The sequence below is a fragment of the Hippichthys cyanospilos genome, chromosome 10 (assembly GCF_059441005.1).
Source record: "Hippichthys cyanospilos isolate Australia breed blue-spotted pipefish chromosome 10, RoL_Hcya_1.0, whole genome shotgun sequence".
Taxonomy (NCBI): domain Eukaryota; kingdom Metazoa; phylum Chordata; class Actinopteri; order Syngnathiformes; family Syngnathidae; genus Hippichthys; species Hippichthys cyanospilos.
In genome coordinates this window covers 20,955,001-21,074,266 of record NC_142378.1, presented here as the reverse complement: position 1 = coordinate 21,074,266, position 119,266 = coordinate 20,955,001, and the positions used below count along the sequence as shown (strand labels likewise).

The 119,266-nt window shown below is 39.6% G+C and overlaps 3 protein-coding genes across 4 annotated transcripts in view; all 3 read right to left on the bottom strand.

Annotated features, from left to right (window-relative positions):
* Positions 1 to 268: 268 nt before the first annotated feature.
* Positions 269 to 68,809, bottom strand: yjefn3 (YjeF N-terminal domain containing 3). Its single transcript, XM_088426682.1, has 6 exons — positions 68,553 to 68,809; positions 21,347 to 21,455; positions 11,192 to 11,302; positions 5,162 to 5,275; positions 2,291 to 2,441; positions 269 to 2,111 (listed from the first exon to the last, which is right to left on the bottom strand). The coding sequence occupies exons 1-6, from the start codon at positions 68,609 to 68,611 to the stop codon at positions 1,915 to 1,917; spliced, it is 741 nt and encodes a 246-aa protein (XP_088282808.1). The 5' UTR covers positions 68,612 to 68,809; the 3' UTR covers positions 269 to 1,914.
* Positions 68,810 to 77,973: 9,164 nt separating this feature from the next.
* On the bottom strand, positions 77,974 to 116,019 carry gatad2ab (GATA zinc finger domain containing 2Ab). Of its 2 annotated transcripts, none has more exons than XM_088425133.1 (11): positions 115,811 to 116,019; positions 92,485 to 92,769; positions 87,430 to 87,553; positions 87,197 to 87,328; positions 86,800 to 86,871; positions 85,479 to 85,595; positions 85,170 to 85,364; positions 82,289 to 82,538; positions 81,813 to 82,210; positions 81,579 to 81,732; positions 77,974 to 78,909 (listed from the first exon to the last, which is right to left on the bottom strand). In XM_088425133.1, exons 2-11 carry the CDS (start codon positions 92,760 to 92,762, stop codon positions 78,776 to 78,778), a joined length of 1,854 nt encoding a protein of 617 aa, XP_088281259.1. In that variant the 5' UTR covers positions 92,763 to 92,769; positions 115,811 to 116,019; the 3' UTR covers positions 77,974 to 78,775. The 2 variants fall into 2 exon arrangements, with proteins under 2 accessions (XP_088281259.1, XP_088281260.1); XM_088425134.1 differs by having other exon boundaries at positions 85,170 to 85,340.
* Positions 116,020 to 117,721: 1,702 nt separating this feature from the next.
* mau2 (MAU2 sister chromatid cohesion factor) overlaps positions 117,722 to 119,266 on the bottom strand; it is a 26,291-nt gene continuing 24,746 nt past the window's right edge. The window contains exon 18 of the mRNA XM_088425135.1: positions 117,722 to 119,159. Coding sequence (XP_088281261.1) covers positions 119,085 to 119,159 — 75 coding nt within the window. The 3' untranslated portion in view covers positions 117,722 to 119,084. The remainder of the gene's footprint in view (positions 119,160 to 119,266) is intronic.

Below are 119,266 nucleotides of genomic sequence, written 5' to 3'. Positions count from 1 at the left end.
TGGCCTTTAAGCATAGCCCAGGCCTCATTGGGAGTTTGACAGCTTGATATCAGGTGTAGCTGGGGTGTCCTTACATTGTTACCCAGTTCTCCAGTTTGCTTAGCCAGTCAATAAACAGCATATCCTCCATTGTGAAATCCCACAATAATGTTTATCTTCACACAAAATGCGTGCACAACAGTCTTTTTAGCAACAATCTGGGTCCATAACCTTTTATTTGCGAGATTTTAACTAAGCAACGAGCACATACACAGCCATCAAAGATAACACGATAAGAACAGGAAGTTATTCATCTCTTCTTTATTTGCAGACCACAGATGTAGAACGAAACTGTAATGAAACAGTACCATCTATCGGACCACTTATTGAAAACTACTCCATTACAACACTGCTAAACAGTCTGCCACCGTGCCGCTTTTTAAAATCATCCACCTTCTTTATCTCTCTTCCTGTATCATCACTCTTTAGTTTACTTTTTTAGTTTGTGTTGTTAAAAAAACTTAAATGTCAAGGTGATCAGAGGCCCTTGTTTTCATGGCCATGAAAGGCATCAGTTAACTGGCAATGAGAGGGTAGAAAAGGGAAACTGACATTTCATTATAGTGACTAACATTCAAATTAGGCGCCTGTGTGTACAATTTACACTAATGACCTAATTCATTATGGGAATATCTCTGGTCATTATTATTGAAACCAGAAGCTCCATCATGACAGACCTTTCTCTGTCGATGGCTGGTTATCAGCGGATCGCAACTGTTTATTACCACATCAAGCCAAGTTATGGATGAATGAACCCAAACAAGTAGCATGGTAGCAACAGAATTAAAACAGCATCATCATCATTCATTTGATTTGATATGATTTGATAATTAGGAAAGGACTATCCAAATTATTTTATATAAATGACAAAAATATTTTTATTGATCAAATAAAAGTGATAACAAATTAAGTTAGTGAATTTTTAATTCATGTAGGTAATACATGTGCAAAAAATTCTAGAGCATGAAATATATTAATACTTTGAGAATAACCCATCAATTATGTTCCTTAGTCCTGTAAACCACATAGAAATATTGAATGTTGTTAAAACTTTAAAGAATAGAATAATATTGTGATAATATTGATATGGCATTAATAAAAACAATTATTGATGTCAATTTATGCAATACTTATTGAATAGATCTGAAAAATGTGAATTTATACTATTTTCAAAGAAAGGTTTTATATAAACTGTGTTGTGTATATATATGAATCACATATAAAACTTGATACTCTGAAAAAAATGGTGAATTAAAATTTTCTCCTTTTAGTTGTTTTTTCAGTCTCTTTGTATTGCTCCTGTTATATGTTCAATTAATCAAATCAAGTAAAAAGATAGAAGATTTGTGAAGTGTTGGTTTTACCACCCTAAAAAATTCAACCACATGGGCCAAATGGAACCATGTAGGCATGTAAAATAAAGCCAGCAGTATCGACAAACAATTATTGATCATAAAAAAAGTCAATGATAAGAACAAGTTTTACATTACTATTTTTATTGTTTAGAGAACAAGAACTGTTTTTTGAGATGTAAAAGAAGTAAAGCAAAAACTGTTTTGTATTGAATTGTATTGCTTGAATGCAGACAAAAATAAAAGAGTTGCACGCTTCTGTAACAAGCAAGAGAAGTGCTGTGAATTACATCTCTTTAGTTAAATAAATCCAACATGTATAATGCTTCAGTTCTTATGAGGGGACTGACACAGAATTACCTCAAGCTTCTCCTTAAAAAGACACAAAGTCACAAGTTCTAAATCCTCCTACTGCCACTGAACAGCAAATGCGGCTAAGACCCAAAAGACATGACTGACATATTATTGTTTTTCATCTCTAAGATGCAAAACAAGAGGCGTTGTCAAAATGTTTCCCATTGCATTACAATTCGATTAGAGAGTCTGTGCCCGGGTAATCCGGGAGGTTGAGATTGTATTTTTTCTGGATATCGTAAGGCAGGAAGCGTCCGGCCAAGAAATGCTTTCCCGAAAAACTCATGGCGCACTTCTTTGGTGCCGTCAGGGATATGAGCACTTCTGGGCTTATCCCGTCTTCAACTGCTTCCTCGACATCCCAACCTGAGAAACGAGATGATAAGCAGATAAGGACTAAATGTGGAGTAGAGTTTACCCACTTTTTCCCACAAAAGCACCAAGTGATTCCCAATGTATATCCACCACATGGTGCTCAATATTAAAAAAAAAAAAAAAAAAAAAAAAAACGAACCTGAAGCACGGGCCGGGACTTTGAATCTCACCTGAGGGCACGTCTACACTGGCAATGGGAATCTTGACCTGCTTGAGGGTGACCAGAATACCAGCGTAGGGCTCCTTAATGTCAGCAGTGAAATCCTCAGGCCCCAGCATTGCATCAATCACCAGGTTGTAAGCATCGTTTATGAGCTGGACCTGTGAAAAGCACGCCTAAGGATGAATTAATTCATTCTTTTCATGAATCAGTTTTAGCAGAAGTCTAAATGGAAAAAGGTTCACTTAAGTGTTTTACTTAAAAAGGTACCATCATTAAGCATATTTTTTTTTAACCTTTTCATATCCAGGTCGGGCAATTGCTTAAATGAAGCACGCACAATATCTCGACTTTTCAAAAGATTGCGCCAAATACATTTTCATGACCTGACAGCACCCCTCAGCTCAACATACCGTAGTCCTCCATGTAAAGTTTTTTTTTTTCCCTCATTTTCAAATCCTATATTGGGGGGTCAATTTATACTCGCATAGCTCAAAAACAGACCAATTTTCTCCACATTTGTGTTTGGATAACATTAATTCAAAAGCAAAAAATAAGTAATATCATGTTATTTACAAGGCTCTAATTCCATATAGTATCTATGGAAACCCATTCCCACCAGTGAAAAAAAAAAAAATCCGCCAGAAAAAAGTCAAAAGAATGAGATTAAAAAGTCGAAATAATGAGATAAAAAGTCGAAATGAGATAAAAAAAAAGTCAAAAGAACGAGATAAAAAGTCAAAAGAACGAGATAAAAAGTCAAAATAATGAGATAAAAAGTCAAAATAATGAGATAAGAAGTTCAACCCAATAGGCGGGTGTCGCTGCAACAGTATCAGTAACAGATGTTTCCAGGTGCTGTTTCATGAATGTTGCTACCTGAGCCACATCAGTTTTATTCTTTCGACGCCAGAGCTTCTTCTTGCGTAAAATCCTTTCAAGAATACGTTTGCTTAGTACAATTCCATGTGAATCAGCAAGCAAATGATGTATTTCATCTGTTGTAAAGCCACGTTTAAAGTAGTCCTCAATGTACTCACAATCCATTTCTGTGTCAAACTGAGAAGGATAACTCACAGCAAAGAGCTGCTACTTTGACTGTTGTGTGGAAGTATCTCATAATTTTGACTTTTTATCTCATTGTTTTGACTTTTTATCTCATTATTTTGACTTTTTGTCTCATTACTTTGACTTTTTATCTCATTGTTTTGACTTTTTATCTCATTATTTCAACTTTTTAATCTCATTATTTTGACTTTTTTTTCTGTCTGGTATTTGTTTTTTGCTTTTATTCACTGGCGTGAATGGGCTTCCATAAGTATCCATCCCTTTTAGCGCGGTTGCACTTTTCAATGCACTTTCGTCAAGTGCTGCCTTATTGCTTCTTTGTTGTCAACAACGGGGCTGCATGGATCATTTTTCCAGCAGACTGTGACCCATTGTGAAAACTAAAAGATTGGCTTGTTGTGTTGTTCAAGTCAAGCATGCAAGAGCTGTGTTATGGCAAGCGTCGATGTCAGCAGGTGGTGGGAGAAACACAGCATAGAGCAACCGATCCTCCCTCTAATCTCGCCACAGTCGTCAAATGGGTAAAGACGGCTTCTGCAAAGCATTTTCGGAGATGTCCATTTCAAACAAATTGGACGGGTCTGAAGATGGCTACCCATGGAAGCGTAACGATTCGAGGATGTTTGCGCAAATGACTAGCGGGAAGGAGAGGACTTCTGGGATTTAAATGGGAGGAGCTATTTGGCATGTCAGATAGTGAAGATGGCTTTTAAGGCTTTTCGACAAATTCATATACAGCTGTGTCAAAAAAATAAAGCATTGAAACGTCAAATCATTTTATTGTCGCAACATTAGTTTCAGCATTTGCGTCTACGCATGCGCGTACGTTGTCTCACGCCCGTTTCCCCCCCATAAGCGCAACAGTTTGTTATTTCTTATGCAATGAAAAAATGCATTAAAAGTACGGTAATTTTGTCATTTTAATAGCACACCATGTGTTTTAATTGGACAGCCATGATCTAGGTAACAAATAAAGTCACGGGCAGACTTACCCTCGCAATTCTGTAAAACTAACCCAAATTGAAGTAAAAAGGGGGGGCAAGTTTTGCACAAGGGCGAGTAGTTAATAGCTTAGAGTATTAATTGCTTAGAACAAAGACGTCCCCAGAAGGCGGTTAAAGTAGTATTTTGGCGTCAGTGTGGGGGGCGAAACACTTTTTTTTTTTTTCAGGCAGGTTTTCATGGCAAATGGAATGTACAGTGTCCTTCCTGCCAGCAGTGTACCTCAACATTCAAAATCTGAATTTATAAGACATATCTTTTTTGTTAAAATTCTCCAGCAGTGTTAACATGTGTGCAGATTCCTTTTCCCTTTTAAACAGACTTTGAAAAGTAGTCCACCAGGTATAAGTTTCCCTTAAAGGTTTGGCTTTTATTTTATTTTTATTAATTTTTATTTTTATTTTTATTCATTTATTTTTTTTATTGGATTTTTTTTTTTCTAAAAAGGCATGTCTTCTTCAAGGAATATGAAAACAAACTTGCACAAGGAATTAGCAAGCAGTGCCTTGGAGTAAGACAAAACAACTTCGATGGTCATTTACTGCTCCTTTCAAAGTTTGCAAAAAAGTACTTTAAGGGATTGTTTTCACTTAACAGTGAAGTCCAAGCCTAAGCTATGTAATTAATAATACACTATGGAATTTTAGTTTTGTTCTGGCTGGTGTGGGGTTTGTTATATATTGTCAATGACAAACGATCAGTTTTGTGTGTGTTCTTTTCATCAAAAATTAGTCAACCCCAAATGGTATAAAGAGATTTATTATAATTTTTATAAAAGCAATCCAATTAATATGGTGAATAAGGTGCTGACCTCTGTGGGGAGGTAGGAAAGAAAAGGGATGTCCATCTTCTCACACTGAACCATAAAATCCTGATGCAGACTATGAGAGGATCGCTTTGGGTGGTAGATGGTGGGCTCATATTCCTGAAGATAAGAGGAAAAAAATATTAATATGGGGTGTTATGTAACCAAAATCTGGAATCATTATTCCTTTTTGACAAATGGCACACTGTACGTCAAGAGTTGCACGACACACGTACATTGACTAATGTTCGGCAGTTGCGGTTTTCTGCTGTCTGCTTCCTGAGTGAATGTCAGCTTTTATAAGCAGCAGAGTAAAAATCCAGCCGCCCGCAAAAGCAAAGGTCTGTAATGTTCTTCAGGAAGCACCTGTGATCTTTCACCTTTACACAAATATTGAAACATGCACATTTCCCGTCCCTAGAACAAGAGTGTTTGCGCTGCAAAAAAAAAAAAAAAAGTGGAACTGCTGGTGATAACAGATTATGGATGGAAATTTACTATATGTGAACAGACATCAATTTATATAGACTTAGACAGCTAGCGTGTGGCTCATTGCCCAAGGATGTTTTTGCACTTCATGTTACAAGTAACGAAACAATTGTCTGTTTTTATTTATGGGGCGGCTCAGGTTCAGTGTCATGTGTGACAGCAGCTGTTGCATTAGTCCAAAGACCATGAATACTGATTTCCACACGTTCTTATATGCAGTCTTTATTCTTTCTGCAATCAAACTACCAACAGGACAATACTTGCTGTTTGCCAATGTTCATTACCATAGTCAAGTCAAATTTATTTGTATAGCCCTGAATCACCCCAGTGTCAAAGGGCTTCACAGGTGAAAAAGAAGTCATACAGAACATCATAAATACAAAACGGCATCCCCTGAACAAAGCTCCAAGTAGGGGAAGGGAAAATGTCAAAAGCCTCATCTGGGGTTAGGGTTAGGGTCCCTTCAGAAGGGACCGCAGATGGGAGGAGCCCCCTCCAGGCTCAACAGGTTGCACTAGATGCCAAGTGCTAAAAATAACACGTTATGCCATATTAGTCAGTAAATGTGTAGTTTAAAAAAGACAATGTTGCTGTGTTGTAACAAATTCTTGCCACTATGCAAAATATGAATTGAATTCAAGGTTAAATACTTGGACACCTTTGGTTCAGTCTGGTATGTTACCTTTGGGTCAAGTATTTAAAAATGCCAAAGTGGGTTATCATGGGTATGTACGTAAATAAAGCGGCTTTGCATTGCCTCACGTTCTCATCAGCTTCATAACTCATCCGCCAAAAGGCAGTGTAAGTATAGAGGTGCTTTTTTTGTGCCGAGCTCACGTGTGTGCCTGTGTGTCTTCCATCTGAGACAGATCACAACACAACCATGAACAACACTCATTCTAGCACCGGGGGAGTGTTCGTAGGTCCAAAGTGATCGCGTTTCTTCACTCATAGAAAACTAAGACGGGTGTTGTCCCAAAGGGGCACAAATGCTAAAAACAGAAACATTGTTTTAAAGAAAAGACCAATAAATTATGGCTGTGAAACACACATGGAAAATAAAGCAAGACCTTTATCCGTTTCCCGTTTTGTCTTTGATGCCCTCCAAATGGCCTCCAAAAACAACAATTCGTCTTAAAATACGTATCACTGAGTGCAGACTCCAATGGGCAGACATGCTGCTCATGACATCATGTTTGCATGCAGACAGCATTAATGAGAGTAACAACGGTGTGATGTCATGACTGTCTGAGGACTCTTGCCGAGAGGGTAATGGGATAACTGCTCTGAGATGTTTACAGGAGCTCAAATTATATTCTGGGACAGCCTGTTGATCCTGATGCAAGTCAAACGTATTTTGTTATTTTTATTGTTGAGAACAGTTTGTTCTAGATTTTGCAGAGGTGAGTGATCGTGTGGTGTTTTCATATGACGAGCTAACTACTTGGGCAGGCAAGTTAGGCTACGTACCAGGAAAACTGCAGTAAGCGCTCCTGAGCATATGTTTACACGTTAATGATAAATGACCACAGAACATCTTAAGAGTTTTGAATAGTTTCAAAATTAGGGAAAAACTCTTAATGTGTATGCTTGGATAGTAGTTGGGATATGTATGCCATGTTGTCAGGCAATGTCACATTTGACTTAATTTTTTGAAAGCAAAAATTGAAAGTCATGTCAATGTTTATGTAATGACAAACGTTACAATAACAGATTTAAACCTGTTAAAACACAGTTAAAATGATGTACCATATTTTCCGCACTATAAGGCGCACCCTCAAATAATGACACATATTAAAACCTTTTCCATATATAAGGCGCACCGGATTATAAGGCGCACCCTCAATTAATGACATAATTGAAAACGTTTTCAATCACAATATAGTAATACACAAAGTAATAACAATAATAACTAAAATTATAACTCTAAACGCTCAATAGCATAATAACTCAATGTCAAATTGACCAACCTTGTTCAACTGTAAACACACAAAACAGATAAAGCTTACTTTATCAGTTCATTCCCCATCTACGAATCCATCCATCCATCTATCCATCCATCCATCCATCCATCCATCCATCTTCTATAGCCGCTTATCCCCACAGGGGTCGCAGGCTTGTTGGCGCCAATCTCAGCTGGCTTCGGGCAGTAGGCAGGGGACACCCTGAACTGGCTGCCAGCCAATCCCAATCTCAATATTGATCCATATATAAGGCGCACCATAAGGTTTTTAAAAAAAAATAAGGCTTTTAGGTGCGCCTTATAGTGCAGAAAACACAGTCATTATTTTTTGCGCACTTTGTGCAACACAATCTTGCACATTGGACAGTCTCCAATAAAAATGCAAATGAATTACATCATGTGCAGACTATTACCGGGAGGTAATCTGCTGGTACTCCAATGCGACAATTGACCAATGAGGGTAGGAGTTGTAACCCATTCCCGCTCAGAACTTAAAATCGACTCCTCATAGGGTTAGGTCTGCATCTTGTAGGTGTGCTCTTTGAGCTTAATGACGTGCTTTGAGCACACAGGCGGCTGAGAGATCCCTAAAGACTAAAGATAGCTTTGGAATCTTCTTGCTATTCGTAATAAATTGGAATTTAAAATATAAACTCTATTTTTTTAATCATGTTTCTTAAGCTACTTGTTATTTGCTCTTAGTTGGACATCCGACCAACTGTTGACCATGATCATACATACAGCCAAGAAACGGAAGACACGGAAAGCGAAGGCAATGCAGTATATTAAAGGTTTAGTAATTTAAGATTTAAGTATATATGCGTACTGCAGTAGTGTTTCAACCTCCGAGGCGTGCCAGTGGCAAGTGCATTTGTAGATAACTCGCATGGAGGAATGGCATGCAGGAAGCCATCACAATGCGTCTCTCTATTATACATACGTTTTTTTTTCCCTAAAAAAAGAATCTGCGATGCATCGAGGGCGCGATAAGCGAGGCGACTAGGCAATGGCGGCCCATGACTTTCACACGTACCCCTTCTATGATGTCACTCTCGAATAAATAGCCCTCATGAGCACATGCACGCATTACTGAGCTATACGCTTGTGTAAAAAAATTAAAATAAATATCCCCAAAATTTTATGGAGTCCAAATTACAAATCACAGTTTAATTTAAAACAAACATCATTTTATTTCTTTACGATTAATTGAATATGAACAAAGTAAAATAACACAAGCATATTAAAAATGATTTATCTTGACTTCATCATGCTCAATCTCTTGGCACTGAGATGTACAGTGTATCAACTTGGATGTTCCCAAAAGTTTTTGAAAAGCACCGTAGCGCATTGAAGAGCTCTCTCACCCTTCAAACTACGATGTACAATACTGTATATCCACTCAGGTGTCCCAAGAAGTTTTAAAAGCACCGTAGCGCATTGAGAAGCTCTCTTTACCTTCAAACTGAGATGTACAATACTGTATATCCACTCAGGTTTCCCAAGAAGTTTTTAAAAGCACCGTGGCACGTGTGCCCAGCCGTGCTTTGGTGTCTCGTGCCTTGGTTAAACAAGTTTGCAAATCCAGTGAAGCTCCAAACACCAAGTCGATCCCTTGCAAACAAAAGGCACTACCAGCAGAACTATTTGCCAGGGTTAGCTCCAACTTGAAACTCCAACTTAAAACTACAAGAAGAGAAGGAGCGTAACTGTTAGAATAGATGTAAATATAGTGATTATATATTTGCTACAAAATATAAATGCTTGCAATGAAGAAAAAGTCTGCTGTGAGAATGATTGTGAGAAAAACTGTCTTGGTATTGTTTTGTTTCAAGCAGAAGGAAGGCCGCTCAAGCCTGCCAGCTGGAGCGCTCCTGCAGCTGTGATTCTTATCGATGTCTCGCTATGCATAATATTTTATCAGAATGTCTTGCAACGCATAATGTTTTATCATACCTCCATTAGTTTCTCACCCACATGCTCACACATAGAAGGACAAGTACACAAGGTTTCGGCCATAGACTTGCATTTCTTTCTGCCCCTTGAGGGCCGGGACCTTCATGTAGTTAGGGATCTCTGTATCAAATGAAAGAGAGAGGGGTCAGAGAGGCTGGCAGAGCGCAATAGCATTGTCCTTGGCCAGTTCCTCTTCGCTCCCCTCATGCATGAGCTGAAGATTGCCTTGCCTCCTTTTTTGTGTACAGTTTCTTACAAATGTCTGACAAATGAACCTGACAGTAACCAATATGGAGAGCAATTTAAAAATATATATATATATATATATATATATATATATATATATATATATATATATATATATATATATATATATATATATATATATATATATATTATATATATATATACTGTGTATAGATAGATAGATAGATAATATATATATATATATATATATATATATATATATATATATATATATATATATATATATATATATATATATATATATATATATATATATATATATACTGTATATAGATAGATAGATAGATAATATATATATATATATATATATATATATATATATATATATATATATATATATATATATATATATATATATATATATATATATATATATACTGTATATAGATAGATAGATAGATAGATAGATAGATAGATAGATAGATAGATAGATAGATAGATAGATAGATAGTAAAAATGAATTTAAAATTATATTGACTTTCATTGTAGTTATTATAATTATTACAGTTTATTATAGTTATGATAATGATGTCAGGTTATGTTAGGCCAGCAGAGAAGGCCTTGTTGGCCCTGACGGCCCACAGAGGGGGTGCTGTCCCTTTGGGAACAGCGGTCACTGAAATCCCGTGAGAGCGAGTAGCGCACGTGAGACTCAGACCAGGAACTAGAGAGAGAAAAATACCCGCGAGGACTGACAGTCTTGAAGTCGTCCTGTAAAGTGGACGTTCAAATATTGTTGTAAATTCAATCATGTAGAGCTTAAGGTAACTAATACATTTGCTTACAATATGTTAAATAAGTGATAATAAGTGAATTCTCGCCAATGATGTGTAATGTAAATGACGTTTGTACAGTGGAAGCTGGTCTGGAGAGGTTGACGGTGATTTTGCAGCTAGCTGTGTGTGTATGCGGCGGCCCACCGTGAGTTATTTCGAACCGTTAAATGCGCTGTAGATTTGCAGTATATTTGAGTAAAATTAAGGTAATATAGATCATGCTGTTTAGAGGGGAGATTGTCTCTGTTGCTTTCTGCGTGCATCTGTGAACATTGGAGAGAAATATTGAGTAAGTGTATTGAACTGTTCAGTTTGTTTTCCATACATGTTACCAGTGAAGATGCATGGCTTGAAATGTGCTTTTCCTTTGCAAGCCACTACTGTTGTCTATTTTTGTAATATATCCAATCTCAATTCATATATATAAATATAATTTATATATATATATATATATATATATATATATATATATATATATATATATATATATATATATATATATATATATATATATATATATATATATATATGTATGCTTTTCGACAATAAACTTGACTTTGACTTTGGGGTGCTTTATTTTATACTTACAAACATGCGTAAGTGTCGTGCACACACCAAGCCAATGGAACCGTTCTGCCCAGGCCCACAGACCACCAGCACTGTTGGTTGCTTCCTTGCTAAAGAGTTGAGAGGGTAGGCCTGGAGAAAGAACACAAACAGAAAGTTGATGCTTAGAAACAAGAACAAAAGGCTTGCAGGAGAGAAAAATAGAAAGATGAATGCAGTTTGTAGCCATTGGGCTTAAAGGATTCTTGAGTACTTTGTTACGTGATCCCCGTTCATACCCTCCCATGGACATGCCAGGCTTGCCATCTTTAGGATAAAATATAGGTGCCCTCACAATGAGAGGCTGTGTAGCAACCATGGTAATAAAAAAATAACCAAAGTCCAAAATTAAATACAAGTTGTGGCAGGCGACAATGTTAACGCCCCAACTTTGACTGACATAAAGACAAAAGACCTGTGAGCTTTTTCATTCATTCAACAGTTTAAGTGATAACATCTAATTTCAATTGCATTTACATTGCAATGTCATGAATGATATTTGGTTCTTATTTGAGTGTATTACTTGCTGAATGTCTGCAAACGAGCCATAAAAAATTGCATTATCAGTCTATAGTTCAGTTGAGATAAAAACCTGTTAAGAAGGTGAATACACGCAAAAAAGAAGGCAGCCGCAATCAGAGGTCGCCAACCGCCGGTCCGCAGCCTGGCACCGGTCCGTGGATCAACTGGCACTGGGCAGCATGGGCTGCACCAGAAATAATGATGTATTGAAACTGATTTAGTTTATCCTTTAGCAGTTTATTCATTTGTACTTTGTTTGTCTTGATCTTTCTTTTTGGCAGCCCCTCTGCCCGCTGTTGATAGTACATTTTTAGTGAGGAAGAACGGTGTGGCTTAAGTTGAAAGCAGTCACTTGTTAGTTCTTATCTTCAGCATGTTATATAGTGCTGCCTTGCATGCAATGTTGTTGTTTCAAAGTTATATAAATTCATAAATACCATATTTTTCGGACTATAAGCCACAACTTTTTCCTCATGCTTTGAGCCCCGTGGCTTATAGTCCAGTGCAGCTTGTCTTGCCCCCCCATCCCCACCGGTCAAGTAAATGTGTGTATCTGTTCAAGGAGTCAGTTTATGGAACAACTATGAAATGGAGCTCAAAAGATGTGATTTAATGGCTGTGCTCAAAAAGAGTTTTAAAATCTATTATTAAAAATATTTAAAAAATATATCTAAATTGAATAAGCTCTTGTATAAAAGTTTGTGACGTGTAAATTTCATATACGGTATGCAGTATATATGATTGTATTTATAATATTATGATTGTATATATTATTTATGTGTAGTGTGTGCAATGTTCACTAAATTAATTAATCAATTAAACAATGGGAGACCGAATGCTATCAAAGTGTTGATTTCAAGTTTGAACTGTTATTTAAGTCTGCAGTATTCTGTTGGTGATTTGTCGGTATTATCAATCCACCCATTTTCTATAAATATAATGTTGGGACTAAACATATAACAGGTTCAGTCTGTTAAAGAGAGGATGTTGCAGTTGGTAGACAATTAAAATATATATATATATATATATATATATATATATATATATATATATATATATATATATATATATATACAGTATACGTATATATATATATATATATATACAGTATACGTATATATATATATATATTTTTTTTTTTTTTATTAAAACTTTGATATACAGTACCACCTTTTTGCATAAATATCTGATGTTACGACCTGCGGCTTAAAGTCCAGTGTGGCTCATCAGTGGCAAAAGATGTGTTTTTTGCTCAAAGTTTTGCTGCTGCGGCTTATACACCGGTGCGGATTATAGTCCGCAAAGTACAGGATATACTATGATTGATGATAGATTTTCCTCCATAAGGCCCGCAAGCTAAAGCAAGTTTGACACTCCTGGTCCAAGAAGAAAAAAACATGTGCAGCAAAGTGCAAAAAATGATAACAATCCTTATTTTATCACAATTAAATTCTCATGGTAAAAATAAATCCTTTTCCCTGGGATCATCCATGCATCCCCTGGCATCGCCTTGCGCCCCACTATTTCAGAAACAGTGCGCTACACTAACCTGCACTTTTTATACACATAATAAAAAGGATGACTGAAATGTTTCAACCCTTTATCAAATGCAACTGTTTTGTCGGCTACCTAGGATATGAGCGGTAAATCTCGCACCACATATACAGTAGGGGTGCTTCAAGCCACAGCACATCTTGGAGCCACTTTTCGGTAAATAACATTTTTTCAGCTCAGGCTCAGTTGATTGAACAATTTTGAGCTTAAATATACAATGTTAAATTTTGATTAGATTTTTGTGTCAGTTATTAAATAAACTACAACTGAGGGCGACAAATACATAGCTTGAAGCAAGCACACTTAACTTCTTTTATGGGCAAAGTCATTTTCCCCCCCTTTCTGCTATGTAATTTAGGGTTAGGGAAAAATGATTTCGATTTGGGAAACAAAGTTCAATCACACCCTAAATTGGACACTGACTGGTTGCCAGGGTTAGGGTTGAAATAACCTGATAACCTGGTTCAGGAGCTGAAGGAAGGGATGAAAATGGAAGTACATGTGAGCGTTGTGGGTCCAATGAAAGGTAAATTCCAACAGTTGTACAGGCCAGGGTTCAGAATACTTTTCCACCAGCTCACTCTTAGAGTTTGATCCATTCTCCCCACAGACTTTGGCCTCTTTGGTAGCCACCTCAAAGCCTAAAACATGTTCCATCAGACCTCTTCAAGAAAAAATTTTCCATCTTAAATGATTTTACATGAACCATCTGCAATACCTCTCCCGTCAAAGGATCTGTTCAGCTTGCAATCATTAAACCCCTCCTTGAAAAGAACAAATAGTGACCCATTGGTTCTTGCGGAATACGATCCCATTTCCACGCTTTCTTTTTTTATCCAAAATAATCGAGAGAATAGTAGCTGATTAATTACCTGCATGCCTAAATACTAAGAATCCTCTGGACATTTTTTAGTCCAGCTTCCACTCCTGCTACTCAACTGAAACTGCCCTGACCAGAATTGTCAATGACTTATTGATCAGTGCAGACTCTCGGACAGTGTCTCTGCTTGTACTGCCAGATCCTCATTCGGCATTTGAGACTGTCTACCACAGTATATTTTTAGATGTGTTAGAACACAGTGTTGAGGTTAACAGTTAGGCATTTTCCTGGTTCAAGTCTTTCTTATCTAATAGAACCCGACAACCCCGTGTCGGTTTTAGTAGCTGAATATTCTACGACATGGATGTGCCACACGGCCTTGGTCCCCTGTTATTTTGCATTAACAAGCTTCCCTTGGATACGCTTATATCGAAATATGGTTTTAATTATAAGTGTTATGCTGATGATATGCAGCGTTACTCGCCGCTAAAATTAAATGACTCCCAAATTCAAAGCTTAGAGGCATGTGTTTGCCATATAAATAGTTGGATGTGTCATAATTTTCTTACGTTAAATCCCTTATAAAACAGACTTGATAACACAGTGGACGCCCGCCATACAAAATTAATCCGTTCCGAAGTTGCGATCGAAAGGTAAAATCGTCATATGGCGGGCAATAGAAACCTTTGTTAATTTGCTAATGCGTATAAAATCCCACGTAAAAACTACAAAATGTTATATACATATTAACAACTTGGAAAAAAATGGTATAGTAAGTGCTACTTAGATATGATATACATGTATATGATTAAATAACATCATAACTACAAAATACATAAAGGAAAAAGGAATTTTTATTTACCTTTGGAGTGACAGTTACGCTCATCGCTAGTTACAGCCATATTTCCTAGCGAGGGTAGCCAAGCCTATCCTAGCCTTCTTCATATTTCTTGATTATTTCATGATTATCTCCAGCTTTGGTTCCATACTAATCATCTTCTTATGTCTCCCTTTAACATCACTAGCAATCTCGGGACCCAAGGCAAACTGTCATGTTCAGTTGAGATTTGCTGTTGTGGGTTTTTGGGGTTTTTGTTGTTGTGGAATTTGGTTTATGCTCCTGAGTTCATGTTTGTTTCCCTCGAGTGTGCCTTACCTATCCTCATTAGTAGATTTTGTCCACCTGTCTGTGTTTGCCTGCTCCTCATGCCACGTGTGCCAGTCAGGCTGTTTTGTGTTCTCCTAATTGTGTGCAGTCTATTTAAGCCCCAGTGTGTCTCCAGTGTGTGTTTGACTGCCCCTCCGTCCGAGTTCTTCAGCCTTCATTTCCGAGAATCTCCAACCTATCTGTCTTTGTGTCCGTGATGCCTTTCCTGAGTTGTTTCAGTTTCAAGTTTTCTGTTGTTACTTTGTATTATTTTGTTCCGTGGATCTAGTCTCAGTTTGATATTAAATATTTCATTTTGTGAAATTGTTTAACTAAGCTTCCCGCAGTTTTTAGGGGTCCCCTCCTTCCACACTTCTAATCACCATGGCACACCATGACTCTAACCATAACTCTAAAGTTTGCTTTAAATTAAGTTTAAATAAGCACTAACATGCACAATAAACACAATATTGTAAGCACTCATTCGAGATCAAGCCTTACGCATATCGGCATCTTCGTGACCCCGTGATACAGACCAATTGCAGACCAGCATTTTATTGATATATTCACTGATGCATGAAGTGAAGTATGAGCTCGGTGCCACTCGCAGTCATACACACGCACACTGACCGCCAAGTTTGAATTTTGTAATTGTTGTTGATGCCGTCAAGCATGAAAATGCCATAAAGAGGGGATGAAAAACTCTCTATTCCACTTTTAAGGCATTAAATGGTCGGGCACCAGCATATCTGCAATGGACAGGGTGGAAGATAACTGAAGGTTGCAGCCAGTTATTGGGACAGGAGAGAGTTAATGTACTGTATATACAATATCTGCGTATGTCAGAGAAAATAAATGACTGACTTTTATGTTGTACAACGATCAAAACACTAAAAAAAAAATCTGGTATTTTTTTTCTCAGACATCCATCCATACATTTTCTATAGCCACCTATCCCCACTGGGGTTGCAGGCTTGCTGGCGCCTATCTCAGCTGGCTTCGGGCAGTAGGCGGGGGACACCCTGAACTGGTTGCCAAGTAATCGCAGGGCACACAAGAGACAAACGACCAATCACGGGCCCAATCACACCTAAGGACAATTTAGTATGTCCAATTCACGTGCCATGCATGTTTTTGGGGAGTGGGAGGAAGCCGGAGTGCCCGGAGAGAACCCACGCGAGCTCGGAGAGAACATGCAAACTCCGCACAGGAAGGCCGGATCCAGGTGAATTTGAACCGGGACCTTTGAACTGTAAGGCGGACGTACTATTCACTGCGCCACTGAGCCGCCCTTTTCTCAGACATTTTGAGGTAATTTTAAAGTTAGATGAATTAATTACAAGCCATCTTGAAGAATCCAGCCTGTGTAAGTCAAAGCAGCTTCCAGGTAGAAGTGAGCATGGCTAGTTGCCAAACAAATGTGGTTAAAAATACTAAAAACAGAATCACATGTCCACAGTCAAATTTGAAAAAAGATTTATTGTCTCATCAATATAATTGGCTGACCACAAATTTCACGAGGCCTCAATGTGAAGATGCACATAGGGACGGAATGTAAGTTAAGTCTTACGACTATTATGGGGAAACCTTGCATACACTTTCACCTCCAATCAAGTCTGGAAAAAAAACCCGATCAGGCCCCTAAAATAACAAATATGTTCATCTCATCAGCTCAGCCCAGAGGTTTTTATATGAGAAAGTGGTAATGTCTGGGTTGATGTAAAGCGGAGATTTACTGCTGCGGAGCAACAAAACGTCTCCTGTCTCCCCTCAGGTGATGAACGGCCTCAGACTGATACAGAAGCCTGCAGTCTGGTTCTGCTGAGTGCGGGCTGCGGTGGAGGGATTGAATTACAGAGAACCTATAATCTGTCTGGCATGCTAAGGTGTATGTGCTCATGTTATTGCTGTGGTATTTCTCGACACAGTAACAGTGGTAGGTTGGCAGCGGAATAGGCCAAATCCGTCAGTCTAGCATCTTTGACTGCAATTGTCTTCAAATAGTGGTGATGTCACGCGAGCTGAGACGTGCCGCATGTGGCTGTGGCCAGGGCGATGTGTTTCTTCATTCAGGCTAGGATGGCGATCTTGGACCCTGGGCTCAGAAGAAGGGGGGAAGTGGATTCAATTGGTTTGACTCACACACTTCCTCTCTTGGGATGTATGTTCAGACTTTTGCTAGAGAAAAATCAATATAGACTGAGGTAGGCAACTTACATCATTTTGCTGGTGCGACAGTCATCAGTGCCCTGCCCCCCTTTGGTCATTGTCGGTCCACAATTTTTTTTATGCTGAAATTGTAATCGCTCCTTCAGTCAACAAGCCAGTCCATCACCAACTTCCATTGTAAGCCCAGTCTACCCACCCATACTCACTTCCTTTGTTAGCCCCAAAAAACCTTTGTAAGCACCCTCCCCAAAACAACCTTTTTCCTGTTTTTCTATTTAGACTCAAAATTAATTTAACGTCTGTAATTATACTGTTGCACTGCACTTAAAATGCGCAGCAGTTGCCAGTAGTAAAAGTGAAGTTACAAGACAGATTCAATGAAGGCCTTTGACCTTAAGCTCCAACAATTCATCATGTCAGCTAAATTGCTTTAAACTGTATACAGTCGGGACTAGACTGCAATTGGCATAAAGGTAAGATCGGGCCTAAAAAGTCCAGCCCCACCCGACCCAGGCCTGTGGTATTAAAGCCCCTTATTTACAGGCCCAAGCCCGAAGCAAACCCAAAATTTCATATTTTATTTGTGAGGACTCGGGAGGAGGAGGTGATCACTGATAACAAATTAAAGCCTTTTGTAACTAAATCTAAGTTTAACAGGACTGTATAAACATTTACAAGTTTTATATATGTGTCTGCAGAGGTTACATTAAGCGATAATTTTCCATCACTGATGGATTTTTTTAAGAGTTGACGGGGAAAAATTTAAGGCCGTTCGTCATTGGTGCGCACTTGCTTAATTACGTAGAGAAATACGGCAGCCCACTAGGCTTTCATTTTTTTTGCTCTCAAAAGAAAGGCAAAGCGCTACATTGACTACATTCAGCAAAGCCAATGCAAGTTTCTGTAGCATTTTCAACTATGAATTTGAAGCTTTTCCATACCTCACTCTTCCCGGTGTGTGTTTGCCTTTTAAGTTTCCCTGTCTTTAGTTTATTCTTGACTTCTTGCTGCTCTGTAATCAGGGATACCAGGTCAAAACAGATGCGGACTTGTGGAGGGGAAGATTATTAAGAGGGCGGCGTTCATGTGAGCAGAGCATGCTCTGGCTTTGTGGCTCGTATAGTAGTTAAATAGCAATTACCTTACAGCACCTTCTCTGACCATTATAAGTGACCGTTCCATTCAAATGTGTCACATTCATCTACAATCAGGAACAGATTTCATTAAGGTGGCCTAAGGACCGGACGTCCTATAGTGGGCCCTGTGCTCACTACCCAGCATCGTGGAGCTCGAGTGGCATTTGGTCAAGAACACCAGAATTGGCAAGTCCGCCACTGGCGCCTTGTACTTTTCACAGACAAGAGCAGGTTCACCCTGAGCACCTGTAATAGACATGAAAGAGTCTGGAGAAGACAAGGTGAACATTATGCAGCCTGCAACGTCGTCCAACATGACAGGTTTGGTGGTGGGTCAGTGATGATCTGGGGAGGCATATCCATGAATGGACGCACAGACCTCTACTGCCCTGGAAATGGTGCTCTGACTGCCATAAGGTATCGAGTTGAAATCCTTGAACCCATTGTCAGACCCTACGCTAATGCAGTAGGTCCTGGTTTCCTCCTAATGCACGACAATGCAAGAGTATGCAAGCAGAACCTGGAGGATGAAGGAACTGAAACAATTGAATGGCCTTCATGATCCCCTGACTTAAACCCAAAAGAACATCTCTGGGACATTATGTTTCCGTCCATTAGGCGCTGCCAGGTTGCTCCTCAGACTGTACAACAGCTAAGGGATGCCCTCACACAGATCTGTGAGGAAAGGCCACAAGACACCATCCGTCGTCTCAATAAGAGCATGTCGCGACATTGTCAAGCATGCATACAAGCTCATTGGGACCACACTAGAAACTGAAAAGCATTTTGAGTTGCAGAAATTACATTTTGGAAAAAATGCACGAGCCTGCCACACTTTCATTTCACTCTGATTTTATGGTGTCTACACAATTGAGCCCTCTGTAGGCTGAAAACTTTTATTTCCATTAAAAGATTTGGCATCCTTTTGTTCCTAAGACACTGCCCTGCCGTTATTTGTATAGATATTCAACTTCCTATTCTAATGTGTTTCTTTAAAGAGCTCCTTTTATTCTTGTGAGCAGTGTATTTAACATAGGTGTAACCAGGTGAACTTACGTTTTACCGTTGGCCAGCAAATCTGCCTAACAGAGGGTGTGCTGTCCCTTTGGGAACAGCGGTCACGGAAATGCCGCGAGAGCGAGTAGCGCGCATGAGACCCAGACCAGGAAATATAGTAAAATACCCGCGAAGACTGACGGTCTGCGAGGCATCCTGTTAAGTGGACGTTCCGCCTTGTAATTCCAATCGTGCCTCGATAGAGTTTAAGGTAACCAATACATTCAATTACAATATGTTCAATAAGACGACGAATCTTTGACGATAGCGTGTTATGGAAATGACGTTTTTACAGTGGAAGCTGGTCTGGAGAGGTTTACTGTTTTGCTGCGGAGCGTGGATGTATTCCGCGGCGCAGCGTGAGTAATTTCGGACCGTAAAATGGGGGTAGAGTTCTGCAAAAAATCTCGGCGTGATATTTGACTCAACTCTCTCCTTTCGAACACATATTCATGACATGACAAGAACGGCGTTAAAGTGGAAGTAAAATGGAAGTTCGCGCAGCCATCTCAGTAGAAATCTTCAAATCCCGACTAAAAACACATTTATATTCAAAAGCATTTAGTTAATTGAGCCTGTCTGCAGCTTCCCCCCGCCCCCCACTTCCGACTCGGAGAGGGGGCTAGGTTGATGGTGTGGGTTGGCTTGACCGCCTCCATTTGGTCCTGCGCTGATCGACCATCGTGGGTTAGGAGATCGTCCATCGGCGGTCCACTTGGTTGGAATGTGGGATGATTCCTGCCCAATGGCTTTGCCTGCTGTCAAGACATCACTGCACTATACAGCACAATATGTTTTCTGTGATCTATATTGTTTATGTTTATCTATTTGTCTGTATTTGGTACATGCAGCATCCACTTCAACCTGTGGGCCTGGAAGGGGGCTCCTCCCACTTGTGGTCCCTTCGGGAGGTTTCTGATTTTCCCCTAATTGGGGTTTTTGAGTTTTTCCTTCCCCTTCTGGGAGCTTTGACAGGGGATGCTGTTGCGTACCTTACACTGAAAAGATGTCTCTGTATGACTTCTTTTTTCGAAAGAAGTCTGCACATGACCTCTTTTCCTCTGTGAAGCCTTTTGAGACTTCGGTGATTTAGGGCTATACAAATAAAATTTGATTGATTGATATATATATATATATATATATATATATATATATATATATATATATATATATATATATATATATATATATATATATATATATATATATATATATCAATGTGTGTGTGTGTGTGTGTGTGTGTACATGTACATCCCTTAGGACCTAAGGCACCTAAGGATTCGGTGAACATTTCATTTAAACACTAACTGTTCACATCAACATAGTTTAAGGTGCCTCTAAACCACGGAGGAAATGGCAACCACCATAGCCTAATTGAATAAGGGCACACCTGTTCCCTGATTGCAGTCAGTAAGAACTCACTGGACTGTTAACAGCTATGACTGCTAATGCTTTCCAAATCTTTCACTTCAACGGTGTCATTGTGCCATTATTGGTACATCCGATTAGCAAGCTAACTTTGACCCTTGATTTTCAAAGCGACACAATATTATTATTATTATTACTTGCAATTTAAACTACGCCCTTATCATTTAGGAATGTGAATACTGTACAAGATATTCTGTTCATATTGTGGCACAAGGTCTGCTATCTCATAGTCTTAAATAAAGAGCTTGGAGTGAGTGGATGATGAATGAGATGTTTTGGTCATCTGTTGACACATGAGGTCACACCTTGGAGATTGCGAGCGCGCAGGCGTGTCCCCAGATCTCGTTGAGCTGCTGTTGTCCAAACTTGTAGTCCCGCACAAGTTCTGTCTCAATGGCGCTTGCCTCACCTTTACTAAAACACACATCACACAATTTGTGGTTACTTAAGAAGTCAGTTTAAGAGTAGTAATGAAAAAAAAACAAAAAACTTGTGGGACACCTTCCACATGTCTCATGCTTACACTATATAAGACTGAATAAACTGCATATGTTAAATAAGAGATTCTCAAACTGGGGTCTGAGTAACTCGGTATAAGTGAGATCTAAATAGGTTTTGGTGCGATCAGCAAATCTAATGGCACACAGGAACGGTGATTTCTTCATTTTAAAATTAAGAACAAATTAACTGGAACATGAAGCACCATATTTTTTAAATACTCTTTTGTGAAATGTGGTTTGCCTTTATTTTTTAAGTGACATGATTTTCTGGCTGACAATCCAGAAATAAAACATGTTTTATTTATTATTTGTCTTTTGGAGTTGGCCTACCACTAAAAATCTTCCAAAAATTCTTGACCCAGACATGGATCCACAGCACTCTGTTTGAAGACTTTTTTTTCACCTCAAAATGATTTGAGCTCGTTACCCAGATGGAAAATATACATCTTTTAAATGGGGTACATCACTGAAAAAAAACCCGTCTGTCTTTCTATCTTTCCACGGTACAATCCTTGGCATCAATCACGTTTTATTGTTGCTGACAGCATACCCGTCTTTCTACACCCATCTAGTGGTTGTAGTTAGCACTAAGCATTCTTGTTGACGTGTGGCTACAGCTGGGGCTTTCAAATGATACCCTCTGAGAATTGGAGGAAAACAGAAGGAATAACACTTACTGGACATTTCATTTAGAGTACGCAATTTATTATAAATATTATTAGAATTAGAAAACAATTTATTAGAAATATTCTTCTCGCCTTTACAGCAACAATAATGCTCAGTTTTGTCAACAAAATATTTTAAAAGAAATCATTTGTATCAAAATAGGATGAAAACGATGATATTATGCTATATCTGTCTTGTTGAAATCTGTCTTGTTGAAATCAGTCTTTTTGAAATCAATCTTTTTGAAAGGGCAGCCTGGGCGCATGCAAGAGAACCACTGAACAATCCCGCATAAACTGCTGGGCCTGCAGAGAATGAAAATTATGTTGCCATTTTTACTCCAGGAGGCAGTGTTGGGCAAGTTACTTCAAAACTGTAATGCATTATGTATTACTTATGACTGTCATTTCAAAGTAATTAGCTGCATTACAATATTAATGTATTTGAATAGTAATGCATCACACTACTATTGCGTTACGTTTATATTACCCTCATCACCATAACTGGAAATATGGATTTGCCCGTATAAATATAGCTCATTGCGCTCATTACACATCCAGTGAAAGGTTGGCTTAAGCCTAAAAACAGTAGAAATCATTACATCTGTATTGTATTGTAAACCTTTAAAGACATGATACTAAATCTTGTTTCTATTACTGTACTGAGCTTCACAGCATAGTCATGCATTGTTTATGCTGTTGGCAAAAACAGAAAAAAACTGTTAGGGCATTTCACAATGTCAATGTTAACATTCAAAATCAAGATCATTTGGCTGGGTTAGAGAAATATTTTTAAAAAATAGATGGTTTAGGTGGAGCTAACGTTAGCAGCTAACCTACACTATTGTTGAGGTGTTTAACGTACTGGCTAACATGAGTTGTGTATGCTTCATCTTTGTACACATTGACCAGAGCTATTTATAGACTATTATTAATAGCAACCATACAGTAAAAATTAGCTTTCGCTTACCTTGTCATTATTGCTAGTTGCGAGAGGTATCTTGCAGACAAGGTTTCCAAATGCTGGTGATCCACTGTGGAAAGCGACAGCAAATCTCCTAACGAATCTTCTAACCTCTTGATGTAAAATATTGCCTTACATTTCACATTCAGTGATATTGTAATGTAACAAATTACTTTGAAATGACAGTAATACGTCGTAAATGATGCATTACAGTTTTGAAGTAACCTCCCCAACACTGCTCACATGGTTGGGTCGATGACAAGTACTGTATGCGCAGCTAGTCAAGAGGCTAAGGCTGTTTGCTCACAGTGTCACTCAAAAAGCTGCATTATCCTTTCTGTAAGGGCAGAATTGTTTTTCATGCATCTAAATTTGATATCATTTGGCATACTTAATGATATCACACTCTTGCCTGGAGCAGTTGCTGAATATTTGATTCTTTGTTGAAATGTCATCACATAACACAACTCGCTGTTAATCTTGAAGATAGCCCATTATTGCATTAGGGTGAACTCTGGTTCATTTGATGTGTTTTACCATTTGACTCTCCGGTGACTTTGCTGCTGATGCTAATCTTATTTGTGTTGCTTTTAGTTTCCCTTAAGGCACAGCTGTGTCTCTGTGCATGTTTGTGTGCGAGTGTGTGAGCCAACGAGCTATTGTATCCAAGCGGGACTCATGGCATTTACCTGAGCCAGTGGAGCGACAGCAGCTGTTACCCACAGCTCACCTCAGGGATGTTTCCTGAGCGACTGAGACAAGTTGATCTTTGCAAAGATCATTTCAACCCACAGGCTCCGAAGGCACCAAAACCATACGGACTTCAAGACTACAGCACTTGTTGTCTTTGCCCTTGAGGGGTCATAAAGTTTGAGTACAAAATCAAAATTATAAAGGTCATTGGATGTTTGTGGTGCTTTTACTGTCAAAATAACCCAATGGGGGATAACCTATTGTTAATAACCTAATGTTGCAACAATAAAATGATTTCAAGTTTCAATGCTTTATCTTTTTTGACACAGCTGAATATTAATTTGTTGAAAAGCACTAAAAGTCATCACTATTTCAGACGCCAAATAGCTCCTCCTATTTTCAGACATTCTCTCCTTCTTGCTCGCCATTTGCGCAAACAACCATGTTACTCTTCCACGGGTAGACATCTTCGGACCCGTCCTATTTGTTGCAAATGGAGGTCTTTGGAGATGATTTGCTGATCATCTTACTTAGGACGTTTTTTTTACCCAAGTGACAACTGCATGGAAGGTTGCCCTTTGCTGTTTCTCACCCCACTTGCCAACATCCATGCTGACTTGTTCAAGCACACGTTCAAGGGCTGAAGAAAAAAGTTCAATCTATTTTTTTTTGTGACAATGTAAGATTTAGACCATTTATAATCAAGGAATAAATTAAATGATTATAAATTTTAAAAACTTGCAAATAAAGGAGTTCATAACGAGCAACAGTATATTTTGCATATAATTGTAGGTCTAGTTATTAAATATGTTTCATGGGAGGCAGCACTCTTCCAGAGGTCGCCATGTCTGTTATAGCTACGGATAGCGGGAGGAGGAGTGGGTATTGCTGCGTTTACCGTAATGCCCCGAAAGCTCCTACGGGCACATGAGAAAATTCACACGTACTCCGTTTCATAATTTTTTAAAGTCCACCGGAAAATGATCGACGCAGCCTCGTTGTTGACAACAAACAGGCAATAAGGCGGTGCTTGATGAAAGTGCATTTGAAAGTGTAAACACGCTAAAAGGGAAGCATACCATATTGAATTAGAGGTAGATAGAATCATGTTAAGCCTTGTAAGTGACATGATATTACTTATTTCGTAGTCTAATGTTACTGCAACACAGGTGTCTGGTTTTGAGTTATTTGGGTATAAGTCCACCTCCCCTGCTCAATTTGGGCGTTCAAAATGAGGGAAAAAAAATCTACGTGTACTCAGAGAAATATGGTAAGTGGTCATACCATGTTGAACTTTGACATAATATCGCCATCTGGGTGAAATTTCAGCTCCCTGGTGTCTTCTTCAAAAGCTTTCCCATTGAAGTGAAAGCCCTTTGTAAATATAACAAGGATTAAATACACTGTGCTTTAGTTGGGCTTGAAAGATTGGTCATGGCAGGTAAAAATTGGTATTGATGTGCATAAAAATAAAAAACAAGGATCCATTAAAAAAAACAAAAAACTCCAAAAGGCATCAAATTATAGATGAGATGAGACATCCTTACAGTATGTCCCAAAAAGTTTGATTTTAATCATTCAGCAGATTTAATACCTAGTACTGGTTCCTTAGACAAATATCATAGCTGGTAAAGATTATTTTTTGGCCAGCAAGGAGTCCACATCTCACTTGAGGTATCTTTGGCCATTCGTCCTTACAAACGTCTTGCAGTTCTTTGACATATCTGGACCCTCGGTTATGCACTGCGCTTTTTCTGTTTTAGACTAAGCTGTAACCCGTATAAACGTGATAAAAATAATTAACAGTTGTTGAAAGTTGCTTTATATTTTGTTTTTCTGTTGTTAATGTTAAAAAGCATTCATGTGTACAATGTGCATTCATTGTACTTAAACAATTTTCATCAATAATAATCTTATTTATAGTCAGTGCATCGACTGGGGAGGGGGGGGGCGCAAAAGGTTTTCTCTTTTCTAGGGGGGGCCTGGCAAAATATAGTTGAGAAACACTGATGTAATCTAATGTAGATTTCACTAAGATCATTGTTTTTTTTTTTAAACCCGTCCCCTCTTTAAAATCACCTTTTTCACAGATAACGTCAAGTTAACGACTGTAATTTGCAGAAGTTTTATTGAATCCATAGAGGTTTGATTTTAAACTCACTGGCCCACAGATTTTGTTTCCAAAATGCATTAAGACTGCCCATATGTTCTTCTGCGAACTTCAAATACGAATTTTTGTAGTGAGGACATACAGTAGAATAGGATTTCTTCAGATAACCCTTCCATTTTGACAATATTTGTACAGTTTTCATTTTAAAATAATTACAATGTTTGCCAGACCTTGCTGGAGGAATTATGCAGACAAACGAGAGGTTTGAGTTGCTTTGCTCACAATTCTACAAGCTGTTCTGACATTTTTTCTTGGTCTTCCGGTTCTCTTTTTAATTACCAATGTTCCTGGTGACTGCCTTTTTTAATTGCATTCGAAAGAGAGGATAGTAGTATCTGAAAATGCTTATCTTCTTATAGTACCTCTTATAGCTTTCTCCTGTTTTGTGAGCGTACTTATTTTAGTTTCTGTGTTCTACACCAGCGGTCCCCAACCACCGGTCGGTGGATCAACTGGTACCGGGCCGCCTGGACTGCACCCGAAATAATGTTTTGGAAATGATTTAGTTTAACAGATCATGTGTTTGTGCTTGATCTTTTTTCAAAAACATGTATGTTAGGTCTAAATTGTCCTTAGATGCGTTTGTGTCTGTGAATGGTTGTTTGTCTTTCTGTGTGCCTGGCTGGCAACCAGTCCCAGGTGTACCACCCGCGCAGCCCAAAGACAGTTGGGACAGGCTTTGTCACACCCGTGCCCCTTATGAGGATAAGCAGTCCGGAGTTTTTTTCAGGAACACCCAGTGCAACACCCTAGGTTTACGATGCAGTTTTTTTTTGGTTTGTTTTTTTTTAAATAAGGTATCCATCCTGAGTACTAGCTCTTGTTGCACCTCTCCCCAGGGGTAGAGTTGATTTCCTCATGGTGCAGTCAATGCACCCCTTCCTTGGGGACGCTCACCATCATAGTAAGCCTTGCTCAATTGTGATAATAGTAGCTTTTAATGAGCATGTTGGCCTTACTCTTGCATGAAACGTAAAATATAAAATGGTCCCTGTGGCAGGAAATTGCAGTGAAGTAGGATACAATAATAGCACCTGCTGAAAAGACTACAATCAAGGAATACAGTGAGACACATACATGCTTGGAGAAATTTAGAAAACCTTTGATTTTATTGTGTAATAAATCAGTATTTAATCAGATGTGCCAATCAAATATGACACTTTAATTGAAGTCGTTAATACAGCAATCAGTAGTACTCAGTTGAGTAAAGCATGTGTTAGCAATGATATTGATCAAATGTTCTTAATTGTTGAGATGATTTATTATTGTTGTTGATTCACATGATTCAATTCACACAGTGATTATACATTTGACACCTTTTTATTAGATATTAGGGTAGCAACATGTCCCACACATGTTAGGTGCGTTCCGGGTCATGTTAGTGACAACGGTTGTTGAAGTATTTTCAGGGCCCTGTCAAACAGCATCCAGGGCCCAGGGTCACCTGAAGGCTTCCCCGGAAAGAAGAAGTTGGTTGAGGAAGTGTTGTGGACCTGAGCGTTCGACTTACTGGAACATGTTGCTGCATACTGAATTGTGCCACTCACACACAGGCGCGCACTCAGCTTTCACAAATGTGTATTACAAGATTCTGGGTTCTCCCCCATGCATTTCTATCCTTTAGGGCCAGAACCTTCATGTAACCTAGGGATCTCTAAGATAATAAAACTAGGGGGAGCGAGGAAGTACCTCAGAGCGCCGCAGCACTGCAGCCTTTGTGGTCCTGTTTCGTTCTCCTCACGCATGAGCAAAAACGTTGCCTTCTCTCTCTTTCTTAGTCAAGCATTCGGATTGGCAGTAATTGGCTTGGTGAACCTGACAATGCTATAACACTATTATGTGCCAGTGGCAGACATGCTCATGTAGAGAGTCTGCAACATCCATCATTTTATGCATTACCCAAGCTGCTAGCCCTCACGATGGTCACGGGTGTGCCCAAGCTTATCCCAGCTTTCTTTGGGCATTAGGTAGGGTACATCCTGACCTGGTTGCCTGCAAATTGTAGGACAGAGATAGATGAACAATCACCGACGGGCATCAATACAGCTCAGGACAATTTACAGTGTTGCATGTTTTTGGAGAGAACATGCAAACTCCATACTGAGGGCCTGGAACCGGAAGCGAACCCACAGCTTCCACATGAGGGGGGGACAGGCCACCCAGTCTTCCTCCATGTTGCCTGATTCTGGAGCATATAAAAGGCAAATACTCACAAGGACAAAGCTGCCATTTTCACACACGTTACACGAGTGTAACATCTCCTCTCTTCCCATCAACCCCCATCTCGCTTCAATTCATTTCCGCCTTTCCAACAGGATTTGCTGCAGCAATAACAAGGTGGATTAAAATCACCCTTACAGACCATCCACCAGGTTGAATGTAAAAAAAAGACAAGGAATTCTGCACTTCATCATGAGCTACACTAATGTGTGCTTGAAACTCCTGAGAGGCAAAGAAGAAGAATCTTTTGCTGTCCCTGTGGAATGCAAACGCTGCACACAAAAGCACAATTACCTCTTGATCTTCTTTACCTCTGATCTTCTTCAGTTCTGCTCAATTCAACATTCACTTGTTCCTTGAGATTCAACTTCATTCTTTGGACAAACTCATCTCTCTCAAATCATTTTTCATTTAAATTTATGGAAATGCCACTAATTTATTCCAATTTATATCACAAAAAATGTGTGTAATGTGCTTTTAGAAAAAGAATAGCACTTTATATTAAACTTAATAGAAACACAGGTATCGTAATTGAAGAGAATTTTAAAAATTCATCAGTTTCTACTGCATTGCCAAGCTGGGCAGTCTGTTGTTAAGTTGACCAGTAGCTGACTGAACAATCATCTTTGACAAGCTCTTTCATCTTATGCTTAATGACGTGAAGTCTCGAGAAAAAAAAAAAATGGACTGAGCACCACTGTTGGGCAAGTTACTTCAAAACTGTAATGTGTTATTTATTATTTATTACTGTCACGTCAAAGTACAATAATTAGCTACATTTTAATATTACTGCATTTGAAATGCAATGCACTACACTGCTATTGCAATACTTTTGTATTACTGTACTCACCAACATAACTGGAAAAATGTATTTGCCATTCTAAATCGACCTCCTTACACTACACATCCAGTGGAAGGTTAGCTTATGCTTAAAAACAGTACAAATCATTTGATCTGTATTGCATTGTAAACCTTTAAAGATATGACAAGGCACAGAATTGTATGTATGTATGTATTTCAATCCCTTTATTACTTAGTTTCACAGCATATTTATGCATTGTTTATGCGTCAGAAAAAACTGTTAGTGTGTTCCACAATTTCAATGTAAATATTCAAATTCAAGTTCAGTCGGCTAGGTAGGGACAGATGTTTCAAAAATAGATGGTTAAGGCGGGGCTAATATTAGCAGCTAGCCAAAGTCATCGTTATATTGTTTAACATACTGTTTAACGTGAATTCTTGTATGCTTCATCTTGATACACAATGACCACAACTATTTATAGACTATTATGAATAGCAATTGTACAGTGAAAATCAGTGTTTGTTTACCTTGTCATTTGCAAGTTGCGACAGGGATCTTGCTGACAAGGTGGTGAATTAATCCACTGTGGAAAATGTCAGATACTCGTATCTTCCACGAATCTCCTAACCTCTGGTGGAAGTGGCATCCTGAGCTAGAGGACTTTGTTTTATCCCCACTCGCAATCCTCCTCGTGTTTTCCTTTGATTAATTTCACCTTCCTATGGCATAGCTCTAAATGTGTGAGCAACTCTTTAGGTGGCATGCACTAAATGCACCTAACTAATATATTCTCCGACAAACCTAAAGTAAAAGGCGTATGTCCATCTTGTGTACGTATTCAACATATTCAACCTGTTGTTTGTGGCCGCCGCATTAATCTCTGCTAGTAGATACTAACAACAGCAACTAAACATTTTGCCGCCACTTTTCTCCTCCAATCTGGCGGTGTTTTCGGAGAAGTTGGGGAAAAATGCAACACCGCCTTCAGGCTAAAAATGCATTGTAATGCATTGTGTAACTCTGATTTGTAAGAAGTACACTATCACTATTTTTGTGTGTAATATATAACACTACCGTGTTACAGCAATTACTTTTGTAATGCATTATTCCCAACACTGCTGAGCACCGACTGAAGCAGTCTTTTGAGCAGGAACAGTTGAGACGGTCCTTTTCTGCCCATGTATTTTTACGAGACTTCCCATTATAAAGCACTCGCCAAAAATGTGGAAGTGCTCGCCAAAACAGGGCCATCCATCAGTGACAGGTAGATATTCAGTAGCAACAGTGGTCCAGCTCTGCTAACATTGTTTGCTTTAATCCAAGAAATATTACACAGCTCCAGCTGTTGTGCGTTTTTACCACTAGAGAGTAGCATTGTATAAACAGACAGACGAAAACTGTTTTGCAACTGACCCCATAAACTTTGTTCTTTTTTGCCAAGGATAAAGACTGAGTAATCCGCCTTTTGCGTTCAAACATCCACCACTTAGAGTGTTTTAACACCGTGAAACCAATAAGATTTGACAGCCTGTTAAAGGACCTAGATTCTTGATATTCTTCCACTTTCCACAGTACATACGTTTAACTTAAGTCTCCAATGTGCCAAATGTAACTCAGTTACATGGCACATAGGAGACTTCATTTTTTATTAAATGATGATAGTGAAACGGTCCAGAGTTCAAATCCACCTTGCTCCGGCCTTCCTGTGCGGGATTTGCATGTTCTCCCCGAGCCCACGTGGGTTCTTTTCGGGCACTCCGTTTTCCTCCCACACTCCAAAAACATGCATGGCATGTGTATTGGACAAACTAAATTGTCCTAAGGTGTGATTTGGTGCGTGAATGTTTGTTCATTTCTGTTTGCCCTGCAATTGCCTGGCAACCAGTTGAGTGTGTCCTACTGCCCAAAGCCAGCTGGGATAGGCATTAGCAAGCCTGCGACCCTTGTGAGGATAAGCGGCTCTAGAAAATGGATGGATGATTAAAGTGACGATATTTCTAAAACGGGAAGTAAAACGTCTTGTTTGCAGAGGCTGCACCTTTTCCCGTGTGGCTGCCTTGCCCCCTCAATGATGTCGTTCAATGCCGGCAGGCCACAAAACATCGATCCATCCATCATCGGATCGGCTGATCCTAACAAGGGTTGCGGAGTGAAAAAAAGGTGTGAGTGAAAAAAAGCCCACAACTGAGCACTATGTTTGCTAGCATATCAGTGTTAATATCGTTGGAATAATGGCCTGTATCTCAAAACATTTGTCACTTGACTCATACAGCATTAACAAAAGTCACAATAAGCATGCAGCATACTTATAAATATAAAAGGATTACTGCAATGTATATACACTTTGCCATTCAGGAAAACCTTTTAATGTTTCCGCCGGTTCCTATGCTATATGTGGTTTGCAATGGTATAATGAGTTGACAAGTTATTTGTACAATATTAATATCATTTTCAGAGCACTTAAGTGAAATTGGATCATTTTCTGTGACATGCTTGACATCTCAACACATTGCTTCACAGTGGCTAGCAATCCCAGTCCATCCATCTTCTATTATGCTTGTGCTTGTTGGAGGGTGGGTGAGCTGGAGTCAATACAAGTTGACTTTCGAGAAGAGGCAGCCTACACCCTAGCCAATTGTAGGAAACACATATACAGTACAGTGGACCCCCGGGTTACAGCGTTCCTGGCTTACGTTTTCTTTCATGTTGCAAAGTGGAATATTGAGGGTTTTTTTTCATCCCCTCTTCAAGGCATTTTCCCTGCTTTGCAACAAAAACAACTGCCATGACGCTAGGGGGTTGGCTGTATTTGTGTTGTCTTGTCTCCATCTGCAGGCGTTTTTAGGTAATTGCACTTATTTTCTGTTGCCACCCCAGCAAGGCATCACTACAATGCTGGTCTGCTATTGGTCGGCGTCTCCTCACGGAGATGCTGGTCTGCTATTGGTCGGCCTCACTTGTTTCAAAATGGCTGAATGGTAAAGCTTAGTTCTATTGTGAGTGGTTACAAGACTATATTTATAATGCATTTTACTGCTTAATTCAAACGACAATGGGTTAGCCATGAGTCCCAAGATTGCTAATGATGTCAAGAGAGAAGTAAGAAGATGATTTATATGGAAACAAAGGTGGAGACAATCAAGTAATTTGAAGCTAGCCTAGCCTAGGCTACCCTTACTAGAGAATATGGGCATAACAAGCGCCACTCAAAGGTAAATAAATTCTTTCTAAATTTTTCATTTATGATGTTTTCTGATTGTATACATGTATATTACGTAGAACTTACTATACTAAATTGGTACCAATTTTTAATATGTATGTACAATTTCTATGTTTTTACCTGGGGTTCTAAATGCATTAGCTATTTAACATAGGTTTGGATTGCCCATCATTAGGCGAATTTGCCTTGTCCAACCACGTAACGGATTAATCTTGTAACCCAGGGGCCCACGGTAATTCAATTTTGATGATTTGCCACAGTACCAGTTCCAGAACAGGTTGTGTCTCAGGTTGATTTTTGCTCCCATTCTGCCAGAGTTCATGTGAGTGCAGCTTCCTGCTCCCCCAGGCCCAGAATTGTGTAACTTAGTGGATCTAGAGTACCTGTGAAGGCTCAGGGCTGTACTTTGATCAGGGAGTTTATACTTGGTCTTTTTCCCTTTGGGAGGACAGTGTGAATCAAAGCACACCACTCATTAGGTCAAACACTGTGCCCTTTTATGCAATTATTACTCACGTGCTTTGTACTCCACGCAGAAGTTGAACTCAAGTCAAAACACAGAGTCAATTGTCAAGGTAAATGTTCAATGAGCTGAGTTGTGGTGTTTTATGTACCATTTTCAGGTAAAAAAAAGTCTATTTAGGAGATGCAGCATTTAAGTTTCCACATCACATTAAATTGTATTCATTATATTGGGTTTTTGCCAAGTTAGCGTAACAGTCGTTGTTTTGTCTTTTTTTTTCAGAACATAAGTCTTCAGTTTTAATAATGTTGGGATGTTGCGATCACCTGTTATTGAATCTCTTTCAATTTGCATAATAAATTGTATAATTGGGGGGAGGGGGGGTGGCAGAGAGGTCATCTCCCAGCCAAAAGGCCGTGGGTTCGATCCCCCGACCATCAAGACCATGTCTAAGTGTCCTTGGGCAAGACACTGAACCCCCAGTTGCTAATGATGCTGCGTCATCAGTAGGTAAATGACTAGTTAGTGTAAAGTGCTTTAAGTACCTAAAGTAGAAAAGCCCTATATAAGTGAAAGTCCATTTACCATTTGAATATCATGGGGTTTTTTTTTGTTCTTCATTTATTTTATTTATTGATTTATTTTGCATTTCCCACTTTGCAAAGCATTTCCCAAAGCTAGCCCAGCTAACAAAATGCTATTTGTTCATTCTTGTCACTTGTTCAATCGTGTGTATGTCTTTGTTGCCTGTGAAAGTCAGTGGGTAAATGTCGGTTTATTGAGACTTCTGGAGTTTGAAGCCCACCCAGAAGAAATGCAAATGACCAAGATGGCTTTGGCCACCTTTCTACCCTTCCTTTTCGCTGGCAGTTGTTGCTATGGTTAGATAGCACAGAGTTAGAGTTGGAATGCAGGAGTTGTAATCCTCTCCTGCCCTCATTGATCGATGTTGCGCAAGGAGCTAATTATGTGTTTTGTAGGAGTGCATCTAAGCTCATTGACTTATTGCTTGGCCAGTCTAGTTCAAGCTGTTGACTGTGTGTCCAGCAAGCAGTCTCCACCTCACACATGAATGACAGTGTGCGGCTGGAACAATAGTGAGTTCGAAACAAAGGGCTTCTGTAATAAATTGGAATTTTGAGCGCAAAATCTGTTTCCCTGTTAACATGTTTGGTCAGCTACAGGCTCAACTCGAGGTCAACGTTGGAGGAGATTGGTCGTTGGTGTGATTATAGTCAACTCATCTGTTTGGAATGCAGGAAACCTTCACAGCATGTCTCACTGCAATATGACTTTTTTTCAATGAAAAAAAGAAAAAAAACACAAAGCACTCACGGTGCAAAGATGAAGCGCAAAGTAGCAAGGGAAAACTGTAAACCAAATCTACCAAGTTGTAATTGACAAGTACACTGTATTTGTCAGTCATTGAAAAAGCTAAGTAAGAAGTGAGAACCTAAGTTTTTTATGCCTCTCACGTTGCAACACGATAAAACTAACGTTGAAGGACTACTACAGTTTGACTATTGTGTACAGACTTGTATATAATTGACACAAGTAATATAAGTCATGTTGGGCAGCAGTGCTGGGTCAGGATCCAGTTTTCCTGTTAAAGTTCACAAGTAACCAAATCTCTAATCAAAAGCAATTTTTTTGTATACTTACTTGCTTCAAATTACTCATCAAAAAGTCCATATACTTTTTCACCACAGTTAGAAAAATATCTATTAAGATGAAGAAAATGTCCTAACATTTTAACTTTTTTTTACGATTTACGTAGCCTCATCCTCAACCTTCATTTACTATTTACGTCGCCTCATCAATGCATCCATTCAAAAATCATGAAATAATAATGAAGTTTTTAATATAATTCGATATCCACTTAGGATGCTTTGCTTTGATCAGACAAATGTAGACTTACCACTCTGCAAGTGAGTGCTTCCATTTCCTATTGTCCTTTGTATTCCTTCACTGCTGCTATGTGTAGTAACCTGTGTGACACTTTTTTTTTAAAATAAGGTAAGTAGCAAGATGAATCCTATTTTCCTCCCTGGGATATTTTTACCATGAGAATATCATATATATTTGTCAAATGATAAGAGCATGACCTCTTTGTTCTCATTCTAAGCACACATGTACGCATGAATGTTGAACGTGACCACTTTCGTCATGAGTCACCACCCCCTGGGTGTAAGTCTACATGTTTTGCAGCTGACAAATGAAGGGAAATATCAAGAGAAGAGCACAGCAATAATGAAAACTATTGTTCACAAATCCAGTCAATGGTTTTCACAGTGCATGTTACTTTCATTAATTTTTTTCCCATTGGTGTGAGTTTGTGTTTAGCGTTACACAAAGATATAACAGGTCAGGTCACAGCGGAAGTGAGGAGATGCCAATGTGGAGCCAATGTTCTTGGCTGGTAAAAACGTTTGAACATAAAGCAAGTATGTTCAAACGTTGTAATCCCGAATTCGTTCAAGCATACATACAATACATTTGGACAAACATGCAAATAGATTTGAACATACATTCGTTAACGTTTAACATACTTCTAAGCTAACTCTAAAAACACAGCTTTTTTTTTCCCCATAATGACACAAGTTATTGATTTACGCATGCACAAATCCAATGGCATTATGTGAAAAAATGCCAAACACACATTAATAAAACCATAAAAATCGCTACATAAAGAACATTTACCCATTTAGTTTTGGAGCATATTAGTTAAATGCAGGTTAAATACTAAAAAATAACATCCACATGCACGTCAATACCGTGTAGACTTATGGGAAAATGTGCTCCTAGAAGTTAGCCCTCAAGTAAGTATGACCATGCGTTTAAGCAAGTTTGTCAATCAAAGATTTTACTCCACATTCGAAGCTCCACGCTTCAACAAGTCTGCACTACAGGGCTTAATTTATTTGAAAGTTAGTATCAAGGACAATACAAGGAGTAACAGACAAATAGAAGTTCAAAACAACACTGTTCAATAGTTTAGTAATCAATTTGGGTCTGAACTAACTTCAAGTCAATGGTCTGAAGAAAAAATAGTGCAATGTGACAGCACAGTGCTGATAAAATAGAATGAGACACAAGGTTAATACATAGGGTACACGTAAGTTTATCAGGGATAATATGTAGGTGAGGAAGACACAAGAAGCAGTGAAATTTATAGTGGGGTTTTAAAATTAATAACTGTCTCAATATGACACATTGTCCCATTAAAGCCCAAGTATGTAATATATACAGTTATTCACTTAAAAAACCCTCTATAAATTTCAATAAGTTGTAGGTAAATATGTTCTATCAAAGAAACATATTTTTTATACATAATCATAGGTTTATTAATCGATATTTATATTACATAAACTTTCGCCAGCGTAATTCAAATGACGATTTGGATGTCAGATTGTGTCTTGTGTGAAGTTGAGCGAATTTCTGGTATGTATATCCTCGCAAATATGTATTGCAAACAAAAATGGGGAAAAAACAGAAACAGAAGATTTGTATGCTAATCGTAAATACAAGAAGAAGGAAGGGAAGGGCAAAGGGCATCATGAAACTTGTGCAATCGTGCAAACTTGCAGAGATTGGTTCAATCCATGCAGGCGTTTCACAAAGGTGCACACGGACCAATTTGGGAGTGTCATGTTCTGTTGGGTTTTGGTTATAGGTTTATTTTGGGGGATTCTGTTCCTTTCAGTTTGCATAGTTCCTGTTTCTGTTCTTTTAATGTCGTTCCACGTTAGTTTTGATTAGGTCCACTTGTCTGTGTCTACCTGCCCCTGTGTGTTCACCAATCTGCTTCCCCTGCTTATCTGTTGTGAGTCAGCCTAATTAGTGTGTGTTAGGGTGTGCGTGTGTGTGTGTGTGTGTGTGTCTAAGCCTATTTTTTGTTTCAGCCATTGTCGGATCATTGTCTTAAGTCACATATCGCCATTTGCATGTCACCAGTTGTAAGTCATCTGTCTAATGCCGTTAGTCTCTGTTCTCTAGTCTTGTCACTCGCCTCTTATCCATATATGCCTGTGCCAACCTGCCACTTAGTATTTTTCTGTTTGCCTGCCTGCCTGTGCCTTTTTGGAGTTTTTCCCATCCTGTTTTTCCGTCTCAGTCCTGCCTGCCTGCCTGTTGATCATTAAATATTGACTATTACATGCATTCCATGCCTTAGAGCCTCCCTAGATCTGGGTCCAGGATCCCCGCTATCACGCCGGCTATTCTCCCCGCCACGCCGCGTCAATGACCGTGAGTTAGGATTCTAGGCATGTGAAATAAAGAAAACACGTGGGTAATTGAGAGTGGGGATAAAACAAGGCAGGCAAAATGATCGTTCTTTCGCTCAGGGATGCAACTTCCACCTCAAGAGGTTAGGAGACCTGTGGTGTAGTATGTCATACGTAAAAGATACACTGCCGCTTTCCACAGTGGATTCACCAGCATTTCGAAACCTTGCCACTGGGATCCCTATCACAACTAGCAATAATGACAAGGTAAGCTTATGCTAGTTTGCATTGTACAATTGCGATTAATTATATTCTATAAGGACTAGAGAAAAGATGAAGCATACAAAAACTCATGTTAAACTGTACGTTACGTACAATAACGATGGTGTAGGCTAGCAAACACAAAAGAGATACAACAAGAATTAACCTTTGGAAGAATGACCAAATAGAATTGACTGGTACAAGTTGTTTGCGTTTAGAAAAGTGTGTGAAGTTTGGCCATGGAGTCCATACTCTTTAGTACCTGTGTCCGCCAGTAGCTAACTGGTGTTGACATATTAGCCCTAGTTTTTTAAATTCCTTGCTATTGTGCATTGAAACCAATGGCAAATTGCATTTGTATTTGTTCTCTCCCTCACTCGGCGTAGATTAATTCCTCTGTGTTATTCAATCCATTCCACATAGTTTGCTGCTATAAACTCCAGCGATTGTCATAGATACAGCTACACTGTCTCCTCTTCAGCAAAACATTGCTCATGTTCAACTTTACAAGTTCAACTTTTTCTGCTTGTTTGAAAAGCTGCCAAACGCACAAGTTCTCAGAATATGCCAGATATATTTTAATGCAAAATCCAACTTTTAAAAGGGTATTGACAACCGGAAGTTGAAAATTGTAAATCGTAATCTTTATTGTTATTCCAAATGAGAGCCCTCAGGAGTAAGGTGAATAGACAAAACATGAACATTTTACTGCCAAAAATGCTGAAATTAGTTGAGTATCTTTTTAATTACGCTTCTGACATGTTGTGACACAACAGGGAAGTGTCCCAACACCTGAAATGTTGCTAAGATGAATGTTCATAGGAAAGGGAGTGTCTGGAGAACTCATGAAAAAAAATCGCTTCATAGAAGAATATTGTGATGCACACTGATGGTGAATTTGTAAATCGTAGACTAATTTTCCCCAAACTACTGATAAATGCGTGACACGTTTGCAGTCCAAAATCAACATAAACTACCACCAAATCCCAGTATCTAATAAAGGCTCAGGTGGCACAGCTGTAGCCTCAGCTGGCCAAGAGGGTGGGGGATGATTCCTTGTGCCTCCATATGGTCGTGGTTGAGGTGTTCAGCGTGTGATCCTTCATGGTGCTTATCGAATCAGCAGCTTGTGATTCACTTTGACTGCTGCAATGGATTGATTGATTTGTAGGTGGCAAATGAAACCCGTAACTCTGGTCTAATACGATCATATAAGTCAGCCTTAAGCAGTTTAGTTCAGTTTGCATGTCACTCTTATTATTCATGTATGCTGTGATATCAGCTATTACACACAACATACACAAAATACAGAATAAAATGAAGAATAAAATTTTTGTTTGGCACTTTCTGGGGGGTTTTCATATAACAGTATGTGTATTATTGCAGTGGCGTGGAACTGTCTACCGACGTGTTTTTATTGTTGTTGGGTTGCTTAGCTCCATGAGACACATATTCAACTGGCTCAATTTTAAACAGAAACAATGACAGATGATGGTCTCAAAAAATAAACAAGTGCAATAAGGTGGTCTACTAAGTGAATTCAAAAGCAAGCAAAACCTTCACAGCTGACTAGTACATGGACTGAAGACAATCTGAGTCATAAAATGATTAGAATGCAGTGCCACACCAAAAATGAAGATGCCAATTGATCAGTAGCCGACTGAGATCAGCCTATTTTTGTGGAAAAGCACACGATTGCCATTTGTCGATCCAATTGAAATATGTGTCAATAACGAGTAGTACTGTATTTTCCGCACTATAATATATATTGGTACTTGCTATTTAACTACTAAACAGGAACCGCAGAGCGCAGAATAGATCCAGATCAAGACATGCATTTGTGAACGCGGCGCCACAATCTTTTTGATTTCCCCCTCGGCATGCATTATATATTTTTGACTAGCTATTTCGTTATGGAGCACAAAGAAGCTACGAATAAACAAAAGTCAGGGAAATTTAAGCGACAAAGATGCAACGGTATGAGTTTGGAGCCAAGTGCGGGTGAAGGCGTGGCGCAGCTGTCTGCTTTAAATGTTTTCAACCTGCTATTTCTACGAAACACAAAGAAGTTACGAATAAACAAAAGTCAGGGAAATTTAAACGGCAAACATGCAACGGTATGAGTTTAAAGCCAAGCGCGGGTGAAGGTGTGGCGCTTGCTGTTTTTTTATTTATTTTTTCCTCTGTACCAGGAAGCCGCTGGACCAACAGACATATACAGTGGCTTGCAAAACTATTTGGCCCCCTTGAACTGTGTGACCTTTTGCCACATTTTAGGCTTCAAACATAAAGATATAAAACTGTAATTTCTTGTGAAGAATCAACAAGTGGGACACAATCATGAAGTGGACCACTCTTTATTGGATATTTTATATCCAATTTTATATTTTGCAGCAAAAGGTGGCACTACAAAGCATTAACTCAATGGGGCTGAATGATTTTGCACGCCCGATTTTTCATTTTTTATTTGTTAAAAAAGTTAAAAATATCCAATAAAGTGTGTTCCGCTTCATGATTGTGTACCACTTGTTGTTGATTCTTCACAAGAAATTACAGTTTTATATATTTATGTTTGAAGCCTGAAATGTGGCAAAAGGTCACAAAGTTCAAGCGGGCCAAATAGTTTTGCAAGCCACTGTAGATATACAGTATATTCCTGTAAACAGGTTACAACTTTTAGATAGATGGAGACAGCGAAATATACATGACTGTTTTCGCCGAATCTCCGGCTATTAAAGGAGACCGGCTGCGCATGCGTATAGGGCCTCTCACACACCATCAGGATTAGAGACAGGTAAACAGAGTAACTGCCACCTGGTGCACAAAACATGTACTGCTCTTGGAGCGAACACGAAAGAAAATCACTGAGACTGGGTCTCAAAAGAAGAACAAATAAAATAGACACACTTTCAAATACTGAAACCAAATAAAACAATCACACTAATGCAGTGCTTCTTAACCTTGTTGGAGGCACCGAACCCCACCAGTTTCATATGCTCATTCACCGAACACTTCTTCAGTAAAAAAATAAAATATGATTTTTTTTAGACTGAGGGGTGGACCTATGCGGCGGAGGCTCCACCGAACCAGTGAGACCGACTCACCGAACCCCTCGGGTTCGATCGAACCCAGGTTAAGAACCACTGCACTAATGTGATGGCGCTTTAGTGGGCATCACACATGCATTAAATATTTTCAACCCGCTATTTCTATGGAGCACAAAGAAGTTACAAATAAAGGAAAGTCAGGGAAATTTAAACGACAAACATGATAAGGTATGAGTTTGGAGCCTAGCACGGGTGAAGGCGTGGCGCCGCTGTCTTTTTAATTTTTTTCCTCTGCTTGCATTATATGTTTTTGACCCGCTATACGATATGGAGCACAAAGAAGTTACAAATAAACGAAATTCAGGGCAATTGAAACGACAAACATAAGTGTGGGGCCACACACTCTTAAGTCCTAAAAAAAAAAAATGTCTTGGGACTGCAAATCAAGTTAATTAATCGCGCTGGGCCGTGTGGGCTTTAATACCCTCGGGCCAGGTTGGTTTGAACTGGATTTTTTAGGCACAAACTATAGTTTATGCAGTCAGCACATGATTTGATCCATATATAAAGCGCACTGGATTATAAGGCGCACCGTCAGCTTTTTAAAAAAAAAAAAAATCAGGCTTTTGGGTGCGCCTTACAGTGCGGAAAATACAGTCATTAAATAATATTAATACTGATTAATAATTATAATTAATGTATAAAACAATGAATATATATGTTTAACAATATATATATATATATATATATATATATATATATATATATATATATATATATATTTTATTTTTTTTTAAATTTTATGATAGTAATAGTTTTTATACCTTTGCATCACAAAGCAAAGAGAGTCGCATATTTGTTTAATATTCAAAACACAATGAATAAGAATAAATTGCCAATGTGAGTGTAAATGGTTATTTGTCAATGTGCCCTGCGGCTGGCGAGCAGTCCAGGTAGTACACTGCTTTGGCTCTAAACTGAGCTGGGATCAGCTCAGCTCACCAGTGATTTTCTGAGTATTAACCTCTCCGGATAGATTCCTAAAAGAATGAAATCATTCCAATTATTAAAAGCATGAGCATTTTAGAGCTGACAATGTAACAGCATAATGAAGCAAGCCAAGCTGAATACTGTCTCGTCACCACAAAATCTTATCATAGCTGCTCACACGTTAGATGGAAAAAGGCTCATAACAATCATGCAGTACAATTATTGCCACTGAAAAGCCATCAGTGACATTAACTACATCTTTTGCCAAATTAAATGCACGTGGGCTGCTGCAACATTTCCGTGTGGGTAATTGGAATCTCAAGCACAAGGAGTGTCCGACGTTTCACTTCCTTTCAGGTAAATGCCAATTGTAATAGCTGAAGCATTAGCAGTAATAACAGCAAAAAAAGTCAATGTAATGCAGATCATTAGGACAGCATAAGAATACAATGAACCCATACTATTTGGGGTAGGGGCCAAGGCTATATTATAGATAATAAAAAGGCAATCGTATTTTCCGCATTATAAGGCGCACCGGATTAAAGGCGCACCCTCAATTAATGACAAATTTTAAAACTTTTTCAACCACAATTTAGTAATACTCAAAGTAATAACTTTATCAGTTATAGTCATATATATATATATATATATATATATATATATATATATATATATATATATATATATATATATATATATATATATATGAATGAACGTACATTCTTAGCAGTGGTGGCGTCTGGCGACACCCTGGCGTCTGTCGTTAGTGTAATTTGTGTCACCTGTCATGAGCATGTTCCAGCGCTAGTGTAACTCTCGTTTTTTGTGTTTCGCCCAGCTTCTGCAAAGTAATAAATCATTTTATTGAGCCCATCTCATCCTGCCTCCCTGCATTTTGGATCCACCTTTCAACATCTGTCATCAACATGCCGTACCGATATGACACTTGGTGGACTTCATAAAACTTTGTGGACAGATAATTTGAAACTATTATTAATTAGTTTAAGTTCTGGCAGTATCACGAATAATGATAAATTTCAATTGCTGATGCGGGTTTATTGATGTTTAAAAACTCCGGAAAATAGCCTGTGTAGCCCAGTAATGCGTATGTGTGCTTCTGAGGGGACCGAATTACTGAAGGCCTAAGTGTGAAACACACGGACTGCCACTGATTTTTAGCCTAGACAACCATGATCATCAGATTGTTTCTCCTAGTTAGGTCACACATTAACTAATGTAGGGGTGTCAAACTTATTTTAGCTCGGGGACCACATGGAGGAAAAGCTATTCTCAAAAGAACTGAACTGGACTGGGATATACATGCCTGCTAAAATGCTTACAATGAAATGCAAATATCCAGTCGAAGGAAAATGCCCCATTCATATGTGGTTGTAAAACCACTTTTCAAGGTGAATAGTGAAGTGCAAAGAATACTGAACAGAATAAAATGGTACTGTAGTTTCTCGTTTTGGATGGCCCAGATGGTGATCCACACCCATTGTGAATCTCTTCAGGTCAATTAAAGGACTTTACCTGCACGGATCAATAGCATGATGAAGCACAATAATAATGCTAGAGTGAATGTTCGCGAAGTGTTCCACTCTCTGTCACTAAAGTGATCAGAACGCTATTTTGCACAAGTGTCAGTGGTCATCGAGACATAAAATTAAGATGTATTGTCGATTGATCATGGACAACAAACTCGGGGGTTTGGTCTTATTCTGCCCCAGGACCATACATTTGACGTCTCTGGTATAGTGCCTTTATTACCATGTGTCTTAATCCAGCTCAGACCCTTTAGTCAGTTTGTGTTGCATACTGGTGTTGAGATGAACACATACACACTAAGCGTAAACAGACACAAAATATACAGGTGGTCTATAATTAATGAGCACAGCAGTGGGTAGAAGCACAAGAGACCAGAGAGCCACTGCGTTGAAACTGGCTTGCGGCCGACCCTTCCTCTGTATATTTGCTTCACTGAGTGTGTTTGTATGTGAGCCTCTGTATTTATAGATCGTTTGTGCCGGGCAATGGCACATAAAGGGAAAAGAAAGAGATTTACACTTGCAATTTACACTGCTCACAACAATACAGAAAGCACAGTGCTATGGAACGAGGTGAAGTCAAACCTTGGAATTTGTTAGACTGTAACAACAAAAAAGGGTGCATGTCATATGAGGAGTGGGTGCTAGAAATGTGTACATTAACGTCTAATTGATGTAAATATTTACAGTAGTTTCCTGGTGGTATTGGCTATTGATTCTTACTCTACATGTTGAATAGAAAAACTGGCAGTACCTCCCTGTTAAGACATTGTATACTGCATCTTGTATACACCATATGTGTACCTATTTTTTTGGTTAAAGGTTTAAAATGGAATGGAATTTTGTATATTGGCTGATTTCTGTGGAAGGAGATGCAAGGAAAAAAAGTGTGAGGAATTAAAAAGAGGGATAACATGTGAAGGTTGAGCATTTGAGGATTCCGGTTTACATTATTTCAAGGTTTTCCGAATTGGATCAATCAAATGATCTTGAGCAGGGACGTCAAACTCATTTTTATCTTGGGCCACATTGGAGTTAAAGTTTCTGTCGGAGGGCTGCTATAACTGGGAAGTCAAATAAATTTTAAGTATAATCATCACACATTTGCACATTTTGAAATCAGGGACCACTAACAACTGCTCAATATTGCTTTGCTATACATACAATACTGTATACTGTATTTAATATCATTATTGATAACATAAAAAAAATAAATAAATAAATGGTAGAAGCTGAAGACAACTTGAAAATTTGGTGTTTCACCCGAAACTTGAAGTCATAATTAGCATTTCACGGGCCACATAAGATGATGCCACATAAGATGATGCGGTGGGCCGGATCTGATTTTGACACCTGTGATCTAAAGGGCTGTCTGTGCTGACTGTAGATGTTTCTCATCTCGGTTGGCGTAACTGTGTATGCGTGGATATGGTCAATGTATGGGTGGCAGATGGCACAGGCCTGTGGTGCTGCTGATGATGAGCAAGCTCTTTTTCACAGGTACTGAAGATGAGATTTCTGATGACAAAAGGCCAGACTGAAATATAACTCTGACATCTTTGAGATGAGGTTAGAGGAGAATCAAATGACGAGATGAGATATGATCTAATGAGAGGAGCAGTCATGCAGTAATAGTGGATGATTCATCTTATTGTATCATTTGCATCATACATCATTACGGGATGACGACATGCAAAGAACAGACATCAACGATCTATTTCTCATTTTGTAAACAATTTTCATCCCCTTTTAACTTATAAGAGCTCATCAAATAGAATATCATGCAGCGTATTAAAATGATTTGAGATGTAATAATACAAAATAGAACAAGAACATATTAGGAAAATTGAAATAAAATTTGAAAATGTAGCTGCAATATAATGAAAGTGAATGAAATACAATTTCATGACCATTTCATTTGACTACAGATGTAAAAAGTGTAACGTTACCAAAGTGCATTAACAACATTTTACGATATTAGAAAAATACAATATAATGAAAAAAACCTACGTTGTGAATGCAATAAAATGAGATGTGTGATTAGATATAATGTATGATGATTATAATTGTTACAATGAGATGAGCGCAACGTGTCCTGCAAATTAGTTCATTCCATAAAATGACGTATACACAGTGGCCGTGACTTTCACACATACGCATTCAGTGACGTCAGACTCTCAAATAAATAGCCCCCATGCGCATATGTACCGATTACTAGGCTACACAGGCTATTTTCCGGAGCTTTTAAACGTCAATAAACTCGCATCAGCCATTAGAACTTGTCATTCATTATATGTGATGTTGTCAAAACTTAAAAAAATTAATAATACTTTAAAATAAAGATCCATGAAATGTTATGAAGTCCCAATTACAAATCGCAGTTTAATATAAGAAGATCATCATTTTATTTCTTTTCCTATTACCAGTAATTGAATATGAACAAAATAAAATAACACAAAAATATTGAAAATGAAACAATAAATTAAGAAAAGGCCAAGACAAAACAAACCGCAATCACAATTGAGCAGTCTTTTCAATATCTCCCGATTTGTCTTCACCTTTTCATTATGGAGGCCGCTTTCTCTTGGCACTGAGATGTACAGTGTATCCACTCGGGTGTTCCTAAAGTTTTTTAAAAGCACCGTAGCGCGTGTGTCCAGCCGTGTTTTGGTGTCTCGTTGCTGCCTTGGTTAAACAATTGAAGTTTGCAAATCCAGCGTAGCTCCAAACACCAAATCGATCGATCCTTTGCAAACAAAAGGCATTCCCAATAGAACTATTTGCTAGGGTTAGCTCACATCCTTGGTAGCCCAGTCAGAAATCTGCCTAAGCCGGGACAGTTTAGCTAATAGCTACACTACGCCTCTAAAGCAATCAGGCAAAGCCAACACCGCGAAGCTATCTTGTTGAGCATTGCACCTCCTTCCTACACTGAGCATCCACTCATGTCACGTTCAACGTGAGGCCTCTTGATGGCGATCTTACGACTCGGTTGGCTATTACAGCTGTCTATTAAGCATTAGGGCCGCTCACATATCCATCTGCACTTGCCCAGAAGCCCGCGCCATGTTGATTCGAATGCCCTGGCTTCTGGCTAAGACTGATTACATACAGCCATACAGGTCAAACAAGTTAGCTGAATTCTAATTGGCTAAAAACCCCAACTTAAAACTTGCCACACTAAACCAAATGTAAAATGACCCAGGCTCAATAGACACATTTACCTGGCACTAACAAGTGATGGGTTGATGAGCCGTTATGGAGTGTGTCGACACACTGACACATTGTGTTGATACTGTGTCGATATTGTGTCATCAAATACTGAGACCTGCAGGAGGTTAAAAATCCCTGTAGGCAACCCACTTGGCAAACTGAACTGACCTAGTGTATACCTATAGCGTTATATTTGTGCCACAATTGCGAGCGCGCAAAAGAAAAAAAAATGAGCGGAGAAAATAAAACTGAGCGAGCGAAAACAGATTTTGAGCGCAGGAAAAAACGATTGAAAAGAAGTTGCTCGCTCAAAAATCCTTTTTGCTCACTTGCGATAGCCCTCTCTCGCTCAACATCTCGTTCTCGCTCGCGATACTCCTCCCTCTCTCACTCAACATCTCGCTCTCGCTCATGACACTCCTCCCTCCCTCGCTCTACATCGCGTTTGCTCAACATCGAGCTCTCGCTCGCTCAAGTCCTCTGCGTGCGCTCAGTTCTGCTCACACGTTACGTTTGTGTCAGCTCTGTTTGTGTCAATCAGAGCTTGTAAAAGCACATTGATTGACAAGCTTGGTATCCAATGAGATTGCTTGTTGTGTTCCGGTGTACTACCGATGTAAAAAACATGGTGGGATTTTTATTTTTTTCGGCTGATGCGATGTCAGGCGGTTGACCCACAACACTTTGTTCTACCGACTGACCTTGAGCCGTACATTGAGCACCTCTGTCTGACAGTATTTAAACTAGGTTCTCTGTGCCACATTGACAGAATGTCAAATGAAGCTCTCAGGCTCTCATGTCAAGCTGCCTTCCTGGATTCTTTTCAAATCAGTTTTCTGAGTCTAGTGTCCTGGTCTAGTCAAGTTATGCCCCAGAGGAACTGGATTAAGTGGCTTGGGAGAGGGAAGTCTGAGCTTCCCTTCTAAAGCTGCTGCACCTGCAATCCAACAGTGAATAAGCGGAAGATGGTATGAATGGATGGATGGTTGGATCCCACTTTTTTACAAACACACAATGATGTCAATTGCTGGAGAGCTCCTCCCTACAATTTACTTGAAAGCCATCCATCCATTTTCTATAACATGTGATCTTATTATCACCATAAGTGAGCTGGAGCCTTTCATAGCTTCTGGGGGACAGGTTACATTTTTAAATGGTCACCAATCAAATCCACATGAAAACATATACATTTGACAAACAATCATTTACTCTTACATTGACACATGTGGATATAGTCTTCTATTATGTTCTTAGGGCGCGGGGAAAAGCACGAGTACCCTCAAAATTGGAAAAAAAAAAAAGAAGTAAAACTTAATGACACAAGATGAGGTGTCTGGGGTTGCTATGGCAATGGCAGAAAAGGTATCCTCATCATAAAATGTGAGGCATCTTGCAACATTGAAGCTGCACTTTATGGGCAATAACAGTTGTTTGTGTCTAACCAGTGTGCGTGTGTGTGCGTGTGTGTCAAAGTTTCTATTCCTAGCTGAACTAAAATGTAACCATCATGGCAGCCTCTATGTTTATGGATCATTAGTGCCAAGCAGTTCCACATAAAGGCAAGAATGAAAGACATATATTTTTGCAATTTATGCATTTTGCAATTTATGCAACAATATAAAATAATACAATTCTTGCGATTAAAGTGCAAACAAATCTTGGTATTCATCATACTATAGTGATGAAAATGAGGCTGCTGACTGGAATATCAGACAGAGTGGGTGGTTGAAGGGATTGCATTAGCATAAAATGGATGTGGCTGCTTACTGTAGTAACTTGTTAGTACTGTTCTTACTGAAAGAGTGAACCCTTGCTACTTCACGGTTCCACTATCGCAGATTAGACACATTGCAGATTTTTTTTTCCATTCCATTTCCACAGATTCACGACTTTTCTTTAATTACATATTGAACTTTTGCAATAGCTCCAAAGTGTGCTGCTGCTCCCGCGAAGGCATGTACTAAGCCTAAAGCCATCAAAAAATGATGACAATTGCTGAGAAGGTGAAGTTAGGCGGCCGAGGCCTGTCATTTGGAAGTGAACAAATCCACCGTTCGTCTCTCTCTCTCTCTCTCTCTCTCTCTCTCTCTCTCTCTCTCTCTCTCTCTTTCCCCCCCCATCAAGTTCACTGCTTGTACAGTGTATAAGGTTTAATTTTTTTTTTTTAATGTGAAAAGTGAGGACACTACTTCGTAGATTTTCAGCTGTCACAGCCGATGCCAGAACATATTTCCCGCGATAAACGAGGGTTCACTGGATCCTGAAGTAAATACTCCTTATATTCAGTAGACGTGTGGACTCTTAAAAAAAATAAGGGTTCCAAATAGGTTCTTCTCAAAGAGCAATAAGTTCCACTCAAAATTATTTGTCTCTGAAAAACAGGATAGTTCCTCTGTTCTTTGGGGTTCCCATCATAACCATTTTTAGAGAACAGTTTTTGGAAGAAAGATTTCTTTGAGGGCTGTTGAAAAGATCTTCATCCACACATATTCAAATAATAAGGCATATTTCAGTATTTTTAATGCAGATTTATATAGAATCCTTATCATTTTTGTACTTAGTGTGCTACACAATAAATGTATGTTCCATCATATATTACCATTCAATACTTAAATGTGTTGGATAAATGTGTTGAGCAGTGAAGTGTATTGTCATATTGTCACAGCCTGCCTTTTCGGCCACCTCATGATGTAGCAACCCTGCTAGAGCGAGTGTAGAGCTAACCAGCACTAGGTTGGACTGTAACAATACACAATTTATTTTAGTTGAGGTCTTTGCAATCCATACATTGTGCCTTACTTAATGTTGAATCGCTCAGTGACAAGATTTTTGCTGAGATGACACTAATGAAGAATGTTATCATGCTTACTCAACCAGTCAAATTAGTACCCAGTCTTAATACTAGTATGTAACTGCTATAAATTAACAATAAATGTTTACATTAACCTCCCGCCGAGGCTTTACACACTCAAAATACAATTTGGGACCCAGGCAGTACTATCTTATTCATTTTAGGAATACAAATTCCGTGGCTGCTAATAGTTCAGATCGGCTTACTCACTTGAAACCCCGGTTTATGAATATTAGATCACTGTCTGCAAAAGCCCTTTCGGTGTGGCTAACATTAGCAGCTAGCCTACATCACTGTTAAGGTGTTAAATGTACTGGCTAACATGAGTTTTGTCTGCTTCATCTTGATAAACATTGACCAGAACTATTTATAGACTATTATTAATAGCAATTGTACAGTGAAAATTAGCGTTAGCTTATCTTGAAACCACTATGGGAAGCAGCAGCATGTCTCCTAACGAATATTCGAACCTGATGTCAAAGTGTCATCCCTCAACGAGAGAGCGCAATCCACCACATGTTTTCTTTTCACTAACTTCACTTTGGCCCCGCTTCAAATGGTTTGTCTTACTTTTCAGATTTCGCGAAGTGAACAGCTTTTTAGGTGTTGTGCACAAAGTGCACCTAACGATTGTGGTTTTCTTGTCTTTATCTCTGACGAACTGAAAGTAATGGTCGTATGTCCATCTTGTGTACATATTCTCCATATTCAACCTGCCGTTTCATCTCAGCTGTAGTAGATCAGCAAGTAAACTTATTGGCCCAGGCTTTTCTCCTCTGATCTTGTGGTGTTTTTGGCTAATTGGGGGGGGACACCAATTTCAGGCTAAAAATGCATTGTAATGCATTACTTTACTCTCATTCTTAACAAGTACAATATTACTATTTTGTGAGTGTAATACATTACATTATTGCGTTACAGTAAAAAGTCATGCATTACAGTAATAACATTACTTTTGTAACGCATTACTCAAAACACTGTTAAGGACAAGCTGAAAGACGTAGTGCTGAAAACTCATTCAGGTACTGTGATTGCGGACATTAGATGGGCCAGTCAGGCTCATAAAAATCTGATAACCCTGTCCCAGTTTCATTTAGTATCCCTGGAAAGTCTTACACATCTGGTTAATGCAGCAAAACCGACAATATGCATGCTCAACCCTTTTCCGAGCAAACTTGTTAATGATTTGTTTCTAGTTTTAGGCTCATTCCTCTTGAACATAATCAATCTGTCGCTCTCCTTTGGTGCAGTACCAGTGGCTTTTAAGACCGCTGTCATTCAACCACTACTTAAGCAACGTAACCTTGATCCTGAGAATCTCTCTCATTATAGGACAGTGTCACATCTTCCATTTATTGAAAAAGTTGTACCACAACAGCTAAGTGAATGTGTGGCTGATAAACAATAGATTTGAACTCCTTCAATCAGGATTTGGTACCGACTCAACTGAGATGGCCCTTGTAAAATTGACAAATTATCTTTTCTTAACCTTGGATTCAACCATCTTGTCAATATTATTATTTCTTGACCTTAGTGCTGCTTTTGACACTGTTGATCATCATATACTAGTTGAACATCTTGAATCATGTCTCGATATCTTGAGTTCAGAACTTTCTTGATTCATATTTTATATCTCAGAAAGGATGCGTCATTTCTCATGCCAATGCGACCTGTAAGTCTTAAATTGTTACGTGCAGTGTCTCGCAGGCTTGCAGTTCTTGGTTCTTTATTGTTTAGCATCTGCATGCTCCCTCTTGGTGATATTATATATTTATATAATATTAGTTTTCAGTGCTATGCTGATGATACTAAACTGTATATGCCTTTAGAACAAATCGGCATAATTGCTATAACCTGGAGGTCTGCCTTTCCAAGATTAAACAATAGATATCTTCTAATTTTCGCTTCTCAAACCCAGTAAAACAGAGATGTTGATTATTGGTCCTGCTCACCATCAGCATTTGCTTAAGGAAACCACTTTGAGTCTGTATAATTGTGCTATCGCCCAAAGTGGCTCAGCAAAAAAACTTTGGTGTGATATTTGACTCAACTCTCTCTTTTCAAATGCACGTTGAGTACACTACAAGATTTGTGTTCTTCCACCTTTGCAATAATGCCAAGATTCATCCTGTTCCGTCTCCTAGCAATGCTGAGATATTAATTCGTACATTTGTTACATCTCGAATTGACTACTGGGATGTATTGTTTTCTGGACTTCCTATGTCTGGCATCTAAAGCCCACATCAGGGCAACATGCAGCAGTGAGACTCTTGACAAGGACAAGAAAGTTTGATCGTATTACCACGATACTAGCCAGTCTGCATTGGCTTCCTGTACACCTGAGGTGTGATTTTAAGATCTGATTACTAATCAAATTTTAGACGGCTTAACTCCTTCTTGTATCGTTGACGTAGTATCACTGTGTGTTCCGTCCCGAACACTTCACTCACAAAACACCAGCTTGTTAATGACCCCGCAGGCTAAAACAAAGTCTACTAAATCCTGGGCTTTTTCGATTCACGCGCCAGTGCTATGGAATGCCCTGCACATGAAGGTTTGCAGCCACCGCATTAGAAATCATTGAATGGTATCTAAAAACACATTTTTACACTCAGGCATTTAGTTAAATGGTCTGTTTTGACTGCAGCATCCATCTTTTTCTTCTTTTTGACCTTTGAAGCCCTTTGAGACTGTGGTCATTCAGGGCTAAACACATAAATTTGAATTGAGTTTACAACATTGATGCTTCTATGTTAATGTTCCAGATCAATTTACATTTGTAACTATTTATTGCTTTTTTCTCCAGCATCAGACAGTCAGTTGGTCAAAAATGTTTCTAATTAAAACATTGCTGTCATTGCTGCGTACAAGTTCTGTACATGTCGTGAAAGTGCTGTACATGCGATGAAATTGGTCATGCAATGACATACACACTCAAAACAGTATGTTAACACAAACTAAATAAACAAAACAATAAACACAGATAATACGCAGTAAAATTTGAAAAATAAATAACAATGCTGAGTCTTACATTGACTCAAATGTGAAAGATTCTAAATGTGTCTTTAAAAGAGTTTTAAATTTGAAGGCTCAATCCCCTTGGAGGCTCTGCTCAGTCCTTGGCACCTCCAGTATCATCTTGTCTACAAAACTGATGCTGTGAGCAGGTGTGTCGAATTGGAGGAGTCCAGCGAGATAAGGAGGGCTGAGACTCTTGAATGATTTGTAAATGAAAAGAAGTATCTTGAAATTAACTCTTGAATGTACAGGGAGTTCAAATGGAGTTACCTGCTCCCTCTTACAAGCACCAGTTAAGAGGCGAGTCGCAGCATTTTGGACCAACAAAGTCCAGACAAAGATGTTATCTTCTCCTATGTTCTGGTACATTTCTGCAGCATTTGTATTTTTTCAATGAGTATGAATGGGTGAGCTGATTTGAGGCTTTTCCCGGCAGTTCAAGTGGAGTATTATTTATTTTAGCGTGAGATCCAATGCTCTGGTAAGATGTTTGCAGCTGACAGGCTTTTACTTACTGTGTTACTTAAGACCAGCCCCCTTCTGCTGCCATCTCAATTCCTCTGTGGGCCTCGTCAAACTGGCATCTTTGTCTGTCTATTCCTCGTCAGCGTCGCTATTAACCTGTCAGCTTTCAGGCTACAAGGGGGGTTGGCCTTAGCAACTGCCCATCAACACATCCAAAAAGCAAAAATATTCCACTGCACTCCCACCGACTGCCTCATTAAAAGTGCTTGGTTGTCTGAAAATAGAGCTCAGATGAGGCCGTCTGAGCTGTGAAGAAAATAGTTCAATTGAGAGGTGTTTAAAAAAGAAAAAGTCTAGAAACGCCATTTACAGCCACAATGGCATTGACTGTTATTGTGTGTTGTATAACCAACTTAGCTAACCCAATTAATTCGGATGTGTTTCTCTCAAAAACTAATTACTACATATATAAATATTAGCTGCTGTTCAGCTTGCTCAAATTTGGTGGGAAGTGAGGTATAAACAACAACAGACAAAAGCCATTTGTTCTACTGGCATGAAGCGGGAATCAAAAAACACAACCGCCTCCCCAAATTGGATTGTTGAAGCCAAGCCAATTACTGGGAATTGCAAAAACCTGCCCGGTGGCACTGACTCCCAGGAGCAAGGCAGTTGGACTTGCAATATCTGATGATATACACAAGCAAGCCTCTTGCACACAGAAATACACAAAAGTTACCAAATGTATCTGCCTTATTATTGCACATAGGGCACCAAATGAGAAATCTTTACACCACTGTCTTGGCATTGTGAACACATATTATAATGGATCTTTGCTCATCTGTAGCAAAAGGTAGAACATTTGTCATGCTGTTGATTTTTTTTCTAGGGGAGGGTCTAACATCTCAAACTGTCAAACTGTGCCTGTTTTCAGGTCATTACATCATTACATTTTCAAGTGTGTCTCATTGAGAATCAATTAGGAGGTTGTGATGCCTGCATGAGCAGTGGTCACGTCTTGTTACTGCCTGTCACTTTGACTAAGATGGCTACGGTTTCCTTGACAACCAGCAGAAAACTCCCTGTGAGGGACAATGACACATGTAAGCCAGGGTCTGGTAATGTATGGATACAAGCTGGTCAGTGTAATGGAATTTCACCACATCAGGAAATGATGCAGGATGCAGCTTGTTATCAGAAGCTGTTTTGCACAAATTAATGTTATGATCGAGCAGCAAGGTTTAGTTTAAGAGTGACAGCAGCTTCGGTGTTTGTCAAGAGACCTCGTTGCCAGCAGTCTGTGCAACCTTCTGTTCGGTCTCTCTTTGCTCCTGCTAGAAATAAGCTATTAAGACAACTCTTCGAGGGTCGCTGTGTTGATAGAGGTGAAAGAGTAGAGAAAATATTGTTTCAACAAATCATATTAGCGATATCCCGCGTAGTCTTAGTACAAATCTGTCAGCATAAAAAGCCACAAAGGGGAATGTGAATTGAAAAAAAAAAGTAGCATAATGGAGATAGCATTTACAGAGTAAATGACAAGCCACTGTGGTGATGAGCAGAGCCTGTAGGTTTTGGGTTCAAACCTGTGAGAAGTCAGAATGTTTGTGAATCCAAAATCATTGTAAAAACATAGTGTTGATTGATGGGCAATGGCGGTATGCCATCCCTGACAATTACTGTCAGCATTACTGCAAATGATATTCGTTACGGGGCTTTCTAGGTGAGCAAAAATGCAAATAAATTAAAATTAGAAAAAGCAGCAAAAACGTTCCTCTATAAATACGCCAGTAAATTCATCTGCAGAAGTATCCATCCATTTTCTAGAGCCACTTATCCTCACAAGGGTCACAGGCTGGTGCCTATCCCAGCTTACTTGTGGCAATAGACAGGGGACACCCCGAACCAGCCAATTTGCAGGGCACACAGAGACGAACAACCATTCACACACTGAATCGCACCCAAGGACAATTTAGGATGTCCAATAAACCTGCCATGCATGTTTTCGGAGTGTGGGAAGAAGTCGGAGTGCCCAGAGAGAACACACGTGGGATGGGAAAGAACATGCAAACTCCACACAAGAAGGCCAGAGCAAAGTGGACTTGAACTCAGGTCTCTGAACTGTGGGGCAGACGTGCTAACCACTGCTACATCGAGCCACCCTCTTCAGAGCAAAAAAAAAAAAAGTTGAATCCTCTTTTGGCTATGTGTCAAGTTCTGAATAGTGAATTTATCACATTATTAATTCCCAAGTAAATCTGGGACCTCTGAACTCAGGGTTTGTCATGTCGATAGAGATTCCTCTTGTTTTGCTTCTGAAGGTTGAGAAATTTGTGGCAAATATTGTCACGTCAGGAGGAAGAAAATTTGGACCAAAGAGCAGATAGGACACGGAAGTTTAATAATAGAAAGCCCTTATGCACAAAAATCTAACATAACCACCGCATTGAGAGCTAGAACTAGGCTTGGAACACTATAAACTGAACTTGGAAAATACAGACTTGAAAAGAAACTGGGAAGACAGCTTACCAATAGCTTGAAAGGTTGACTTGACTTATGTTCAGACAATGTGTCACTGAGAACTTAAGAGCTTAAATGTCAGACATGAATCCTACGACATTTAGCAAACTAAAAGACCATGGAAACCACATAGAAACAAACCAGACACACCAACAAATTTATTCCAGTGGGATATTGGGCCACGGGTCACTCAAAAATCCTTATAAACGCTGAAACATTTGCCTTATTATCTTTAACTCTTTCAGTGCCAAGCATTATTGAAAAAGCAACCCCTGTAGAGCATTTTCACTCATTTTTCAAGGCTGACATCAATATTGTGTGCTATGTCTAAACATAGGCGATAGCATATGAAAGATTGGCTTTAGTTCTTTAAGCAGACAAAGAAAGTATAATTCTACCTTGTTTGATTCTTTCATATTCTCTATTTGAAAACAGGTATTTTCAGTGACACCAAGCTGTTTTGGACAAAATAAGGGGGTTTCAAGTTGTCTGGGCTGCATGGTGGAAGAGTGACTCATAAGTCACTAATGGGATGTATAAGGGGAGACATAATCCTTCAAAATAAACTATAGTTACAGCACAAGTAACATGTGACACAAATGACCTTGGGATATTTTTATTTTGAAGAGCCTCCCAGAAGCATTGTCACGAAAACCAAACCAACTTGATCATCTTTGGTTCATAGGGTGAGCAGGCTTTGATGTGAAATGAAGTTCAAGCTGTCAATTCAGTGCGCTAAAAAACAACTAAATCAAGCTTCGGCTGACATTCTTTTATATTCAAATAACTTGTTTTTTTTTTTTTTTTTTTTGGTTTGTTTTTTTCGTGCGAAGCTGGCGACCAAAATAGCTAGGCGGTCAACCGGGGGCCCTGCATTGAGCACCCCTGGTCTAAAGATTTGAAATTTTCAGAAAGTACTTGCCAGAAACTTAACTGTAATAGCTAATAGATCTCACAAGGGTAAAAATAAATTGCACCTTTTATCTGCATTAGAAAGAAGAGTGGCCAAAAAAAGACCATTTTAGTTCAACAATGCTCTTTTTACTTTTTACGTAAATTGTCTAATTCCAGATCAGATCTTCCCCAACATTCTGTGGATAATATACAAGTTTACGGCATGTCACGTAAATCAAGTGTCCTATAAACTCAGCGCAAAATCACACTTATTAAATTTGTATAAGTACCAGTAAGTGGGGTCCATCTGTAGTATGTATTAGAAGAATCTAAGACTACATTATAGACACAAAAAAGACTACAAACGTTTGACGCTTGATTTTGGCCAACCTGCATTCTTTTGACATGCTCACTCAATCACAATGGCTTAGCTCAGATCAATTATATTCTGTCAGTGTGATTGATTTCTCCCACCCATACTAAAACATGAATACAAATATCTCATTAACAAAAGAAAATCCTGCCAACACATGTTGAAAGACTCAATATTCTTAGCATTTGTACGTAATTACTAGCAGGACCCTCTGAAGGGAATTAACATAATAAAATACTGTAGTAACAACACAATTCTTTCACTCTAAAAATCCATCCATTTAGCTATGCGATCTATCCGCGGAGGTCGCAGGAGAGGCAATTGTTAGGGTGCGCTTTGTAATGGTTGCCAGCCAATCGCTGCTCTTTGACTCTAAAATGAATAAATAAATATGTTCAAAATGTTTGGTCATCTAAACGGATGCCTCACATTTTGCTATGATTTTTTCATTTGTCCTAATCACTCACATGTAAAACACTGATTTAAAAAAGTGTGAAAAAATAAAGAAGGACAAACTAAACGGGTTACAGCCCAGAGAGGACCACAATGGCAACTCAATGCTAAAAAAGGTTTTTTCCCTACTGAACTAAAAAAAAACGAAAACAGGTCCTAATTGAAGATGACTTGCTGATTATTGAAAAGCCGCTCAGTCCTCCCAGATGCTAATCCAGCTACATGAACGTGCTCATGGCTCATTCAAAATAAGCAGTTATGATAATAATCCATCAAATCATGCTAAGGCGACAGATAGTACAGAAGAGGATTTGACAAAACGCCCGTCAATAAACTGACCCCTTGTACAAGATGTGTTTTCAGGCCAAGTGCGCGCTAAAGGCTTCAAGGACAACCCCTATGGAAAGAGAAGAACGACATGTCGTGGCAAAACAAGGCCACACTTGTGAGTAAAGCAGGACAGGGGAACGCTTTTAATACACAATGCTGCAAAAAAACATCTCATACGCCTAAGTATTTCATCTTTTGTGGCCTATTTATGTGGAAATGAGGGCTGCAAAGAGGGTGAAAAAATGTCGAGCTTCCACAATGAAACTCAAAGCATGCACAAGGTTGCGCACAGGCCAGTGGGAAGACCCTCCTTTTGCCTTGAGTGGGTGTTCTTTCAATTGAGATAAACAAACCGAAGGCTATGCGAGATTTCGGCAAGCAATCTTTTTGGTTTGCGCTTAAACTGTCTTGTGTTAAGAAAATGGAATTCTTGTATGCCTTTTTACAATGTGGCATTGTAAATCTTCGATTAGGCATGGGTGTTTATCGCCACTTCCCTTGAGCGAGATCATAACAATTAGGGGTGTCCCAAAAAAACGATTCACATAAGAATCGTGTTTCTCATTTACCACAATTTATTGATTTAAAAGGTCACAAAATCAATGTTAGAGATAAAAAGAAATCGATGTGCCTGTCGGCTTCCGGACAATGTCAAAGGCAAGTCATGATGTCACCATGCAGCCCATTCAGGAAAATTAAATTTGAGCAGAAGGACGCACAAAAACAAATAATGGAGGAAATTCATTAATAGGGTTCGGGTTTGAAAACTAACCCAGATGCAATCTATTTTCTTCAATATTGCATTTTCAGATACAACAAAGGTTCTCTTGCCATGTTTTTGTTTTATTTTTTTTTTAAGCAAGAAAACATTCAAAAAAATGTTATTCAGACTTTTCTGGACAAATGCTTTAGGTAAGGGTTAGGATTGGTTTATGCTTAAATAATGCATAAAGCATGAATTCAAATAATGTTAATCTACATCAATTGCAGTTGTTAGCATGCAAACACATCAGTAAATCAAAAATCAGACATGGGATTTGATCACTATACTTTCATGAAATAATGACATACATGCATGTGCACTGCATTTTCTAAGCAGTGAAGTTATCTTCTGGGCGGTGTATGTGACACCAGGGCCCCAGGTGCGACAGGAGTAATTTGAAAGCTTTCACTCTCTCCACCTTTGTCCCGATTGATGAATAGTGTTGGTTTGTGTGGCGCCATCTGCCGTCTTGGGTCTTGAGGGGGAAATTGTTGCTGCGACACCAGGCCGCAAGGCCTGCCACCTCGTTCCTGTATGCTGTCTTGACCCCACCAGCGATCAGCCCGATGACTGTACTGTAGTGTCATCTTAATTATGCTGGTGTTGTTCTGGGAGGCGACATAGTGAAGAGTGTGCAAAGCAAGGGGCTTAGCACACAGCTCTGGGGTGTCCCTGTGCTTACAGTTCTGATGCTGGATGTGCGGTTGTGGACTCTAACTTATTGGGGTCTGCCTGTGAGGATGTTCAGCACCCAGTTGCAGAGGAGTGGTGCCAGACCAAGTGTAATGAGTTTATCTGTCAGTTTGTGAGGGATGACCGTGTTGAATGCTGAGCTGTCATCGATGAAGAGCATTCTTACGTACGTGTCCTTGCCGTCGTAGTGCGTGAGGGCTGTGTGGATGGCTCTGTTGACTGCATCATCGTTGGACCGGTTCTGATGATATGCAAAGTGTCAAGCCTCCACGGTGTCCAGAATGGTCTTTTTGATGTGAGATGACAATCCTCTCAAAGCACTTCACTGTAATTGGAGTGAGCACTATGGAACAACAGTCATTTTAGGCAGATCACAGTGCTTTGCTTGGGGACAGTCACTATGGTGGTGGACTTGAAGCATGTGGGGACAAAGGCTTGTGAAAGGGGCAGGTTAAAGATATGTACAAGCACATCAGCTAGCTCTGACGAGCAAACGCTGAGTGCACGGCCGGGGATGTTATCTGGACCGCCTGCTTTCCGTGGGTTTCTTTTGTCCAGAACCTTGCGCACATCTGCTGGTGTCTTCATTAGAGGGGGGTCCTGTGCACACTCCGTGCCCAGGACATATAAATAAAAAATTCATTGTGCAAGAGCCTACCAATCAGTTTTTTCTTAATTTTTTTCATTCGAAATTGCATCCATTGCTATTTGAAAATAAATTCTATTACACTGTGATGCAGATTTTAATTGGATTAATTTCCAGCCCTACTTATCCATGATGCGGTTTTGTAATTTACTTGAAAAGTTGTTAAAGTTATCGTTTGAAAATACTGTCATGTTTCTGTTTTTTTTCTGGGGGTTCTCTGTATTGACTTGTGTTGTGCCTGGGCAGGGTTTCCCTTGTGCCACGAGGGGGCTGAGTCACCAGCCTAGTGCACCTGTTCCCCATCTTCATCGTGGGATTTTTAAGGCTGGCCGCTGCAGGAGAGCAACGCTGGGTTATTCCTTTGTCACACTCTCGTCACCTTGTGAACTCTCCTGCACTCCTGCCCTGTGTCCTTCCTCCTCATGATCTTTTGGTTGTTACTTTGATCCTTACTTGGTACTTTGTGAATTTTGTTTGTACTTTCCTGTTCCCTTTTGGACACTCTTGTTTTCCACACCTGACGTGCGCTTTCTGCTATAATAAACTCTTTGGACTTAACTCCTCGTGTGTCTGGTCAGGGTACTTATTCTCAAAGTCAAGTTTATTCTTTTCGGGCTCGTAGGTTACTTCATTTTATTCCAACTATCTAAAAATATACACCGCTCACTAATAAGTCAGCCATGACAGGCTCCATATCTCCATGAACCTAATGGCAAGCACAATGGAAAATGGAGTGTGTTTTTCCCACTCAAGAAAACGGAAGCATTTGTCACTAGGGATCATTAGCAACATGTAATACAGTGGACCCCAGGGTTACAGCGTCCCTGTCTTGTGTTTTTTTCATGTTGCGATGTGGAATACTGAGTTTTTTTTTCATCCCCTCTATGGTATTTTTCCCGCTTCGCAGCAAAAACAACTGTCATGGCCCTAGAGAGTTGGCTAAATTTGTTTTGTCTCCATCTGCAGGCATTTATAGGTAATTACACTTATTTTCTGTTGCCGTCAATGCCTCCATGCAACGTGTCACTACAATGCTGGTCTGCTATTGAAAATACGTAGCGCTTACCAGACTATTTTGGTACCGATTTGGAATATGTGGGTACAATTTTGATGTTTTTACTTGGGGTTCTAATCACATAAGCTATTTAACATAGGGTCGGATTGCCTGCCATACGGTGAATTCGCCTTAAGAGCCCAACCACGGAACAGATTAATCTCATAACACGGGGGCCCACTGTATGACCTTTATTTAAAAAGATAGGACATGGTATAATCCATTTTCTAGTCTGGCACGTGATGATGTACATTCTGCTCTGCTCCACATTGGCACGTGTGAGTCTCGGCAAGCCATCTCACCTGCTCCTGTGTCATTTTGTCAAGCTGTCTCAACTAGTGCCACTTGATGAGGCTAGGGCATCATGCAAGTTTGTTATTCCTCAGGCATTGCAACTGCCTCCATTCAGATGTTGACAGATGTATTTGGCTGTGTGACAGCCTGACTATTTTTATTTATAGGCACAGTCAGCTGATAGGGTCAGTCAGATTGAAGAGGCAGGATTTGTTTTACCATAATTTTCTCCTCCATTAATGTCAGATTAGATACGTGTATCAGTATTTGTCACGTTTGACTGAGGTGGACACGCAGTGGCGAGAAGTGGTAGGAACTAGCAAAACATGTCTTCATTTCCTCCGTGAAGAAAGGGACGCATTACAATCAATTACCTTATAATTGAGTTTGTCAAAGGAAAATAAAACATTATTTATAACAACCAGTGTTTGAGAGCATGGAGATGAACTTGGTTCAAAACTACTATGCGTGTAATTAAAAACAAAAATCAAAACAAACAAAAAAAACTATCACTAATTAACAATCTTCATTAATGCAAACAACAAGTATTTTGAACTACAGCTTCTAAAAAATTGTTCGGGTGAATCATCTCCAAGTGAGACCAGATACACCTATCATTTGTAAAGAGCAGAGGTGGGCAACTTACATGTTTTTGCTGGTCTAACATTTGTCAGAGTCCCGCCCCCTTTCCGTCATTGTCGGTCGGTCATTTTTTAAAGCCAGACAGAACAGTAACGTTGGTTCCTCAGTTCCGTCTGTGTATTTTTTCCCAACCTTCCGGGTTCACAGGTAATATCTGTGTTGTAAGTGTGTAAACACTGCCATCCAAGGGTCGCAGTTATCACTACCACGTATTTGATGAGAATTGTATTATTTATTATTGTTATTACTATTTTAAAAGATGAGAATTCTAGTCCATGGCACTGAAAGAGTTAATGTTAACACTGTGTCTGTGGTTCTACAGTTACACTGCAATTGAAACGTGACACAGTAATATAAGCATAACATGATAACAAAGCCAAAGCTAATGGGTTTAACCCGAGGCTATAATACACCATCATATGTAATACAGGGGACGAGAGTGCAATTTTGCAATCATGTCCACTGGATGGCATTATCATACTTTATCGATCCCTCCTCTACCGCTGTGTTCCGTCCGGGGTTGTGTCGTGTGGGCAGCAGCTTGAGCAAGGAAGCCCAGACTTCCCTCTCCCCCGCCATTTCGTCTTACTCCTCAAGAAGGATCCCCAGGTGCTCACAAGCCAACTGAGAGATAAAGTCCCTCCAGCGTGTCATGGGGCTTCCTCCCGGTGGGACATACCCGAAACACCTCGCCATGGTGTTGACGCTGAGCCCCTCCCGGATGGCCGAGCTTCTCACCCTATCTCTAAGGTAGAGCCCGAACACCCTGCGGAGGAAACTCATTTTGGCTGCTTGTATCCAGGAGTTTGTTCTTTCAGTTACAACCCACAACTCGTGACCATAGGTGAGGGCTAGAACGTAGATCAACAGATACATTTCTTCATCCACAACAGACCAGTGCAGAGTCCGCATTACCGCAGACGCCGCACCAATCTGTCTGTCGATCTCCCGTTCTATCCTACCCTCACTTGTGAACAAGACCCAGAGATACTTGAACTCCTCCACTTGGGGCAGCAAGACTCTGCTTCCTCAGAGGAAGACATGTTGGTGGAATTGAGGAGGTCTTTGAAGTATTCTGCCCACCTGGTCATAACGTCTCGAGTCCGTCCGTATGTCGTTTCCATGGTCTCACCGTTTTCCTCTCACACTCGAGTTTTTGCCTTGGTGACCACTGAAGCTGCACTCCGCTTGGCCAGCCTTGGTGACCATTGAAGCTGCACTCCACTTGGCCAGCCGGTACCTGTCAGCTGCCTCTGGAATACCACAGGCCAAAAAGGCCCGATAGAACTCCTTCTTCAGCGTGCTATGGCATCACTTACCGCTGGCATCCGCCACAACTCCAATCAGCCGCCTTGACAAAGGAGGCACGGAACATGGTCCACTTTGACTCAATGTCCCCCGCCTTGCCTGGGACATGGGAGAAATTCTGCCGGAGGTGGGAGTTGAATCTCCTTCTGACAGGGGACTCTGCCAGACGTTCCCAGCAGACCCTCACGATACGTTTGGGTCTGCCAGGTCTGGCCAGCATCCTCCCCTACCATCGGAGTCAACACACTACCAGGTGGTGATTAGTTCGACAACTCCACCCCTCTCTTCATCTGAGTGTCCAAAACATGCGGCCGCAAATTCGATTATAAAACCGCAAGGTCGATCATGGAATTGCAGCTGTTTGAACATGGTGTTTGTTATAGACAAAGTGGGGGGGATCCTCCCGATCACGCCCTTCCAGGTCTCACTGTCATTGCCCATGTGAGCACTGAAGTCCCTCAGCAGAATGAGGGAGTCCCCCCGAGGGAGCGCCCTCCAGCGCCCCGTCCAAGGACTCCAAAAAGGGTGCTGTTTGCTGCATAGGCACAAACACTAGTCAGGACCCATCCCCCCACCCGAAGGTGGAGGGAGGCTACCCTCTCGTCCACTGAGGTAAACCCCAATGTGCAGATGATGAGCTGATGGGGAAATAAGAATTCACACACCTGCTCAGCGCCTCTCACTGCGGGCAACTCCAGAGTGGAAGAGAGTCCATTCCTCATGGGAGGACTGGTACCATAGCCCAAGGTGTGTTTGGAGGCGAGTCCAACTATATCTAGTTGGAACTTCTCGGCCTCACACACCAGCTCAGGCTCCTTCCCTGCCAGAGAGGTGACATTCTGTAGCCCGGGATTGGTGTGCCTTTGGCCACTGCCCAGCTCACTTCGCATGCTTTAGATCAGCGGTCTGGCTGCTCTAAAAACCACATCGTCCTTGTCACTATGTACAGTATGTAATATCAACAGCAGCCAGAAGCGGTGCCAAAAAAGATCAACAAAGATCAAGCACAAACATATGAACTGTTAAACTAAATCATTTCCAAAACAGGATGCAGCCCACGTGGCCCGGTACCAGTTGATCTACAGACCGGACTGAACATATTTCTCCACAGCTTGGTGTTACTCTAAAGTGATTATTGGCACGTTGACTGCAGGTTGATTGCACTGAGTACTATAAAGATGCAGCAATATAGCAGATAAACATCCAAGTCACTGGAATTATATTTCAGTAAGCAAAAAAGGGGTGTGGCGGACTGATTAACATATAACGTAATGTCTATCCCGACGATTACAACGACGGATGAAAATTGCAAATTCAACATTTCTAAATCACAATTTTTTTAGCATTCCCGTCATTCGTTGGTCCGTCGGCAAAACTGCTGATGAAATGCCCATCTCTGGGAAAGAGGACAACTATGGATATTGGTGGATATTCCCCACCAATTATCTCAAGCAGCTTGGATTAGAAAACCTTAAAATCATCGACAATAACTAACATGGTTACATTAGAAAGCTCATATGTAAATTGGGACAACTGAATTTGAAGTATTTAACATCAACATTGGTCTACAGTACGCAGCATTGGTGTCAAACACATTTTTGAGATTATATATATATATATATATATATATATATATATATATATATATATATGACCAAATAATGCATTTCCATTGATTAACACAATTCCCAATTTTGTAAAAAAAAAAAAAAAAAATCAGCCTGGTATGTTCAATTGTGATGAGTAGCAACAGCAACTGTGTGAGTGTGTCAGTGTCAAAGTAGGCAGTTTTGATTTAAGTTTAAGTTTTATGTTTAAAGTAATTTGACTGCTCGTGGGGGCAATTTATGCTTGACGCTGTTCTAAAAGCTGGCAATGAGCAATAGTACTATAAAGTGTCAGCACAATTAAGTCGTAGTGCTGTGAATTGGCAAAATTTTGTGTTGTTTGTTTACAGTGCTGTGAGTAATGCATTAAAAAAGTAATTTAATTACTGTAATGCATACCTTTTGCTTTAACATGGTAGTGTAATGCATTACACCCCAAAAACAGTGTAGTGTACTTCGAGACGTGACCATTGAGCCATTATTTAACTTTTCCTCTATTTCTTTAGTATTATGATGAAGTCTCTCTGCGGTAGTATTGTCAACTTAAATCCTTAAGTCAAAATAAAAAGAAAACACAGACATTCCTCCAGGGAGCAGCCCTGGAGTGCTGGGGGTGCCTGGACCCCTGACCACCTGATCCCCACCTAACAGTCAAACAATTTGCCAGGCACCACATTGTCAGAGATGCACCATGACCTGTAATTTGAGTAAAATAGGAGCACTCAAAATCAGGGGACAATTTAACATTAAAACAAAGAGAACCATGCACGTGCCAGCTTGACCTCATGAGAGAGCCTGCTCTTAACATCAACAGTATGAAACTATAGAATGAAAATCGTTTTGCAACCTAGATACCTAAGTCCGAGAGGTCTTCATTTTCATCACCAACCAGCATTGCCCAGTGATGGATTCCCAAAATGCAGCCAGGCTAGAATCACTTCAAGCGTGTTAAAGAAATTCACCACAGGTGGTTTCATCTCCCGAGATCTTTTTACACAAGATTTCGTCCCAGCCCTAATAGTTATAAAATTAATAATAGACATATTTTACTACTCAAAATGGCTAAATAAATTTAGTTTCCTTCTAAACAAACTTGGATGTCAATTGAGATCAGTAAGAAACAGAAAGGGAATACAGTTCTATTCGTAAATTTACCTAATTTCCAATTTTGGGGAAAATAGGACTAAATGGTGGGACCAGCTCATTATTTTTTTGCCAAGTTGCGTTCAATGATTGTGCTATTCTGAAACGCTGTCTAATTTGAATGCTGTTAAAAATGAAAATCACATGTGTTTTGCCTAAACGCTTGTGTTTTCTATAAAAATAAAAAGACTGTGGCTATTGATCCGACTCGACCACATCAAATATCTTGAATGGATAATAACTCAAAATCAATACGGTTGATTCTCAGACAACAATCAATACCTTCTCGTACAGGTTTGAGTAAGCACAGGTGCAAATTGTAACCAGTAAGGAAGAGACAAGTCAGAAGCACTCTCTTTTATTATAGGCACTGCCTCCAGCATCTTGCTGGCTAGCTCGAGGTGCTCGTGTTATGCTAACTAACGCTGATTGATTGGTTGAAGTTGGGGGGGTGTTGTATTGCTATCGCGACTCGGCAGTTGTTTTCACTCTGGCCACCCATATGTCAATGTAAATATGGGTGGTATCATATGAAAGATTGATTTCCTTACTTTGAATTGCATGTAGGTAACATCTGTGTTGTAAGTGTGGAAACATTGCTATTCAATGGACACAGTTATCACTACAGTGCTCCCCTAAAAGCTCCACATCTCTTGGCACATGCCGGAGGACACGGAGGCGCTCTGCTTTGGCAAGCGCTTCCGTGGTAGCGCAACCGAGCAGAGCGGAGCGTGGCGTATGTGGTGGAATCGCCCTGTGTCTGCTTCTTCCCGATCACGTATAATAAACAATAATAATTATGCTAACAATAATAAGTCAGTTTCATTTTACATGTATTTTTTCTAAATATATATATATATATTTTTTATATATATAAAATTCTACTCCATATTCTGTTCTTTTTCATGTCATTCTATATCCATTCTTCATCAGTTCTATGTAGGAGTTTTTAGCCAATTAGAATTCAGCTCACTTGTGTCATGATGCTGTGTGAAATCTGCCTTTTCCAGAAGCCAGGCCATTCGCATCAACACGGCACGGGCTTCTGCACAAGCGCAGATGGTTATGTCAGTGGCCCTAATGCTTAAGAGACAGTGGTAATAGTCAATCGAGCCATAAGTTCGCCATCTAGAGGCCTCACGTTGAACGTGACGTGACTGGATGCTCACTGCACGAAGGCGGTGCTGATCCACCATGTTTAACGTTGGAAGTAGTTAAGTAAAGTTAATGATAGAAAATCTCCAAAAATTCTAATCTACTTGCTTTTTTTTTTTTTTGTTAACCCACAATGGCTGAAGAGGAACAAAACGGAAATTGGACCGACGCGACTTTCAGCACTGGCGTCCATGTCAATACAAAAGGATTATTATTGTAAATGAAATGCAGGAACTCTACAAGCAAGTCATTGAAGTCTTTCTGAGTAAAGAAAGAAGTATGGATTTTGTGTTGACAAGTGGGAGACGCGTTTTGGTGAGTCGAGCAGTTGATTTTTTTTTTTAATTTTTAATATGTTTTTGTAATTTTATTTTGTTCACATTCAGTGTTCAGTTCATTTAGTGGTAAAGAAATAAAATGATGTTCTTATATTAAAGTCTGATTTGTAATTTAGCATACAATCTTGTTAAAGCATGCCTGCTTTTGGTGTCACGTTCTGTCTGGGTTTTTTCTGTTGTGGCTTTATTTTGTGGAGTTTAACTCATTTTGCTTTTGGGTTCATGTTGTTTTTCCCTGGCGTCTGTTAGTGTAATTTGTGTGACTTGTAATTAGCGTGTTCCAGCTCTAGCGTAGCTCTAGTATTTCGCCCAGTTTCTGCGAGTGATAAATCGTTTTATTGAGCTCATCTCACCCTGCATTTTGGATCCACTTTCCCACATCCGTTGCCAACATGACACTTGGTGGACTTCATAAAACTTTGTGGACAAATAACTTAAAATTATTATTAATTATTTTAAGTTCTGGCAGTATCACATATGATACTTTCATATTGATACAGCTTCATTGCTAAGTTTCAATTACTGATGCAGGTTTATTGATGTTAAAATGCCCCGGAAAATAGCCTGTTTAGCCTAGTAATGCGTACGTTTGCTTCTGAGAGGGCAATCATTGAAGGCCTAAGTGTGAAACGCACGGACCGCCACTGGGTGCCGTAGGTAGGAACAAGGTTCCCACGAGGATCAAATGAGTAGCCCCTGGCCCTATTCCAAAATGTCTCCTCAGTGATGGCACATTGTCATTTCTTAGGTACGTAGGTTTTTTTTTTTTAAATGTGCACTGGCTGACATTTATATATCTTAAGTGATCTAGACTAAAACATCAGTCTTAAGTTTCAGCGAACAGACGTGAAATCCAATGTCGTCATGACAATGTGATTATGCCCGACATGATTGTTAATTTACTAGCAACCAAGCATAAGCTTCGGTATCGTGCACCGCCACAGCCAATGTTTGGCTTGTGTCCTACTTTCCCAATCACGCTTCATGAATATAAATGTTTCATTTGGAAATGATTTATGAGCCAGGTGCTAATGACATCAATATTTGAAATGTGAATTCATTACATGCATGAACGTCGAATAAGTTTATGTACGTACACAACCCCCACACCATGGGAAAAAATTGTTCTTGCTACCATTTCATTGCAATTACAGAAATGTGATATACATCAGATTGTTTTCAATATTAGTCAGTCGCATGAAAATGAAAACTAGGAATCTTAAAATGTCTCAAAAATGTTTTTTATTTAAATGTGACTTTCCCTGTTAAATCTGGGGTTCATTTAAGAAACATTTCATCCTTTTCATTTTTTTGTGACGGGGAAAAATTTTCTGTTGTTGCATGTTTTTTTTGTTTTTTTCCCTAAATGTTGAAGAATTTACTTTTAAAAAATTGTGATTTGGAGTTGTATTCTAAAAGGGTTACGTGAATTTTTAAAGTCTATATGTTTGTCTTTTAGTTTTTGTTTTTTGTATTTATTCTTGTGTAATTTCCAGTTAATGTAAATAAATTATTTTTAAGGGAAAGCATGAATGTATAGTTATGATTTTTCTTTTCAAGTGATTAGTCCAGAAAGATGTAATGTTATGAGAAAAACTCGTTTTCAAGCATTAGTAGTAATCCGATTCGCATCTGTTTTTTTTAGAAGACATGGAAAATGACGTTTGAACTTTATACATGTAATACTTGCATATTTAGGAGAATATTAGATACTTCTTTGTACATTTGCTTCTCACAGTTAATAACATTTTTCCGATCTAAACCAAAAAGTGCAGTGGACAAAATCAACACAAAATTAGAGGTTGGACTATGACCATCACCATAATCCACACTGAAGTGAAATGCAATTCCATTCTCATTTGCATCCTATGCAACCCAAATGATTGGCATGTCATTTTGCAAGCACTGTCACAGGAATGGCAAACGTTCCTGGAGATGTTCCTCACACAGAAAAGCGGTAGTGGAAGAAATGGTTGCGCCTACCTGAGGTAACGCAACGGTTCTATGGTTTCGGTCTCCGCTTCAGCTGAGCTATGGTTCATCTTGACTGTTTGTCCCCCTTCAGGGCTGATAAAAAGACAATAGATGAGGAGCCGTTCCTCTCCCAATGAATCCCAGGAGGCTCTACACACACTTAACAGTGGCTTTTATAATGGACGGCTGAGATGCAGATGGTCCTCGTCAATCTCTCGCTCCCACCGCGCAGTGCAAAAAGGCAACACGCTCGCTCGAAGAGTGCTGGCCAATTAAGAATCAGGAGAGGCAAGACTATCCGGCTGATTGGTTGAGGCAGCCACCGGCAGCTCTACACCCCACCTCCACCCTCCCCTTTACTCAAATTCACACACACACACGCACACGTTCGCTATACACACTCCTCGGTGGCCAAAGAAGCATCCCTTCATGTGGAATGTAGAGCAGCCGTCACAGCGAAGAGAATTGCTAACATTTCACGTAAGGCTGAGAAATTTCTTCTTGCACCAAAACAAAATGGGAGCATGCATACAGTACATTTGCCATCAGATTTTGCCTGAATCACAATCCAGCAAATCATAATTGCATCGTCGGTCGAGTCATTTCTAACTGGGTGTCAAATTGACAATGTACTTACTAAAACTTGCACTTTTTCTTTATGCGCTTTCAATCATGCGTTATCATTATAATCTTCTAATCAGGAACTGGAAACCGGATACTTCATGAATTGAAATGCTGTGTTTGTTTCTTGTTTTCCAAAAACGATCAAACTTGACTTGTGATTCTTAACGTGTGGTGCAAGCTCCCTTTTATTTAGGTCCACTTATATTTTGATTGAATTTAATCACTTAAAATGATCAAATCCCTTTAGATTTTGCATATAAGAAACTGAACAAGGAATGCTAAACCTTTTCAGATCTTTCTATTTAACGATTAACAGATGACTAGGGATTTTTTTAACCAACTTATTTTGTAACCCCAGTAAAATAGAAATAGAACTAAAAGGGAAAAGAAATAAAAACAAACTGACGTGAGTCTCAACAACTAACATTGTACACAACTAACATTGTACACAACTAACATTAAACATAAATATTTTTATAATTGGATATAAATGGTTGCATGTACATTGAATATACATTCTTTTAGGTGAACAGTTCATTCTGTTCATATCCACATAGTTTAAGGTGCCCCTTCCCCACGGAGGAAGTGGCAACAACCATAAGCTAATTGAATCAGGGCACACCTGTTCCCTGATTGCAGTCGGTAAGACCTCATCAGACCGCTAACAGCTCTGACTGCGAAAGCTCTCCAACCGCAGGAAGTTGAGACACGCCAAGGTTAAGAACATACATAGACATATTTTGGTAAGATTCATCTGTTGTTGATTTGGATGGTCTACTACAGTGTGTTTAGCCTGATCGCAGATGTTTTGTTTGATTGGAATTTTATGAAGGGACTAAATTTGATTTTCATCATGGCCTGACTTACAGGCCAGGTCCCCCCCTCAGAGTTACATGTTGTTTGGACTTACAATTCTCGGCACATCCGAGTTGCGACCTATCCTTGACCCTCGATCTCCGTAAGCATCTGCCTGGGAAGCAAGTGAATTCTCCTAATCCTTGCCAGCAACTTTCCGTCGTGCCTCAACCTCGGCTGCTGTAGGGACTGTTGCCTTGAATTTTCCTGGCACACATGAACTTGAAGAGTGTGTGCAATCCTCTGCATCTCATACATGAACTACGAGCAGAAGACTATTTTGTTTGTAACCGACGTTGTTTTGTTTGAATGTTGACCTAAATTGTTACTGAGTTTGGTGATCTGTTATCATTGTTATGTGAACCTTAAAGGGGCACTCTACTCACTTTCAAAATATAGTTTAATCTGATAGACTTTAGCATATTGCCCCAAAACACATGACTAATTAAAAGAGATGAAGTAGGACTAAAATAGGACTATTATCGATATATTGTTTGATCGCTGTGTACAGTGTCTTTTGGTTGTTTATTATTTGCTGATGATTTTGATTGTTTATTAAACTGTCTGCTTTTTGTTCTTAATTTTACTCCCTCTCTGGCGTCTCAAAGGCCACTCCGCCGAAACCTTGAAACTAGCTTACTTAGCCTGCAAGTAGCCTACAGGACATCATCCAATATTTTAACACTTTAAAATTTTAGAAAGTTTGATATTTCAACAAATGAAATTGGGCAAAAATGGTTCTTTGACCTCAACCCTAAGGCAACTTTTCCCTTTAAACTTACAATTCATTCTCTGAGGCATCATTTGCCAAGTTAACATTGCGACCAGTTTGTATGTTTTTCAATGCCAAGATATTGGAATGGGAAATTTGATTGATATTGTGTGTCAATTATGATCCAATTTGCCATTTAGTGTGGTCTGGCTGTGACCAGAAAATTTGTCATGGATATTATATTTCAAAAATTTGACCACATCAAGAAAATACAGTTCTGGCAAAATTTGGATCGTTCAACACTTTTGTTTTGATATTTTTTTTCTTTTCTCAACATTATGAATACATCAACACTTTTTAATAACTGAGTCCCTCCAAATATGCATCGCTTGCATTATAGGCTGGGAAACTGGCTTTGCCATGGCAAATGCAATTATCTTTTATATTCAGGTTTTGTATTTCATAGATAATATTTGATTTCTGTTTCACCCCATGTAAAAAAATAAAAAAAATCTATAATAGTGGAAATTTGGGTTTTGGTTCTACTATGGTGCAGACTGATTTGTCAATGACTTACGCGCATGGTGCATCATCGGCAACTAAACCTTGAGTGAATGACATTGGGGAGCAATCAAAATATCATTCACATTACATGATTAGAGTACATGATTACTCAAGAGTAAAGAAGTTTCAAAACTTTTATCTTTTTTTTTAGTTTAACACACTTATCTCTGTAGTTGGGAGGGGCATGCGCCACGTAAATAACGTAAAAAGCCCCAGTGACAAAACTTGTGCTCATGCATGAATGAAAGCATGAAATTAAAAGTAGAAATAAGCTCGTTAACGAAAGAGATACCAGAATTGACAATGAAATATTTTGGGATTTTTCAGCAATGTTCTGATGACATGGTGTTCTGCTATGAGGTAAAGAAGTATCTCGCAAAAATTTACAGCCGTGTTAATCTTCCACACAGCTGTACATGTGCCTGGCTTCTGTTTGACGTCATGCTGGAGGGTCATAAGATGTTTTTAACTTTTATTGGTCTCTCTGTCCATTCCTATAACTTATTTTTGAATGAGGTTAGAGGCAAAGCTCTCCAGCTTATTTGTTGACAAGCTTTACTGAAATGTGCTAGAGTGAGCTCGTCAGATAATAGCACTTTAAAAGCCCAAAGGCTTCGAGTGCATAGAGAGCTGGCGGCCAATGGCAGGGACCTTGGCGTGCCATCCCCAGCTACAGAAGCTAGCTCTTGGGACATGGACTGTTAGCAGTGAGCTGGTGTGGGAGGAGCCTGAGCTGATGGGTGAGTGTTGGAGAAATACATTAGCCACCTTTAATCAACTCTTGATCATTCCAATTAATCCATTGACATGTCAATCAATATGTTGATCGATGTTATGTTAATCAATGATAGTTAGAGATATCACATGCGTTAATCATGTTAGCCAATCGCACTTCACAATATGATTTGTTGAGATGATTTCTTATTTGTGTTAAATGATTAATAGCTGATTAATATGGTGATTATACATTTGGCCCCTTTTAGCTCATAGGACTTTGCTGCAGTTAAATGTTTCATATGTTTCGTATACGGTAGGGGTTGCGTTGGTTGTAATGGTTGTTGAGGTCTTTTCAGAGGGTAGTGATCATCATCGGCGCTGTTGGGAAACAGCCCCACGTCCGGTGCCCAGGGCCACCAGAAGTCTACTCTGAAAGGGGAAGCCGCCTGAGGAAGTGCTGGGGACCCGAGCGTACAATTTACTGAAACATGTTACTGCATATTCTGTTGTGCCATTTTACACAAAGCTTTGGGTTCCAGCGCACACATCGCTCCCCATTGCATTTTTACCTTTTAGGGCTGGAACCTTCATGTAACCTAGGGACCTCTAAAATAATAAAGTGGGGGACAGGGAAAGGCCTCAGAACGCGGCAGCACTGCAACTTCTGTGGTCCTGACTCCTCATGCATGAGCAAATACTTGCATTCTCTCTTTCTTTGTGAACAACTGATTTCAGTAAGTGTTTAACTTGATAAACCTAACAGTGAGGCTGAGAAGTTCCGACTAGATATATGGACTGGCCTACACACACAGCTTTGGCTCTGGTACCATTCCAATCGAGAGGGGTTGGCCTCTCTTCCACTCTGGTGTTGCCCGTGGCGAGAGGCGCAGATCAGGAGTGGGCATAGTTGGTGCCCCCCCGGCCTTGCGGCTGTACATTAGGGTTTACCATGGTGGACGAGAGGGTAGACTGGTCCTGACTGTTTGTGCCTATGCACCAAACGGCAGCTCAGAGTACCCACCCTTTTAAGAGTCCTTGAAGGGTGTACTGGAGAGCGCACCTGCTGGGGACATCGTCACTCTGCTGGGGAACTTTAATGCTCACGTGTGCAATGACAGTGAGACCTGGAGGGGCATGATTGGGAGGAACGCCCCCGATCTGAACCAGAGTGGTGCTTTGTTATTGGACATCTGGACGTCAGTTCCTGTCATGGCGACAATCCCTGAACCCGCTGGTGGACACCAGAGGTGAGGGATGCTGTCAAGCTGAAGGAGGAGTCCATTCGGGCCCTTTTGGCCTGCGAGACTCTGGGGGCCGCTGACAGGTATCAGTTGGAAATGCAGAGTGCGGCTTCAGCGGTCACCAAGGCAAAAACTTGGGTGCTAGAGCAATTTTGTGAGGCCATGTAAAACGACTTCTGGACGGTTTGGAGGAAATTCTGGTCCACCATCTGGCATCTCAGGAGGGGGAAGCAGTGCACCATTATCACTGTGTACAGTGGCGATGGGGCGCTGCTGACCTCAACTTGGGACGTTGTGAAACAGTTTGCAGAATACCTCCTCAATTCCACCAACATGTCTTCAGGCTCCAAAGTGGGCTCTCCCATCGCTGGGGCTTAAGTCACCTAAGTGCTCAAAAGACTCCTTGGTGGCAAGGCCCCAGGGGGTGGATAAGATCCGCCCAGCGTTCCTGAGGGCTCTGGATGGTGTAGGGCTGTCCTGGCTGACATTTTACTCTGGTGCTGATGGGAGGCTGTCAAAGATTGCCAGCATCACCTTAAGTGAAAATAGAGTAATGTCATTTGGTATGATTTCAAACTCAATTTATTTCAATTTTTGCCAATCAGATTTTTCAAAATGGGTCTCATTCGACAGCTAGCAAGATGTAGATTACGAATCTGATGAGAAACCTAATGCCATTTTACTCTGGTGCTGATGGGAGTCTGCCAAACATGGCAAGCATCAACCAAAGTAAGAATACACTAGAGTCATTTTGTGTGATTTCAAACTCAATTTATTTGAAATTTTGCAAATTGGATTTTCCAAAATGGGTCTTTCATTTGACAGCGAGCAAGGAGTAGATTAAGAATCAGATAATAAACTCAATGCCATTTTACCCTGATGCTGAGGGGAGACTGCCAAATATGGCCAGAATCACCGATAGTGAGAATGGACTAATGTAATTTTGTGTGATTTCAAACTCAATTTATTTCTATTTTTGCAAATCGGATTTTTCAAAATGGGTGGGTCTCATTTGACAGCTAGAAAGGTGTAGATTAAGAATCAGATGAGAAACTCAACCCAATTTACTCTGATGCTGATTGGAGGCCGTCAAAGATGGCCAGGCTCACCAAAGTGAGTATGGACTCAGGTCATTTTGGGTGATTCCAAACTCAATTTATTTCAATCTGATTTTCCAAAATGGGTCTCAATGGACAATTAGCAAGGTGTAGAATGTGAATCAGGTGAGAAACCCAATGTCATTTTACCCTGGTGCTGATGTCAAGCTGTCAAAGATGGCCAGCATCACCCTAAGTGAGAATGGACTCATGTCATTTTGGGTGATTCCAAACCCTATTTATTCCAAATCTTGCCAATCCGATCTTCCAGAAATTGGTCTCATTTGACAGGTAGCAATGTGTAGATTAAGAATCGGGTGAGAAATATAATGGCCTTTAACTAAGGTGCTGATGGGTGACTGTCAAATGGCCAGCATCACCTTAAATGAGAATGGACGAACGTGATCAAAATCACTTTGTTTGAATTGTTTCCTATTGGATTTTCTAAAACTGGTCTCTTTTGACATTTCCCAAGGTGTAGATAATGAAACAGGAGCGATACCTAATGTCATTGTGTTAATGTAGCTGCAGGAGAAGTTTAAATCTGTTTTGATAACGACAGGAGCGAGAAAAGCATATGATTCTGCCATTCAATCCTTTGAGAAACAATGAAATCTAAAGGCAAGACAACGCACTTGCGGGCTTTAAAGGTGAAGCTGGATTTTCGGGAGCGCGCCCGTGAAGCCAACTTCAGCGTCGTGGAGAGAGGGAAGTCTGGGCCTCCCTGCCCAAGCCTAATTGTCTCTGCCGTTGTCATCTGACCGCAAATAAATCGGTAACTATTGGATGGGTGCATGAATGGATGTCATTTCTTAAGGCATATATACAGGTAGTTGGGTCTCAATTCAGTGGTGTAGCGAAGGGTATACGGGAGGGAAATGGCGTATACCCACTTTATTCTGAATAAGCATTGCCTGTAACCTCTCCCGATGCGCACCCTTCAGGAATATCCAAATGCCTGAGAGCATCTTATCCCCCGGGAATAAGGGAGGAATGAGGAAGATTGACCTGTCAGCCACATACGACGAGTTTTGACGCATAGATGTGAATTTTTATATCCGCCGTATTCTTACAATAGTTACCGTAAAGCGTCGAGGACGTAAAAGTTATGTAGTCAGCTAGTTAAAACGAGTGCACGGGTGAGCGCACACGGAAAAGTATTCAATTTGACAGGTTTGGTAATTGTGGTCTTTTGACATATACCCACACTCATAACCTTGGTGAAACACGGATACTGCTCAACTACGGGTATTTATGATAAAATGAACTCTGACCGCGTCGCGAAGAAACGGAAAAGCAAGCGCTTCCAGAGTTCAACGACTGCGAGGCGTTCATCGACCGCTCACAATGTGGGAAATCTGAACTAAACGCTTAACCAAACGTGGAACATATGTATAATTTACAGATATGAACACATGAAAATATGGGTTTTATAAAAGATATTACTATTGTATTACTATAGTTTTTACATTGTTACCCATGATTTTGTGCATCTTATACACGGTAATATAGAAAATACCAGAATTTGACTGCAAAATTAAGTGTTTTATATACAGTTGCGTTTTATATTTGGGGATTATGGTATTTAATTCCCTAATCTCCTCTGTATGCTTCATTTTACTGAAAATATTGCCACTTGGTGAAGTGGGCGTGCCTGATGACTGATGTGATCACAGTCGTGTGTGTATCAGACAGGGAGATGGATCATTTTTGGTTTGTTTTATATAGACATCGATCAGATGGCCAGACCTGTAGAGAGCAAATACAATTTTTAGAAGAATTCCAAAAGATGTCTTAAAAAAATGGTTGCTTCATGATAAAGACATTTTACATTCATCCATTGTGCTTGTGTGAACAGTAATACTGTAAGTACAAACTGCAAAGTCAAACAAAGTCATGATCATTTTGTAATAGTAGAAATGTTGGAATTGTCTTATATGTCACTGGTTCCAAAACCATTTTTCCCCTTTACTACTTGAAATTTAGAGTATACACATTTCAAGGGACACTACTCCACTGGGTATCATAAGTAAAACTTTTTTAACGATGGCGTTAAAAACAAAAAGTGTTCAAATAAATTGTGATCTTATCAACTGAACCAATTAATGGTGACTGGGCTTTCACTTATATAGCGCTTTTCTATCTTACTCATCGTACTCAAAGCGCTTTACACTCGTTTTCGTTAGGCTTTATTAAGCTAACATTTCGTTTTTGTGATTGCTTGTTTTTATGTTTTGTGTGTTTTTCAATGTGTTTGCATTTTTTTGTTTTGTTTGTTTCTTTGCCTCATTGATGCTGCTGGTTACAACGCGTTTCTCAAGTCAACCACGATATCAGGGAGCTTTGGGGGGGCAAGGCGCAATATTTGGTATACTGTACTACTCTGCTATCTAGTGGAGACAAGGAAATTCTGCAACTAGGGAGGAAAAGCCATTGTGAACACTTAAAGAACGTATTGATGACAAAGCAGACAAAGGGGGATTAAAATTAGTTTTATTGTTTTTAATAGAGCAGGGCAAAATAATACTAAAAAAACCCGCTTATTTTTTCTTTTCACTGTAGATTTAACCCCCCCCCCCCCCTCCCACACACACACACACACACACCCCAATACAAACGGAATGGTGTTGATTTCAGAGTTGTAACACTACTTTTAGTGACGTTTGCAGCCAAGATATGAGCTTCTGCTGCTGCTGGGTTTTTTTGCTCTTCTCAAATGAAGACAACCAGGTATGTTCCCAAAGTGAAACCAAAAAGTGACGACAAAATTTCTTATCATTGGAAAGCTCCGTTTGACCAAGCCAAGGAATAAACCTCCTGGAAAATTGTATTTGTCAAGTTGCTGGACTACCATTTGTCATTTGGGTTGCAGGGGAGCTGGAAATTCAGCTCGTTGCACCTCAATCACAAGGCACATAGACAAACATTCATACTCGCATTCCCAAATAGGGAAAAATCAAGTCTCCAACAAGCCGTAATGTGCATGTATTTTTTTTTTTTAACATGTCCTTCGCACAGGAAGACCGGAGCACAGATTTGAACTGAGAATTATGAAGCAGACATGGTGTCTACTCAACTCCAAATGTGCCAAAATACCATGCAATAAATGTTGTTTATGAATATTTTGGGGGGTTTCTTGTTAGATCCTCAAAAGGTACATGTCCATTTCCCTTGCTCTGCACTCGTATCTGATTGTTAGTCTGGTCAGCTGGTCAAACTTTGAACTCACAATGAACTTGGTCACCGTTTCACCGGCTATTTATTTTGCTGTCATAGGGTGGGGTGCCAAAGATCCCTTCACGCTCATTTTTTTTTTTTTACCCTATAAATAAACCCAGAGATAGTTGTGTCTAGAAAAAAACAAAACAAAACAAAGCACAACAACCTAAAGTACTATAAGAAAAAAAACAAAACAAAAAAAAGTCATAAAATGACATTCCTGACGATCTACCTCCAGTTTTAGCATGACATCATGTGTTCACTCCAAAAAAGTTTCAAATAAATGCCAAACCTTCCAGCAGAAGGGACTTAATTTGGGCTCCACTATTTCTTTGGAGGTTTTTGTTGCCTCTGAACAGTAATCCTCAAAACATTACATCAGGCTCCGTAACTCTACATCATTGAGTGAACAGTTTTTAACTTTATTCTTTTTCTTCTAAGTACATATTTAAAAGTCAGCTACAATGTGGCAACCAGCAGATGTAAAACCACCTTCAATTGTAACATGAGCCTGCGTAATTCCAACCTCAGCGTGAGGCAACTTCCAAAGCATTGGAGGAGCACAATATAGGGAACAACAAAAATGAACACGGAAAAGAATCCTAACATTCAGCCATACAAAACAATCTGGGGCACATTGGCTTCTCGAGTATTCTCACTGGCGGTTGGAGAGAAGAAGCAGCCTGTGTGCACTTTTACAGTCTTGTTTTTCTTCTTATTTATTTTTGAAAAGCTGAAGTCATTTCTCCAATGATTCTCGAAGATCAAACAATCCCTGCGATGAGCTCTTCGGGTTCAACAACACACCGGACCTCCTGGAGAAGGGCTAAGGCGCATATTTTGTGGAGTCTAATAATAATCTAGTAATAATCTTAATATCTTTTTCCTGTCTAGTCCATAGACAGAAGTTTGGGAATCCAGTGGTGACTCCCGCTCAAAGATGGTCGACCAATGTTGAAATTTGAACCCAAACCACCTTTAAAGAAAACTGTAATGGACACAATCAATTGTATCTCGGACGTGGAAATGGGCTTTCATTGCAGAAATGGAAGAACATTTCTTGCTCGAGAAATGAAAAAAAACAAAACAAGTTTCATAGAAAGGATTAGAATGATAACGTTATAGATAGGTGGGTGCATATTAGCTATTATACATATTACGAACGGTGCGGGGGATGAAATTGGGAATGGAAAGGTGGTGGAATTATTTCCAGGTGTTGGCTGCCTGGGAGATGGAGCGGGAGGGGATCATGTCCAGCAGATACTCCCGCTGGCGCTCCACAGAAGAAGTGGTCTTGTGGGCAGACAAGCTGGGGTTCACATAGGCCATAGTTACACCTGCCACGACATAAAATCCTTCAAATAAATGCACCACAGTTGTTTGGACATGCAGCAGAATGATGCTAAAGGTGAAGGGGCTGAGTTAGAATGTCCATTGCAAGAAAAACAGCAACAGAGCGCATAGTAGCGGAAATATAAAATGGATAGCGGCGCCATCTAATGCATTCACTACAATCGAAAGCTATAGTAGATGTCAAAGATCCATTTTAACTGGGCTGGCAGCGAATGAGTTAAGAACAAATTCAAAGAAACGTAAAGAACAAATATGCGGCATAACTTCCTAGATCATCAAAGGCAGGTGAGGTGCATCTGAAATTGATCTTGAAAATTCACCTGAAAACTGAAAATGCCTAGGAGTGGTGAAAAAATGTTGCCTAAGTGTCAGTCTGAATAAACTTTTTTTTTTTTTTTTTTTAATTAAGGAAGTCAGGCAGAATAACAGTTTAAATTCTTCTTCTGGAATGAATACAGTGTTCTCTTGCTACTTCGCGCTTTGATTTTTGCACCCTCGGTCTTTCCAGCCATTCAGCTTTACGTAGGTCTCCCCGCATGCCAAATGGGGAACTGAGTTTATTGCAGAACTGCACTCATATACAACACGTGCCCTTAGTGGAGCAAAGCTGGCCAATGAAGGAACAAGAGGATGATGGTAAGTGAGCTGATTGACAAATTGTCCTGCTTGTTTCATTAGCGCTGTTAAGTTCCGCCTACTCTAGCATAGTGTTGTGTCGCACATAACATCTTTGTTTTTGAATAAGTGGTTAAGCCCTTACAAAGACCCCTAAGTGTGGTGCCCTTGTGAATGCTTCCTCTGAGGCGCACAAGAGAAAAAGTTAAAATTTTTTAATATGATCGCCGAGAGCAAAAGTTACGCGAATGTAGCACTTCATTATGGATTGAACGAATCTAAAACAAAGAAGCAAATATCCACAGAAATGCTTTATTAACACTAAAGGATGCAAAATGCGTTGTAACTCGTTGTAACAATAGCGGAATTGCAAAAATGGAAGCCGCATGTGGTTGTGGATTGCTGATTGCAGGGAAAATAAAATATGCTTGGGCACCAATATGATCAGTAATAAGGCCAAAGCTCTCTATGACCAAACTTTGCCCGATAAGGAAGGTAATGACGCACCTGACGAACCGCAACCCAGTACGGGAGCTGGCGGGGGTGATACACCTCCTCAAAGTCAAGGAATTTCAGCCACAAAAGGCTGGTTTGAAAATGTTTCAAAAAAAAAAAAAAAGGTATGGCCTCAGAAGTGTGCCTCTGTAATTTGCTGCGCGTGTGTCGTTATGTGGAGAAAGTGTAGCCTGAGCTCATCCGTGAGAGAGGCTACATCCCGGAGCAGGTGTTTAACATGGTTGAAACTGGCCTTTTTTGGAAGAGGATGCCTTTGTGAACATTCCTCTTCAAGCTCCACAAGGACCATGTGATGGTAATGGTGTGGGCAGCAGGTTTTTTGCATAAGCCAGGGTTTATTTACAAAGCCAAAAATCCACGGGCATTAAAAAACAAAAATAAGGCTTTGCCGCTCGTGTACTAGATGCATAAACCCAAAGCCTGGATAACAAAAGTTCGTCACAAAAATGACTCCATAACTTCAGGTGATGCTGTAACTTGCTGAAAACAGTCTCCCCTTTAATGTCCTTCTCTTGATGGACTGTGCAGGGGGCCATGCAACGCACCTTCTATATGATGAGGTGCAGATAGAATTTCTGCTACCGAACACTACATCTCTAATTCAGTCAATGGACTAAGGTGTCACTCATGCAGTTAAGGCACTTTACACTCGCTCTACAATGGAAAGCCTCATTTTGGCAGTTGACGACAACCAAGTATTCACATTAAGAACATGCTGGCGTAATTACAACCTTGCATCATGTTTGACTCATATTCAGCAAACATTAAATGACATGAAAATTACGACCATAAACTCTAGCTGGAAAAAATGATGGCTGAACGTGAGTTGTGCAGATGATGTTCACTACGCAGTGGTAGAGGAAGCGGTGAAGCTTGTGCACATTATAAGAGACAAAGGATTTGTCGTCATAACAGAAAAAGACGTCAGCGCTCTTGATTGCCAGTCGGCTTCTTCATTTTTTGCAGGAGTTTTACGTTCCCCATTAAACCGTGAAAAATGAGGGAAAACTATAAATTATTTCAATTGATTGTAATATTTCTTTCTCAATATCCATTTATTTAATGTAAAACATGTTGAGGACAAACAGAGTATTAAAGGAGAGGTCAGATTTTGTTACAACAGGGGGGCGGCCAATTTGCCGCATGCTGCCTCCCAAAAATGACATAACAGTTGCTCAGAGTTCATGTAACAACCAATCATGGCTCATCTTGCAAGCGTCTCATTACTTAACTCAGGAAAAGGGTAAGCCATGATTGGCTGTTACCTGAGCAACTGTGATGTAATTTTGACAACATGGCCGCCCCGAGATGGAAGAAAAACAGCTTGATTTTGCTGCTTAATTCACATTCCGCAATATTAATCAGAATGTCATGCTTAGTTAAGTAGTTTTATTTTTGGGACGCCTTCCTCTTTGAGGCTACGGTAGAAAATATGAGATGACTTATGGGATACAAAATAGTGCCAACAATGTTAGCGTACAAAAACACAGGAAGTAGTTCCTTTCTAAAGAGTGTCATGTACCTGCATTGCTGCTGCTCTTCCTCCAGGCAGTCACGTTGCCCTGGTTACTGTTGCTACCGCCAGCGCTGACCTTCACTCCCTGCTGGAGCGGGCGCACTGCCCCGTGCTTGCTCGGCCTGCTGCTCAACGCTGCCGCTGTCACTGCGCTCTGCAGCTGTGAGGAGGCAAAAGCAAGTGAGAGGCGGCAAAATGCAGTCATACGCCAAACATGTCAGTCTGCTAAGTGGCACTTACTTGCTTAATGGCAGAGTGATGGCCTGTTACGGATCTGTGTGGCATGGCAGCCCGGACTTGCTTGTACTGGTGAGACATCAGAACCTCACTTTTGGACAGCGAGGGAGAGGATGAGGAGGTTTTGGAGACAGGCGTGACAGAGGAGGTGGTGGCCTGCTGGAGGATGCGCTGTTCAATTTCCTGCTCCTGCTGCAGCGCCTTGACGAAGGCTGCCTTCAGCCGGCTGGTGTGCTCGGCCTTGAGGGCCTTCTTTTGATTGGACGACATGCACTGGTTACACAGGATGGTTCCGGCTTTCTCCTTCCTCCAGCGGGAAGTAAAATCAGTTTTACACTGGGTGCAGGTATATGGCTCTTTGGGAACGGAGCTGGAAATGCAAGCTGTTGGACCTAGATTGCCTGTGAGAGAGGAAAGGCTATCAATACAACACCTTGCAAGCACCTCAAACTCAACAACTGAATAAAAGTGTGACACACCTCTGCCGAGCATATCCAGGAGCTTTTGCACCACTTCCTCCAACCCCAACAAGTAGATAAACTCATTATTGGCAGCGGAAGGCATAAAGTTGAACTCCAGTGCAGGAGGCTTGGGAGGCGGTATCTCCAGCAATGTCTTTTCCAGCTGTTTGCGTAACGCAAGCTTTGCGGCAGCCTGCCGGCTGGCGGGTGAGTCATTGATGCCAGAGTTGGGGGACACTGAAGAGCCCTTAATACCCGTTGGAGATGCCTGGGCACAATAGTATAGCTTATTCGAGTGACCGCTGACCACCCATTCAAAATGTTCTCCTCAAAACAATGAGAGGTGTCGAGGGGAAATTAACCAAACAGACTTTTCCTTAATCACACACAAAGTTTGAACCTTTCAAGTCAAATGTCCATGTGGTCGCAGAATATCAGAATGTGATTGGTGAAAATGTTTTTATACGTATTGCCCACGATTATCAGTGAATGAAGAAATCCTTTCATTTTTCATTATTTATGGTTTGATTAAAGGTGCAACAATTTATTGGTAAATAATGAATATTTGTTCCATAAATTGACACCTTGAACAGATACGCACAATTCCTTTAGTGGTGGATTGTCCCATGGTGGCTAGTTTAAAAAAACAAAAAACAAAAAATGCAGATTAGCTTCAGGGCTCAAATTGTGAGAAAAAAGTTGCGGCTTATAGTCCGAAATTTACAATAGTTACAGTTTTCACCACATAGCAATAAGATAATAAAACACTGCAATTGAAATCCATGGTCCTAATTTGTGTACCTTACCTAGATTTCTTTTAAAATAAAATGTTTTTTTCAAGTGTTAATTCTTCATCGTTGTCACGTTTGATCATGTATATATTTGAATTTATTTCAATGTACAGGGCCGCTGCTAATATGGCCGCTGCTAATATGACCGCAGCTGTGTGAGACTTCAAGGGAAAGGGGTTACAGCTCACTTACCGTACAGTGTATAAGGCTTAATCATTTAAGAAAATGTGTACTGCAGTAATATTTGTATAAAACAATATGTATAGCATGAAGACTTTTCACATACACACACAGTGATACCCTTCCCTACTTCGTGGTTAATGGGGGGTGTCAACCCCCCGCGAAGACTGAAACCTGCGAAGTAGGGTATCAGTTCCTAGATCTCTATGTACGCACTAATATCGCCGCAGTAACCATTAACAATCCTTTTTTAATGTATTTTTTTTGCTTATTTTATTTCCTTTCTCCTACTATTTAACATTACATTGTAAGGAAGGAAATCGCCGATGATACAATATGTTCTAGTTTGAGAAAACTTCTCGTTTAAGAAAATAAGTAAATGCTGTGGGTTCGTCTCTGCTCCCCTCGGCCTCCACCCAGCTCAAGTCACGTCGCCCCAAAGGTAATTGTCATTTTTCCTTTGTATATTTATGTTATTTAATTTAACTATACAGTAGATTATGTTACTAATTTTTATTATGTGTATAAAGTCGTTATGTTTTTACCTAGGGTTTTTGCACGCGTTGCACGCATTCACTAATTAACATAGGTTTGGACTGCCCGTCATACGAGCAATTCGAGTTATGAGCATAACATAGTTCGTAATACGGAGGACCACTGTGTGTATATATATATATATATATATATATATATATATATATATATATATATATATACATACATACATACAGTGGGCCCCCATGTTACGAACTTAATCCGTTCAGCGGCTACGCTCATAACTTGAACTGCTCGTATGGCGGGCAATCCGAACCTATGTTAATTAGTGAATGCGTGCAACGCGTGCAAAAACCTTGGGTAAAAACATCACGACTTTATACACATATTAAAAATGAGTAACAATCTACTGTACAGTTAAATTAAATAACATAAATATACAAAGGAAAAATGACATTTACCTTTGGGGCGACGTGACTTGAGCTGGGTGGAGGCGGAGGGGAGCAGAGACCAACCCGCAGAATTTATTTATTTATTTTCTTAAACGGGAACTTTTCTCAAACTAGAACATATCATCGGCGATTTCCTTCTCTTTAATCCATAATAGAAGAAGCCTCTCAATTTTGTTGTCGATCGAGGTCCGTCCCACGGCAAGGAAAGTCTTGCCCTTAGAAGATTGCCAAGCGGTTACGGCCATACTCACTAGCAAGGTTAACTATGCGTGCGCCTCCATCGTATTTTTTTTTTTTTATTATCTCCTGCTTCGTTTCTATTGTCATCATCCTCTTACTTCTTCCTTTACCGCCACTTGCAATTTTAGAAGCCATGTCTAACAGATAAAGTTTGCAAAGTCTTCACAACATTCCTTTCTTCCGTTTTTCACTCATTTTCTCTCCTTCCTTCCATCCCGACCAGCTGTGCCATCAAGCTAGATAAAGGCGTTCGGCCAATAGCATATCGGCATTTCTGTGATTGACGTGACGCCGGCCAATAGCATCTCCATGACTGACACCGTGACTGAGACATTGTAAGAGCAATAGCGTTCAATGTTGCTGTGATGAGCGTCAACTTCTGAATTAGTTGACATAGCAAAACGAAAATAAGTGTGAATACAATGGCCGGCATGTCGTTTTGTTCGTAAGACGGGAGGTTTGTGTGTAAGTGGGGGACAAAAAACTCCGCGGTCCACGCTCGTAAGTCGAAATGTTCATAAAAGAGGGTGTTCGTAAACCGGGGGCCGACTGTGTATATATATATATATATATATATATATATATATATATATATATATATATATATATATATATATATATATAGATACACACACACACACACACACACACACACACACACACACACACACACACACATATAATTGGGGAAAATTGTTTCAAACTTAAGAAAAATCACTAATACGGTGGTTGTATTCTCACCTGTGGGATGTTGACCAATATATTACTGTTGGCCACATTGGCCACCCGAATGAGGCCCTGCTGAATGATCCTCTGTCCCTGGACTTGGACGTTAGGCACAGATGCCCGTGGAGCCAGCAACAGGGGAGGAGGGCCCGAGCCACCGTGCTGCTGTTGACGCAGACTGGCAATCTGGTGGGGAGTCACAGTAACAGGCTGATTGCAGCCAAATGAAGATACGAACAAAACCCAAATGACAAAAGACACAGATGTGAGTGGAGATGAGACTTTAAGACAAGTACATCTGATGTGAAGAATCTCGAGACTAACCTGGGCTCCTCTGACGAGTGGAGGCATGGCGGTCTGAGAGCTATGTTTGGATGGGATGTGTTGGCCACCTCGCACCAGAGGTGGAGGGATCACCGTGCCTGAGCTGCGACTTGTTACCTTGTCCACACAAATTACAGGTGTAAGCAACACGATGAACACACATCACATTATAAGATACAATGTCTTTGCAGCAGCGAAATGTAAGAAGCACACTTTGAAAATATGCAAGTTTATCATCAAATATATCGTATTTTCCAGACTATAAGCAGCAGCAGCAAAACATGAGCGAAAAAATGATTTCTGTCACGGATAAGCCGCACTGGACTATAAGCCGCAGGTAATAACATGAGATATTTACGCAAAACGAAGGTATATGAAGTTTATACTTTTTTTTTTTTGGTTATTTATTTTTTTGTAATTTTCTGCCAACAAACAACATACTCTCTTTAACAGACTGAACATGCCTGCATGTTTAGTCCCAGCAAGAAGCTAGCAAAAAAAAAATAAAAAAACAACAGATAAGCCGCAGGGCTCAAATCATGATGAAAAAGTCGCAGCTTATAGTCCGAAAAATACGGTAATTAAAGCTTAAGTGAAATAGAAACAGCCAAAATGATTTTTTTTTGGGAGGGGGGTCTGTAGCCATGAGCCATTTAAAAACACACTAAAGGTGCAACGATTAATAGATAACGAATCAATTCTCAAAAAATGATAATCAACAAATCGTTTCCATACTCCATCCATACTCTCTATATTAGAATTTTGCATTCTCAGAATTTCAGATTCCCAGTATTAAATATTCTCAGATTTGTTGAGCATTCCATGAAACCAAACAGATTATTTTTAATGTTGAATCAAAATAAAACAATTGCCTTTACTCTACTTGGGCAAAAGTGTTGATCATTGTTTTCCAATTTCCAAGCATGTACAGAACAAACCAGTATTACATTTTCTGCAACTCCATGTCGAAAAATATTTTTTTATATAAGGGATGACCATTATTATTTTTTGATATCTGATTCACTGATTAATCGACAAAATAATCAACAGATTACTCCATTCAAAATCATTAGTTACAGCCTTACAACACACAGTGCGATGAAAGATGAAACCGTCAGATTAGAGGCATGCACAGGACTACAAATAATTAATTAGAATAACTATATTGAGGGTAAGGAGGTGTCCTACTTTTAATCATTTGTTTTTGTTTTTTTTAATCATTGTCATTCGTCACTGATTAACTTTGACTTGTTCTTTCATCATATTAAAGTCAACTACACAAACTTAAGATGTTTAACTCCTCCAATGCTGCAGTTTGTACCTGGATGGGTCCTTTGCTTGATGTAACGCTACCTCTCACAAGAGGAGGAGGTGTTGCCACAGAGCCAGACGTCTTGGGAATGAAAGAAATAAAAATTATGTCATAAAAAGCAACAATCCTGCAGATGCTTCACAGTGCAGACTCTGAATGTCTCATAATTTATTAATGTTAGACATGGATTACTCATTGAACTGATCTGTCATTTGTATTAGTCAAGAAGCTGGAATCAGCTGATCCACAAAGCAAACTTTATCAATGCTAAAATAGCACAGCAGACACTCAGATATAAAATATTAATCTGCTGATCCAATGTTTTTTTTTTTTTTTATTGTTCATGGCATCAATGTTAGAAGGGCTATCAGTCTCTGTTAGCCTCTGTTTTCCATATTTGCTTTACCTTCTGAGCTGTGCTCTCCTTTTGAATCTGGCTCTGCCGTAGTTTCTTAAGCAGTACCAATTTGGCTTCTTGGAGTCGTAGCTCTTCCTTGAGCTGTTTGATGATTTGCTCCCGTTCCTCAGGAGTACTTTTCTGCATGCAAACAACAAGAAAAGATAAATTGACTACAGCACTATTTCTACACTGAATAGAGCTTGACAACTTCTAAGAAACTCGTGCTGCAGTTATTCCACCATGAGTTTTTCTGTGTCCATCTTGGTAAAGGAGTGGCCGTTCATTAAGGGACTTGATGGCTCGTTGTCGGATAGCACGATCACGTCGTCTGGAGAAAGCGGCTGGCACTCTCTCTTGATTTCACTAAAGAGAAGACAGGAGCACTGATAAAGTATTTAGGAATCGTACTTACATTATTTAATTCTATGGGCAAATATGGAAAAACAACCAAAAGAAGGAAAAAAAGCTTGCATTTTTTTTTTTTTTAATTTAAGTTTCCTTTTGGTGAGGCGTTGCTAGAGAAGGATGACAGTGAGAGGAAGTATGTGAAAAGGAAAGGAATGTACTGTAGAAGTTACTATGTGGGCTCATTTTGGCATGTTTCCTGCCAATGATCGTTTTAGAAGTCAAAGTCAAATTTTTACTTGGCTGGAAATTCACAATGTAAGTGGAAAGACTTGCAGGGCCACATTCACAATAGGATTGTGCAACTTTTGCGTGGTGCAAATTAGCGATGGATGGATGGATGGATGGATGGATGGATGGATAAATGGATGGATGGATGGATAAATAGATACAGACAGACAGACAGATCGTGTATTATTCACAAAGCATGTGCAGATGTGCATGTGCAAACGCGTCTCTAACTATGCTGCCAAGCAGAATGCATCTTGGTTCACCGGTTGGATTTTACATGTATTAAAATGAGTTAAATATGCATTTATTTGGCATAAAAATGGTCATTCTCTATGAAAATGAGCCACAGTGATTAAAAAAAAAAAACTTATTATTTATTGTCGCAAAGAGCGACAAGTTTTGGGGGAGCATAGTGCAAGCTCAAAGTTCATTTAAAAAAGCGCCATGTCACATCATGTCAGAGTAACAACCAGCCCAGTGGTTCCACTACATTCATTTTGCAGAAGAAGCCCACCGCTTCTAAAGGCTCGTCTCGTCCAACTGTATAATATTTAATTTAAGATTTAAGTAAGGAGTGCCCGTGGTATGTGTATTTAGAGTCAACTCATCTGTGTGGCCAGAATTGACACAATTTGCGGCCAGTAATTAATAGAGATTGGCTAGAAGTGCAGAGAAATACACAGAGAGAATGTGGTACTTGTCAATCTCCTCCATTTTAGAAAAGCAGCCAAACGGTGTGAGAAAGCCAGTCGTTGCTGTGCCACCCTACATTTATTAAAACAACAATTAAGTGGAATTAAAAGAAAGATAAAAACAGAAAAGGGCAGCTGAAGTCATGAGGTTGAGAAGGCAATTTTAAACGGGTGTACTGAGTGAAATAGTCTGTTCAATTGTTCCACATTGGTGTTTTTGACGCAATGCAAGTTTTTTCTTTGCTTTGTGTGATCTTGATAGGTTTATTAAGGAAAAGATATTAATATACATTGACCAAATGACTTATTTGGATTTCTGTGCCATCTGACTTGAGTGTTACATTGTAAAATGTTACATTACTGCATGAGAGAAATTCACAATAGTCCTTATTTAGTTAGTTCTTTTATTGTTCATGGCTTCAATGTTAGAAGGGCTAACGTATGCTTACATGAGAACGAAAGTTAACAATGTTAAAATTCTGCAAATACAGGACTGCCTCAGATTAAAAATAGGTGATAGGTAAAGGCCGATACCAAGGCTTACTTTAAAGCGATCAAAACTTGCATTGGTGGCTGATACTGGTATCAGCCCTTTTGCGATTCATGTTATGATGGGAAACTAAAGGCATACATGTCTGACAGATGTCCATTAAGATGCAATTTCTGTACACGTATGGACAGATAGAATATAGAATGATAGCATATAACAGAATAGAATTTATTGTCATTATGCTGCAGTAATACAAGAAAATTGTGAGAGCTGCACCAATCGGTGCATATTAAATAAATATAAAAAAACAAATAGAATAAACTAGAACAGAAATCTAGTGTCATAGGAGTGCAATCAATATTTTTCGCATGTTCTTGTTTTACTGTTGTTCAAGTTTTAAAACTCTGGAGAAAAAAGCCGTCCCTTTTGATCGGCTTTTATGAGCATTGTAGTGCTGACCAGAGGGCAACAGTTTTAAAGCTTGGTGAGCACAGGGAGGGGAGGACAGAGAGCATTAAGTGATTTTCTGAGCTCTTCATGATGATCCAGGAACTCGTTTGACGCAGTTTTCGTTGATGATGAATGGGGCTGGGGCTTTGCTGTGTTTGCGGGAGTCCAGGATACTCTGTTCAGAGTAAGGTGATTCTCTAAACTCCACGCTGACAGTCTCACAACTTCATTCTCTAAGACAGATTCATCTACTCCTGAGATGATTGTTGTCGTCCGTAAAAAGGAAATACCGTAGATAATTGCCATTATTTATGTGTAAATTAAAAGGAAAATGCTAAACTGGGATATATGCGGTAGGTTTTTCTTTAAAATGATCTGTCATTGTTTTTTTGGGAGTTTTTATGCTTGAAAGTTACCAGAGATTTTGGTGCTTGGTATCAATTGGTGTTCAGTATTCATAATTGTATTGGTTTGAACAAGTGGTATCAAACATCCCAGATAGGTTTTGAGACTGAGAACATTTTGGACTCCAAATTTAACAGCAGAAAAATATTTGAAATATTAAAAATATGATTTCTTGACTAACGTAATGAAGAAAAACTGAGCTCCTAAACATTGGAGGTCCACCGGCTCAGCAGCACAGCACCTGTAGCTTTGACCAACTTCCACTAGGAGGCGATACATGATTACAGTTGCAGTCACCGGCCCATTATGGTAAAAATGTGTTCCGGAGGCACAGGAGAGGACAAGAGGCCGGAGATCAATAACAGAGTCATGGCGGCAGAGAGTGAGCGAGAGGAAAAAAAAGACAAAGGCTCATAACGACCAAACACCAATATGCTTACACAGAGACCTTCCATCTCCCTACCGATTTAAATGCAAAAAAGTCAAAGTTGGAGAAAGACCTACAGTATATGAAGATAAATTGAGTGATGTAGAGGACTGATTCAAAGGGAATATGCACTCATACAGAAAGACTGATTCTAATCCAAACGTTTCAAAGCTTAGGCCTTTTACAACATAGAGAACCTCGAAGCCTTTCTGCCTCCCCCTCCTCCCGTACCACTCTGGCCTAGACCGACAGAGAGAGCCTGGGACTCGGTTCTCCCCTCCCTCCCAGCTGCTGACGCCAAAGTCACAAGCTGAGCCGAATGGAGGTCCGCAGGAGACACGGGAGAGGGTGACAGTGATGGGGGGGAGGGGAATACATGGCCTGAAGCCAACCTATTGTGTACACTCTCTCGCTCAGTCAACCAGTGACTACTTGGTGGACCCCTCCCCCAACACTATTTCACTACTTGTTCGTCTTTGATACTCCCAACTCACTCACTTATTTTGGTGCACACTTTCTCTTCACACGGGGCTGCTAAACCGCTATCGACGAAACACCCTTTGCCGGAAGCTGCATATACTGTACAGTGTGTGTCACCAACTTTTTTGAAAGTGAGAGATACTTCTTTGGGACTGATTAATACGAAGGGCACCAGTTTATGTCAAGATACCAATCATTTTAATGATTTATTATAATAATTATGGAACAGCTGTAGTAAACATGTAAATCAAGTGAAATATGTTATACATGTAATGTGTAATTGATTTGTGTGATTTTCTAGGAATGTTACACTGTTCTATCACTTCTGAGCTATTTGCAGAACAGGCCTGGGGGCTACTCATTTCATCCCCACAGGCAACCTGGTGCCCGCGGGCACCACCACGTTGGTGACCCCTGGTGTACAGAACCTCAAAATCTGAAACACTGTAGGAACTACTCAAAAACAATTATGTCACTTGGAATGTTCAAACGTTTTCAAAAGTTGTCCATCTCACCAAGGTACGTGTAAAATTAAAAGTATGCATCCTCCTGGGAGCTTGAGGGGGAAGCTGTGTACATTTCATTAACGAATTTAACTGTCAAACATACTGCAGATGCTATTACTAGGGACAAATGTCTAAGGGGAACCAGAGTGAGATTGTCACTACAACACAGGAGGGACAAGCTCCCACATCAGGTTGGTTATGCAATGTACACATAAGGTTTCTGCCTGTCTTGGTTTACAAATGAACCACATGTTACAAGACCGTCACAAGCAGTACCAGTTATTTGCAGGGGCAATGTATGCTTTGCTTAAATGCTGGCAGGCCTATTTACTTACAAGATGAAAAAAGAAAATGGAGGGTGGGTGATACAGTATAGGTTGAAACTCCAAAGTAGCAAGCATATGGAAAAAATTCTGGTTAGCCATAACACTAATCCATTCATATTGAATGGTGGAGTAACTATTTAGACATAAGCTAAGGCAGGTTCAAAGGTGACAAACTGTGCTGAGTCAGCTCTCGGTTTCCACTTCAACTGCCATCGCGTCACCGCACACATTTATCTTTCATCACATGACATCTGGCATTTGTCGGCCTGGTCATGTGACACACCCACCATTCCTCAAGGCCCCTCCCTCGTCCAACTGCGCCTTCCAATGTGGAAACCATGGCAACGGCTAGTTGAAACCAGTTTGTGACACATAGTCTTCATTTTGTGTGAGAAGCGAGGCAAACGCTCAGGTGCTGCCGTGGGAGACAACACAGCCTGAAGCCCACTGTTGCATCAACACCCATACCCCCTCGCATGCAGCCGCCTTGCGACTTCCTGTTCGGCGCTAGCTTGAATTCAAGAGAACCTGAAACTCCAGTGGACAGCTCTGTAAAACCACATGGCATTGAGCTTCAACTTAGATGCTAAAAATAACCTTATAGGCAAACTCCTCCCCTATGAGAAAAAAACCCTGATCAATGTGGACCTGCAACATGACAACCGTGACCAAGAAATGTGCATGTGTTTTTTAAAACGGTACCCCGACTTCACTTGAGCTGATTATCGAAGTTATACATGCAAACAAACAAAAAAAGTTCTACTGTGGTCAGAACTCAACATTATTGCCCATGAAGAAATTATTTCATATTGATATCACCTCCATGTAATGTGAAAGCAGAAGTATGTCACTAAAGAAAATGAAGGAAACTGCCATCCTTACCTTTTAGATGTGCTCATATCAACTGGCTCGTCCCCAGTTTGCACCTCCACCTTGATGGTGGCCTTCACCTCACCAGTCTTTAGGATGCTGGCTGTCAGCTTCGCCGATGGCTCGCTCTTTAGTGTGAGGCCATCCACTTCGACTTCATCTAGGTCCATGGGGTTTCCATCAGTGTCCACTTTCTCCAACTTGACACGTTTGGCGTCAATGTCCCCCGTGCTGTCCTTTTCCATGGCCCTCTTCTGGCTGCGTGTTTGACGCACTGCCTCCTCTGACATTGCTGCTCTAAACCATGAGAAATGGTACAGGAAACTTATTGAAATGCAAAAGCAGCATTGTTATAAGCAAACAATATGCTAAGGTCCTACCCGTAAATACTTTAAGTACAGATACGGCACATTAATTATAGAATTTGTCATCTCTTATTTGACTTAGAAATTGCAATTCCTGCACAAACCGCAAGCAAGACATCAAAGCACTAGTACTATAACAGCCTAGACCAATACCTAGACCGATGCAAATCACGACCCCTATGGGCTGTGACCGTTAAAGGACAGCATAGGACAGCAAGCTGATTGGACGGTCCATTGTTAATGTTTCATTGATTTCATGACATTACTGCCACATCAATGCTTAACCATGATCATGCTTTTTAGCCCACTGTGGAAAATCAAACAGTAAAATGGGATACTTGTCTACACTTAATTTGATTATCATTTGTAATTTACAATCAATGCCTTCAGAACAAACATTTTGCCTCTTGTTGTAAATTAGAAATTAAACTGTTGACTACGGTACCTCTAGTGGCTATCTCCGAGTGAATCTCACACACGAGTAAGAACACACAGCTGAAGGAGTACAGTGAGGACAAAAAAGAGCTTTGAGAGGCTGTTACAAACACTGTTGTAATAAATTGTAATTTTGACTGTAAGCTCTGCTTCCCTGTGTTCTTTCATGTTTGGTCAGCTACAGGCTCCGCTCTAAATCGACATCGGAGGAGTGGCCCTGGATATGCGTCAACTCATCTGTTTGACATGCAGGATACCTTTAAAGCGCGTCTCCGCAATATAGCTTTTTATTTATTTATTTTTTTAATGAAAAAAAAACTGTAGTATTGAGGGAGCACTGCATAGTGATTTTTAATAGATTTAAATTGTTAAATTGTAGCAAATGACAATCCCGATTCGTATGTGAATCGATTTTTGGCACAGACCTTTTGTATATAGTATTATATATATATATATATATATAGTATTATATATATATATATATATATATATATATATATATATATATATATAGAGAGAGAGAGAGAGAGAGAGAGAGACAGAGAGAGAGAGACAGAGAGAGAGACAGAGAGCGACAGAGACAGAGAGAGAGAGAGAGAGAAAGAAAGAAAGAGAGAGAGAGAAAGTGAGAGAGAGAGAACAATTTAGTTGTCGAATGAATCTTTTTTTTTTCTGCTGAAAATGGCTGAAGGGAAATATCCTGGGTTGTCCTAAGACAAAAGCACAAATTTAAAAAACTCGACATTCATTCAAGTGTTGTTTTTTTTTTCCTCTTAGAATTTCTCATCCACTTTGTCTAATATAATTTGACTATTCCGTTTCATTCTAAACAATTCCACTTTTTATTCAGCTTTTCAGTCTTCACAATTTCTCTAGAAATTGTCTTCTGTAGTTTTATTATTCCGTGAACTATTTTGACACATTTCAACTTCCGTTCACTTATTTATCTTTTAAATTGGTATACATTAAAATGTACAACAATATGTTATACAGAGATGTTTAAACCAATATAAATTTACATTTTTTGATGATAATGATGTCTAATGAGGCAGGACAAAGGCACACTTCAGACAGTGGTTCTTGTTTCTATGGGAAATCATTCTGCTTTTTTCTTAGGTATTGATAGTGTCCCATTGGGCTGAATCACCTTGCTGAATAATGGGATCTTGTCTAAGTGCCAATGCCCCAGATGCTGACCCAAATCTCTTTCAGTACAGTAAGATGATTAAATGCACCTTTCGCATAACCTATTACACAGCAGAAATACTGCAACATTCAAATTCAATGCCAACTGGGACAGCTACTGCAGATGTAGTTTCCCCAGCTCTCACCCCCTAGTCAGCGTGCCCAAGAACGCATGTAAGATTATCTGACGTAAACTGTATTTTCTTGTCTAAAGGCAAAGCCAAATTAAAAAAAAATAAAAATAAATAATAATAATAATAATAATAATAATAATAATAATGAGTAATAATAATGATAATAGTAAAGATACGATCTACCACAGTGCTTCCCAGTATATAGTATTCTGTGATTCACAAACTTGTAACTAAAATAGTATGCATGTACTACTGTACATCTTGTTTCTCTGGTAATTTACTTATGTTTAGTGGCAGATGTTAGCACGTCTGCCTCACATGCTGAGGTTGTGGGTTCACTTTCAGCTCCGGCCTTCCTGTGTGAATTTTGTATGTTTTCCCCGTGTCTTCCTTTCCCCCCTTAATATTTTGATGAAGCATACTGCTCCCCAAGGGTTAGAGACTTGGATTGCCAAATCAGATCGTCTTCATCCCCCGACATGTTAGGTTCATTTAACATGGTGTTTAGGTGCATTTTGTCCAGTTAGTATGAAAACTGTCTCGCTTTAACAGTAATGAACTGTCGTTCAAAAATCATTTGAGACCATCGGCGGGCACGTGATTCTCAGTCGAGCAATTCCATGGGTTTACTTGAAGTGCAAAGTCTAAAATTACATTGCCACCAGCGATATAAATAAAACAAAATTTGAAAAACTGTTCACTAACGGGGAAACTCAGAATGACTCAAAATGTGTCAACTCCAAAAACAATGGAATGATGCAGTGTTAGTGGGAACAGATAAGGTGTATGTCAATACAAATGTGGGTCTGTTGGTCCCAGAAGATGAGGAAGCCATTTGAGCCATCAGTTAATGTTGCTAAGTTACAAGTCTGGTAAACAAAATTAATCGACATACATGTGTTGCAAATGGGGCACAAAAGTACATGCTTGGAGGCGATTCAGGAGATGACTGGGTGTGATTGTTGCATCACTATGCTGCTCACCCCCAAGAGTTGTATATGTCTTGTCTCTTGGTTTCCATACAAGCTCTCAAGAGGCTTGTGGTCTGATGTAAGTTCTTCACCTATCAACTTTAGCTTTGGGAAAATCTGAAACAGATCCCAACTTATTCACAGGAGGATTCTAAGGTACAAATATAATGCCTATATGGCAAAATCATATTGTATTTCCCGGACTATAAGCCGCACTGGCTTATATATATATATATATATATATATATATATATATATATATATATATATATATATATATATATATATATATATATATATATATATATATATATATATATCGGCTCGGCTAGTCGAGAACCGAAAATCTGTTCGAGGTCCGATGCATTATCTACTTGAATTTTTTGGTCGAGCACCGATTTGGTCGAGTATAGAGGCGGTCGAGTACCGAGGTACCACTGTATATATATGTGTATACATACTATACTCGACCAAATCGGTGCTCGACCAAAAAATTCAAGTAGATAATGCATCGGACCTCGAACAGATTTTCGGTTCTCGACTAGCCGAGCCGACCCGAACGCGCTCCTCGGCCCTTCTCGGCCAGCGGGTAAGCGCCAGTTCAACTCAGACCGCCAGCGGAGTAAGATGTTTGTTCGAGTATTTCTTCCCGGATTTAAACTTTTTCGTGTTGCTCTAGCCCTTAATAATGGGTCCAAAGAAAGACAGTGATAAGGGGAAGGCAAAGAGGAAAACAATGAGGACCACTATTGAACTGAAGAAGGAAATTATAGCAAAATATGAACGTGGTGTACGAGTGTCCGACCTCGCGTAGCAGTTAGCTAGCGTCATCATGGAAGGAGTAACTCACTCCCGTCCTCTCCACATCCATTCCTGTATGCCATCAACCACTCTCCAAAACGTAAGTAAATTATACAAAATGGTTTATAATGCTTTATTTATCTTTATCTTTATCATGTACTGCTTGTGCACATTTACTTGTGCACACATACTTTCCATTATTTCTTATGGGAAAATTGGTTTCGGTGTTCGAACAAATCGGTGCTCGACCACCACCTCAGAACGGATTATGGTCGAGTACCGAGGTACCACTGTATATATATATATATATATATATATATATATATATATATATATATATATATATATATATATATATATATGTGTTCCCAATTTAGTGCTTTCAGAAGTGTGGAATTGAGCATGCTGCACGGTGGCAGAAGATATCTTTGAAGTTTTGCGTAAAGACAGTGGACAGCGGTGCATCGCCGCAAACAGGACGTGGCACGGCGTATACACAGGATGTAGAACCACTTTCATTCATTAACATGTACGACACAGCGCAGTGGAGACACGATACAATATGTTTAATCCACGGGTAAAGTTTTCTGCCCGCCTTTCATAAAGCTAAGCATGCACGTCCCATGTCTTCCTATTCTGAGGATAGTTGTTTGTTTACTGAAGTTGCTTGAACTTGCTGTCGGGGCTGCGTGTCATTCTCAGGAAGGTGTGAATGAGATTACTTTGTTTACTTTGCTCTAGTCACTCTAGAGTGACGGAGAATTTACCTCTGACTTCCTTGGACTAATGAAACTGGGTCCAGAACAAACCATGCAAACCATAACTGATGGACTTATGAAACTTTTTGAGAACGCAGGTTTGAATAATTCAACATCGCTATGTGCATACAGACAGTGTGCTTAATGTGGGAGCGACACTGAAAATGACATTAAGGAAGACTTTTTTATGAGAGAAAGGCTGCGTACCAAACACTGCATCCTAGAACTCATGTGAGTAACCCATGAAAAAAATCATGTGTACCCCTGAATGTAATACAGTACATCTATTAATCCATTATATATCGCTCGTCGGGGGTCAAGTTGCTGGGGCAGAAGCTTTAGCAGGGAAACCCAGACATCCATCTCCCCAGCCACATCAGTAAGCTCGTCAAGCAGGATCTTCAGGCATTCCCTGGGCATAACCCAAACCTAACCAGCCGAGAGATAATAGTCTGTCCAGCATGTCCTGGACCATCACAGGGGCATCCTCCCAATGGGACATTGCCCAGAACACCTCCTCATGATGCATTCCAACCAGGTGCCCAAGCCACCTCAACTGGCTCTTCTCCATGAGGAGGAGAAGGGTAAAATTCTACATTATTCTTAGGTTGAAGTGGACTTTCTAAACAGAAACTAACTTTTTTTTTAATGTTGCTACTAATAATGCCTAAGGGCAAACAAGATCTTTAATAGAGACAGCCCTGATAGAGAGAAAGAGAACATGTACTGTCCTTTTTTGTTTTTGCCGCAATACAAACTTGGGGGAAATCAATACATAAAATATATACTTCTTTTGAGTGAACTGCATGGCATAACACCAACCATTTTATTGAAAAGGGTTGTGTGAAGTGAATTGCCAAGCCTACTGTTTTATGCTTTCTTTTTTTCCCCAATGAAAGCAAAGGGAAATCTCCGGACCAGGATTGACACGACAGTCTCTTTCCTTTTGTGTCCACTGCTACAAAGAAAGATCAATGGCAACGGCTCATCCACCCCCCTCAGGTAGTGTCCCAGCCTCTTATCTTCAGCTCCATATTCCCACTGGGACCCCAACGGGCCCAGTCAGCTGACACATTAACAGCCATTTTAAGAATACAAGGGTTTCCAGTCATGTCTTAGTGCCTCAATTGGAGGCATGTGGATCAATAATCGCTTCATTTGGCGTTGGTCATGTATTTTTTGATGTAAATGAAAATTATGTAAAATTTTAAAATGCATGCATTTCTTCTGGGTTTAGGTTGAGTCAAAATTTAGGCTTGCTGAGCACGTTCACAACAACCAAGCTTCAAGGATCAATACAACATAATTACATGCAATATGAAAACATGGATTCCTTGCAATTTGTTTTGGTTGTAAATTGTCACTGTCCAATGAAGAGCTTGAACCCCTCTACTTTCAAGGCCAGAGTAACTAACACAATTATATTGTCTATGTTCTCTGAGTTTTGAAACATCAAAACCCCCCTCTGAGAATCCATTTTAAAAATAAGCTTAGATGACTCAGGATTTGAAATAGAAATGACAAGCAAATTGATATAGTTTGTATAAATCTGGTTTAGGTTGAGTCAAAATTTTGGCTTGCTGAGCACGTTCACAACAACCAAGCTTCTTCAACGATCAATACAACATAATTAAACGCAATATGAAAACATGGATTCCTTGCAGAGTTTGTTTTGGTTGTAAATTGTCACTGTCCAATGAAGACCTTGAATCCTCTACTTTCAAGACCAGTGTAACTGACACAATTATATTATCTATGTTGAATACCTCTTCAAGTTCTGGGACAAAGCCAAGATTGTGCAAATCAAAGCAAAATGTGGATATTTTGGAGACACTAGAATATAAAACATGTTTACATGTATTTCACCTTTTTTGTCAAATATGGTAAATAACTCCACATGTATTAAAAATAAACTGACAGCGCTTGCGTTCTAGCACCGCTAGCTAGCGGCAAAATAATTGCTTATTTCTGCACTGCGCTAAACACTGGGAACAAGCAGCATTCAACAAAATGTCACCGTACCTAAGTTATTTTTTAATGCACTGAATTGGCAGTTGAATGTGATTTCAGAACAGCATAGTGTTGTTTATATCGAAAGTTAATCCATGCAATTCACTCCTCGCGCAACAGTTTTTGTAAAAGAAAGTCAAATCAGCTGTTGTAATGACAAGCTCTTGGGGACAACTTCAATATAATAGCATTTAAAGGAGTTTGTGTTCATATAATAATTGGTATGGTAAAGTTTAGGTTGAAGCTGACAGTCTTTCTCACCATGTTTAGCAGTGTTTTACTGCGTATTCTCTTGTATATATTATTGCCAACAAACAGCCTAAAAGAAAAAAGGTATCATGCTGTGCAGGGACAACAAATGTTGTGACGTTATAATCTCGCAAGATATCTTTGCATGAGATCTCATCCCATTCCAAGTAACCAGACCAACCGAATTCTATTTGAGGCGGTTTTCAATTGCGGCCTAGTTTGCTAAGAATCAGACGAATCTGGCGTCAATTTTTTAACAATTGTGTCAATAATGATCGGTTTGATTACTACAGTGCATCCATAACTGTAAGTTTTGTGGAAAAAATAGCTTTGACATTGCGATCGAGAACAGGTATGAAATTACATTTTCATGACCTACGAAAGCTAACTGATTTGATTCAGCGTTCTGATTGTTCTGAAGTGCAATGGTAAAAACAGCACCTCCTGCTTTCCCAAATAATGCTAACACGACTACACAGCAACCCACAGCTCCAACCACCTCGTGAAGTTTGCTGACGACACAACACTGGTGGGCCTCACACAACACTGGTGGGCCTCATCTCCAACGGCGACGAGACCCACTACAGGAAAGAAGTGGAGCTTCTGATCAGAAGGTGCAAAGACAACAACCTCCTGCTAAACATCAGCAAGACCAAAGACATGGTCGTCAGCTTCCAGAGAGGCTGCACCCAACACCCCCCACTGACCATCGATGGTGCTGCAGTGGAGAGGGTGAGCAGCACTAAGTTCCTGGGGGGGCACATCAGCGATAACCTCTCCTGGACCACCAACACTGCATCTCTGGCCAAGAAAGCACAGCGGCGTCTCTACTTCCTGTGCAAACTGAAGCGGGCAAGTGCCGCGCCACCCATCATGGCCACATTCTACAGAGGAACCATCGAAAGCATCCTCCCCAGCTGCATCACCGTGTGGGGCGGGAGCTGCACTGATTACAACAGGAAGGCTCTACAACGCATCGTGAGGACAGCTGAGAGGATTATTGGTGCTCCACTCCCCTCGCTGCAAGAGCTGTACACCACCCACCTCAGCCGCAAAGCCGTCACGATTGTCACCGATACAAGCCACCCTGCACACAGTCTGTTCAGCCTCCTGCCCTCCGGAAAGAGGTACAGGAGCCTCCGCTCCCGCACCACCAGACTCAGGAACAGCTTCATCCACCAGGCCATGAGACTGCTGAACTCTCCCCCCTTCCCACCCGTGAAACTGCTAAACTCTCTCTCTCTCCCCTCCTCTCTCCCACGTTCAGCCCCAGCCAGAAGAAACACCTAGCTGGGCCCCCACCTAAACTCAAACTTTGCTCATGCACTTGCAAAATTTGCACAGACTTGCTGCTGCCATATTTATTTATAATTGTACTTCTATTGCACTAGTGATTACACGTAGAACTGTAACAACTACCTCAAATGCACACAACTGGGACAACCACAGTCAGAGTTGTCTTGCTTTGTCTCGTACTGTTGGACTGTCTTGTCATATGCTGCTACTTATGTCTTGTCTTGGGGTAATCTTGTGATACCTGGTTTTTCGTCTTTAGTTTTTAGTTTTAGTTATTAGTTTAGCAACACTAGGCAAAGTAGATCAAGTATGCTGCACTTTACATTATTACTATGGATAAGAATCTTGTTTTTAGGATTGTCTCGTCTTGCGCACCTGCACTTTGTTATTGTACATGTAAAACGCAGAGGATAGTGAGAAACGCAATTTCGATTCCTTTGTATGTTAAGCTCATTGAACAGCATGCTATCATCCTGAATGAATTATCGGGCAGGAATGCCATATGTTTCATTTTATTATATTTCACACATATGAGTATCAATATTAAGGTATTTTTTCATCGTTTTGTCGATAGAAGTACTTCTGGTTTTGCCAATGACGCATTTCCATTTCTGGATTTGAGCTATTATTTTCTATTTCTGTGGTTCAATCATGCTTTAGGCATTTCAATGAAGTTCAGTGTTTGCATTACAGTGATCCCTCGCTCTATTGCGGTTCATCTTTCATGGCTTGGCTGCTTCACGGATTTTTTACAGTGTGGATATTTTTTACAGTGCATTGTGCTCTGAATCTTGATTGGCTCAGGGGCTTTACTGTTGTCTAGAAATAAAATATTGACGCTGTACTGTATTGGTTTTTCACTTGTCAATTTATTACAAAAGGCAAGAGTATCCAAAAGCTTTCGTCTCTCCTGTGTCGCTCCAGTAACCGCCTGTGTGCGCACTTTAAGAACGTGCTAGTAAGCACATTGATTGACACCTTGGTCTCTGAGAGCCGATCACGTGACTCGTAGGTGTGACGAGAGCAAACGCACACACTAATGTAGGCACACAGACAGCAACAAAGAAATGCACAGCTTTGGAAATCTGACTTTTACCTAGATTTGTTTTGTCATAAATTAAAATTTCAAGTGTATTGTTATGAGGCTTCACTTTAATTCGATGTCCAGGCATATCTGTTTATAAAAATCTTCTTGCTCAGAAAAAGAAAGAGCTCTAACAACTACCCATAACAATGTTCTTCTACCAGAGAAAGACTCCTGCGCCTTCAGTAGAAACACACACACTAAAGCCGAGCGGCACAGCTGGAACTGTGAAATACATGACAATGTTTCCAACCTTGTACAGTCAGCCCCCGGTTTACGAGCACCCTCTTTTACGAACATTTCGACTTACGAGCGTGGGCCGCGGAGTTTTTTGTCCCCCACTTACGCACAAACCTTCCGTCTTACGAACAATACGATATGCCGGCCTTTGTGTTCGTACATTTATTTTGGCTTTGCTACGTCAACTAATTTAGAAGTTGACGCTCATCACGGAAACGTTGAACGCTATTGCTCTTACAATGTCACAGTCACTGTCTCAGTCACGGTGTCAGTCGCGGAGTCAGTCACGGAGATGCTATTGGCCAGCGTCACGTCAATCACAGAAATGCCGATATGCTATTGGCCGAATGCCTTTATCTAGCTTGATGGCACAGCTGGTCGGGACGAAAGGAAGGAGAGAAAATCAGTCAAAAACGGAAGGAAGGAATGTTGTGAAGACTTTGCAAACTTTATCTGTTAGACATGGCTTCTAAAATTGCAAGTGGCGGTAAAGGAAGATGTAAGAGGATGATGACAATATAAACCAAGCAGGAGATAATAAAAAAATACGAAGGAGGCGCACGCATAGTTAACCTTGCTCGTGAGTATGGACGTAACCGCTCGGCAATCTTCCAAGGGCAAGACTTTCCTTGCTCGGGGACGGGCCTCGCTCGACAACAAAATGGAGAGGCTTCTTCTATTATGGATTAAAGAGAAGGAAATTGCTGGTGATGTTTTAGTTTGAGAAAAGTTCTTGTTTAAGAAAATAAATCAATAAATTCTGCGGGTTGGTCTCTGCTCCCCTCCGCCTCCACCCAGCTCAAGTCACGTCGCCCCAAAGGTAAATGTCATTTTTCCTTTGTATATGTTATTTAATTTAACTGTACAGTAGATTATGTTACTCATTTTTAATATGTGTATAAAGTTGTGATGTTTTTACCTAAGGTTTTTGCGCGCGTTGCACGCATTCACTAATTAACATAGGTTTGGATTGCCCGTCATACGAGGAGTTCAAGGTACGAGCGTAGCCGCTGAACGGATTAAGTTCGTAACACGGGGGCCTACTGTATTACTATATTAAAATTATTGTTCTAAATGAATTTTGGGCTTTAAAATATATTATTAAAGTATATTGCATTGTAAAAAAACAAACAAAAAAAAATACTACTTCAGATTACTTCACGGATTTCACTTTGCGCGTGCTATTTTTGGAACGTAACCCCCGCGAAAAACGTGGGATCACTTTATTCAATTTTACGCCAACTTTTACACTTTTATTGCAAATGAATATTGGCTCCAAATATTGAATATCGGCCTCCTCTACTACTAATAATAGGCATCGGTCCTAAAAAAAAAAAAAAAAAACCCTGATTAATTCCAGAGAAATGTAGAAACTTTGATGTTGCAAATTGACTCGTTATAAAAATGCCATTAGTGAGATTAATTTACCATGCACTAAGCAGTCTCAAGGTTGGGGGCAGGGACCCAGCTGACGTAGTGCCTTGTTGGGGAGGAGTGGGTGTTTCACAAATGTGGCAAGTGGAGTCGTGATCTAATTGTAGTAAAGTGAAAAACATGCTTCCTTGTCCTCTCCCGCACTCACCCTGTGTCGTTTCCGCCCACACAAAAACTACAAAGTGTGCGCGTGTGTGTGTGAATGTGTATGCATGTGTGTGCCTGTACATGATTGAATGCACATGTGTGGATGCGTGTATGTCCTTCCCTATTGGTTTCGTCCCGAACAACAAGGGTTAAGCCCCTGCCATTTTAAGGCCACTGACGGATCAGTTCATTACGGTGTTACCTAACAAAATGGAAGCCTTTAACTCTGAATCTGCCAGGCTGGCTGTATGGGTTCAAGTATGTGAAAGGCAAACTGAAGTGACTGTGTAAGCACGTGTCTGATGTGTGCTGTTTGCAGATGGTTTCTTATCGCTTCGAAAGTATAAATCATCCATTCAAATGACGTTCTTCCAAGCCTTTTTTCTTAAGGAGATCACACAAACCAACAAATATTCATGTCATTATAACCTTCAGTGCCAAATTAAGTAATTGATTAACACAATTAACAAAGCCTACGTTGTTGACCACCAAATGACCGAAAACATTTACTCACCATAATTAAAAAGAATTGTCTGCCACAGTAATCCAAACTTACAAATTGGGCTTTCCCAATGATCCTACAAAATCAGAAGCACAAGCCCACTAACAGACTGAAGAAATATGCAAACTGCGATCAGATCATTTCTCAGCAATAGATGGAAGAAGGAAGTGAACTGAGAAAATGCAGCGATTAAAAAAAAAAAAAAAAAAAAAAAAGAATTAGAAGACTTCAGAAACAGTCAAACAAGACAATAAGGAGATGAGCATAACACTGGACTACGAGTTGGACATGGCTAACATTTTTACCCTCTATAAGTAACACAACTGCAAGTGAGTCAAGAGCATGAAATAAGTGGTGCTATGACCAATAGTGAAACAAGAAGTTTGGAGGAAAAAATTATAAATATGGGAGTGAGGGGGGGGATTACACTTAAATATAGGGGTGGGATACTTTGCCTGAAAAGGAAGGTTGTAAGAATTACCGTCAGCTTTTAGTTTAGAATGATGAATGTCTAAAAATGGATATTATAGTTACATGAAATTGACCCACTTCTTTCTGTACGAAGTCTGAGGTGCGCTGGCCCATGACAGCGCCACGCAGCCCATTCTGGAAAGCCAAGCTTTGCTTACTTTTGTCCGGGCAACAGTAAATGGACCCCTACCTCATCCTCGTCTTTTAATTTTGTTTTGGTTCCGGAGTTGAGGTGCCAGGATTTTGAACAATCAATTCAAGTCAACTCAACGTTACTTATAAAGGACATTTAAAAACAACCTCAAAGGGATGACCAAAGTGCCGCACAATTGCTAAAATACAAAACAAGTTATCACGCACAAATATAATTAAAAAACTGTAATAAAAGCAATATAAAGCAGAGTTACCGAAAAAAGAAAAAAATGACTGAGCAGCCCTAACCTGAAAAGGTAAGCTGTTCCATAGCTCCAGCTGTTCCAGTCTATTGTTCTAGTTCCAGTTGGCCAAATTAACAGCAACGTTTGATTTATTAGTTACATCGTTAATTAGTTATAATGTTTTATTGAAGAAAATGCCAAAGTGGCAAAAATATGCAGGATGTTTGTGAGCACATTGATGGACAATCAACGTCAACAGTAAAAAATTTGCACATGATTTATTTACGAATGATACTGGGTTGAATTGATAAGAGGAACAGGTGTTAGGGAAAGCAGTGTATTGACATGGTTTGGCATTTTAATGTCAATAAAACACCTGTTTTTGGCTCCGCTATTCACGCTGTTAGAATAGTTTCCATTGCCCGTGAGCCTTGTGAGGATGAGTGGTCAAGATGATGGATAGATTGATGTTTAATGGGTGGCCAATAATGTCAAAAGGGGGCAAGGCCGCCATATAAGGTAAGAGGTGCGACATCTGCAAACAAGGCGTGTTACTTCCTGGTTATAAATCTTAGTACCATAAAACTCATACTTAATAAGAAATTGAATGGCCAATGTGCCAAATGTAATTTATATGCATTTGTGGTAAGTGAAAAAATATCATGATCTCGGCACTTTAACAATAACTGCCAAGTCTATTTAGCACTTGTCAAGTCTATTTTCCTCAGACATGCTCCAAACCCGCTCCCTACACTAATAGCATCACCAGATTATGGCTATAAATAACATCTAGTTTATTTACACTGTTCTTTCACATAGGAAAGACTAAAAAATCATTTCTGACAAGTGAATAAACACCAAAAGTTGTAACATTTCAAGCCATGGTCGACTGCCCATCTAGTGTATTGCTTGTAAAGGTAAACAAACATTACGGTTTATGCAATTAATGTGTCTCTTGAATTTTAGAGCCACGTTTCATAATTTACAAACATACAGACCAATACTGTCTATTGTGTTTGTTTCTATTTGGAGATTATTTAGTTCCAGTATTGCTCCTTCAGGGAAGTATCAAAACCTGAGATGCAGTTTCAGGCAATACTGGTCATGCAGGTTGCGCTTGTGAGTGGTGTTTACTGTTTTATATTCGTTTCAAATAAGGAAGCAGGGACCAATGGAAGCCTCCAAAGGGACATTGAGGAAAATGCATTACAGCCAAAACTGATATTTGCATCTCATTAGCAAAGAGGTCCTGGAAAGCAAAGATTACAGAATTCAAATATACAGCAAAGAGCAAGATCAGAGTAAACTCTTTCAGTATAAAAGGAATGACATAAAACACAATCCAATAATTACAAGAGCAACTGGTGAACTCAAAAGTTGCACGCTTGAAGTCAACAAAAGGGATGAGAGCTCAATTTCACGAGGATTTGCGAAGCATTTCATGACCATTGCCCAAAGAAAGGCTGTATATAGCAATCATATTCCATTTTAATGAAGAGAACGTCTAATTAGTTAATACTGCTAGACAATTGGGAACATTATACTGTGGAGACGAGATGGGAGAAGCCTTGAGCATAAAGGAAAATCAAAGTGATTAACTAAAAAACACAGCATAAATAAAAGTAGCAGAGCATAAATAAAAATAGTGTGAATGTAAACATTTTGATGGGTATTACTGAGGATGACTAATATATTGCTAGCTTATATTGGTTAAGTAACTTAAATACCTGTTGTATCTAAGAGATCTATTATAAAACCTGCAATACTATAAAATAAAACAAGGAATTCATATTAGCTAAGATAAGTTTATAAGCTTCATTTTGTTTGTCACAAAGATAACAATAGGTACAGTACATCGTTTTTAAGTGTTAATGGTTTGTGCTTAGCTTCTTTATACACTTGGATGACTAAAGATATGAGTATACACATATACACCGTATTTCTTGGATTATAAGCCGCGACATTTTATCATGATTTTTAGACAGGTTTTTCCCACCCGTCAAGCAAATGTGTGTTCAAGGAGTCAGTTTCTGGAACAACTATGAAACAGAACTGAAAAGATGTGAATCAATGGATGTGCTCAAAAAGAGTCTTAAAATATATTTAAAATCTAATAACAATATCTTTCAAAAAATGTCTAAATTGAATAAGACCTTGTATAAAATGTTGTGACGTGTAAATTCGATATACGGTGTGAAGTATATATGATTGTATATATTATTCATTTGCAGTGTGTGCAATGATCACTAAAATAATCTATCAATTAAACAACAGGAGACAGAATGCTATTGAAGTATTGATTTCGAGTTTGATGTTGCACTTTCTAAAAATATATAAAGAAAATGTAAAAGTTTCATATTACCACCATATGACTGCGGTTTAATAGTCCTGTGTGGTTTATCCGTGGTAAAAGATGTTTTTTTGCTTGTTTTTTTTTTTTTTTTGCTCAAATTTTGCTGCTGTGGCTTATAGTCCGGGAAAAAAATAACTAAAAAAAAATTATATATATATATATATATATATATATATATATATATATATATATATATACAGGGAGAGAGTGAGAGAGAGAGAGAGAGAGAGAGAGAGAGAGAGAGAGAGGAATTAATCTTGATTAATCATGTATAATTAATCTTGTCGTCCATGATTCCATTCTGCTTTTGGGGCTGCGATTCCATCCAGAATCATTTTTTGATTCAAAACAATTCAATTCAATTAATTGAAAAGTATTTCTGCTTCAATCTATAGAAGTGCAAAGAATCATCATACTTTGTGGGTCGTCTTTGGAGACTGTATTTTTTTGTGTTTTGATTTGTAAGGAGCATGCGTTTTTCCACAAAAATAGCATGTGGACAAATGTTTTTTTATGATAACTATAAACTTATGAAATAAGAATTTTTTTGGAAAAAAAAAGGTCGAACAAGACATGAGCATATCGGGAGCATTATCAGTCACAATTGTTTGCAATATTATTTAGTACAGTAGACAGTATGTTTTTTTTCATTTACATCTGAGTAATATGTGTTTGTGAATTAATTTGGAGTTTGCATGCACTGTTTTGCTTTTTATCTTTTGTTTACATTTGTTTGGTGGACATACTGAAGTTTTGTGTTGTGTTGATTATGGACCATTTGCTTCCTGTTCTGTATGAATTTGTTTCGTGGTTAGCTCATTTATTTCACCATTAACCATGAAAAACCGCCAGCCGAGGGTGGGAACTCACTCTCATGTGAGAGGGTTCTTCTTCAGCACTGTGAAATGGCCAATGCCTTGAACTTTGGAAAGTTAAATCAACAATATTCAAGGGGAAATATTCACACGTTTATGTGCCAGATATGTCAGCAGTAGTACACCTCATGAGACCTCATTCCAGCCAGCACCATAGAAATAACTATTCATGTGTGTTTTTTTTAAGTGAAAAAGAGAAGAATTGCACATCCATCCACCCATCCAATTTCTATAGCTGCTTATACTCACTAGGGTCACTCCCTTGCTGGTGCCTAACCCAGTCATCTTCGGGCAGTTGACGGGGGACACCCTGAACTGGTTGCCTGCCAATTGCAGGGGAGAGCTTGCAGAGTTTAGCATTGAATAAGCGTTCAATAAGAAAACTAAAACAACACTGGATGAGTTTGGGATCACATCCTATTATTGTTTGGTGCTCTACGGCAGTGGTCCCCAACCTTTTGATCACCGCGGACCGGTCACAGATTTATATTGCGGACCGAGGGGGTGCTCTAAAAACCACATCATCCTTCTCACTACGCCTCAGATTTATATTGCGGACCGGCGGGGGAGGTGGGGGCTGGCTGCTCTAAAATCCACTTCACAAACATATGAACTGTTATGCTACGTGCACACCGAACGCCGAATCATTCGTCGAATAGCGGGCCTTTCTGTCGATTTTGTACTTAATGTCCACTTTTTTGTCGCGCGAGGAGAGGGGAGGAAGTGGAGCGAGTTTGCTGTGCACTTTACGGTAAATCCGGAAAGAAGAGCATTGCTGAGAACTATCAGTTTTCAGTTTTCTGTGATGTTCCCGAAGTTGATTGGCCGTGGCGACGCGAAACGCGGAAAAAGTACAAGAAAAAAATAACTTCACACGAAAGGCGAAATTTCGCTTCTCATGACCGAGCGCGGCCATTCGCGTCTCTCCATTCGCGTCGCCAGACGTGCATTCGCACCCAGTCACCCAAACTCCATTGACTACAATACAAAACGCTCCACTTTTTCGCCTTGTTCGCGTTCGGTATGCGCGTACCATTAAACTGAATCATCTCCAAAACATTATTTCGGGTGCAGCCCACGCGGCCCGATACCAGTTGATCCACGGACCGGTACCGGTCAGCGGAGCGGGGGTTGGGGACCACTGCTCTATAGGGTGTCTCAGAAAGGTTCTAGAATTGGTATAATAAAATAAGTATTTCAAACCCAAACAACTACAAGTTTTACACTTCACTATGTGTCAGTCAATCAAGCAGCACATCTTATGATCTTAAGATATCCTGCAGAATTTTCTCTATTCAGTGCAGAAGAAAAGGGGAGAAGCGTGCCTCATGGCTGTTTTACCCTGACAATGTTCCTGCTTACAATACCTGAGCATCCCACAGCTCGTCTAAAAAAGCATCACCTTGCTGTAGTGTTAATTTCATGAACAAAACCTCGGCGAGACTAGGTGAAACGAAACCCCTGTTGATAAACAATAGCAGTGAGACAAAACAGTACTTTGCGAGATAAACATTCGGCTAAAACCTATGGACATGTTAGTTCACAAAGATTAGATGAAATTCATATGTTCCTATGTTCTTCCACCTCCTTCACAAAGGTTCTACAAAGACAGCCACACATATTTGTTAACACATACAGTATTTGCAATACAATGACATTTAACTTGATTAAGTGGAATGGAAGGAATGTGGGCACAAGCTAGCTAGGGAAAAACATGACAAATCTGAAGAGGCACATCACAGTCCCCCAAAAGACATTGTGGTGAGTTAAAAGAATGTTAGCTTGTTGTTGTTCATAAAGCAACATTCAACTAATGAGTACAATTTTCCAAAAATAATGGTAAACTGACACCTTCAAAACATGCCACACAATTCAAAAGAACTTAATCTGAAATTTTACAGTTCATGAAATTAGCCTAAATGTGGCATAAAATTTAAGTAAGCAAACTTAACAACGGCGATGGACTGACATCACTGGCTGTCGCTTCCTAAGTTATGTATGCAGAAGCCCAGGGTAACTAATTGCTGTTGACATATACAGTGGTATGAAAAGGTTTGGGCACCCCTGAGCATTTTCAAGAATTCTCTTTATAAATCATTGGTGGTTCGGATCATCAATTTCAGTCAAATATATCATATACTGTAGCAGATAAAAACAGTGATATTTGAGAAGTGAAATGAAGCTCATAGGATTTACAAAAAGTTTGCAATAATTAAACAAAAGATAGCAGGTGCATAAATTAGGGCACCCTTGTTGTTTTATTGATATGAATACCTTTAGCGCTAATACTGTTGGGAAAAAAAACATTTGGCAAGCTCATTGACCCATGGCCTATATCAGTGCTTCTCAGATAGTGGGGCGGGATCCCCCTGGAGGAAGCCCAAAGTGGTGCCAGAGGGGGTGCGGATGACCACAGAGAAAAGACTTTGTTTTTGTCCTGTGAAGTATAATTGCAATGAAATAAGTTTTTTTTTTGTTTGTTTTGTTTTGTTTCAAGCACTTTGATGCACTTGGCTAATTTTCTCATGTTTCAGACTAAGCTAAGGAACCATATGAGGAAATGGAAACCCACAGGCACAGTTCGAGTTAAAGCCAGCATGCCAAAAAAAAAAAATCTCAGATAAGCAGAGGTGAAAGATGGTGAGAACAATCAAACTCAACCCATAGACCAGCTCCAAAGACCTACGACACGATTTTGCGTCAGAAGGTGTTTTTGGGCGAGGAGATGCGCTATGGAATAGTAATGTGGCAGAAGCCTTTTCTGCGCACATGAGCTAAACACAGTTGCTTGAAATCTGTATGCAAAAGCACATTTGGACGAGTCAGCTTTGTTTTGGAATAAGATGCTGTGGACTGATGAAACTAAAATTGAGTTATTTTGACATAACAAGGGCTGTGTGCATGGCGAAAAATGAAGACAGCATTCCAAGACAAACACTTGCTGCCCACAGTAAAATTCGGTGGTGGTTCCATCGTGCTATGGGGTTGTGTGGCCAGTGCAATCTTGTTCAAGTTGAAGGTCGGATGGATTCAGTATCAGCAGATTCTTGAAAAACAATATTCAAGAATCAGTGACAAACTTGAAGTTGTCCCAGGGCTGGATACTTCAACAACACAAAGACACTTAACACTGGTCAAATTCTACTAAGGCATTCACAGGAACATGTACAACGTTCTGGAATGACCACCTCAGTCCCAGTCCCCAGACCTGAATATTACTGAAAATCTGCAGTGTGATTTAAAGCAGGCAGTCTATGCTCGGAAACTATTAAACCTAACTGAACTGGAGATGTTTTGTAAAGAAGAAAATACCTTCAGTCAGAATCCAGAGTCCAGACCCTGATTGGAAGCCATAGGAAGCGTCTAGAGGCTTTTATTGCAACAAAAGGAGGTTCTACTGAATATTGATGTGTATATTGGATGTAAAGGTTTATGTTGGGGTGCCCAAATTTATGCACCTTCCTATTTTTGTTTAAATATTTACTGCACACTTTCTGTAAATCCTATGAACTTCATTTCACTTCTCAAATATCACAGTGTTTATCTGCTATATGATATATTTTACTGAAATTGCTGATCCGAACCACCATTTATGAAGGAAAATCTTCAAAATGATCAGGAGTGCCCAAACTTTTTCATACCACTGTACAGTATTTGTCTAGGTTTAATAGAGTAGATTCTGTACTATTATGCACTGAAAGCAAAGGTGAATTGTATTTGTGTTTGCTCGCTCTCTCTCGCCCGGCGTAGGTTTGCTAAGCATGGTGCCCATGAGACACTGTAGTGCACATGCAACACGCGCGTGCTTGTCTCGTTAATGCTGACAGCTTTAAAGGTTGACTAAAATGTGCAGTTTCATGCAGCAACATTGTTCATGTACATTGTGGTTTTGATGTCACTTTTGTCTTATAAACAAAAACTTATGGAGAGACAGTTGCCTCAAATCTCACTAATGTTTCAAGAGAGAAGTCTATTAAATTTAAGTTCAAATAAATATTCATTATCAAAAATTTCTAACAGTTGGTCATTCATAACATGGAAATGTGTTATTTGTTCCTCAGTGTTTATAATTGTTTTCCAAAAAGCAGTGTCCCTATTATTCATAGGTAACATTTTTCTTCAGTGTTGTCACTGCAGGGTTGTTAACAATTTGGATGTCGGCACAGCCATTTCAAATTAAAACATTTGTTGTATTGTCTAAAGCAGGGGTGTCAAAGTCAAATGAACAGGGGGGCCAAACGAAAAAAATAACTAGAAGCTGAGTGCTGATTGATTGAATGTTCATAAAAAAAAAAAAAAATAGTCTCATGAACCTAACTGAACCTACTGAAAACCAAACAAATACAGTATATTACTGTATGATTGGATTTGATGAATAAAGCAATGTTTTTTATGGCACTGACTGTATTTTTTACTTTTCAAAAGGCACAAAAGACAAACCCTTTACATAAAAATCCAGACAGCATGTACAGTAAATGAATGAGGCAATATTATTCAAGGCACAGTATAATTTCTGAAGCAAATGGAGGTGATATATTTCTTCAAATAAATAAATATCAGAAATTTTCTATTACTCACTCAACTTAAATATTTTTAAAAGATAATCGAAAAATAAATTGGAAGTAATGATGGTGTATCTCGGGGGACTTTAACATCAGAAAGTTTTCACGGAGGTACTCAACCACTTTCTATATAACCTACCTGGCAAAATCACCTTTGGCCTACCATACACCATCCAGTGCTTTGGTTCCCCCCTGTAGACCCCCTGATCATGTCCTGTAGTTGTCCCATGTATAGGACATAACATTAAAAACTCTCGCTAAGGCTGGAGTCCACTCAGCGGATAAAAATTAATAACTGGGCAATGTCAAAAGTGGTGTCATCATCAGCCTGGGAATACACGATGACATTTTTTCCTTCTATCACGAGCTTTAAAGAGGCTCTTTAAAGGGACACCGTGCAATATTTACACGTTTTTTTACTAAAAAGGAATAAATTCAATGATTATAAATGTTAAAAACTTGCAAATAAATGTGTTCTTAACAGTATCTTTTAAATCGTAGGTTTCGTTCTCATTAAATTATATTACATGGGCGGGTGGCACTTCTACGGAGGCTGCCATGTTTGTTACAGCTAAGGACAATGGTAAATGCAGCACCTGCAGCACCTCCTGCTGTCCGTGATGAAAAACGGTCTAAATATTACACAGTGTCCCTTTAAATTGATGGACAAGCTCAGCAATGGTGTTTTTGCTCAGGTTCACGTTTAGTTGCCTTTTGTCTGGGCCAGTTGCATCAAAACAATCGTAACGTTTTTGATAAAATGGCCCGGTGTAATTTGGCTTTTCTGAATAGAAACTGCATATATTTAAGACCTTGTTTTATGAAGCAATCTCTGATTATACTGATTCATTATCGCCACACTTTATCCACATAGAAAACACATGACTTTTTCCAGCAAGCGCCATGAATATGTAATCCAAGTCCCACCTTGTCCACCTTCCATTTTGCCATTTTTTTGGGTGCGGTATCAGAAAGTTTATTGCTATTATGCTAGCTAATGATGTCTGACGAAAATTAAAGTAAGATGTCGATTACTCAGGCATGCCACCGTTGCATTGTGGGAAATGTAAAATTAATGTGTATAAAATATAAGCGAGCTGCAAGCCGAAGTAGGACTGTGAGCTGGTTCTAATAATATATAAATATCACGCTGGGGGCAATAGGAAACTTTTTTTCAGGCCATACACAGCACATCTTTGACGTAGGAAACCTAGAGAGATTAAATTAAATTGAAGGCTTGAACCTACACTGTAATCCAGACTAAGATACTTTTTATTCAATTTTACCAAGATGCTTAACTTATGCTTCTACTTGTATGACAATTACCAATATTAAAATGCTTCTCTACAACAGCACATTCCCAGTACAGTAGAGGTTTTACGGGGTGACAGTTTGTAATAGGGTTGTAAAAATGCACATTGTATCACAAGAATATTGTCATCGCAACAATGACAAATGTAATCGCAAAGACTTGCAATTCTTTTCAGATAGAATTTTACACGTTGTTACTTTGACCAGGGGTTCGTTGAATGTTGCAAACACACCCCAGACCTTCGCCAAACATTCACCATTAAAACGTTTTATCAAACACCATTTTACGCAAACGTTCTAAAAACGCGCCAGGTTTTTTTTTTCTTTTTTTTTTTTTTTTTTAAATCGAGGACTCTAAATTGTCCAAAGGGGTGAACGTAAACAGTAGATACAATGTTCCTTACCACAGAGTACGAAGTTTACGTTTGTTGTATTGCCGAAAAGTCTGTTTTTACATTCATGGTACCCGTAATTATGACTTTGCTACGTGCGTAGGATAATAGTAATAGAATTCGACGGGTTTCCATTTATGGCCAACGTGGTACGTCGCCACTGTAGGTACGGGACTCCGTTGTAAACAGAAGACCCGGTTCACTGTCGGTATCGCGTTGCACGGAATTAGGTACCTTTAACCAAACACAATCAGTCGTCTTCATATGTAAATACGTGTCCATATTTGGCTTACATGGGTTGCATATTTCGATCTGTCTTGAAGCCAGAGCATAAAATGTCAATTTGAACGTCAATGCGATAGCATTCAAAACAATAGTCTAACACAGAAGAAACAAAGTGTGGTGCTGACAACGATTTGATTACGTGGGCAGTTAATCCGTCGTGTGGGAAAAAAGGAGAGGACACGCACACACCGACAGAGGCACAAGCGTCCACCATTACGCCTCCATAAAAAGCTTTTCACGCTTCAGCTAATATGACAGACTTTTGCGTTCAATGTTTTACCGGAGCGTAGTAACAACACTTCAGAAAGTAAAGGGTACAAAAACAGAAGTCTTTTAAACTCCCGATTGTAATATGAAGAGACTGAGGCCGGTGTTGAAATAAACTTAGGTGTTGGAAACTTTATAAAAGAAGAAGCCATCTCACGGCTTATTAACAACAACCTGCCCATCTGTCCGGCTTGTAACACCATGGCTAACTAAAAAGCGAGCTAACGAACACTAGTCTTCATCAATATCCTTTTTAAAATAAGGGAAAAAAACGCTCCCTAAGCAGCGTGCTGTCCCGAGTGTATTCATGTAATGAGAAGAAATAAATACGTGTGATATTTGGCTCGGAGTACGTGTCCAAATAGCGATGCACACGCCAGACAATGAAGAGTGACCTGATCTCGTTGAGCTAACAAGCTACGTTAGCCTGCTAATGAGCTCTTGCTAACTCTCTGGACACTTGCCTGCCCAGACACACAGCCGCTAATTTAATTCTTCACATGGACGAGTGGTCCGTGGATTAAACACACAAATTCGTGCATTTCTCGGACTTTAGACTGCGTTGCAGCCCACTCGCGGAGAAAATATACGTCATGACTTACTATTGGAGCATCCAAAATGAAGTTTCGCCGGTGAAGTTGGTGTTAATATTCCGAGAGTTTAGCACACCGTGGCCGCGTTGAGGTGCGAGTGCTCAAACTGTTACCTTGCCCGGTGATGCTAAGCTAGCTCAAGGCTAGCATCGCCAGAGAAAGTTCCCCTGTGTCGCCGCGACGTGATTTGTCAATAAAAACGTGGTTGAAGTTGTTACGGTGGAGGCACGCAAGGACTTACGGATTCGAGCGGATGAGTTCCGAGTTCCCCCGTGGTTCCCAAGTGTTTGGAACTTGTATTTTGCTGACGTCAGGGATGAAAATAATAATAAAAAATAAAATGGCACCAACAAAAAAAACAAAACAAAACAAAAAAAATCAAGGGAACCCCTTTTCTCTGTCCGCTGCCACTCCGGTTGCTAAAGTGTGCCACCACCGGCGTCGTCATGCCGCGTTCACTGACACATCGGAAATGTTCTTTCCCTTTCCGACTTCACTGCTGTTAAGAGTTGGAAAAGGACACTAGAGCGATCTCGTGACCTCGTGTGAGAATAAAAATAGATGCCAATAGAAGGGTAATTTTGTTACAGTTTCATTAATGGTTTTCTTGCCGCCTTAGTTTCATATGCTTAAATTTCACACTTGATCAAACAGCCATATTTAAATGTCAATTTTCAAAACGGTGAATTACTTTCTGAATTACTTTTAGAACACATGTGCCAAACTTAAGGCTCCGCAACCAGGTCCGATCTGCTCTATCATTTTATGACACGCAGAAGCAAATTATGCAAACGTACGTAACCTTTGCTAAAATGTTTTGGTTTGGTTTTGTTCTGTTTTGTCGTGAGGAATAATAAAATAATAAAACATGGCAATGGATTTCTTCAGATTTGGAATCAGGCCTCTTCCAAATGAGACTAAAATTTACTGACTGGTGGTGACATATACAAGTCAGCATACAGTGCTGTGAGAAATTATTTGCCCCCTTCCTGATTTATGCGTCTTCTGCATATTTATCACTCACAAAGCTTTCCATTCAACTAACCAATTTTAATAAGAGAAAACCCAAAGTTATGTACAAATGCATTTTCAAAATTACTTTTCTTTTACAAAGGTGAAAAATGGAAACGGTGACAAAGCTTGCAAAAGTGGTCAACCAAAAATTACTTCAAGAGGGTAAAGAGGACTCTTTGAGGAGGTCTTCAAAGATCCCTTGAAAAACATCCATAGAACTGCAGGCCTTGCAGGCTGCAGCTGAGGTCAGTATTCACTACTCCACTATGGCCAAAAACGACATCCATGTGAGGGTTCCCAGGCAAAATCCACTGGTGTCACGAAATAAAACAAAGGCTCATCTCACATTTGCCAAAAAACATCCTGATCATCCTCGAGTCTTTCGGAGACATTCTGTGGATCGAGGAGTCAAAACTTTAACTTTCTGAAGGTGTGCAGTGCATTACATCTGCTGTAAAAATGACATCACTTGATAAAAAGAACATGATACCAGATGGTGAAGCATAGTGCCGATAGTGTGATGGTCTGGGACTCCTTCCTCAGGACCAGGCTAATTTTCAGTGATTTTGAGGTTAGATCCTCAAGTAGAACAGTGGCCATCAGTTTGCGTCTTCAAACTTAAGAGCTTTCGGATCATTAAGCAGGACAATAATCTAAAATTTGTAAACCAGTCCACCTCATAATGGTTCAAAAAGGACAAAATCAAGATTTCTGGAGTGGCCAAGTTAAAGTCAGGATTTAAAGTCCAATTGACCGTGTGACTGTGGTGTGACCTTAAATGGCCAGTCCATGCTATAAATCCCTTCAATATGGCAGTTCAAACAATTCTGCATTGACGAGCGGTCCAAAATTCTTCCACAACAGTGTTCACAAATATCTTGGTTTCAGTTAGCAGCACAACTCACTGAGAGGTTCATTGGGCAATTTTTCGCATATGGTCAGATAGGGCTGTTTCCCCTGCCCGTAAATGCATTTTTGTTTGGTTGTCTCAATAATGTTTTGTAATGAAAGCTTCGTGAGCAATAACAATGTACAAAAACGATAAAAAAAAGGGATCAAGAGTGCAGATTTTTTTTTTTTTGTACCTGCTTTTGAGCCGCTGTACTGGTTTGATACAACTGAATGAGCATTGACAAAGTCTATTATTTCTTGTTTATTGAAAAATTATTGAAAACATCATGGGTATTAAAAACAGATTCAATGATAGAGTGTAACTAGTACTCGAGCTTAAACTGTGTTAACAGTGTCTTAAATACTAAGCGTTGAAATCTACATTGTTGAGGCTAAAAATACATGACACTTTAACTTATGCTGACTTTATAAAATGTCACTGTACAATAAAAGGTTCGATGAGTGGTGAATTCATGTGTGGACTGCAAAGAACCCAACTGCGTAGAATTAATGGGGAGAAATTGTGGATAACAAAAACGAAGTAAAGAAAATGTATGCTCTAAAGACAACATTTAACTTAAAAAAAATAAAAAACAGAACATGATTTGTAAAAATCAATATTTGGGAGGTGTTAATATAAAAAAAAGAATTGAAGTCAGATCCATATATATTATTATGGATTGTGTGCAAAAAATATCTACCAAGTATATCTTACTTGCAAACCCGAGGCAGAAACTCATGTACAAGGAATCCAACATCAGTAACTTCCATGCAGATGAAAACAAATGCGCAGTGTCCACACAACAACAAAATGAAAGCATGAAGCTGAATATTTAACAGATACAAAAATATGAATAAATTATTTTTTTCAACATCTTTACTATTCTTCTGGCTATCTACCCCCCCCCCCCCCTTCACACACAAACACACACACTCTCTCTCTCTCACACACGCACACACACACACACACACGCACACACACACACTTTTTCAAATGAAAACAAAACCTGGAAAATGTAGAGGGCTCTCTTAACAAATATTTATAAAGGTACTGTATATTAAAAGCATATCGTTGGCGTCAGACTGATCGCTGATGTTTTTATACAGTAAATTATTGGCCAATCTAAACTGTTGAAAATGTCTTGATCTCTTTGACAATACAATGTTAATGGTAAGACAAAAATGCAATTTTGGGGGTTTCCTGAAGTGCTGTTTTTGTGAGGCATAAGGATTCTGCCCAGTGTCAGTGATATGTGGGTAAAATATTTTGAAAGCTTTTAAGAAAATGGTTCTGCCATTTTTTTTTTTTTAAGAATTGTGAGACCATAAATTTCTCACCCCTGCTTGATACAAAACTGATTTGAATTTTATGACTTGTCGAACCATACAACAACAGATGTGGCAATTGTTTAAGATCAAATTAAACTGATAGCAGTGAATCAGGAAATGGAAAAAAAGTCACTTTGATCTGGACAAAAATTCATGTAGATATCAAATTTATAAAGTACATTTTCTGTGATAATGTACCAGCTGTACATAAGCACAGTCTCGCGCAAACACAAGCACAAACGCATGCATGCAGTCTCCCTCTTTGCAGACTTGCGACTCCCTCATAGCAGGCTTGCGAGGCTGGTGGTGGGACCGTTCTGGGCTTGGATCTGGACAGGAGGAGGGCCGTCAGTCCACTAGAAAGTACATAAACAATCAAAGATAAGTTCATACATGTTTTGAACATGATGGTGGTTGACTTCCAAGTTGTTCTATTATTTTTTTAAATTCCAATAAGAAATAA

Coding starts and splice junctions, on each gene's coding strand:
- yjefn3 (XM_088426682.1), bottom strand. CDS start 68,611: ATGAACCATAGCTCAGCTGAAGCGGAGACCGAAACCATAGAACCGTTG. Junction 5,276..11,191: donor CACGACACTTACGCATGTTT/GTAAGTATAAAA, acceptor TCTTATCTTCAG/GAATATGAGCCCACCATCTA. Junction 2,112..2,290: donor CAGTGTAGACGTGCCCTCAG/GTGAGATTCAAA, acceptor CTCGTTTCTCAG/GTTGGGATGTCGAGGAAGCA.
- gatad2ab (XM_088425133.1), bottom strand. CDS start 92,762: ATGTCAGAGGAGGCAGTGCGTCAAACACGCAGCCAGAAGAGGGCCATG. Junction 87,554..92,484: donor GATATGAGCACATCTAAAAG/GTAAGGATGGCA, acceptor TCTTCTCTTTAG/TGAAATCAAGAGAGAGTGCC. Junction 86,872..87,196: donor AGGAGAGCACAGCTCAGAAG/GTAAAGCAAATA, acceptor TTCATTCCCAAG/ACGTCTGGCTCTGTGGCAAC.